Consider the following 144,179-nt stretch of genomic DNA (forward strand, 5'->3'; position numbering starts at 1 on the left):
AATAATTACTTTAATCTAATAGATAATATATTTGAATTTCTGTCAATGGTGATTAGAAACTTGCATGTATGCTATGTCTGGGAAAAGCATGCTACAAGATTATTCAAATGTATTACAGTGTGGTTCAGAAGTCATATATTAAGCACCATGGTGTCCTAAAAGTCTAACCAGCCTCTAAAACTAGTAATTTTCACATTCCTTTCAAAAGTACAATTTAGGTGTTACTTATAGAGTTGCATTCATTATAAGGATCACTTTTTCTTCCTCCTCTGTAAAATCACTTTCCTCACAGAGAAAGCAAAAGTATTTTTGTGTTTGTATATAGATCTTCTCTTAAGATAGAACACTGGGAAATCAGTATCTGCTGAAAATCTGTTGAGATACCCTATGCAAATCACAACAGCTACAGTATAAGATGATGGTGGTGATGACGATCATTTGCATTTAAGAAAGGATTTCAAATACTTTCTACCCACTAGGCGAGACTGTAAAACACCGAGGGCATTGTTCAGGGAGATTTCACATCATTTTTTTCCCCATGAAAAATTGATTGTGAGAAAAATATTTATTTTTATCTATTTTCTCCACAGAAATAAGTGTCTTTTGCCTGATGTTTTCTCTGTCAAAAAGCGCAAAAACCCATTTGTAACAGTATGGGTCATCAAATTCTTGGGAATATATAGCCTATACCAGTTGACCTACCTGTGCAAAAAAGAAAAAAAATGTGCACAAAAGAAACTGTTCCTGCACAGAAAATGCTTATTTTTGGTACCAAAATGCCACATGCAACTTCTGTACAAAATAAATCTCAAATTCTTATTGTCTGATTATCCTTTAGCAGCAAAAAAAAAAAAATTGCTCCATTGACTACTTCTTTTGACAATGAAATTAGCAAAGCGTTTCCTTGTATTGTCATCTTGTACTTCGTAAAGCCTATATAGATGGGCACCCAGCTCACATGAGGAGGACATTCATTTCATTTTAGTCCCCATGTTCTTGCCGTCATTTCTATGATGAGAGAAAAGACAAGCCTCCCCTTTCTTGTACTCCCAAGTCACACTCTGAAAATTTCAAAACCACTGCAAACCATGTCGTGGTCTCTAGGATCCCCCTCCAACTTCTGTTGAGTCGGATGGGACCTCTAGAAAATATGTAATGGTTATGTGTCCCCCTTCTGTTTCTGCATAGCAGGCTGGGACACCTGGCATGTAAAGGGAGTGAGGGAGAAAGGGTACTTTTAAAGGAAAACGTTTTATTCCAACTAAGAAATTTCTATAGCAAAAGGGTATCCCTTTACATGAAGGAACATCTTATCCTTCAGGAATACTTAACAGTTACAGGTACAGACAGATTACTTCATTTCAGCCAAGCCAGGAGAAGAAGTAAACCCCCCGACATGACTAGCTAATACAGGCCCGGTACAAACGGGCACACTGCAGCGATATTAGAGCTCTATGGGGCTGGACGTCCAGATGCACCTAGTGATGTCACAGGTGTGTGCCCCCATCCACCCAGCATAGAGATGCCTGTCAGCAGAAGCGGTGTCATAGGGCTGCATCGCAGTTCCTATGATGGTGCAAAAAAGGAGCCACCATGTGGATGCTGCTGCACAGCTGCACTGGAAAAAGGGCCGGTGTTTCACCGCCCATGTGTACCGAGCCACATTCTCCTGTTCTACTCACACAGGTGGTATTTGCAATATTTGATGTTCATGTGGTAGCTAGGGCGCGGGACAGAAAGCCCAAGAAGGGCGGCCTGCTGGTGCCTGTTTTTCTGCTGGAGGGAAGCCGCAGCAGCCAAACTGTGTGGCTTCTTGCTGTCGGAAAAAGAATCTGTGAGGCTTCCCGCTGGCGGAAAAAGAACCTGTGAAAGGCAGGTTCTTCTCAAGCAGCTGTGGTGGTGTAACAAGTGCGCTACTGGCGCACTTGTTATGTAAGTGCTGCACGTTGCCGTGCAGATGCTGTGCAGTGCTTACATAACAATGACGGCACCCATGTATATAGGGTGCCACCATTGTTACGTCCTCATCACATGCTAGGGTTTCAGGGCATGTCCACATTCCACCCCAAGGCAACTCTAGCACGTGACGAGGGCATCAGTAACGGCCCGTATGTACTGGGCCTATAAATCTGGACTTTTTCCAGCCTCAGCCAGCTTCCCCAAGGAAACAAGAACCCTTTGCTCCAGCCATCCTTTTATTAGAGTCTTTTTAGAGTCTGCCTTGTGGTCCTTTGACAGGCTTTTTATAACCTCTGCTGAGAAGACTCTCAAAGGTTCATGCCTCTATCCAACTGGCCAGCTGATGGGCAATTGTTTTCTCATCACCTCTGAGATCTATCCTCCTCAAATCATTTACCCCTTTACTACCTCAGAAGAAGGTTATTTGCTGCTCAGATACTGGGATAAAACTCAAGAAACAGACTTTGAGATAATCTGAACCTAAGCCATTGCCTTTAGAACCAATTTTATAAGTGAGCATTATGACCATTACTCAGTTTATGACAACAAAAGAGAGGGATCTATTCAAACATGCCCTCTATTCATAACCAAAAAATAGCCAAGGAGATTAACACAAAAGATAAGAATGGTACTCCATTGAGGCTCTTCCTATCTCATAATTCAAGCACAGACTGTGATAGATAGCCTTTGCACCTCACAGTAGTAGAAGTTATGTAGCCACCATATGGGACTTTTAACATGCATCAAATATGAGGAGGAAATATGGGAGAGAGTATTTCTTTAGGATCAATCCATGATTATTTTGATTAGTTTAGAGTTCACTGTTTGAAATTACTGGTGCATATTGCTGATATACTAGTCGGTGGACAAATTTGGAGGTTCAACTTTTATGGGTTACGTAATGTGATTGGGACAGGTTCCAAGCTGTTGCATTTCTTACTAATGAGGAAAGTCCTGTCGTGTTACTCCCAAGAGAATGTGAAAAGAAATTAAACTTCTCTTCTTAGTTAAAATAAAAACTAGTGTCCACACTAGAAAGAGAACAAAACTTTTCTGAAAGGAATGCCACTCATAAACAATCTAGAAGTAATAAGACAGGTATAGCCATTAAGCATAAAAATATCAGTTGAAATAGAGGTATTTTTCATTGCCAACACATCTGCCTGGTTCTGTGTATTTTTTTTTTCTTCCTCTAGAATACACTTCAATTCTCGAGAGTAAGGCAAATTTTAGAATAAGTACTGCTTGACATTTATCTTCCATATCTGATAGATATTTGAAAATGAGCATCTGTCAGTGCTCTAGCATCAAAATTAAATTCCCCTTCCGATTAGCCATGCAAATAGCTCGGCCTAGTAATTTCTGCAGCATCTCTCTGGTACCTTGAGATGCCCCTCTGCATTAAAGAATTGTTACTTATCAGTATACTTACCAATTACCATAAAGCAAAGGACATCAAAAAAAAGGATGTTAAAGGTTTTGATGATATTAATTCACCTTCTTTCTCTAGTGAATTTCAATTCATCCAGGAATATCTATTTATGACAATGAAGAAGGAACTTTTCCATTCTTGAGCACAAGCCCTGGGTGGCTGAATCTTGTAATGCTATTTTTAAATTAGATGGAGCCATCTTTAAACAATTGATGCTGTTTTTTGTAACACTCCAAATGAGATCAGTTCAGTATTTAGATTGAAGATTGTTGTTTTACACATTCTCAGTGTTATATAAATCGGGAGGAATAGGAAACATTTTCAAAAACATCTGTCATCATGCAAGTAATTAGGAGTATTCTTATTTGCTTTATTTGCCTGTTAGTATGATTTTGTATTCCTAGGCATTCATTTCTGCAAATCTTTCATCATGGAATAAAGTGGCAAGATGTGCTGTACATTTCTATGACTTGAAAAAAACATAGACCAGATGTACAGCTATTCATGGTGATTTAGGGCCATTTTTATTTTTATTTTGTGCTACTGAGCTTTTAATTAAATGGGTTGTCTTCCTGAAGCATTGCTGCTTGTATTAGCAACAAATCTATATAAAGCAACATTTCTCCCTTGCTGGCTTCTTTTTTTCAGTTGGTCATATTTCATTCTTCTAATACAGAGTCACCTATGCCTTTCAAAGTACAAGTGGTACACAAGTATAAATAGCACCAGGTTAAGTGCATAGAAGTGAATGGAGAAACTTTGAGTGCAGAGAAGTTCCATTTAAAGATCAGGGCCCATGCCACTGATAAATGTATAGAAGTTGTAGGAAGAATTTAAGTGTATACACACTTATCAGACTACTGGGGAGTTCATGGGTGTATACGTAAATCTTGGGGGAAACTCATATGGACCAAAAATTTGGGGAATGAGTACAACTGAACCTTGGTATCTGCTTGGAATCTGTTCCAGAACACACACACACCATGGATATCAAAATCTGTGGATGCTCAAATTGCGTTATCCCCAATGGCAGCACATGCATGAGGCTGCACTGCCATCAGGGAAAACAGGACTTCAATGGCAGTGCATGCATGTGGCCATGCTGCCATTTGGGACAGCCCTCATTGTCGCCAGTAGCGGTGTGTACATGCAGCTACCCCACTATTAGGAACAATGGGGAATGTCCCTAATGATGGTGTGGCCATGTGCACATGCCCCCACTGGGGACAATGAGGCCTATCCCTAATGGTGGCACATAATGCAGTGTGGGTTTGTCATCTGCAAATGCTTGAATCCACATATGGCAAGTCCACAGATACCAAGGGCCAACTGTACATATTCTGTGGAGACAGATTATTGTTGTGAATTGCCATCAGGTCTGCTTTGACATATGGTAACTCTGACAATGAATGAGAGAGCTCCATGGCACCCAGGTATTAACAGACCTGTTAAGATTTTGGAAATTCTGGGGTATAGCTTCCTTAACTGAGTTCAGCCATTTATAATAATGAGGTTTTTCTCTTGTATTGTTTTCCACTTTGCCAGGTCTTTTGTAATGTTACATGATATGTCCAAAATATAATAGCCTCAGTTTAGTCATTTTGACATTTACAGAGGTTTTGGGCTTGATTTGCTCTAAAACCCACTCATTTGTCTTTATACCAGTCTATGGTGTCAGTAGAAATCTCCTCCATCACCACATTTCAGAAAACATGATTCTGTGACTGTCAGCTTTCTTCACTATCCAGTTTTTGTAACCATACATAATAGGTGCCCATTATTGGCTTTTGATGACAGATAACTTCTCCAAACCACAAAAACCACACTTTCTTAAGCCATATCACACTTTCTGAAGAAGCAGTTTTGACCTTTGTATATCACTAAAGACACAGGCCTCTGTTTCTAAGGATGAGGAGCATGGAAGGTGCTGTTTGGGGAGTAGATAGTGCATTAAAGATTGTTTATATGTCCTGTCTGGGTGCATGTTTATCCCTTCCTTTTGTAAAAAGCTTACCATTTACAAAAATGTATTACAAAAACATGAGTCACTAGTACTTTCCCAACATTCTATAAATATTTTCCCTAAAACCTCTTACTATTTGGGAAGCTGAAGAGTACAAAATAATAAATACAAAACATGAATATGGGCATGAATGAAATGCATATCCTGTATCATCTATGTATTTACTGCTATTTTTAATCCAAATTCCTGAGTTTTTATCCCCTCCCCCCCCCCCCCATTTCCCTGTCCTTTTGTACTATATCTTTTTCCATTTTAAGGATGAGGGCAGAACCTGTTAGTTTAGCTGGAATTCATAAGTCCAGATGTAAACTGGGAAAGCATGTAGAGATTTTCAGAGCAGTTTGGTGGGTTCATTACATCTTCCAGACCTCATACATTCATGGATCCAGAATATGCAATAAGCAAACACTTTCAGGAAAGCCAAAGCAATCCATTATACTCTTTGCCAAAGAAATTCAGAGTAGACCCAGAGTAGACTCACTTGTTCATAGAAATGAACTACATTAAAATGTTAAGCATAGATGGATTAAATGATGCTTCTGTTACTAATGTGTCACAAAAGCATCATGTTTACCAGATGCTACATTACAATTAGTTTTGTAAAAATTGTACACACAGAGACACCAAACAAACTAGAAGAGGTTAGGAATTCAAGGATAAAACCATGGATGAGTTGTCTGCAAGACAATTATTGCAGCTAAACTGGTAGCATCATTGGTGTGCATACTATTGCTATGCTGCATTGTTCTGTTCAGGCTGAGCAGCAGCATAGCTGAATGGGCTTGTTCCATGTAGGATCCTATTGTAGTGAGGTTCATACAATGAAACACAATGTTCTAGTGTTGTTTCCGCCGTGAACCCATTCTAAAAAGAAAGAAAGAAAGAAAAATAAAACTGCACAATTTTTGAAGACTTTATTGCAGCAGGAAGAAAATTGCTAAAATTATTGGTGTGTGGCTCTCATAACAGATATAATGCTCTGTAGAACATTGACAGAGTATAGTGTAGACGTTAGAGTTTTGGGCCTTGGTAGATCTATATTGTACGCCTCACTGAACTATGAAACTCAACTGATCATGGAGTGGTCATAGTATCTTGATCGGATCTACTCCACATAATTGTTGTGAATATAAAAGAAGGAAGAGGAGAGCCATATATGCTGTCTTGAGCTTACCAGAAGAAAAGTAGGATATAAATTTAAATAGTGCATCACAAATAAATAATAAATTCCCCCTTTGAAGTCCATATATTCCTATAGTTAGGACTATTCTTACTTCTTTCCAGAGATACCAGTTATTTTATTCAACTGAACAAATGCAATTTGTATGCAGCCTTAATCATGCATGCTTTTTTAGAAACTGGCATCAGGCACTAAGTACAATCCTGTCAAATGGCTGGCAGTAGATTAACTCTGACACCTAATGACATGCCAAAGTCTGACAGAATAAGAACTTACTATATAACCAATGTCAATCATTCAGCAAGTGCCACTTCAAATGTTTATCCTGTTAGTGGAGACATCCATGTGTGCCAGAATTCAAATCACTGCTCTGGATCATTGAATATGAAAACTCACTGAATATGAAAGTGAAAGTACATGGAAATCTGTGAAACAGAGGTGTGTGGGCTTAAAAGAGAAGAAAAGAAGTGAGAAAGAGAGAGATAATGCATTTCTTAAAGAAAGAGAATATTCTGATATGGTCTGGGGTGTTTTTATTGAAAGTGTGACTCCAGTGTTATTTAAGGTGTTACCACATCTTTTGATCTCTAGGGAGCAATTGCCCCCTACATTGCCTTCTTTAAATATTCTCCATCCTCCCTTTGTACCAACACATTCTTCTATACCCCAGCATTATTTAAAGCAGATTCCAACAGTTAAACATATCTCTTAAATAAAACTTTTTAAATACAAAACAGCACGAGGATGTGTACAGGAGATAAACCACCATGTTTTAAACCCTACAACAATCAGGCAAGGAAGACAAAATGTGGTACAAAATTCTGCAGCAATATGTACCAACAGCCAGTGCTTTAAACAAATGAAAATTAATGAACACAAATACAAAGAAAGTCCACATTAACAAATTAGATAGTGGTTGGAAATGATCCAGCACTGTGGTTTCCAGGCTTTCTCAACAAAGGCTTTTGCCATTTTAGAACTAGATGCAATTACTTCTTTCTCCTAGGAGTGATGTAAAGAATATCTACAGTTTTTTCATCTTCATTGAGAAAGAGCTTCTTGATTATCACACTTCATATTTTAGGACTCCCTCCTCCCAAAAATCCCTACATACACATCTCTTTGTTTTGCATGATGTATGTCCATGTGTGCATGTGCACACACACAACAGGTTTTCCACAAAAACAAGTAATATTTTTGGCAACAATGTTTTGCACTATGCACTCTGTTCTGAATATTCAATCACTCCCACTACCACATTGGCCTTAAAAGCAAAAATTCTCATTTAAAGATACACAAACACTTGACATCTTGCCCAGTGGGGAGAATTTTGTTTGGAAATCATCGCTTCCCACATATGAAAATGAAATAAATGAAGATTTATATCTACCCAAGTCTTTAAGAAGGGCAAAATTTAAGCAAACAAATGGATTGTCTCCTGCTATGAAAGACCTTGTCCCTATATCCCCAGGCTAAACAAGATGAAATATATCCAGAGAGACCCTCTCACAGCCACAGGAGTTTACCGCATACCATGCAGCTGCGGACAAGTCTACATAGGGACCACCAAACACAGTGTGCAAACAAGAATCAAGGAACACGAGAGACATTGCAGACTGGGCCAGCCAGAAAAATCAGCAGTAGCAGAACATGCCACAAACCATCCTGGGCATAAAATACTGTTTGAAAACACTGAAGTTCTGGACCATGCCAATCACTACCATGTTAGGATGCACAGGGAAGCCACTGATATCCACAAACACCTGGACAATTTCAACCGGAAAGAAGAAACCTTTTGTAGTGAGGTAGAGCCTGAGGCTGGGAGAGTTGAGGGGAGTGAGGGTGGCCAGGTGGAAGAAATCAGGAAAGAAGCCCCAGGGGAGGGGACAGAGGAGTGGGAGGCGGAGCCCCAAAGGGGTATAAGTAAGCAGGAGAGGAGTTGCGTGGGGAGAGGGATAAAACGCGGAAGAGGAGGACGCGGAGAGGCGGTCAAGTTAGGAAGAGGAAAGGTAACCCGTAGCCCCCAGAGGGTTGGGAGACCTGTCTCGCTACAAGTATGGGAGAGCCCTCAGTGTCCTGGCCCTCACGAGGTCCTGAGGCTGAGAGACCCCCGGGAGGAGTGCGAATTCTCGTACCCTGGAGAGGGTGACTGGAGACGGAGGGACCTGAGAGGCCTGGAGGGCGAGTGGTGGGACGCCAAGGGAAGTCGCTGGGAACAAGGCCCCGAGCCACAAGACTGGGAGAAGGCAGAGAGGGAGGCTTTGGAGTAGTACTCTGGCGGACGGCGGAGGAATGACCCAGGCCCCAACGGGAATGCTGACGCAGCTGCCACGCTGTAGGGCCTGGGATGAGAGTACTGTTTGGTTAGGGTTGGACTGGGTTTGTGTTATGCTGCTGCACTGTTGAGTTAATTGTTGCCATTAAAGGCCACTGTTGCTGCACTTCCAGCCCTGGAAAGTTTGTTTCCCATGTGTTGAGTGCTTAGTAGGGAAGGACCGCGTCCACCATGCAACTAGCTGTGCCGGCCCCGCCCCCACCCTTAAAGTGAACAAAATTTGGCTACCAGTCCTGAGGAATAGCAAAATTAGGACTCAGCAAATGCAAATGGGAAACCATTCAGAGTCAGGGGCTTTCCAAGCAGATAATGATCACTAATTAGCAGACATTAATCCTCGTTTGCATTAGCCTCCCAGCCTGAGGCCTGCCATCAGCACAGAACAATACACATGCAAATCACTCCTGCATTCCCAGGCTCACACAGTATATATACACCCAGTTTTTCCAGGCAAAGCATTCTCTTAAGATGCCAGCCACAGATGCTGGCAAAACGTCAGAAAGAAACTCTGCTAGAACATGGCCACATAGCCCCAAAACCCCACAAAAAACTATGAAATATATCCATCTAAATGCCATGCAAAGATGGCAAAGATCACAGTGTTGAAGTGTATCGTTAAAATAATTACTAATAACAAGTTTCTTGTAGTTAATTACTTTTTAAACATAACTAAGGCATACTTGTTAGTCTAGGACTGTACCATAATAAGGGATAATATCACTCCTTTTGTAATGAAGCTGCAATAGTTTTAGTCATTGTTAACAGGACAGATGTAGTTACACTATTGTCAAGAGTTTTTTCTGTTATATGTGAGTGCCTTATGGTATTCAAATTTTTAAGTAACTAAGGAGAAAATAATGTGGTTGCTTTTCAATAATAAAAAGGGAAAGGCTACTTTTTAAAACTGTAATTATAATAGCAATTAACTATATTGGAGGCACTATATTGCAGCTCACCTTATTACTTTTAAAATGCATCTCTCCAAGTTCTTGCAAAAGTAATTCACAAGTATTTCCTGCAAGTTTGCTCTATACATCAGAGTAGATCCAAGAAACATCATCTACAAAATGCCTAGCTAAATTACCAAGTATTATTCATCAGTTCTGTCTGAATAGGTCTCTTGCCACTTAGAAAATGTCTTTTGGACAAATTATGTGCAATGGCGGAGGGAAAGTGTGATACCTCTACCACCCTTCTTACTGTGGTATTGGCCTTAATAGATGTTATATAGCCTGAGTTTTGTTCTTCTTTAGCTCCTTTACTGTCTTCTTGGAAGCTCATCTTTCAATGCCTGAAAGGAAATGCAGAAAAAGAAGTACCTAAAACCTGTCACTGACCTTTATCTTCCTACTAAGTAAAGTATTTGCAGTAGTCATTTACATGATACATTGAAGCTCCTGGATATACGCAAAAAATTAAGTTGACTCCTGAGAAATTTCACAGCATGAATGGCTTCCTCTTAAATAATATTCTCTGCTAAAAGCTTTGACTCTAACAAGTGAAAATTATCTGAAGCTTCAAAATCTCAACAGAACAGACTGGTGATTTGCTTTTCTGAAGGAGAGGGGGGGAAACCCTGCTGAGACCACACCACAACTGCTGGTTACTCTGTGCTCAAGCTTTCCTTAAGCTAGGGGTGCTTTTGAATACAGGAAAGAAAGCTTTGCTCCTTTCCCACAGTATTTTTTTCTTTGTCATCATTGGTTTGCTCAAAAAACAGATAAGCTATCCCTTGTCTCCTGGATCTACTGTAGCAAACAGTGGAAAGTACTGTACAATTTTTACATTTGTTGTACTGTGGAAAGAGCATAGGCAGACGAGTTTATAACATAATATAGGGAGTGCCAGCCATTAAGCATGAATTTAATACAGTAGATTACATAAAGATATGGCTAGTCTCATCACTCTAGTTGAAACAGTTTTAGCCGGCATGAAAGGGAAGAGGTCAATGATTTTCAAATCAGCAAAACAACATCAAGTCTTCTGGAATTTTTCACGAAGTGTTCATGGATTTCAATTAATTTTAGGACTTTCTCCCACTCTCACCACTATCACAGTTATGCTTGTTGAGGATGAGTAGGGTGCCTTATCAGTGGCTACTCTGCATTTTGGAATTCCCTCCCTTAAGAAATTCGACTGACCGCCTCTCTGTTCTACTTCTTCCAGTGGGCAAATATTATTTCATTTAAACAGATCTTTGGTTCTTAATCCATATTGTAGAAGGGTCTTTTAAAGAGTTGTGCTGTGTTTTTGTTTAGTTTCTTTTACTTTTTGTATCAATAGTTTATGGCTGCATCTGCACTGCAGAATTAATTAACATTGCTTTAACTGCCATGTGATGAAATTCTGGCATTTATTGTTTGATGAAATATTTAGGCTTCTCTGCCAGAGAGCTCTGGTGCCACAACTACAACTACAAATTCCAGGATTCCATAGAATGGAGCCATGACAATGGAGCAGTGTCAAACTGCATTAATTCTACAGTATGACAGTAGCCCAACTCCTGGGCTGGGATAAAGGTGGAATATAAATCACCCCAGTGAATCAGTAAAATTCCTCACATTCCTAGAGTATGGTGTCTTAGCCTCAGGTACATATGCATAGACTAGATGGTTACGGTTGAGTTCAGAGAAAAAACTTGATGCAGAGAGTGAAACAGGTCACAAAAAATTGTCATGCATGCTTCAGCAATAAGTTCAACAGATGACACACGATGAACACCTGTTATCTGACCCAAGGGTCCACTCAATAGTTCATTACCTCTGAATAAGTAAAACCATAAATTCTATTTTCAAGTTAGCATTTGTTTTGTTCAGCTGAGCTTAAACTAGAATGTCCTGTTTTGCTTTGCAGATCGATCAACATTTGAGAGTTACATTTTTATCTCAAGTCAGGCAGAATGCAAAGGCTTTTGGGTCTGTGTCACACAATACAACTTGTACAAAGCTCTGTGCAACTCAAAAGTTTGTATGAATTTAGACTAGTCATTGGTATACTATGTGTTGTGGCTTAAATGCTGATTTACCACAAAATTAATAATCATCACCATCATCATTGTCATTATCATGATCATCAAATAAATAATTGAAGTGTTATGCATAAAAAATAAACTCCCACAGAGGAGGCCTTCCACACCTTCTATGCATGATTAGTTGTTTTGGGCTTATATCATTTCAGGCAGACTCTCTGGCCATTTTTTTCTGTTTTTTACACTGGGTCTGCTTGGATCATTACCTTGGAAGCCAGAGAGAATCAGGAAAGAACTTGTCACCCTCTGAGAAGGCCACAAGGTATGCATGAATCATGACAGTCTGGCCCAGCCCTATCAGGCTGCTTCCACATTGGAAAATTAATCCAGTTCAACCCCACTTTAACTGCCATGGCTCAATGTTATGGTATCCTGGGATTTTTGGCATCAGAACTCTCTGGCAGAGAAGGCTAAATATCTCACAAAACTACAAATCACAGAATTCCATAGCATTGAGCCATGACAGTTAAAGCAGTGTCAGATTGCGTTAATTGTATAGTGTAGATGCAGTCTTATTTAGGCAGAGTGAGGTGGTCATTTCTAGATATGGGGAAATTGGCCAGTTTTTTGTTTTCTTTCCTGTTCAGATTTTTTAAAACAGGTTTTCCATATTAACCATGAAGAAACGTGGAGATTAGGTACACTATTCCCAGCACTGAGCAGGCCATTTTGTACAAGTACAGCCTGCTGTACAAGTAGTAAATATGAAGAGCTCTCAAAAGGGAAAAAGAGGCAGTAATCCTGATTCATAATCTACATGGTGGTTAAATAGGCATTCAAAACTGGACTACCAACATTCAAAGCCCTGGGCCTGAATGGATTAATCTGTCAGTTTTAGTTTACTCTACTTTTAAAAAAATCTAAATTCTATCTCTCCCAAATATGAATCAATCTGTAGGTTTTGATAAATCCTTATATATTTATGAACTGAAATCCTCATGCATCCTTACTAACCTCAGAGAGCAATTTCTGGGAGTAGCAGTAAGGAAAATCAATGCTACCTACTCTATGTCCCCAGTCTAGCCAAATGATGGTAGAGAGAGTGAGAGTGCTGTCTCAATAGTGATGATCTTCTCAAAAAGCAAAATCTCTTAAGAAAGTCCTAAATGTGCTTGTGGTTGATTCTTCCAATCAACACCAATGTCAAGATCATCAAAGAGCAACAATAGCTTCCTTTAGGGGTGGAGAAGATGACGGTTGTGGCCTGTGTCACTTTTGTGGTCTCCAGTGCCCTCCTCATAGACCTCAAACCTCCTCAAATTAAAGATGTGTGTGTGTGGAAAGAGAGAGGGAGGGTTAGCACAAGTGGCCAAACACTATCCCAAACCACATGAAAATAGTCGCACATACCCATCTCTCCAGAAGCTCCCCATATTTCCCCAAATCAACCAGTTCTAAGCTGGCTGGAAAAAAGACAGTATGTATGGGTATGGAAGCTGGAAGCCATGGAGTCAAAATTTGGCCCTAGTGCAGTTGCCAGACCAGATTAATGGTAGCTGCAGCTGCAGCTTTCTTCCTTAGAATTTGGAAATATGCCACTGAATACAAGCTTCAGGGAAACAAGAAGGCAGAAAGACTACTTTCTCAAGTTGTCAGCTTCCTGGAGGCATTTGGTTGATCACCTAGGAAAGCAAGATGTTGGACCCGATGAACTTTGCTCAAAGCCAAAAGAAAAAAAGAAAGAAAAAGACTATCATCAGTGACTTCTCGTGAAACACAGACAATTAGGACTTACTTCTGAGTAAGCATTGGAAACTAGTTCTAAGTAGACCTGCATAGGATAATGCTATATGACTGGAGTTGCGACTTTGGTCACACCGAGGGACAAATTTACACCAAAAACCCAAAATGAATCAGAAAATGTTCCCATGGTCATTTCCAATTTTGATGTTTTTAAGAGTTAGAGGGGGGAGAAAACTTTATTGATCTTGAGACTATGAGCTCTGAAAGATAAAAACAGTTGATCTTGGAGATCTCCTGGAACAGTAAAACACATTTCCCTCAATTACAAGATTTAATAAAAAAATAAAATAAGGGGGTATTATTGGAGGTAGAAACCACAAAAATGGTTTTTTAAGTAACCATGAATTACATTGTGCTCACAAATATTCTAACAGTGCTTTATCTTTCTACAGTAAGAAGGAAGAGTGGTTCCAAATGTACGATAAGATATTAAAAGTTTGAGAAAGGGCTGATCTTGAGCAATAACATTTTGAATTTTACAGATTAGCTTTTTCTCTGGGGCCAGTCTGTCCTTGCTCTGTTTACATTCATCTAGATTACATCCAAACTACATGCAAAGCAAGGATGAGGTAAATTAAGTGAGAGCCTACCTGAAATATTCAATAAGTTCACATTTCAATGGAAACTACACTGATGAAGATCCACTGATATAACACAGAAACATATGATGCTGGCTGGCTCACACTGTGTTGCACCGTTGGCTCATGCAGCCCAATATTGCCAGCTCTTAACTGGTGGCAAGTCTCAGCCTCAATTACAAAGATCTGTGGCATTTCTTGATGATTTTCCATCCAAATGCTAGCCAGGCCGGTCTCTGCTTAGATTCCAAATTTAGATATGATCAGATGGTATGGTGGTGTACTTATGCTGGATCCTATAACTTCTGCTTCTAACCTCTACCTTTTTGAAGGCCCAGTGTGTGAAGGCACCCTATCAATTTGATTTGGACAGCTGGGGAACACTCAGGAACAGATTTTCAGCAACACATGTGTTTCAAGTGGGAGGAAGGAGCACAGCCATTGCTGTCCTTGGATACACATGCACAGTACCAGATGTTGGCCTTCATTTCATAGATCTTCTTTATCTATGTATTCCACAAGTCCAGCTCTCTATAGAGAGCAGAAAGAAAATGTATTCTGTTCACTTTTGAATCATTTGAAACAAAATCAAAGCCAACAGTGTACAGTGTATTGTTCCTTATAAACATTGCCCAATCTGTGCTCCTGGCTGTTGCTTTTTAAATAAATAAATTCTAAAATGAAGAAGAATGCAGCCTTTGATGCTTCACCTGACTTCAGTGTTCCAATGAGCTGCATTTCCACAAGTGTCATGTGGAGGTCAGTGTTACTGCACTAATAAAGAGCCATAATAAAATGCTGGTTTGCTTAAAATTCAGCCGACGTGGGACAAATGCAACTGTCAGCATTTGGGGGCCCTGAATAGCTGTAAAGGTTAAATATCAATTTGTTTTAAAACAGAAATCAAACTCTCTCTTCCAACTTAAACAGCGAATCTAATAGCTTCCAGCCCATTATCACTAGTATGGGGGCACAAGGCATTGGCTTTAAAGTTTGACACCCATAAAGTTGAAGGAGCATGTTAATTCAATGCAGATTAGTTTCAGAAAGTTTCTTAAAAGGAAACTGAAACTCCAAAGCCATTCAAGTCTGAGACCTTGCTTTCAGACTGTGCTTCAAAATTCTCACTGAAGTCAATAAGAGCTTTTCAATTAATGCTGCTGTCTTAAACACTGTTACAAAGAAGTAAGCCCCAATGAACACAGAAGAATGACTTCCAAGGAAACAATGATAGGAATTTACCATTAAGTATGGTTGGCTTTTGCAAATGGAATTTGTATTTAAAAGGGGAAGATGGAAACATGCAAATGATTTCTCAGTCATTCTAGTGTCTAAAGCTCCTGATATAACTGGCTGTGTTATATTGAGCAAGCAAAATTATGTGCTCTCATTCTTTTAGCCTTGAACTTGATGTGAATACCTGGGCAAAATCAGAAAACTAATTCTCTGAATAGGGTGGAGGGAATGGAATGATTATTATGATTATTTGGAAGTAACCTGATTTATCAAGAATTTGCCATGCCAGTTCAATTTTATCTCCTTTTAAAATTGAAGTTTTAGTTTGGTACATCAGAGGAACACTGTGGGTATAGTATATGTTGCTTTCAATGAAGTATTGACAAAGTCCTCATAATACTCATGTTGATAAGATGGTAATTAGGGATATGGTGAAATCTTATTACTGTTCTGGTTTTGTTGATGCTTAAGCCAAGTATTTACGAGCTCTGAAATTTGGAACTTGCTCAACTGAGGTGAGTAAAATAAGTCATTTGCAAAAGATGTAATAAGGAGGGACCTTAAGTGAGTAATTTGATGTTCAGTGTGCTTTTTTGCTTAAGTAATAAAAGTAATTGCACCTCAGTGATTATTTAAAATGTGTAAGTCTCAGTCAAGGCCATTTGAATTACTCCACTTGGCTGCTGGAGGGGAGCAGGAGAGGAAGGAATTGAATTCTAAAGATCAACACAGGCCATCCTTCCTTGTTAGACACTGCGGAAGGGGAAGACTGTGGAGGATTTTATGGCACCCTCCAATCACCACAAAAAGATCCATTATAGTTTCAAATAATAAAAGAATATGTGTGCACTGGACATTATACATAAGAATACACAGCTACAGGAGGACCATTTAGGTAACTCAGTTTTCTCCATTTTACTTGTGTTAGTCTCAGTCAAGACAATTAGTTACTCTATTGAGCTGCATGAGGGGAGGGGGAGAGGGAATTGCATTGTAAAAATAAATAAATAAATTCCTTGATAGACATTGTAAATGGAGTATTATGGTTCACACTACTAATTGCAAGAAGAGTTAGAGAGGGAAAAACAGCTGAATGTTTTTTAGTCCTCATTCTTCAGAAATTTTTCCACAATTGTTTGCTTCTCTGTGAGGGGTGACCAAGTTTAAACATCTTGCTTTCCACAGCATTTGTTCTTTTAAAAACACATATACATTAGCACAGAATGAATCCTATTGGCACTATCAACTTGGATAAATGATATTTGTATAACTTTTGTCTAACTATTCAAAGATTGAGTCAATGAGTCTATTCCGACTGTAGCTACCAACAGGCCAATATGTCCAAAATCTTATTCACCTGGAGTTGCCATCTCTAGGATACCTGTTTTTGTGTGTCCAAAGTAGTAAGATCTTCTGACTACTGAAGTATAAGTGACAAATTTTTACAGGCTGCACTGATTTGGTTGCAAACTTTGTGACCTAGAAATATACATACAGTTGGTCTTCTGTGCCCATGATTCTGCATCAGTGGATTTCACCATCTCCAGCTTGCAGTGGGGGGGGGGGGGGAGGTCACCTTACATTTATGACTGATGTTAAAGTAAGATGTCAGTATATTTTTATTATTTATTTTTCTATTTTTATTCATGCATAATTGTGTTAATAAAATTATTTTAAAAAAGCCTAATCAAGATTTTTTTAAAAAAATTAAAAAAATCCAAAAAGCAAACCTTGAGTTTTCCATTTTATATAAGAGACACTATTTTACTATGTCATTTGGGACTTGAGTATCCATGGATTTTGGTATCCACAGGAGGTCCGGCAACCAAATCCCAAAGGATACCAACAGCCCACTGTATAGGATAAAAGTATAACCTGTTGAACAGAATCTCTTGAGTATAAGACATAATATAGAAACTATGTGTATTAGAATGTGTGAATTTGTGTTACTGGGAACAAGAAACATACTTATGCTAGATAGGAGGCCTACTCAAATGTGATCAAAGAGAGGAGACTTCCTGCATTTTATCATATTTCTATCAACATTGAGATATGAACAGGTTTGACCTCTGATACAGCTCCTATTAGGTACACAGGTTGATGAAATCAAGAAAGCAGGCAGCCAAAGACTACAACTGTACCTGAGGTGACATCATATCTAAAATATGATACAAGTGCCTTTATGGTTCATAGAATCATAGAATCATAGAGTTGGAAGAGACCATAAGGGCCATCCAGTCCATAAAACCAAATTGACAAGGTAAATATTACAGAAACCTATTGATTTAATACTAGAATCATAGAATCATAGAATCATAGAGTTGGAAGAGACCACAGGGGCCATCCAGTCCAATCCCCTGCCATGCAGGAAATCACAATCAAAGCATCCCCGACAGATGGCCATCCAGCCTCTGCTTGAAGACCTCCAAGGAAGGAGACTCCACTACACTCCGAGGGAGTTTGTTCCACTGTCGAACAGCCCTTACTGTCAGAAAGTTCCTCCTAATGTTGAGGTGGAATCTGTTTTCCTGCAGTTTGCATCCATTGCTTCGGGTCCTAGTCTCTGGAGCAGCAGAAAACAAGCTTGCTCCCTCTGATTTGATAGTTATGAGTTTCCTATCAGAAGGTCATAAGGAAATCATGAAACACATACAACCTAAATAGATCTACATTTTCTTAGTACTTATGATCATTTTCCTCATAACATCTCTCCTTTCTAAATAATTTCTGGCATTTATTTTAATGATCTTTCTCAGTGCCAGCATCCCATTGTTTTACATTCTTTTCTTTTCCCTTTTTAATTTCACTTTAAAGAAATGAAAAACATTTCCAGCAGTTGCTGTTTACTACTAGGTATTTTTTTATGATTCCACTGTGTTAGCAGAATAAAACCTAACTGCTAGCAATCTTCAGTAATTACTGTCATACAATTATGTTTCTATTCTTACAGTTCTGCCAGATTATTATTGTTAAGAATATGTCATTGTTCTTATTTTAACACCTGCACAATATGCAGAATATCAGTAATTTTTTAAAAAGTCCTTATTCACATATGCATTCCTGCAGCTTCACTGAGTACTTTTCATTAATTTCCAAGTTTGTGTTTGTCTGTCTCAGCAAAATGACAAGAAGTCTAGTGGCACCAGAAAGACTAACAAGATTTATTTGGCAGAAGCATTTGTAGACTGTAGCCAACCTTATCAGATGCGTGGAGTGTTGCCTCAGTTTGCAGATATTTATATACATGCTTGAGCAAGTAGGAGATATGGAGGAATTGAAATGAAAAAAAGTACGAACATGGATTATTACGATAACAATAGTTGCTAACAAACACTAGTTCAGAACTAGCAACACTAACAATTTCTGATCACAGTTAATTGTTTTATGGGAGTCTCCAATCCCAATGCATTTATGTGAGGAATATTGAAGTAACATATGACAGGAAATATCTGGTGCTAGTTCTCTATCACTAGAACAGGGAGGCATTAAAGAGCTTTTGTGGAATCTATGGGAAGTGAGAAGGTATTGTACTGGTTTTCTTGCTTAGATTATTATGTTCTTCTTCCCTGTCACTGTACACTACATATCTACCATTCAGCTTTGCACTTCCTGCAACTCTGGTGCCCAACTGATAAAATCTACAAAAGTAAGCCCCAAAACTGTTTATAATTCATCATAGCTCCCCAGGCCCTTCTCTTCTCTTCTCTTCTCTTCTCTTCTCTTGGATTGGATTGGATTGGATTGGATTGGATTCATATCCAGCCTTCCTTCTCAAAGAACAACAACACACCACCTTGCAGACCAAGCAGCTAATATCCAAATGCTTTGTCTAAATAAGAGGACTTTGCTTGTTGGCAGTGGAGAACAGAGAGGGGACTAACCTCACATTTTGTTACCACTTGCTTGGGAGTCAGTCTGGCATGAGCATGGTTGGCTCTGCTGCTTCCTGTTTTATGAGATCTAAAAATATGAGGTCTGTAGTATGCCAAAGGTAAAAATATATGCAACATTGCACAGGGCCCTAGATTTCCTTTCAGTCCATCAGTCTCCACAATTTCTACCACCACCACCCCTCATCCTGGAGTGCATTTGAACAATGGATAGGGGTTTTGATGGGGAGAAAAGTAATAGGGAGTCCTGCTCCATGTGCAGAGGTCCATTTTAGGATGCTTTGCAGGCAGTAGCCTACCATTTTAGCAATTACTGTGATCACCTAACACTGTACTTGAGGACCCACTGTAGAATAATTGTTAAGAGAGGAGAAATAACAGGCATAACATTGCCAAGTCATGTTACATGATTGTGTTAAATCCAGTAAAGGGAGGATAAAATAATCACTAACATGATGAGATTATGAATATATATTGTTGTTGTGTTATTTGGACTTATGGAAACCCCAAGGTGAACCTATCATGGGATTTAGGCCCAGTACAGATGGGTGAAAAAATGCTGTCATGTGGGCAGGGTGAGGGCTGAGCATCCCCATGTTCAAAGCCCTCACCATGCTGCCCAGGTGCCAACTTAGCACATGCCCATTCAGACGGTGCACATTATGATGATGCCCTTTGGTACAGTGCCCAAACAGCTCTGCGCCAAAGGAGCATCATCAAGCTATGCCGCAGTGGTTACGGTACCCCTTTGTGGGCACAAAAAGGAGCCAGAGAAACTGGCTCCTTTTTGTGCTCTACGGAGGTCGGATCAGTGCCGTGGCATGCGTTTGCTGTGACACCAATCCGAGGCAGAAAGGGGTGGAGTCTCGCCCCCCCTTTCTGCCCATCTGTACAGCCCCGTTCTTGGCAAGATTTGTTCAGAGAAGTTTTTGCCTTTCCCTTCGTTTGAGGCTGAGAGGGTGTGACTAGCCCAAAGTCATGCAGTGAGTTTCAAGGCTGAGCAAGAAATCAAAACCTGGTCTCTAGAGTCACAGTCCAACACTCAAATCATGACCAAAATGAACCAGACCACTATAATATGCAACCAGGTAGGAAAGTGTTATTTTCTTATAGCACCTTAAGTATGCTGAACAATTAAATGTAGACATTTCGATCTATTGTAAGGTTTTATTGTTTTCATTTTCACCTGCACTGCGACTGACTCTGTGCCACAGAGCTATTTCCCTCTTCCATACTTTTTTTTCCAGCTGCTCAGATCTAATGAATAAAACCCTAAAAATCATAATTACTAATGCATGAACACAATTAGAGAAGTTATTTTAATAAATTATGAGAATCATTTTTAATGAAAATAGCCCAGAAGTGATAATTAGGTAGAGTATCAGAAATGCTGTAATTTTTCACATGGCAATTAGTTAGTCATTCTAAAGCATACAAGCTGTTCAAAAAGGGTTCATCTTCTCATGAAACGTTATTAGTGTGTGAAAATTATGCTGTGTTGAAGGGAATGCTTCAAATTGTGAGCTTCAATTTGGTGAGCAAAGCATAGGCATTGGCTACCTTCCAAAGCTTCCAAATCCAGGTAGTGCTTTCTGACTTTCAGATATGAGATTTTATTTCATGCACTTGTCTATGATTTTTTTTCCTACTATAAGTGCCTTCAATCATGACCCATTTTATATCCCATCTTTCTCCCACCATTGACCTCAAGTCAACTTACAATATTCATTCAAGCAAAATACATCTAAAAAACTAATGATACCAAGATTGCCCAAGCTATTATATTCCCCATCACCATATACTGATGTGAGAGCTGGACAGGGAAGAAAGCTGACAGAAAGAAAATCAACTTATTTGAGATGTATTGCAGAGATTTTTGAGGATACCCTATATTGTGAAAAAGACAAACAAATGGGTCCTTGAATAGATAAAAACTGAACTCTTCCTGGAAGCCAAGATGACAAAATTGAGGCTGTCATACTTTGACCACATCATGAAAATTCATGATTCACTAGAAAATACAATAATGCTAAGGAAAGTTAAAGACAGTTGAAAGCGAAGACCACACACCAGATGGATAGATTCAATCAGAGAGCCCACTAGCCTGAATCTACAGAACCTAAGCAGAGCAGTGGAAGATAGCGGGTCTTGGAGATGTCTCATCAGTGGGATAACCATGAGTCGGGGTTGACACAAGGGTAGTTAACAACTACAATCCAAACTTTAAAAACCATTAAACAACAATTTTAAAACATAGGAAAGAAATTAAAAGTCCCTTCTGCCACAACTCATTATTAGTGAAAATCACTTTTTTGGGTGGCAACAGAATATCTAATTTTATCTAATATTACTTGTATTCCAGGAGCACAGTAATGGGGTTATCAAGATGGGATGGGCATCATTAGGCATCATATCTGAGGCATAGGTAGTAGGGGCAAATTCTTGATGTAGAAAAGAGTATTTGTACCCTTCAGCCTCTACTGCTTCCCTTAAGAGCAGCCTTTTGCCTTAAAGTGCAGTGGAGGAAGATGAAATTGTGTGATCAGGTCTTGTATATGGAATGGAGTGCTTACCATCCTGTCCTTCACCTTATGGTGAGGAAGACTTGGAGCCAGCCCTGTTTCTGTTTATGTAACAGCCAAGTATCTGAAATAAGTTCTGTTCCATCTTCCAGGCTGCACCACACACTGGGAAATTACACTTGTCAGCTTCAACTAGCTGTCAAACAAATGATAAAGGTCAGGAATCTGCAACAAACCAGGAGTGCCAAGCATGCATATTAAACCATCACGGTGGTGCTAAAAATGAACATGAGTCTGCCTAGGAGCAGCATATCTGACAGAATCTTTTCACCCATATGTGCCATTTTAGTCCTTAGATTCATTCTGCCAGCACCTCAAGAGCAATGCTAATATTATACATCAGAATATTATGATATCTAATAGATATTAGATATCCAAATAGATATCATATATATTAAATAGATATATAATATCTAGATAGAAATATTCCAGCATAATATTTATTAGAATATTAGATATCAGAACATGTAAACCACAAAGCCCACAGTTCCACTGTGTCAATGTTCACTGGTTTGAACTATGGATAGATTGTCAATTAGTGATGTAAAGTTATTGGAAAATGTCCCTTCTAGAATAATAAGCATTCACCCACCATTAGATCGAGGTGTAAACCAAAGGTATGTCATATGATTTAAGTCATGTGACCCAATAATAGGTTCTGGATTGTGTCATTGTGAATTGAGTGTCATAGAGGTCAAGACAGTCAAGATATATTCAAATCCCACAAAATGAATCAACATTAATGGTATGAAATCTGTTATATTAGATGAGAGGTTGTTGACTCTGTATCCAACCCAAATATATTCCAAACTCTTCTGTGTTTTTCTACTGAAAAATGTAATTAAATTGAAGGAAGAGATGGTGCTTCTCTGAAGCACACCTACAATATCTGTTAATGAAATCGGAGCAAATCCAAACCAGGTTAGCTTTCTCCCTATGTTTGTGAAATTAGAAATAGACTGAGACTGACAAGGTTATACCCTTTTTATCTGAAATGTCTTTAATGTGTTCTCAACATGTGAAGCAAATACCCATTATGAACATGTAAAAAAGTCAATAAATGTTTCCTCTAAAAGAATTCTTGATGAGATGGAGCATATTATTTATTCATGGTTATTGATTTAAGATTATTTCTTTTCATTACCAGCCTTGTAGCATAGTAAATACCAGACTAACTACTTTCCATTTCCCATACATTAGCATGGCAATATTATTCCTTATTTACTTCTGAATAATGCTGTTGGGACTTTAGACATTAAACCATTTACTATGCAATTTTCTCAGGGGTACATTTACCTTTTAGTTATATGGGGGCTAATTTTTTTACAAGACACATTATTATTCAAGTAGGATTGTTTTTGACATCTGCTGTAGCCATAATGATTTTTTTCTTGCTCATCATTGTTCAAGATATCCCTCTAAGTTCACATTGACTCCCAGAAACTAGTTCAGAGTTAAATGAACTCATACATGATTTATACCAAGGAAAAGTCACCAAACTTTAATGTACACTATCATGCTGATCCTCAGCCATTTCCCTCTTAGAGGCTGTGAAATCATTTTGACCTCTCAGCACATTTGGAATTTTGATAAATTATCATTAGCATAGCCACAAAAAGGCCTCTGAAAGCCTTAATCCAAAACATTACTCTCACACCAACGTATATCAGGAACACAAATAAATAGGGCCTGTTATTTTCCTTTACATAAACAAGACCAAGAACGTTGAAGGAAAAGAGGTGGCTTTACATTAGTTTATTTTTATTATGGTCATAGACCAGTACAGCTTTACTCTAGAGTTTACCAAAGCTCAGCAGTAGATTAAGAATGCAGTCCTTATTCAAGCTCACTTTATGACGAGTTGGTTGGTTTGTAAACCTTCAAATGGTTTACAAACCAGCGAAGAAATCCAGCAAATGCTTCACTCAGCCAAGGACCAGAGAGACCCTCTCACAGCCGCAGGAGTTTACCACATACCATGCAGCTGCGGACAAGTCTACATAGGGACCACCAAACGCAGTGTGCAAACAAGAATCAAGGAACACGAGAGACACTGCAGACTGGGCCAGCCAGAAAAATCAGCAGTAGCAGAACATGCCACAAACCATCCTGGGCATAAAATACTGTTTGAAAATACTGAAGTTCTGGACCATGCCAACCACTACCATGTCAGGATGCACAGGGAAGCCATTGAAATCCACAAACATCTGGATAATTTCAACCAGGAAGAAGAAACTCTTAAAGTGAACAAAATTTGGCTACCAGTCCTGAGGAATAGCAACATATGGATTCAGCAAATGCAAATGAGAAACCATTCAGAGTCAGGGGCTTTCCCAGCAGATAATGATCACCAATTAGCAGACATTAATCCTCTTTTGCATTAGCCTCCAAGCCTGAGGCCAGCCATCAGCACAGAACAATACACATGCAAATCACTCCTGCATTGCCAGGCTCACACAGCATATATACACCCAATTTTCCAGGCAAGCATTCTCTGAAGATGCCAGCCACAGATGCTGGCGAAATGTCAGGAAGAAAATCTTCTAGAACATGGCCACATAGCCCAAAAAACCCACAAAAAACCACAGTTGTAGAATACTTTGGAATGCTTCTTTTGTGATATTTGCTGAAGTACTGAGACAACCACAAAGATAATCCTCAGTTAATTTATGCTAGTTTTGGATATTCTTACACTTTCAGTATGTGCTATAGGTTAAAGCACATGCTACCCAAAATATTATTATGTGAAACCTTTCTACAAAAATTCATCTACAATATTCAATCACTACAAAATTCTATAGTGCAGTACAATAGCAGAAAGATATTAATGCTGTTTATATAAAATATTTATTTATTTCTTTTATAAAAAATTCCACAACTCACCTCATTTGCATATATAAGTGATTACAGTTCATGTAAGCAGTAATGAGTATGGCAAAATAAAGGTACATTTATGATGCACTACTGACAAACATGCATTGTTATAATATTGCTGTGACAAGGTATTGTAACCGTGACATAGTATTGTAAACAAATGGCAAAAAGTGCAGTTTCACAAAGCAATTGGGGATTGGTCTCAACTCATTCTAGATGAGTCATTTGAATTATTTCTTTTACATATAAAACCATTTGGTTAAACAACATTCTAAGAAAATGATCTAATACAACTGTGGTTCTATGACTCAAAGTCTATTCTGTAGCACCTCAAGTTAGCTTCTCAACTAAAAGTAGACAAATTTTATCCTGTAATAATTAACATTGCCAATGAATTGACAATGCCTCTGACATCAAGTCACCATAGCAAAGGTATTATTGTGACCACACTTTTCTTTTCAGCATCCCCCTCCCCTGTTACATTTGTGTTTTCCCATGGACTAACTACTTGGAGGCATAGAATCATAGAGTTAGAAGAGAGCACACATGCCATCCAGTCCTATCTCCTGTCATGAAGGAAGACACAATCAAGCAGTCCTGACAGATGGCTATCTAGCCTCTGTTTAAAAATCTGCATAGAAAGATACTCCACCACACTGTGAGACTGTATATTCTACTGTTGAATAGGACACCCTCACAGCAGCAGGGAAAGAGAGAAAGGGGCCGCTCAGCCCCTTTCTCTTTTGATTGCTGGCGCAGCCGTGTAAAGGCTGCACCAGCAACACACAGCACAAAAGGAGCTCCGTTTCGGAGCTCTTTCTGCTGCTGCTGAAAGGGTGCCACAGGCACCCTGCAGCAGCGCCAGAACGTAATGGCCACGCTGCGCCATTTGGATGCGATGTGGCCGTTACGTCAAAATGGTGGCGCCCATGTAGACAGGGCACCACCATTTTGATGTCCTGGCGACATACTAGGGTTGAGGGGCATATATAAGCAATGCCCTGAGGCAACCCTAGTACATCATCAGGATGTGCTATCGGGCCCATATCAATAAGTATAATTCTTTGCCTTTTAGAAACATATCCATATTGTTTCACTCACAGTGTGGGCTGCACCCACACTGGAAAAATAATCCAGGCTGATACCACTTTAACTATCATGTCTCAATGTTATAGAATTATGAGAACTGTAGTTTGTCATGGCACCAGAGCTCTCTGATCAAGAAGACTAAATGTCTCACAAAACTACAATTCTCAGAATTCCATAGCATTGATCCATGGCAGTTAAAGTGGTGTCAACCTGGATTATTTCTGCAGTGTGGATGCAGCCTGTGTTATGCTGGGTTAATCAGTTACCTTGCAGAAAAAAAAATGATTTTGCATATTTGAGAATTTGGGAGGGTTTCACATGATCAAAAATCAAAGCATTTTTGTGAATATGACATAGCTACTTGCATCACAATTTATTATCTCTGGCCTTTTCCCACCTTAAACCTAGAATTTAACCATCTGTATCTGTAAACAAATTATTGTTATGTATTTTACATATGTACAGTGTGCCTGCGCTATAGGCAGGTGTCCCATACACGGCCTCCAGTTTACGCGGAAGCTGCGTGATGGGAGAATGAATGGTGCGTGCCCCCATGGTGCACATACTCTCCCGTGCCGTGAGCATGAGCCCCATTCAATTGAATGGGACTTGAGCTTAAGTGCTATTCGGTTTACGGGGGGAGGGGGGGGGCAGAACGGATCCCCTGTGTAAGCCAGGGGTGCACTGTATATATGTATAAATGTATGTTATGTATGTTATGTATTCAAAAATAAAATTAAAAAAGAACTAAAAAAAAAAGGGAATGATTAAAGTTACAATGCATCTGCCCAATGATATCTAGTTAGATAGGAATAAATTATTCTGCTGAGTAAGCAGGTAAACTAAATTGTGGTTTTCAGGTTAACATCTTGTGAAAAGTGTGCTTTGACTGAAGTGCCTAAATAGACAATAAAAAACTCAAATTAATGGAGCCCTTGAAAAATGCTACAGTTTTTCCCCTCTTCCCCCCTTTGTTAACAATCACATGGGCCATACAATAGGAAATTTGGAAACATTAGGTTTCTTTATGTACATGACTACAATCCAGATGAGACCAGAAGGTAGCGTTACAAAAATAGACATGTGAAGTATATTTTTTAAATATGTAAACTTGAATGAAAAGGTGATGCATATTGCATAATTAACAGCAATCTATTATACTGGTCTACTTGAGAGATGAGAAAAAGATTTGCACTCTTCATTTTTACGGTTTCCATCACAGTCACTGCTTCTCCATTTGTAAATTTTGGCAATGCAGTAATGGCAAACCCCACACTCTCACTTAAAAAAAAAGAAGGGAACAGGCACCCTATTCTGAAACTAACTCACATTTTGGAAGCTTTTAAAGATGGGAATGATATTCAACACTATTTCCTCTATGGATAACAAGAGGGTTTCCTGGGTGTCAGGAAACCAGGATGAAAAAATTCCCATTATGATAAATCTTCACAGTTCAGGATCTTCCTGCACACACACAAAAAGTGTTTCTGTGTGTTGTGTTGTTTTGTTTTATTCCCTGAGCTGAAGTGAAGTGAAAGCATGGAGTCCAGCTTGCTGTACCTTCTGCTCCACCTGGGCAACCAACTTGCAATAGTTGCAGGTATACCCACCCATATCCACTGACATTGAAACAAACATGGCACAGATGTTGCAGCTCACTACAAGAACACTCTCATTTTTCATGGTCAGTCATGCTACATAGGCAGGGGCCCAGCACTTCAGCCTCCCCTTAAAACTCCACAACAAAATGCCCACATAATGTAACTGGTACTCAAGGAGAGCATATGTCTGAAACCAAACACAAATATATACACAAGCCTCCAAACAGTGTACCCAAGCAATCAACCTGGACTCCACAAAACACAGGCTCACTTTTCTCTCTCTCTCTGGGGACTAAAAAAGGAGTAAGAATTTTGGGGACAACACTAGCACCATCTAATCTTCCTTGTGAATATCTTTGACCAGACCAGCCATCCAGGAACCATATGATGTCTATTTATCTTACCTGTTCTATTTATATAGAATTGTCTATCTTGCAAACACTTATGTCCATGACAGGTTATGCTACAATATATTTGTTAATCATTACAATGCCTCAGGACTCTCTGTTATGTTTGCTGCAACAGATTAACAGATATTTTTCAATACATAAAAACACAGAAGCAACCACTGGAACATGAGATTTCAATTGACTAGGAGTAATTACTAAGTAGGTACTGCAGTTCAACTTGCTTTCAGAATTGTGCCTGAAAACATAAACTTTTCTGTGTAATTAATGAGCAACTCATTCTATGCTGTGTTTCAAAGCTCTGTGAATGATCTTTTCATTATACCAAAAACACTTCAAGGAAATAGTCTGTATATGTAAAACATCAACGATGATACATAAGTGTAATTGCTTCTTAATATAATTTGGGGGCTACAAAAGATGTTAACCCATAACATAACTGAAAAATATTTCCTACCTTTGTTGTTGTTGTGTACCTTCAAGTCATTTCTGATTTATGGCAATCCTAAGGTGAATCTATCGTGGGATTTTATTAGCAAGTTTTTTCAGAAGGAGTTTGCCATTGCCATCCTCTGAGGCAGAGAGCATGTGACTTGTCCAAAGTTATCCAGTGGGTTTCACACGGCTGAGCCAGGATTTGAATTCTGGTCTCCAGAGTCCTAGTTCACCAGTCAAACCACTATGCCATACTGGCCCATTTCCTATTTACTACATCCTTTATATGTCATGATACTATGTACTATTAATCTCAGATTCTGCAGGAGATTATGTTTTACCAGCATTTTCACTTTGTTGCTAGCCTGCATCACTTCCTTATGTATCCTGCACTTCCCTGAGCAGTTCTGGGGCAGTGACTATCCATTTTTGATTTTTTTCTTCTAGAGAAGATATCACTGGAAATGTGTAGCATTGCAATAAGCAATATATTTTAAACTATATTAATATCTATGGGGAGAGTTCTGGGGCTATCATGGACTCCAGAAATACAAATAAATAGGTCCTAGAACAAATCCAGCCTGAACTGCTGCTAGAAGCTAAGATGACTGGATTGAGGATGTTGTATTTTGGACATTTCATGAGATTATTTGAAATGACATTCATTAGAAATAAATGCTTGCTAAAGTGGAAGGCAGTAGGAAAAGAGATACTGCAATTGAACTGATTTAGTCACAGAAGCCACAGCCTCTAGTTTTTCCAAGATCTGAGAAGGGTAGATGATGAGTTGGTTATAATGAGGTCTCTCATTGTAGGATCAGCATAAGTCAAGTTGACTTGACAGCAAACAACAACAAGCAATATCTTAAAGATAAAGTCAAGCACCATAGCACTCCTACATGCATCAAACTCCTTTTATATTCATTGCAATACAACTGAGAAATATGGTTGTTCTCCACATTTTCAGAGATGTGTGAAGAATCTGCCCTGGTTGTCTTTGTATGCAGACTGTCTTGTCCAATTCCTTTGTAGACTGGATGCAGCCCAAAAAGGAGTGGAAATAAGCTGAATGTGGAAAGAGGAAAAGCCAGTGTTATGTGAACTTGAAAGATATTTTCATGCCCCAAGTTCATGGCTTTCTTGGAAATTGGTCATATGGATTTAACCCAATGGTTAATCCCAGCCAGGTTTGAATCAAAGGGAATTTAGCACATCAACGCTTACAAAATTTCCATTAATTCAATTGGCCTGATCTAGATAGGACTGGCAATTGGAATTAGGTCTTTTTATGATTTGATTTGGGATTTTATGTACATTTTAGCTACTTAAGCAACTTGGGAGAAAAGCCTTAATAGCTATATTTGTCTTTTCATTTAAGAAGGAAATATTGCCACATAAACTCTTTCTATAACCATCATGGATTGTGAGTCTGCCACAATGGAGAATGGCTGTGCCACAATGGATACCCTTCCAATCACATCATAGCAAGTATATGTTTCCCAGCTTTATATCTGTATCTGTAGGAAACGTACTTGGTATTGTTTGGGTTGAAATAAATGATTTTGATTATGGTATTAATGTAGGGTTACCATATTTTGAAAAGTGAACAAGAGCACACCTTTACAGACTGACTACATCAAGCCACAGTTCACTATGATGATTTATCTCAGATGGTATTGACAGGTAACAGTAGCAAACCTTTCAAAAATCACCAAACACTGCTAGGGGTTAAATTTAGGACCTATTTGATTAGGACTGGGGATGATAATAATTTTTTCCCCATGGGTCTGGTTCTGTCTTGAGTATCAGATGCTGGAGATCCTTGACATATAAGAGATATGTCTTGAATTATATTGTTCTGTTCATTAATGTTGTTGTCTTTTCCAGATAGCTGCAGATGGCGGCAGAGGTGATGGGGCCCGATCTGTGGCCATAATGTGGTTTGCTGGGCAGTATGCCAGGAAGAGAATTGCCATTTTGGTACTCAGCTAGGGTTAAGTGAACAGAGCCACAGTACAGTGGCATAGGAAAAGAGGCCTGCATTTGCATGGTTTCTTGACACCATTATTTGGGGAGCAAAGGGGCCTCCTCCTCATATTTTGCTCATTCTCCTGGAATGGGATGATCTGGGTTAGTTTAACGGCAAGACCCTTATTCTTCAAGCTCTGCAGAACTTTTGGGTCATACAGAATGGATGGTCAGGAATAATAATGGCATTGTCAGCCATTTTGCCTTACCACATTTGGTGCAATTAAAGTGAACCCGATACAGCAATACAGCCCATAGAAAGGTAAATAGGGAAATAAAAATGCCTTGAATAGGGAGTTGGGTCATTTTCTTCCACATCCCACTAAGGTTTTTCAGCTTTATAGAGCTGACAGTGCCTATTTTTCAGAGGATGGCAATATATTTTTCCTGGGCCATTTGCAACAGGGAATGAGGGACCTTTGGCCAGTCTGGTGGGGGAAAGGTACTAAATAGATGCTTGCCCCTTGTCCATGTCAGGTAGTGGGGGAAGAAAGTAAGATTATGGTAACTGTGGCACTCTTTTGGTGAAGGTGAAGGGGGGCATCTAGAACTGTCTCTAGGTTCTGGGACCCAGGTTGGGGAATGAGATTACCCTAGTGGCTTTGCCCTCACTTAAGATCTGTGACTTGGAGATGGGGTTTTTCAGGTCTCCATTCCAAAAGATTGTGAGAAAGGGAGTAACTCAGCTATTGGGTTGCCCACAAGGCTTACAAATCAGTACTCTTACGGACAGAATCTCACGCCTATTCAATAAACCATTCAATACCCACACTGGGCACTGGAGCTCCTCCCTTTTATACATTTGCCATCTCCAGGCATTTAGTTCAGCTTCTTCCCTTTGTGTTACATCTGTGCAAGTCCCCCATGTGGCATGACTTTGCACTTTCTGCCACTTGCTGATTTTATATCTTGCCAAGATTGCATCGTACCCCATTGCCTCATCTGGATCTAAATGCTTTGTCACCATGGCTTCCTATGACCCACAGTAACTCTTTGTCCCACATCTGTACATTTTCCAGGATACCTAAATCCTGACAGTTATTCCATGGCTGGTCAGCAAAATGAGTGATGGATGTGTCACAGCTGGCAGTCAGAAGGTTAGTGTGCATTTGGAAATTAATGGAAAAGAATATTTCTTGAAAGTGGCATGAAGATCAGAAATCATGATCTGTCCATTCTTAAAAGAGATACGAAATGGGAGTATCAGAATTAAAATATGACCTTTCTTTGCTCCTTCCCCTGAAAAAAACAACACAAAGATTGAAAGAGATTATATACTTCAGTTTGGAAATTGATTTACAGTTTGATCATAATTCTGAATAACATTGGAAGCTGATCCAATAATCTTTTTGGAGTGCATATGGTCTATTAGCAATGTATTATTTCAAATTATCAATGCATTCATTGATTTGAATCCATTAAGCTACTTTTACTGCATTCAGGGGCTTCAGTGGGTCCTACTGTTTGTATCTTCTTTGCAAAAGAGTGTTCCATGCCAAATGAAACAGAGCATTTGGAAATCTTATCAGATGCAAAAGCTGTTTGCAATGATGGCATGAAAAGCTGAGAAACACAAGTAGAATTTATTGAGCATACAGGATTTGTGTTGGTCTTTCAATTCCAGCCATTTTAGTTTTCTGGTCACAGATATTTCTCTCATACAGAGCAGTCTTTGACCCCTGAAGCATGAAATATTAATCATTTTTTGTGTGAAAGAGACTATCAGGAATTTTGGACAGAAACTTTGTTGTTCATATTCACAGTTGCCATAGCATGTGTTTATATTTTTAGAAAATTGTCTACCATTTTTTTCCTTTTCAAAATGCTTTTGTTTTCAACAGTAGCATCACTAGGGTTAGTGTCACCCAGTGCAGCATAACCTTCCTTCTCCCCACCACAGCAATCTGGGGACACCTGGAAAAGTCAGACAGGCAAGCAAGCCAGCGCAGGGGAGGGACAGTGGTTGAGCCTTTGGAGATTATCACTCAGTTTAAAAAAAACAATTTACCACTGCTGAATTCAATTCAAATACGGGATACATCCGGATTTTAGTGCACACATTTTTGCTGCTGACACCACTGGGTGGGTGCATCCTGGGTAACATCCGGCTAGTATTCAAGTTCAGCAGGCCTCTTTTCAAAGCCAGGAATTGTCCAGCTGAACTCGGATTATAGCTGGATGTTACTAGGGTACTGAACTCAGATACTAGCCGGATGTTACCCAGGATGCACCCGCCCAGTAGTGTCACCCAGTGGTGTTGGCAGCAAAGACACATGTGATAAAATCTGGATGCATCTTGAATTTGGCAGCAGTAAGTTGGTTTTTTAAACTGTGCGATAATCTCCGTGGCTTTCTTGGTGAAGGGAGCCAGGGCAATGAGGAGGCAGGCAGGGCCATGCATGTGTCCACTACCCTCACCTTTCCCCCTGCTCTCCTGGCTCCCTTGGTGAAGGGAACCAAGGCAGCAGGAGGCTGGCAGAGGCATGTGTGCTTCCAGTTTCTCACTTTCTTCCCTGCTGCCAAGGCTTCCTTGGCAAAGGTTACAGGGTACCAGAGTGATGGTTTTCCCTGCTTCCTACCCTGTTCTAAATTCCCTCCCAGAGACTAAGACAGAAGCAGAGGAACCCAACGCCAACAAGGAAAGGTTTTCTGTGGTTCCAATCCATTCCACTGAGCTTGATGAGATCACCTTAATCCCACAAACAATTTGCTGCCACCACCCAACAATTAACCTGTTACACCTCAGCAATGCATTGGGACCTTGCTGGGGCCTTCTACTGGTAACCTACATTCAGAAAAGCACTAGCCAAGCTAATGCCATTAAAAGGAATGAAGAAAGAGGCAGAGTACTGAAGGAATTTTTTTTTATTTTAAAGTAAAAACATTAAAGAAAGGAAACAACATGGAAGACAACTGGTTCTCCACCAGGCACAAACTTAAAGTAACAGTTTCAAAATGATAATCATGTCAGACAAAGATGGCTCCCTGACTAAGAGATAGGCCCATAGGCCAAGGCCTTGCTCTCCCTCAGGCCTTCTCACTCTGAAGTGCCTTAATTGTCTTTTCCCAACCACCCTCTAGAAGGTTCTTTTCTAACTGCCTCTGATCGGCTGGTTGCCCTCACACTACTAGTGATGTCTCGGGACTTACATTTATCACACAGGGAGACAGGGATGTATCTACTGCCGTCACCTTCTTCCTCACTAACATGGCCCCCTCAACAAAGGGAGGTCAGCAGGGGCATGTATGTATCTACCTCCTTCTGCTTGTTCCCCACTACCTGGCTCTCTTGGCAAAGGGAACCAGGACAGCAAGGAGGCTGGCAGGGCTGTGCACCACCACCACCATCTTCCCCATGGCTGTAGGTCCCTCAGCAGAGAGAGCCAGTGGAACGGGGAGACAAGCAGGGATATATCTGCTCATTGCCATGTGGCAGCAACAGTGGGTGCAAGGCCAAACCAGGTGTCACCCCCCTTTCTGTGGTGTCTTCTGGGGTGGACCACATCCCCTGCACCCGCTAGTGACCCCACTGGTTTTGAATGCAATTTCTATGTAGTTTTAAACCATTTTCATTTGCACCAAATGCAATAACTCTTGTATCATATTATGTGGTGGGAAAGGGACACCTACAGAAGAATATATTGGCTAGGACCCTGTTGGGATAGGCTGTGTATACCTGCATGTGTATTATCAGGCATATTGTGGAAAGAGGTATTGACTACCTTCCTGTCCAATATCCCTTCTCCTAGCACAGTTTGAGGGTCCACCTCCTTGGCCATTCAGTGACCAGGGGGTATGGGCCAAGGGGTGAGGAAAAAAGGAGCAACCTTTTCTTTTTTGCATTTCCAGTGTACTTGCTGTAGGTCTGAATGGGTGGAGGCTATGCTTTTTTTCATCTGCACACCTGCAGTCATTCTATTTCTAGGTAGGCACATTCCACCTCCAGGCACTGATCAATCACAGAGGAACACCCAGAACTGTCAAACTGCATTCTACAATGTTAGGAGATAGCCATATCTATACAATACCCTAGCCAAGAGGTACATGCATATACTCTACAATGAAACCTCTTTGATTCTTTGGTTTATAAGAACAATGATAGCTGAAAAGGCCTCTGATCAAGAAACCAGCACCCATTGAGAATTCTGTTATCTGCCATCGCTGGGTTTGTTGAGATTACTGATCAAGTTATTGAAATATTTGAAAACCTCACTCTCTCCCTGTGTGTCATCATTCAGTTGGCAAACAATGCATTATAGAGCAGAAATAGCATCGACAGGAAATGTCACTTTTGAGGCAAGGATAATCAGCTAAAGATTTTTGTGATATGTTTCTTAAGAGGATGCTTGTCTGAGGTATGACCATCTTTTGTTAAATAAAGTACAAGATGATATATCTCGAGACACTCTTTGTTTTAAGAATTTTCTTTGCTTTAAGGCATTCCGCAATGTAATACTTAGTTTCCCATATGGGAATCTTTAAAATGATCTCAAATTCAAATTTAGTTTGATATCAACTTCTGTCCCACATCAAATGTGGGGATCTCTGCTTATATCTCACCAGTGCTACCAACTGTGGGGATTTTTCTCAGTCAATCCTGATAGCCAAAGGACAGAGAGTAGGTTTCAGGTGACCATCCCACTACTATGGGTAAATGTGGGATCTACACTTAGCTCACCAAATGTGAAGCTGTTACAGTGCCCCTGCAAACACTCAGTGTGAGGTCTTTTCCTGATCACCAACTCTACCACATGTAAGGACTTCCCTCTTGTGTGATACCAATAGTGGTATAAGTCTAAGAACTTTATTGCACACGTATTTTTAAACATTTGGGAAACTGAAGGAGGATGTGCGTGTGATTTTTGCCTGATGGGACTACTTCTGTCAAGCAAAAATGGCACCCGTCAGGACTGGACGGGGACGGCTGCGCACCGGGGGACAGAACGGGGCCTGTTGAAGGACGTATTCGTGTGCGATAAACTCCATTTTTGCAGGCCATGCGCACACACGTGCATCCTCCTTTAGTTCCCCAAATGTTTGAAAATACGTGTGCGATAAAGTCCGATATGTCCCATTGTTTATGAGGATATATACTACTTTTATCCTCAGCAGGACTCCACTTTTCCACCTTGCATACTGTCTACACAAACCTTGTCTGAAACCAAGCTCTCAGAACGACAGGGCTCCCAGAGACAAAAATGTATAATACCAAAACCAAAATGTTATTTACAGAAGTTAAAAATTACACAGCAGATTATTTATATTTCATATTGAAATTGCCACATCCTCTCTTCTCAAGCTAAATGAGACCCTAACTAATCACTCAACTCAAACTCAATTCTTTTAATTCAACTCTAGTCTAACCCAAACATCTCTCAAACCCTTTTTGTATAAACAAACCCATGATATCAGTTTGTTCTGGAGGTATGGTCTATGATGTATTTCGCCTTAAAAGTAGTAGACATGAACCATCAGTCAAGAACACTGAACTTCCTCCTTCTTCTCAAGTCCTCTTTCTTCTCAAATCCTCTTAGTGGAATCACTGGCTAACCTAGGCCTTGCATCTTTTAAGGGGAAATGACCAGGATTTTTGCCAAAGAATCGTGTTAGTTTTCTCTCTCTTTAAAAATCCTGATCTAGCATAGAGGACTTTGATTAACTTGTTCTCATTATCTTTTATCTCCTTATTGTTCCCTGCACATCTCCACTTTGCAAAATTGCTCCCTTTCTCTGGGTGTGGGTGTATATTAGGGAAACTATTATATTGTCTTTACTTTTGGGAGGTATTATAGTGAGGCCTTAGTATCCACTGAGGGGTTGGTTCCAGCACACACATACACATACATACACACACCTGTGTATACCAAAATTCATGGATTGTCAAGTTAAATTCAATGGCATAGTAAAATAATGTCCCTTATATAAAATGGCAAAATCAAGGTTTTATATTTGGAATTATATATTATTTTTGAATAATTTCAAACTGTGGATTAAGGGACCTGTGAAAATGGAGGGCTGGCTACTTTACTTCTCTCTCTTCTCACCCTCCTTTTAGCAATCTCTATATTTCATTTTGCTCAATTCTAAACCCATACAGCATTGCAGGATTGCTGTAATATTTCTCCATCCTAAAGGAACTGTACTCTATTAGGTATTTGCTTGTATTTTTCATGTATTGTCTGCCATTTATGAAGCTCTGCTATTTGTTTTTCTCTCTTGAAGGTTTTGTATATATCTTGATTGTTGTATGCTCAATAATTCCCTTTCTAGAGAATAATGTGTGAATGTGGTTTATTGATTCCAACTGGCCTAAGAAGCACTTTTGCCAAGATCACAAGATCCCTTGTAGGCATGGATACTCAGCACATGTATGAGTTAAACCACATGCTCTCAGGTCATACCTGATAATAACAGCTGGGGGAAAAGAAGCACATCACAAATATTCTAGCAAATCATTTCACTCTGCTAACAATACTGCCAAATCTCTGCCATCGTTTCATGCATATTTTTTTCTTCTGGAAAAAAAATCAAAATCAAAGCCAGATTAATATAACGGTTTTAAATTCATTGTGTTTCTCTTTTTTTCTTTTTCAGTTGCTCTTTCCATTTCTTTATATATATATTCTAGCAGATCATATATAATATATATATTAACCAAAACTTCTGCACAAAAACAGCCCTTTTTGTAGGTTTTGTAGATTCTCTTGTAGATATATTTTTGTCAGCACTTGGCAGGAATATGCTACAAATCACGTTACCTGTGACTTACCAAGAAGTAATATTATTGTGCAGTTTAAATACAGTGAAGGCATACCTATTTTTTACAAGAGGGTTTCTTGAATATAATGCTATTTTTGTCTTGTCTCACATGAATTGTTTATTTAATTAATTTATATCCTGATTTATTGCCAATACAGGACTGAAAGTGGCTTACAATATAAATGAAAACAAAAAAGGTTGAACAATGTGTGATACAATTTTTTAAAAACAAAATAAACAAATAAATCCAATGAAAAGATTCATTCAAAACATTTAAAAACAATTAAAATATGATGGAAATGGACCTTTCGAAAAACATGATTAACGGAAAAGAGGAGGAAAAAACTGAAAAGGAATGGGAGATGGTAAAGTTTTTTTGTGGTAAATGATGGAAATAGTAGAGTGCAGTTAGGAATGTATACTTATAAGCAAGCTCTACTTTACAATAAGAATAATAGGGATGTGTAAATAAATAAAGTGATAAATATACTGAAGTTATTTAGCTATATCAAATATATAAGGAAACAATGCAAAACGGCAGTAACAAACACACAAGGTGAATGTTATATGAAGGAAGTATACCTATTTAATTTGGAACTAGAACAATAACTGAAGAAGGTTTTTGAAATTCAATTTATTTCAAATAGTTAATTGTTATGTATTGACTGTTAGATTACATACAATTGGGTAGATATAGATGGTTGAATACCATACATTATTTGACATGAAGATGTTTGTAACTGTTTGTTTTTATGCACAATAAAATTTAATTTAAAAAAGTATTTAAAAAATTAAAAACGGATTAAGTACATATTGCCTATGTCAGGAAATTTCATCACAAAATATTGGAAAAAATAAATAGTTAACAAAGGGGCTGTACATATGGGCGGCTCAACACCACCCCTCTGAGCCCCAGATGGAGGCTGTGGCAACCACATGCCGTGGCCTCCAGAAGGAGCAAAAAGAAATCCCCAAAAGGAGCTTCTTTTTGTGTCCTGGAAGGGGCATCATAAGCACCATGGCGTGCGTGGCATCATAATACCTGTTCCACGCAGCACCATTCGGGTGCTGCACCCAGTGCGCGTCATCATGGCGTGCACTGTGTGGACAGGCATGCGCCATAATGGCAGCCAGGTGGTGCAGTAAAGATTTTGAGCATGCAAATGCTCAGCCCTCACCATGCATACAGGCCGGCACTTTGTGCTGGTCTGTACAGCCCCAAAGACAATGTCTCATTCCATGAACTGATACAGGAAGCAAAAATGTAGACCAAATTCTTCTCCTTTCACTACCAAAATAATCTTTAAATAAATAATGGTGTGATATACATTGAACCTTAGATAATATAAATTTCTGAGAAGGACTTATAGACAGAAAGGAAATCTATCAACTGAGAATGTACTCTTAAAAATATGGCATACTGAGGAAATGGTAGGCTGTTCAGAGCTAATATTGAAACTTTACCTTCCTTCCTATCAAAGCCTAGAAAAACTCCCCATGTTTCATTCCTGATGCAGAGAAGGCAATAGAGAATATGAAAAGCAGAAATTCTGGCAACCACTGCAGCTGCTATGTGCATTTTACTGGTTGCATAACCACTAAAATGCCTCCCTAGTTGCCTGGTCATCCTGGTTCCCCCAAATTCTCCTTATGTCCATTGTCACAATCAGTTGGTCAAGAAATATTTTTGATCATGCTCTTTTGATCTGCCTTGCCTCTGTGACATTACAGCTCCCCACACTGTGGTATCCAGGTTTGGACTCAAATCTCAGGAAGGGAATGCTGGTGACATAGCAAAACATATATGTCTAAATGTATGTGTGTGTGTGTCCCTAGTGATTAGTCTCGGCACATTTGAAAACTAACCTGCTTTTAAAGGGCCTTCAGCCCTGCATTTCACGGATTCCCCCCCCCCCCATTCTAATTGTGTAATTGTGCAAATGTCAGAGCTATTAAGAAGAATGGATTTATTCTATGACTTAGTCTGGTTAACCATATGGTTTCCTACTGACAAAGGTCAGGCATCTGCTCCCAGAAATCCCAGAACAGGCACAACACAGGCAGGTGCTCAGGAAAGTTTTTTAAAACACACACACACAACAAAACCAGTGTATGTATTCAAAACACTTGTGCCCAGTTTAAACATTTAAGCAAGGTCTTTGTTTTATATAGACTGCACAGAAATGTGGAAAATGGAGGCCTGCAAAAATAAACAGTTACTCAGAACAATCTAATCTGCACCATTTTAACTGCCATGGCTCAATGCTATCAAATTATATGAAAATCTGGGATTTGTAGTTTTGTGAGACAACCTTCTTTGTCAGAGAGCTCTGGTGCCTCAACAAACTAGAATTCCATACAACTGAGCTATCATCGTTAAAGCAATGACAAACTGTATCATTTCTGCAGTGCAGATCAGACTTACATCTGGTTTAAATCCACAACTTGCATTCCAAAATTCAAAACCTTGAGCACAAAAAATGTAAAATACATTGTTTTACATAATTTTATGTATTCTATTGAATTAGAAATTTGAAGATATGGAATGTTCTGGTTCTCTGCTTTTAGAGGATCCCAATGTTGCATCTGGAAACTTCACTGGGAACTTTAGGAGAACTTCCAGCATTGTTTAGATGAACTGCATTCAATAACACTTCCTTTCAAAACCATTTTAGTCACATATGTATAAATGCAGAAATAAATCAGTTTGGCACCATTTTAACTGCCATGACTCTGCCCTACAGGATCCTGGGATTTGTTGTTTGGTGAGACACCAGAGCTCTCTAACAGACCAGGTTGATTACCTCACCAAACTACAGATCACATGGTTCCACAGGACAAAGCCACGACAATTAAAGTGGTGTCAAACTATTCTGCAGTGTAGAAGAGATCTGAATTTTTTTGTTTGTTTTAAATGGATGTATTCTTGACTGCCACTAAGAATCCCTCTTTCATGGTTAGGTATCCCTGAGTGCCAACCAGTAGTCACCAGCCTATCAGTCTTATTTCTGCGGACTGTCAGAGACTGAAACAAATTTTCCAACCTATCTATTTAAATCCACTTGGCATGCATTTAATGTATCTTCCCTCCCCCTCAATAAATCTGTGGAAAGAATAAAAGAAACTACATGCTAGCCTTTCTGGATGGCAATTCTTATTATGTGGAATTCTATCATTTCATCTCTCCCTGTCCATTCTTTTGTGCTTCCTCCAGTTCATGGTGAGAAAATAAAGACAGGATTCAGCTGAACTACTGATGTCAAGTATTCCATCAAATAGGGATATATATCTCTTTCTCTTTAGTGTCTTTTCAGAAAGGCTGGCTAGGGATCAAGTTATTAAAAATCTTATAGCTTTTGTTTCAGTTATTGAACTGGCATTATATCAAAGATGCATTGTTATTCCAGCTGTGTCTGCAGCTTTTCATGGCCTCACTGTTATTACTCCACTTCATTGACTACGTCAAAAGATGCTGCAGCAGCCAACCACATGTGTAACTGGTGTCCAAATCCGGATCATCTACAATTCAGTGTGTTTGGAATTTATGTAGTTTCTAAAGATCTGCTTGACAGGAATTCCTGAGTGTCTAAAGACAGAGTACTAGTATGTAGGAAACTTGTGGGTTTTTTTAAAACTGCATACCTTGGTCTCTTTTGCACTACACAAATATAACACTATCTTTATATTTCTACTGTCATGGCATCAGTATTTTTGCTTGAGAAATACATAATTACTAAAAATAATACAGTACGTGTGCTCAACAATGGAGACAATACAGTTTGGCGAGCACTACAGATAGTGTCCATGATAACACAGATGGTAAGAGAGTCAACTGTCATTTTATGTGACCCTTACATCTCCATTTAAGCATCAAAGAGGGGGCAAAAAGTGAGACTATCAAAATGAGTCACAAAAGGAGAGAGAACTAAAATCTTCACCCTTGGATTATGTGAAGAATCTTGAAATTTTCTGTTGTAGAGCTGAAATTATGAGATGTAGCTATCACAACAGCTTAACATCATAATCATAGAGCAGAGCTGAAAGAAGCAGAAACACATCACCAAATATTCTAAATTCCATTTTACTGTGTTTAAGGGGCCTTTGCATTAGGAATGTAATTGTCAAAAAGTCTTAGAAACTATGCAGTTCTCAAAGACTATTCACAGTCTGGAATTTATCTGTACAGTTTTTGCAAGTTTTTGTGCAGAAACCACAATATAGTTGTGTTTTCTGAATGCATGCACAGAAAAACAGACAGACAGCAGATCGAGAAAAAGACACAGACACACATCTGAATTTTGTGTAGAATAAGCGCCAAACTGTGAAGATTTTTGACAGTCCAGAACTCCCCTCATTAGTGATGACACTTAACAAACACATTGGGGGCCATTTTGGGAGAAATAGTTCTGAGTATTCTTTGCATCCCTATTTGATATCCCACCATCACCTGCTCCAACCCAATAGGGCATATGTTCATTTCAACAGTCTAGGATTTATTCTGAAAAAGCTTGCCTTGTGAGTGCTGGTGGACAGATCATCTCAAAAGATGTCCCAGGGTCCTGCCTTTATTAGCCCACTGAGAGGGTCAAAAGGTCCATGAAGGCAACAAAAGGAGTAATATAATTCCATTAGGTTTTCTTTCCTAATTTGTAGAGTCTTATCTTGTGAACATGAAAGTGTCCCTGAGAGACCTTGCAGCCAGCAGGGCACACTTTTCCACCCTATAGGATACTCTTACAGCTTCTTTACCAGATGGCCAGAAGCCAGTACAGGTTGAGCATCCCTTGTCTGAAATGCTTGAGATCAGGAGTGTTCCAGATTTTGATTTTTTTTTAAAAAAATACCTGTAAATACCTGTATTTATATATACATAATGATATAAATATGGAACTGAAAGCACATAGCCATGCAGCAAACAGAGAAGAGACTGCTCCAAGTGCTCTAATATGGTCAACTGTTTATTCAGTGTTTATTCAGTATTTACAAACCCCAACATGTTTCAGTCACACCAGGCCTTCTTCAGGGGCCTTTGAGAGAAATCACTGGAGTTGTGAACACTCCCCAAATTACAGGACCACAGGCCCTTTATTCCTATGATCTTGCAATTTGGAGAGTGTTTACAATGCCAGTGATTTCTCAGAGGCTCCTGAAGAAGGCCTTTGTTGCATATACATAATGAGACATGACGAGGCTGGACAGAGACTGAGGATCTGTGAAATGACAGGAATACAAGAGTCCATGCTTCCTGCCATTTCACAGATCCTCTTCTCTCTCTCTAGCCACATATCTCTCCAGCTTTGCAAGTACAGTACAGGTATATAGCTCAAACAGTTTTAGATTTTGGAGTATTTTGGATTTTGGAATTCTAGATAAGAGATACCCAGCCTGTATGTAAATACCTCCAGAAAAGGAGAGCTCACCACTTTCCAATGCAGTCTGTTTCATAGCTAGACAGTTTATACTGCTAGATGATGATAATAATGGCTTTATTGGAGGTGGTGGTGGTTGTGATGATGATGATTTTGCTAATGTTTAACTGAAAGCTGCTTAATCCCTATGTCTTATGAAGGCAAGGAAAGTGACATGAAAAAAAAATACAGTTGAAAATTAACTAATTGCTTTGTGGAACATTTTCCTACCCCAGTAAAAAAAAAAAAAAGAAAAAGAAAAACTGTCTCTAGTGAGGTAAATGTTTCCCATCACCCCCCAACGATAGACTGCTGTTTGTGGCAACCAGAGTCCACATCTGCTTTGTTGCATCATTTGCTTAAACAGATGATAGATGGATGCATGGATGGATGGATGGATGGATGGTCAATTTCAAGAGACATTTTCAAATGGCAGTATATTATATTATCTGGCACAAAAACAGAATTTCTATGGCAAAAATCAATGTGCCTGTCATTCAATTAGGCTTATTTGCATGTGTGAGTCATGCTATGCATACAGGGTCAAAAGGTCATCATTGTGCAATTGACATATTCTGATGAGAGCAGCGAAAGCATGACATATTCTTCTGCGGCTTATCTCTGCACTGTGCATTTCAAATTGCAGAGCTGCACCATATACTAGGCATTGCAGTTACACATTGTCTATTGTGATTTCATGTCATAAACTGTAATTGGGGAATGTGTATTGCACAATGGTACCTAGTCATTGACATGTATTTCCCAATCTTGATATTCTACATGTGGTTATGTAGTGCTCACATAGTGTAACTCCATGTATAGATATTTACTCTACACTGAAGAGATGTTATATTGCAGCCTGTATGTTGGGGCATAATTTTTCACCCCTAGACAGTTATTTAAAAAAGAAAGAAAGAAAAGAAGGAAAGCTTTTAATGGCAAGTGTCTGACATTTGGTGATGTTGGGGCAAAACACATATCCCTGATAGGGCAACTTGGAGCCACCCCATTTAGGCTGGATTGGGGCCACACATCTGTTTGCCATGGCCCCGGCCCCAACCCTAACCCTAACTCTTTTAGGGTTGGGGGCATGGCATGAGTAAACAGCCAGTTTCTGCCCCAGTAGATATCTGCCCCAATCCAGCCAGTTTCCTCTCCTATCTGGGCTGGAAATAACTGCCCTTTTGCCTCTGAAGCATGTGGCATCTACACACCACTTCCCCAAGTCACCCAGAAGCTGTCCAATGTGTAATTGCAGGCATTACGTTTGGGAGACTTGGGGGCATGGCATGGGTAAACACCATTCCCCCAAGCCAGCTGAAATTGACGGTCTGTTTTGGCCCATTCTTTGCTACTGTGACAGACACTACCCTAGAAATTCTCGATTGTACATGTATATCGGTGTTAATTCTGCAAGAGATATATGCAACCGGATAGATAAATGCAACTGGGTATCAGTGTGCTAATGACACCCAGTTATATCTCTCCCTACCCCAGACAATACTGTCAGCTAAGGGTGGTGTCTCCCCTCTGAATGAATGTCTTGAGGCAGTAATGGGCTGAATGAAGAAAAACAGACTGAAATTGAATCCAGGTAAGATGGAGGTGCTCATTGTTGGGGGTCCTAATCTGAGAATGGAGGTTTGTCAACCGATCCTGGACGGGATCACACTTCGCCTAAAGAACTGTGTTTGCAGATTGGGGGTGCTCCTGGACCCGTCGCTCCAGATGTCAGCTCAGATAGATATGACAACCAGGAGTGCCTATCATCAGCTTTGGTTGATATGCCAGCTGCGTCTTTTCCTGGATCTTGAGGACCTAAAAACTACGGTGCATACACTGGTAACCTCATGACTTGACTTCTGCAATGCTCTCTACATAGGGCTACCCTTGCACCTAGTCTGGAAACTTCAATTAATTCAAAATATGGCAGCCAGTTTGGTCACTGGAGAACTGATCACATAACACTTACATTAAAGCCCCTTCATTGGCTGCCTATTAACCTTATAACCTTTAAAGCCCTTCATGGCTTGGGTCTGGCTTCCTCGTGGGATTGCCTTCTCCCATATAATCCACCCTACACAATTAGGTCATCTAGCAAAAGCTTACTGCAGCCAGCGAGAACTAAGCTGGCTGTGGTTACTTTTAGAGGACCTTCTCTTCTGCTGCCCCCAAACTATGGAACAGCCTGCCGGAGGAGATGTGACCTATGACCAGCCCTGAATGCTTTTAAAAGGCAATCAAGAAGTATCTCTTCTGGCAGGCCTTCCAAGATAAATGTCCTAGTAATTTTTCTATTAATTCTATCAAGCATCCACTATTGTCCGGAGCTGCCTCTGCCTTGTTTTAACAATTGTTTAATATTTAATTGTATTTTATTGTGGGTGGGTGGGTTTGGGAGGGTTGGGATATAATGATGATAACTGTTTTATTGTGGTTTAAGGATGTTTTATTATTGTTACCCTGCTTGGAGAGCCAGGATACAAATTATTATTATTATTATTATTATTATTATTATTATTATTATTATGTCTCACACAAATCAATGAGCATTTTAAGACCACTGATTGATTTTGTTTATAAACAAAACACTATAAACTAGGGATGGGTTTATTACTCTGTGTATTTGATTCTTTTTCTTCTTTTTTTTAAATAACCTACCCTGCACCACCAGTACCCAAATGCAAAAACAAAACAATTTGTGATAAGAAAACTGCACATTTCTGAGTGTTTGATGCATTCCACACACATACAAAACAAAAACTCACACAGACAAATATGTTTAGCAGTATGGACACTTTTGAAAAGCATGCATTCTAAAATGATATGTATGCATCAAACCTTTGCAGAGATGGGATGGAATAAATTTCAATGCAGAAATAAGAGAACTTTGATAAGATCACAGTTTATGAAACGACACATCTCTAGAGTGTAAATAAACACTCCAGGAAATAATGTGTGTGTGTGGGGGGGGGGGCTACCTTCCAAAACTCAGGCAGTTACATTTGTCAAGCGAACCGGCCCCTTCTTACAAAATTTCAAAAATGTAAAGGCTTTGGATCAGTGCTAGAAAGAAGGGAAGGGAAGGGAAGGGAAGGGAAGGGAAGGGAAGGAAGTGCTGATTGCTATTCATGATGATGCAATTCCAAAAGCATCTGCTAACTTGTCTGATGAGTTAGGTCAACAAATAGGAAGAAAATGGGAAGAAAATGTTTTTAGAACTGAAAGAATGAAAAAAAAGTTGATACTGATAACAAAAGTAAGGTCAGGAAACTTTTAGAGTTTTTCTGCATCCACCCTAGAAAATGACCTTTTCCCCTTTTATTCTCTTCTCCCTGCTCCTAATTTAAAGCTGAAAGATCTTTGCACCTCTGCTTTAGTTAAAAGTAAACTCATCTGAGCAGAGAAGTATAGTGCGCCTTCACTTATTACTCCCAGAAAGTCTGCTTCAGCCATCAGAAGTAGTGCTGAGCTGAAATGGCATGGGCACATCTTGCAAATGTTTTCACCTCCCTCTTCAAACATGAAACCCTTCTGTGACAATCTTTTTTTTTCCCATCATGAAAGCTCATGTAACTGCTCATGGCAGAGAGGGAGCATCAGAAGGAAGAGAGAAAGCATCCCTGTTGCCAGGGAAACAGTTATTTAGCCACCAAATGAGCTCTCTGTGTGGTGTGTGATCAGGTTTTGGATTACGTTGTAAAGACATTTCTGTTCTACCAGGCTTTTAATTGCTCTTAGGAGATTTTATTTTGTTTTACAAATTTCACTACCGTACCCAGTGTTTGCTTGCTTTTATAGTTTGTGTGACTGCAGTTTGCTGCTGCTCACTTTGAGTGTGATTTATTTTATTATTTAAATAGGTTTTTTTAAAAAAATAAAAAATCTTTTTGACAAAGCCACTGAAATGTTGCTGTAAGTTTATGAGTACATGGGACACACATGCCCTCCCCTCCCCTCCCCTCCAGTGATCTAAATAGCAAACCTACTAGATATCACAGGGCTAGGCAGCAAGCCAGACTAGAAATTGCTGTGCTATAAGAAGCTCCACTAAAGAATGTATTCCAATGAAGCCTAAGAGAGGACTGAAGCTTGTTATGGAACAGATCCCCCTTCCCAAGCTTCAAATACCCTCACTTGAAGATTTTGGAGTCTAGTATTTTTATTTTTTGACAAGTTCTTTTAGGTGCATCATCTCCACTGATGAGTCAAAATGGGAATGTGAGACCCTAGTATGGAGAAAGTTAGGGGTTTTTGTGTGTGCGTGTAGAGCCCATGTTCCATCGTTAAGGATTCAAAGCTTTATGGATGAAACACCAAGAGTTTTCAGATCTTTCTGGATAAGGGTTTCAGGCTTAGAAGTGGGTATGAGTGTGGGGACCAGATCCTACTGCTCCATGCTGGTCATCAGATGGATCCAGCTGGCCTCTCTTTATCCTAGCTAGAGTCAGAACCCAGACTGCTGCTCAGGATGTCAGTTCTCTCTCAGAACACAACCAGTAAGATTGTATGTGTATTTCAAGCAAGCTCCTCTACGCCCCTATTTTGTGAGCAATAGAGGATTTGGATTGCTTTCTTTGACATTCTTGCAAAACATAATAAATGTAGGAGCCCTGAAAGGAAATTGTTTCCCTGTCTCCATGCTAATAACTGGGATGACAGAAAAGAGTGGCGGAGAGAAAATTGCCATCTTTGTAGGGCATAATACTGACCCAATTGCACTCAGGTAGCCCATAAACTTCATTGTCTGAGTTCCTTGTTTGAGACAGAAAAAGGGAATGGAGGGCACTGTAGGATAGTAAAGATTCTGTACTGATGGTTCATATCCTTTACTATTGTATAAAATAACTTGGTTGTAGTTATTTTATACAATGACTTTGCTGCCTCCCAACACATCTTCCAAAAATTATGTTGGCACAGTGGAAATGTATACACACACCACCTGCAAGTAAATGGAAAGTCCTTTTCAGCAGCTGCAAAGATGCAGCTGCTAATGGCACTGGGCCCACTCATAATGGTCCCATCCCTGTTCTCCTGTTGGTGGCAGCTAATCCATGGATACAGAGGGCTGACCATGATGATGATGAGAAGAAGAAGCTGGAATCTTTTGTTTATTCTAATGCAAACTCTCCACAGCAGTGTTCACCTAAGACACTTTGCTATTTGAAGCATAGTCCACACAGGACTAGGATGGCACCATGGAAGTTGATATGTTGTCAAATTGCATTATTTCTACAGTGTAGATGCACCCTGAAACACAGAGTGGATTCACCAGTCCACTAAAATCAGAGCCATCACTGTGGTAGAGGTGGCACACTTCCCAAATAGTTTCAGGGCCACAGTAGCCACTGCAGCAACACAGAAAGAAGTCCTCTAGAAAGCACTAGCAGGAAGGTACAAAACAGTCAACATTGATTTGACAGATAAACACATTTTCCCATTTCCAAAACAATAACTATAACAAATTAAATGCCAAAATAAATAAATAAATAAACAAATAAATAAATAAATATAAATATAAATGAACAATTTTTTCAGGCAAGAATTTGCTGTCCTGTGGAGTCACTTCTACTGAATGGTAAAGATGGGCATGCTAAGGCAGAGTCTGCTGTGGTAAAGAAAAGAGTGCAAGGGAGTAAGAAAGATGGGCACAAAAAAGGCAGCATCGAAGCATAGGAGGAATAAAACAGGAGAGAAGGGGCAGAAAGGGGTTTGGAGAGAAAAGAAGGAAAGAAAGAAAAAATGAAAATAAAAATAAAAATAAAATAAAAGGATTGATTTCTTCCTACTGTCAGTACCTTTCCATCCTAAATTACGACTCTTTTCCAAGCCATATTTTCATGAATTTTCAAAGGCTGCACTGGTTTATTAAAATTAATTTGAATCATATTCAGTGTTACCATCTACAATTAGCATACACTATGACTGGGACATTTTTTTTAGGTTGAGAAGATAGGGAAAGCCAATCAAAACCAGAAATTATTTCCAGAACCTTACACAAATGTTATGCTTATGGGATTCTGAATCATGCTTCTTAGCATTTATAAACACTGCTTGAACAAGTTTGCAACTTTGAGCAAAACAACAAAACCAAACTGCATATTTGCATGCAGGCAATGGAATCACCAAAGAGAATGCATATTTAAAATGCAGCTTTCATTGAGAACTGATGTGGAAAGAGATGCGATCTGTTTCAATAACTTCAAGTAGTTCTATATGCATAAGTCATTCCACTGAATTTCTACCTGTATAATCACATTTCTCCACATTTAATTCTCTTGCCTCAATTCACACCATTTTCTCTATGTATCAATGATAACAGAAAAGCATTTGAATTTCAGGATGTCAGTCCAAATCTTGCAATTCTTTAGCAATGATTGGTCCAGTACAATTTGCACTGCACTAATTTGAAGAGAAAATATAGAAAGATTTCTTAAGATAAAGCATTTGAAACCCTGATATATGTGGGTCCTTAGTATCTGCTGGGATTTGGTTTCAGGACCCACTCACCCACCACCCATCCCCATAGATAGGAAAATATGTAGATGCTCAAGTCCCATTAAATACAATGGAAAAGCAAAATGGTGCCCCTTATATAAAATGGTAAAATCAAGACTTGCTTTTTGGAATGTATGCATTAAAAAACAAACAAACATTCAAGCCATGGATGGTTGAAACCATGTAAGCCGCTTTGATTGTTTTAACAAAAAGCAAGGTAGAAATAAAAGTTTTATTATTTATTTATTAACTCATGAATATGGAGGGTTGACCATATATGTTTGAGCAATTCTGAGATTATCTTTTCTGAGTATGATAGTAGCATCCAATCCTTCTTTAAGGTCATTAATTGTAGTCTCACAGCTCCTTTGAGTTAGTACAATGTGTACTTTTGAGTTAGCTTAAAGTGAATTAGTTTAGCAACTGAGAGGTCCCAAGGCAATAGTTGGCCCATTCTTGGCTATATCATTTAATAATGAATTTTTGACATCTCAGTTGAACATTACTGAACAGTAAGTTGGCAACTAGAGGCCCTGGAGCCAAAACTAACACCCATTTTGCCTGTAATACTAAAAAGAAATAGCACTTTGATTCCACAGGCTGCATTCTATGGAATTCCGCGAGTAATAATTTACCTCCCTGCTGTGAGAAAGCCCTAGAAAACTACAGTTTTTCAATACAGTGTGCCCTTGCCATATGCAGGCACACTAAATGCAGCTTTAGCCTTACAAGGAAGGTTAAGCTGCCGGAAACAGAATGGCACACACGCCTGTGTGGCATGTGCCACGCCGAATGCAGAAATACTCCCTCATTGAAACAAATGGGGTTTGAGCATACCTCCCCCCCCCCCCCCATGTGGTGGTGGTGGTGGGAGGTCCCTCCCATGTATGGGGAGGGTCCACTGTACTATGCACAGTTTAGGATTTATTTGATGAAAAATCCACACAAATAAACACAAAACACTATTTTCTTGTGTTCTGTCAGAAAAATAACATTTCTGTGCAAAACATTATGAATGCTGTGCAAAACCTTGTATACTTGTTTGGGTGTGCAGAATGAATCCTGGACTGTGAAGTCTCTCATCTGTCCAGGATTCTTTTCTCTCCTTTATATTTAGAATTCAAATATTTCTGAACATTCTTCCACATTTCTACTGAATTTATTTATTTCACTTATATCCCAGTTTTTTCCTCCCAAAATGTGATCCATTTTGGTGTGGATCCATGAATGGCTTAAACGTCAGCCACATTTTCTCCCTGTTTTAAACTCCCTCTCCATGCTTTTGATTTGGTTTACTTATCATCTTGCCTACTGAAGAATTCTGGACAAACAGAAAATTGGCATACTAAATGTACATATAATAAAGATATTCTGTAATATAGTCTTTGATAACCTTACTTGTACTTCTGTAGCATTCTACAAGATCTCAAATATATATATATGTTCCCTGACCCATCCTGTACAACACTTTTTGTATAACAGTTGAAAATTGTTCCACAGCTAAGTACAAGATTTTATTTACTAATTATTTAATGATTAATATGGCTTGATGCTTCTGGATAGCAGGGAATTATCAGGGTTTTCTGTCTTTCTTTCTTTTGAAAAACCACCAGACAGAATTCAGTGACTCATTCAGAATGAAAATTTTTATTGATCTTTGTATTGTAATTAATTTAGTTCTTTTATCAACATCACCAATTTTTTGTATGTTATTATCCTAGAAAATGAGATTCCTAAAGGATTCAGACAGACAGAGAACTATCATATCTTAAACATTTCACTCATTTGACATCAAAGGATAACATAAATAGATCCCAAGGAAGACAAAGGTATTCATACCTGATACTAATGGAGAAGAATAATGTTTATTCTCGCTGTCTAGTAACACCAGGACATAATGAAGACTGCTTACCAAAATTCCATTTTCTACAGTAATTCAGTTCTCATGCTCATTTTGCCTCCAAATGTTTGCTTAAAAGTTTAAGATAAGACAGTAGGGCAATACTGTGTGTCAAAACTGTGAAATATTGTTCCTGTGGAGTACCCAAAGTACAGCTCTTTGTGCATCTTGCCAGCGATAAAAGAGATTGGAAAGCTTTCTGGGAAGAGATTTGGGCAAAAATTCTGAGGAAATATGTGAGAAAGTATCACAAGATTTGTGAGACAAAATTGCAGAAGAGAATATTTTCCAAGAAAAGCTGAGTTTCTAAATAATGTGTTACAGGTAGCACAGCTATCTGTAATCAGTTACTTTTCTGTAAAGGAATTACACACATTTTAGAGACACTTCTGCATTATCAATTTTATGCTTTTCATCTCAAAACAGAAACAGAAAGACTGAAAGGCAACAAGCAGTGCAACAAGTAACAATGGGAGTTGCTTCATTGCACCAAGTAATATCAAAAGTTTACTTTTCAAATACTTATAAGAGTAACATTTAAAAAGTTACTTTCCAAGCTCTTTGAAGAAGACAGTGAACTGGAGCTCTATGCCTTCATACAGCATTAGCCCAGAAGTCTCTTCAGATACACTGAAGTCATGGGGAACTGCCAATTTTGCTTTCTCTGGTATTTGGAAGAACCAGAATCCTCTGATTTTGTTTAGTATTATAGGTAAGTTGTTTTTTGTTATAATTATTGTGTGCTATAGTTAAGTGATAAAATCTGTTTTGGTTTTTAAGTTTAATATTTTTTTAAAAAACCACAAACCACATTGTAAACATACTATTTGTGAACATTATTTAAAAGAAAACATTAAAAAAAAAAAACCTGAGGCATACTGATTTCCTCACCATTCATTTGCATTGCCCAAATTCAGTAGCTACAGCTGTTTCCACTACAGAAAGGACTTTGTTGTAAGTGACCATCATATATTGAACTTCTAGGCTTAGGGGTAGAATTAGCAACCTTAATTCAAGAGTAACTTAATTGAACACACAGCAATTCAAACCCAGATTTTTCAGAGGCAAGGACACAAAGCCCTGGATCTAGATGGGCAAATCTGTCCATTTCAGTTTGTTTGTTTGTTTGTTTTGAGTATTTATACCCAGCTCTTCAGCCACAAAGGCTCTCAGAGTGGCTTACATATTTTGGGCAGTTCCCTGCCCTCAGGCTTACAATCTAATAAGATAAGACACAAAAGGAGCAGGGAATAGCAGTGGGGAAGGGGTGAGGAAAGGGATCAAGTTCAGTGTTTTTTCTCTCCCTCTAGGGCCAGGGCAGGGCAGATGGACTGGAGAGAGGGCTCTTACTTACTTACTTTTTAGTGCTGAGCAACCCTGATGAGAAGAATCATGGAATGATGGGACTATTTGCAATTTAGGATTTACCCTTGCACAATTTGCACTCACTCTATACAGAAAACTGCCATGGCTCAATGTTATGGAATTCTGGCATTTGTAGTTTTGTGAGAGCTTTAACCTTCTCTGGCAGGGAGCTCTGGTGTCACAATGAACTACACATCACAGGATCCCATAGCATTTAGCCATGGCTGTTAAAGTGGTGTGCAAATGGAGCCCTATAAAACATTGGCCTGTTACAGACAGCCAAAATAAAGCTGCTTCGAGTCACAGTGGAGGTATGGTGTTTCAATGATGCATGCGTCCTAAGAGTCCAGAAGTTGCACCAAAGCCACGCTCCAGCCCTAAGGACTGGAGCGTGGCTTTGGTGTGGCTTCTGGACTCTTAGGATGCATGCATCATTGAAACACACTACCTCCACTGTGACTCGAAGCAGCTTTATTTTGGCTGTCTGTAACAGGCCAAAAAGGAGGTTCTTCCTGAATTGGAAAGGGATAATTTCATGGCCTGTTGTCATTTTCCACCTGCTACTCTGTCTCTTTCCCCCAAGGAAAGAACTTACATTTTGGAAGACAGCAATAGATCAAGGAGTACAAAGCATACTCAAAGACCGTTGAGGCCCTCTCCCTCCACACAAAAAGAAGTAGATAATACTGTTCCTAATGTAACAATGTTTATTACAGCAGGAATCATGAGGGCTGAATGGATTTCACACATTTCTGTTACAGATATTTGTTCATAATTAAGTGTGTTATTAATTAATGTAATTACTGTGGCTTCACTAAATTTTCACCTGCTTTGATTCTGGAATTGTCTTCTATGATGAGTCTGAGACAAAAATATCCCATCCTCTCAAAAAAAAACCAAAACATAACCCTTCCTCATGCTTTAATTTACTTTATGATTTAATTTTTATGTTTTTTAGCTTTTGTCAAGAGTGAAACAGCTTGCTTGTTTATGGCCAAGGTTTCCCTGGTTTACATTTTTGGATAGCAATTAATGGCAAGATCAGCTGTTTGTGGCATATTGAAGTTAAGGAAAACATCTGTTCAGTGCCCTTTACAAGGGTCAAAATTCAGTAGCAAACCACATTCAACTTTACTTTCTCATACAGCACCGAATGGTTCCCATTAACCTCCGTGGTAGAAAGTAAATAAAGTCTACTAGGAATATAGACCCTTTATTTGTAGCAAATGTTGTTGTTCTGTGGCCAGTGCTTATTCAGTGCAAGGCTCTTAATCAAGTTTGCACAAACAATTTTTCATGTGTCTTGTTTTATTATGTAATTTTTGCTTCTTGGACACTTTGGGAAGATGCTTTCTTAAAAGTCGCCGTTTCTTCTTCCTTGGCCTAGTCTCTAGATGCTATTATTTTATTATTATTACTTAATATCTATATTAATTTATCACATTAAAATAGCTATACTTCTCCCAGGTGAGAGCCCCTCCAAGACTGTTTTTGAGGCCTGAAGGCCACCAACACTTTTCTTAATGGGAAAAAACAGCAGTCATTACCCCTCAAGGATCCTAAGGATATGGATTGCATCTATATTGCAGAACTAATACAGTTTGAGACTGCTTTAACTGCCATGGCTCAGTGCTATGGAATTCTGGGATCTGTAGTTTTGTGAAAGATTTAACATCTCTCTCTGCTGGTGCCACCACAAACTACAAATCCCAGGATTCTATAGGATGGAGCCATGGCAGTTAAGGTGGTGTCAAACTAAATTCATTCTGAAGTGTGGCCTTGGAGACATTTTTGTCGCATTGGGCTGTTTTAGGCCCAGAAGAAGCCTTTTCCTAACAAGGAAGCAAATCAGAAGTTTTCTAGGAAATAGCCTTTCCTGGGCCTAAAACAGCCAATGTGATAGTGAGGAGTGTGACAATGTTAACTTGATCCAACATGCTAGAATTTCATACGTTTTACCAGTTTCACACTCTGCTGGGAAGCTTTAATCCTATATGTTGTTGTTTTTTCTTGGTAGTGATTATTGCATATCAGGAATCAAGTTTTCTTTTTTTTTTTTTTAATTCTCAGTTTTATTGAGACATTAAAGGACATTACAGGCTAAATATAGACATTTCTGTAAAAAGGAATCAAGTTTTCTAAAGTGAAAAAGCCTGCTCTCTTTCTCAAGGAAAGAAACAAATAGCCAAGGTCACAAGTGGAGGAAATAAAGTTTAAAACCTCTGGCATACAGAAGTCCTTTTGCTTCCCTGGTTGACACTCTGCAACCCTGAGGTTCCTCTTGATTGGTTTATCCATTTTCTAGTGGACCACAGGGCTTCTTGGCAATTGATCCCATCCATCTATCTACCTATGCCTATCTTCTTTCCAAAGGCTCTACAAGTTCCACAGAACTAGTCCTCACCTTTAGAATACCTTCTTTATTTAATGAGCCATAATTGGTGATTGATTATTAACTAAAAGCTTGTCTTACTGAAGCAACAGCAGTCCCAGAGATACAGGAAACCTATTACAGGCTTTATACACTTGTGGAGATTAAGAAATGGGGCAGGGTGTTGTGATGATAGTGTGGGATCCTGATAATCCACTGGAGATGGAGCACATCAATCAGAAAAGACAGGGCAAAACTCCAAAGTACAGAGAGGGAGTCTTCACTGCATTTTATAGTGTTTCTTTTGTTGGGAGGCATTCAGTGCAGAGCAGAGAGGATAGCAGCTGCAACTCTCCATCAAATGCTGTGGAGAAAACAGAAGGTCAAATCAATCATTCCACTATAGAGTAGAACCACAACTGGGCTGGTTCCACTAACAATACTGTGATCCAAGCATATGACTCTATTGTAGGCCAAATGGTATTTGCATTTCAAAGTGGCTTCAGCAGAGACAATGTAAACCAAAAGGAATGAACAAAAGGGAAAATTACCCCCAGAGCGACCTCCCTCCCCACAGTGTCACCTTGTGAAAATAATGCACCCTGCCTGGACAGACATCCTCAGTATTTTGTTTCAATTGTCCTATAGTACTTACTATTACTCTTTGGTTTGTGAGTGTGTGAAGTGTTGGTGAGGAATTTGTGTGAAAATCTCAAAGGTTTGAGGTGAGATGGTGCTGTATTAGTCACCAAGGCGACTGCATCACCACTTTCTTTATCACTTAAAACAATGCCAAATAATCAGTAAATGATGGTTGTGCAATTTTGTAAGTAGAACCAGAGATAATCCCATGGAATTAGTATCACAACATCATTTCTTGAAGAAAATATGACTATCACAAGGAATGAGAAAATATTCAATAACATAAAGCCACTGATACTGAAAAATTGTGATTGTTCTTTAGGTGTTTTGATGTGTCATAGTCCTTAAAAATGTATCTTATACCATTTGTATGTATACCTGCAGGTAACAGGTGAGCAGCTACATAGGGTCACGTGGCCACACATGTCCCATTGCCCATCAATACCAGAACATGCATAGGTGATACTCACCTCATTTGTCAAAACTGGAAATAACCAGGAGGCTACTTCTCATTTTGAAAATATGTGGTGGTAGGAGTTGGAGGGTTCCCTGAAATAGCCCTTTAAAAAAATTAATACATTCTAAAATAGCCTTAAAATGATATTACATACATCCCCTGGAGGATTTGGGTGTTCAAAGTTGGCTGATTCTTTTTCAACAATGTAAGAGCAGAGTTGAGACTGGGGTTCTTGGTCCATATCTGTCCCACAGGCCTTGACTGAGGTCAAAAGTGATTTCCCATATTTTAATATTAAAATACATTTTTGCAGAACTTCATAAAATATATCAATGCTTGGCACCTATAAAAAACCTGAACTTACTCTTATTGAGATTCATGTGCATTTTGTCTTGTTTTTGAAGGTGTGGTGAGGTGTGAACCTACAGTTAAAAATAACCATTTTACTTTTGTTGTTAACATTATTCTTAGTTGTGCTACTATTCTTTAAGCCCCTTTGAATCTCACTGGAAAATGTAACATACACAAATCATATGCTAATAGCTGTGGTGGAGTCTCAGTGTATTTTAAAAGTATGCAAATTGACTGGCATGATTTGGATAGTGATTAGAAAGATGTTCAAATCTTTATCAGATGTCCTGGTTTCAACAATGTCATACAATTGATCTTGGCTGGATTTCATGATTCTTTTTCTAAAGCTCCCAGAGCATGTGCTTGGTGGATTAAGATGGCACATTCTTGTGAAACTCTATGAATGTTCATCTACTTCATAGCAGAAGCTTAACAGATACACTTCATAGAACCCATAAGCTAGGAGAGGAAAGAGGTGGAATCTCTGGCAAACAGATCTGTATAGCTGTAGTTTAATCTGCTCATTCCCTGGCATTTACTTGCTGCTTTCTTGCCTGAAGGGCAAACACCATTGTAATCAAGCGCACATGGACAAATGACTTTCCTAGGCTGTGATTAATTTTCACAAGCTGACTTTAATCACTGGTTAATTAATAGGAGATCTGTTGACTTACCAAAAAAGCATAGTCATTATAAGCAGTATTATATTGATTTGTTTTCCTTGTGAATTCAGTGGAGGCAGAGTTTAATTTAGGAAGTAACCCAATATGCTGCGCTTCCATAGTAAACACAGTTTGGAGTACAGTATGTGCTTTGATCACTAGCCTGATTCAGTTTTACTTCTTCTTCTTTTGATATGAAACAAAAAATAAGTCCAAAGTGGCAATTGTCTTATCAAATTTCCCACAGTATCCTACAGTGTCAACTTAGAATAAACATTTTAATAAAATGTGCATTCCAATTATGAAAAAATGCTAGACAATATGCATAAAATGGTCAAAAACATTCCTTGAGTGTCAAGAAACCTTGCTGTGAAGAATCCTGAACTGAAGAGAAAGCTTCACAGTTTGGGACTTATTCTATGAAAAAATATCACATAATTATTTTCTGCAGAAAACAGCATCATCTCCTCAGGAAAAAACCTTTTTTTCCCTTTAAGAAATTTAATAATAATAATAAAAAAAAAAAAAAAAAACACCCACAGGATCCATTGTTGTTTTCAGTAGGGGCAATAACATGAAAATCTGCCATCAATCAGAAAACTGTATGGTACCTAAAGCGACATTATAGCCATAGGAGGGAAAAAGCTGAAAGTTCAATTGATGCATGCTAAACTGGTCATGCAACTTATAACCCATTAAAGGTTTTTACCCATTCCTTCTACTGAGCCTAGAATACTGTTGACACCAGAACTTTTGTTTATAATTGCATGTTCTTGAAACTGGGAACACACACGCTGGCTTTTGAATACAAATCGCTTATAGGCTCAATCCTCATAGGATGTTTTGAGGATATGTGCCACAAACTTAATTATGTGCCACAAAAGAGAATACATTTACTAAACAAAACAATAGGGCTGGGGAAAAATAATGGGATTTGTATTTCTGAATAGAGCTCTCATTGTGTACCTCCTGAGACTGTTAATGGAATGGAACATATTTTGCCTTGGTAATCCCATACCTTTATAAAACTTGTGGTTCATTTTAAACAATGAAAATGCACACAAAGCTATGAATATTTTTTTGAAAAGAGACATAGTTAAGATAAAACAAAACAAAACCCACACATTTGAAAAATGCACCCAAATATACCTCTGTCCAGAGGTGCACAACTGAAGAGGGAAGCAGAAGTGAATTTCCTGAAGGCCACATCCCCCAATGAAAGAAAGACATCTTTATTTGGCTACATCCTGGCTAAAATGGCAACTGAAAATCATGTTACTTCACTTGCACTTGTCCTTTTGGACAGCATACAGTCAACAAGCAACTGTTGGAGGTAGGGAATGATAGGGATGTTGAGGGATGAAAAGGTGTTAGAATGTATTTGTGTGTGTTTGGCATGACTTTCAGGTGAAAACTGCATCCTGAACAAATATATAATGAATTTGCAGGCAGTATGAGGGCTTGGGGGAACTCTTGGGGACTTTGGGATTTACAAAATTGATTGTGTATGTTGTTGTTGTTCACCTTCAAATCGATCTCAACTCATGGTGACCCTGTAGGGACATCTCCAAGACTCCCTATTCTCCAATGCTCTGCTCAGATCCTGCAAATTCATACTCTTGACCTCCTTAATAGAGTCCATCCATCTAGCAAGTGGCCTTCCTCTCTTTCTGCTTCCCTCCACCTTTCCTAGCATTATTGTTTTTTCCAGTGAGTTGTGCCTCCTCATGATATGGTCAAAGTATGACAGCCTCAGTCTTGTCATCTTGGCTTCCAGAGATATTTCTGGTTTGATCTGCTCTCTAGGACACATTTGTTTGACTTCTTGGCTATCCATGGTAATTTCAGCACTTTTCTCCAGCACGACTTCTCAGTTGAATTAATTCTGTTCCTATCAGCTTTCTTAACTGTCCAGCTCTCACATCCATACATGGTAATAGAGAATACAATGGTTTGTATGATTCTAACTTTCATGCTCAGTTTATTTAGTCACTATTTATTCAGTTTATTTATTTATTCACTTTATTTAGTCGCTATTTATTCAGTTTTTAGCAATCAAAAGAAACCATTTGATCATTTCCTGGATCTAGCAACCTTTTTTGGTGGGAGGGAGGGCAGACTAAAAGAGGTCTAGAGGAAATACATCCAAATGGCATATCATACGCCCAGAGACTTGTGGGAGCATGTTCTACAATTTTGGGGTCTTTGGGCAGACTCAGATGGGGTGCAAGAACTCTAGCATTGAGGGATGGTGACAATGGTCACTTGAAAACTCAGCAGTTGCCTCCTTCTGCTTGATCTTGACCCATGGCAACACTGCAGATGAGACATCTCCAAGACCCCTGTTTTCCACTGCTCTGCCCAACTCCTGCAAACTCATACCTATGACCTCTTTAATAGTCTATTAATCTAGCATGTGGCCTTCCTCTATTTCTACATCTTTCTACCTTTCCTAGCATTACTGTTTTTTTCCAGTGATTCATGCCTTCTCATGATGTATCCATAGTATGCTAGCCTAAGCTTTGTCATTTTAGCTTCAAGGGATAGCTCAGGCTTGATCTGCTAGGACCCATTTATTTGTTTATTTGTTTTTGTTATCCATGGAATCCTAAGCACTCCTCTCCAGCACCACATCTCAAATGTGTTTATTTTCTTCCTATCTTCTTTCTTAATTGTCGAGCTGTCACATCTGTATATGGTAATAGGGAATACAATGGCTTGTATGATTCTAACTTTTGTGCTGAGTTGTATATCTTTGTATTTTAGGATCTTTTCTAGCTCTTTCATAGTTGCTCTTCCCATTGTTAATCTTCTTCTTATTTCCTTGCTGGAGTCCCATTTCTATCAATATTTGATCCCGGATATGAGAACTCTTTTACTATTTCTGTTTCCTCATTGTCTAGTTTGAATTTGTATAAATTCTCTGTGGTCATTATTTTCATAGAATCATAGAATCATAGAGTTGGAAGAGACCGCAAGGGCCATCCAGTCCAACCCCCTGCCATGCAGGAAATCCAGATCAAAGCATCCCTGACAGATGGCCAACTAGCCTCCGTTTGAAGACCTCCAAGGAGGGAGACTGCACTACAGTCCGAGGAAGTGTGTTCCACTGTCGAACAGCCCTTTCTTTGTGTTCAACATTAAGCCTGCCTTTGCGTTTTCTTCTTTAATCTTCCTTAGTAGCTGTTCGAAGTCTGTGAGGTTTTCTGCAAGTATTATGGTGTCGTCAACATATCTGTTGATATTCCTTCCTCCTATTTTCACTTTTCCCTCTGCTGTGTCCAAGCCTATTTTCTGCATATAAGTTAAACAGGTAGAGTGATAAGATGCAGCCTTGCCTGACTCCTTTGCCAACTGGGAACCATTCTGTTTCTCTTTGTCCTATTCTGACAGTAGCCTCTTTTCCTAAGTACAGATACCTCATCAGGACTGTGTCTTTAAGGGCATTCCATAGCCTTTCATCATCTATGCAGTCAAAGGCTTTGCTATAATCTATAAAGCACATACTGATTTTCTTTTGGAATTCCTTAGTGTGCTACATGAGCCATCTTATGTTTGCAATATGGTCCCTAGTGCCTCTTCCTTTCCTGAACCCTGCTTGTGCCTCTGGGATTTTTCTCTCCATGTATGGTTGGAGTCTATGTTGCAGAATTTTGAACATAATTTTGCTTGTATGGGAAATTAGTACTATGGTTCTATAGTTGCTGCAGTTTCTTGTGGATGGGAACGTATATTGATTGTTTCTAATCTGTTGGCCATCATTTTGTTTTCTATATCTGTTGACATATGTTGGTTAGAACTAGATTTGACTCTGTTGATGTGGATTGCAACAGTTTTATTAGAATATCATCTGTTCCTGGAGATCTGATTTTGCATTATATCCTCTGACTGCTTTTGCCACATATTTTCTTAGCATGAAAGCCACTCTGTTTCTTCATGTCTTTTCAGTCCCTGAGAAGAACACTGTGTGGTTTTCTGATTCAAAGTGGCCCATTCCTGTCCATTTTAACTTACTCACTCCCAATCATTCGATGTTCATACTTTCCATTTCCATTTTTACTATTGGTTCATGCTTCTTGGCTCACGCTTCTTACATTTCATGCCCCTATTTTATGTGTGATGCTACTTCTGATAGCATTTGCATTTCTGAGAAAATATTACAACTGTTCTTAATACCCAGTCAAATAGTCTCAATAGGGTGGAGCATGTTCTAATATTACAAAATATTTATAATAGGCCCCATATCACTATTCAATATAATTGTTTCTGCCTTTGTGTTGTTCATATGCTGGGGCTTTTCAATCCTATTGGGTAATTTTAAGATGACTTAATGGTGCCTCCTATTAGTGGTAGTTGCTGGATCCCATGTTAGGGTTGTGGTGAACCCACTCTCAGTTTTTGATACCTTAAGTTTGCTATCCATGATGTTGAATTTATTTTGGAAACATCTTGGATAGCTCCTTTAATAGGTAGAATACACCTGAAGTGTAGTCATTGTCCTACTGACATGGATGTCAGGTACTGTTATTACCTCCTATAACCTAAAGATGTAGCATAGTTTATATGAGTCAAGTTTTTTTTTAAGCTAAAGCCACTGGTATAACATGATGCATGTGAAGGAAACTGGGTTTCTAGTTCTATCATTGATTTGTTACAAATATATCACCAGCCCTAAGAGCCTAACACCAATTTCTTATTCCTTTTAGCAATCAGCAGTCCGTTTTACTATAAATGTATCTCCCTAATATTTTCTTCCTTCATCTGTGTCCTGTCAATTATTTTGAAAATGTCTGTTCACTAGTATTATAATTTTTCACAACCATCTTTCAAAGCTGTCTACCTGGTGTGTGAGCTTGTTGCTATGTATCTATCAAATAGAGTTGTTTAGATTATATATTTGCACAGTGAAATCCGGCTGGTTTGGAATCCATTCAGCTCTTCATCACTGGTATCCTAAAGTGTCAGCAAGGAAGAAAAATGTTACCGTTATAATATTATACCTGTGCTTATTCAGTTTTTGTGCTTTTTCCTACCAAGAGCAGCAGTGGGATGCTAGAAATGCAATTTAGCAATACACTTGAATTTACTTCATAGAGAGCATTATACTTCCATTGGATGCCATGCACAATTCCATTATGTAATTAAGCATCAATTAAAATTCCATTAAAATAATGTTATCCTGTTGTCTTTGCACCGATGTGAACTTGGCACTGCATCTGCCTAATACTTTCAGCTGATAATCCTATAGACCCGGTGTCATTAAGGTTAATGTGCAACATGGTTTTTACCATTTATACTTTGCCTTAGTTTGTTATAACATATGTTGGAAATGAAAGCAGATTATAATAATGATGAGGGTAACACAATGGAATGAGAAACAAGAAGCTGAGAAAATGGACAAAATGGATCTAATCTGAAAGATGAAAGACTGGGATTTAATTAGATTTTGTTAACAATTTCCTTGAGTAGCTAATCTTAAATAATGTTTTCATTTGCCCAAAACAGTCCTTTACACTACCAAATATAGATTATGGATGTTTCCTATTTGGCACATTAGTACCTTTGCAACACACTGTTTCCTTCCCCCTAAAGCCACCTCCCCAGCTCAGTGCTACAAAGACAGTTTTCCATCTTCATGACCTGGGAGTTCCAGTTGTTATTTCTGATCACTGACTAGATATTAGAGCTAGAGAAAAGCTCTGATCATTTATTGGAGATAAGAGTTAAGAGATAAGATCTGTGCTTGAGAAAGGCAATTTTCAAATGATGTCCTAGGAAGAACTCTGCCACTCAAGGCCTATAGAATTTCCCACATCCACTTTATAGAACCACTACCAGAGATATGTATGCAATTTCTTTCTATATACACTCATTAACCCTAGAGAGAAATAGCAACATGGATGCTGGAGAATTGAGGGCTGTTAAAAATGGAGAATGTGATCTGAAATAATGTCAATTTGGGCAGTTGCTATGATCTATCTATCATGATATTGTAATAATTATGATAACAGAAGCAGATTGTTTCTTGAACTGCTTTTGATTATACACACGCACACTTGCAGAAATAAGAGGTGGGATTTAAAGATTCTCTTTCACAGGTTAGCTTTGAAAATAGGAATTCATACATTCTTGGACCAAGCAGACTGAAAGGCAAATGGCATGTTTTCATTGCCATCCAAAATCCACAAAAAGTGACACCTTCATTGGACCAACCAAAATGCACAAAATACACATTGCAAGTTTTTGAAACTCCACTGTCATTTTCATCAGTCAAGGATGTTTAAACATAATACAGTGTTAGTCAGAAGTCTGCATTTTGTCAAGATGTAGCTGCTTTCAGTTCAAGTGGCATTGGAGGTACATCCATGCATGAAGCCAGGTTCCTCCTCCTTCTGGCTACGTGGGTACTCCAGGAGATAAAACAAGATGCTCTTGTCTTGCTTTTGGAATTATCATTCACATTTTTTGTAAACCTCACTCAGACATTATCAGCAGCCTAAACATGTGAGAAGAGGACTGTGTTAGCCCTGGCCCTTTTCTCATCGGCACACAAGCAGAGTGATATTGTAGAGAAAAGAGTGTCCTCTATGCATGAAGGCTTTTGAAATGATCCAGAATGCTAATTTTCCAGCATTTGGGGTAGGGCAGAGCACTGCAACCGGTGGGGAAGTCTCTGTACTTCACAAGCCTGGCTTCTATGCCATGGAGAGCAATGTAAGTGGCAACAGAGGTGACAGAGGGTTAGTGTTGAAGTGAGTCTCATACCAGGAGGAAGGAAGGAAGGTCAATTTTTTCCTTTTGTGCACATTTAGGCCAAGATCCAATTGGATTGTTGGCAGAGTGTAAGGCTTTACTGGAATACTTAAGATGGTGATAGTATTGGATGGGAGGAGAGGTATTTAGAATTCTTAACCAGAGGAATTCACTGCTTCACCAGACTACAAATGCCAGGATTCTTCAAGATTCGATCATGGCAGTTATAGTGGAATTATAGTGCCATAACTGTGTCAATTGGAAGGACCCCTATGTAGTTCTGTCTCTAACCATTGCTTTGCTCAGAGGGGCATATCTGGTCACTCCTCACCTCTGTTGTGAAGCTGAGAAGGAGCTGCTGCTGAAATTTTTAATTTATCATGTTGTTTAATCTCTATTTTATTGCTCTTTCACTACTATTTTATGATTGGGCCAATGGTTGCTTTATGGGATTGTTTATCATGGTCAGTTTTTATTCTTATGATATTTTATTGCTATATTTTGTGTTGTAATCTGCCTCGATTCCCTCGGGAAAAGGCAGAATATAAATAAATAAATAAATAATATTAATCCCACCCCCCCTCCCTGACAATGGCAAAAGTTGGTCTTTTATCCCTAACTGTGTAACAGCAATTGGATGGCATGTGAATGCATCTCCTTGGTCAGTCAATTAAAAAGGGGGATGAGCTGGGCCTAGGATTTGTCATGGTACCATTGATCAGTCAGAGCAAAAATACTGGACAAGGTGGTACTTTATATTTCATTACATAAGGCTTCCATAGTAGTCATGCTGGTGTAACCTGGATTACACCAGTATAAATCACCAAAGGGAATCTGGCCTTAGTCAGTCAAACACCATCATCTTAGAAAGGGTAGTATACTTCTTGTTGGGAGAAAGCAATAATACAGCGTAATTGTTTAATTATCTGAATTCCTTAGAATAAATAACTGAGAAGAGATGATGCAAGTTATTGTTAGCTAGTGTCCTAAACCACCTCAGCATGATTATGGTATTAAGAAACACACTTGTTTTGTATACAAGGGGATAAAAACTAAGCATTAGGTTCTTTTCAAGTCCACAGACATTCTTCGTACCTGAGATAAGAACATGATGGAGTCTAAAGTATAAGTACTATGATAGTATAATGTATGCACAGATAAAATCACGTTTTTACCTTTTCAAGCTTTCAAAAATAAACAATGTAAAGAGTTCCATTATGTTTTTTTTTTAAAAAAATACCCAAATCACCATGCAAATTTAAAGTCTTGTCATTCCCTTCATATATGCTGAAGACATCCTGAAAAATAGAGCACTGTCTTAAATCAAGTAGAAATAAATTCATTCCTGCTATTCTCCGGCAGCTATTATCAATCAAAATACCCATTTTGTAGTCTAAAGATAAGCTTCTAGGTATATTTGAGTTTTCTCCATTGGTAATAAAATCATTTCAGGATGTAATGGATGTTTGAATCCCATCTCATTTTCAGTTTCAGACATAATGCAGCATACATATCTTTCTGGCTTCTAGGTAATGCATCTCTTAAAAGATCAGAAAACATGTCAATTAATTTAGATGACACAAAATGATAGCAAACTGTTTGCCATAAGCTTTATCAAGTGGAGAGTTAATTACAAATGACAAGAATTAGGGCTATGAAGCAGACACACATCGACTTACATGTACTTGTTGTGAGTCTGCTATATGAAAATTCAGAGTATCTTATGTGACATGTTTGACCTGTTGACTGACTCAGTAGTAATGACCCATTTGTAGATGAGATGGGATTGTATGGGACAAAGAAATGCATCTGTTACTTTGCAACTATATTCTTGGGTGCTGGTTTCCTACTGTATCTAACTTTGTATTGTTGGGGTGAAGAATCAGTGCCCTTCTGATATTTTGGATTAAAAGCTCCATCCAATAACATCTAGGAGTCTATAGGTTCTGCTTTGTATACTAAAGTTCCTTCCTTCCTTCCTGAATTTCTTAGTTCTCAAACTCCATGTTCCAGAAGATCCCTGGATGTATTTCCTCCTAATGAACAGCATCCTTCTCATGGCAGTCATATTGCCCTTCAAAATCAGGTTGTACTATTGTTGTTCTTGTTAAGATGATACAGAGAGATATCCCTGTAGGCAGAGGCTATTCTGCCTTTTGGCCATGTGGGATCTGGATAGACAAAAATTCCTAAAGTCCATGTAAGAAAATTTAAACTCCATTACTGTAATACCACCCTTATGAATGTAGGATTGGGGCGATGGCAACCACATGCCACAGCCCCAATCCAGCTTTTTTCTGGCACAAAAAGAAGCAGCAAAATGCTACTCCTTTTTGCACCAGAAAAAAAGTGCCCTTTCCATCACTGTGGCTTTTCGGCATTCCTGTGGCATGCAGCATCTAAACGCTTTGCCACCAGAACATTGAAAAGTTGTCTCAGTGTAAACAGCTGGGTGGCTGCATGGCAACTTCCTGCTAGCTTGGGGACATGTGTCATGCATATGCCACACCCTGAAGCTGCTGGAAAGCCAACATATTTTGTCAGTTTGTTCTGGCCCTTATTTTTAGAGCCAGGTTGTCTCTGTCCTGTGTCGGTAGCCTCACATATCTGTAAAGAACTTCAAGCATTTATCTGAAAAAGTGGTTGATGACAGTTCTCCCTATCTCAACAGTTACAATCAAGAGTTCTTTTCAATTACTATAAATGGGGAAACACAAAGTTTACTTTTTTTGAAATTCAGTTTCCAGAGGATGGAAATCTTTTGGAGGACACTGCTACCACTATGTTCTATTATGCCAGAGAGTGTACTTTCTAAAAAGGGCAGAAAGAGGAGGAGGAGGCAGAAAAAGAAGGTAATGGCTAAGGTGTATGTGTATGGGCTCCACAGAGCTGATGCACTCAAGAAGAGATGTCCTAGACAATTGCCTGTTTTGTGGCCTAAACAATTGTTCAAGCTTTCCAGAGTGACTCAGCTCCAAGGACCTCCCTCCTCCAGAAGCAAAGCATTTGACATTGGTGGTTCAGAGCTGCCAGTTCTTAACTTCCATCATGCTAACAATGAATTTTTTATCCTTTCCTAATATTGCTACATCAATGGCATTTTCATCTTGCCATTGCTACCATTGCTGCCTCCACCTCACGCAATGGAAATTATGCTGGCAAAGCCATCATGATTCTGGACAGAATCCCACAATCCCATTGGCCATGATGTCTGGGGGGATTCTGTGAGTTTTACTCCAAAAATTAACTTTTCCAAAGACTGGAAAAACATGGTGAAAATCATACATTAGATCAGAGATGGAATTAGGAGATACTAATATTGTATGTTTCTCTCAGAGGAGTACTGTGGAGCTTGATTATTTGGATGACTTTCTCAACTTGTCTTACAGGGTCGAATTGTTTTAGGCATACTGAATGAAATGCATAAGAAACAGGAAGTACTTCAAAGACACATACTTGAACTTTGGAATTCTGTACCACAAGATGGTACAGAAGACTTGAAAAAATTTGAAAAAGGCATTCTGTGCACACTAAAACATCACAAGTGCAGAGGAACATATGTGTAGTGTTGGGTTGAACCATCTGCTTGCTAGAAAATTAGTGGAATTGACTCAATTTTTGCCATAAAGTCCCTTGGGGAGTCAAATCTGTGTCTGCATTGCTGAAGCTAACACAATAATATGCTGTCAAACATCAGAAATTGGCATTAAAACATACTGTTTATATAATTTGTATTATGGGTTTACACTGACAAGAAATAGTAATTCAGAAAACAGCCTGACTTGACTTAAGATAGATCTAGAGGTTGCCTGATTCAGTTTATGAATACAAATCCAAATTTTGATATTGCCATTTAAATCTTGGGGCTTCTCACTGACTGGCACTGAAACAAAATCAAAGAACAACTATTTTGGACCTTTCCCTTTGTTTGTTTAACCAGATAACATTAGCAGGGACAGTAACCCTTTAGGAATTCATGTGCCCCAGGCCACACTTTGGCTGGGGATGTGCATTTGCTGACCTCTTGAATGGAGGCCAGAAAATGATTAGACCATAGCTCTGTGCCATGTCTGGAGCAGGGAACAGGGCAAGCTGTGGCTATTTAAGCCAGCATTGCCCTACCCTATCCCTCTCTTTGGCTGTTGCTCGGGAGAACAACTCCTCCAGGACATCTGTAGGGTCAATGGTTGCTAAGTATCTGCTCCGTTTCAGGAACTGGGCTGCCTAATGGCATGCCCTCTCCCCCCCCCCCCCTTTATCTTAGGCTTTGTGCAGCTAAAGTTGAATCAGTATTTATTATTTGTTGGCCCATTTGGGGAATTGGAGGTGTGCCCAGAGGTAGTTTGTCTTCCATCCATCACGGTCATGGCATGATTATTCCCCCCCCCCCCTTTAACAGAGGGAATCATACCTCCAGCTGGGGCTACTCAAGGAGGGACAAACAAGCCCAGGTTGGGGAGGGAGTAGTTTGAAACTCTTGCGCTGCTCATTAATGGGACTGCACCTTTGAATAGCCAGTCCCACGCAGCCTCGGATTCCCAGACAGACTTGGGCTTCATTGTACTAGCTGGTGCAGTATTGCCCTTTGGGCAGTTTGTCTGCAGCACTGGGGGTCCAGGAGGAGCTCCAACCACCCTGGGGATCTGTTGGGGGCCTTGAGAGAGCAGCATGATCCTAGCATCAGTATTGGCACTGGCTGTTCCCATTAGCCCCTTCCCTTCTTTAAGTCTAGTATTGCACTGTTTTCATTCTATTCCCCCCCCCTTTTTTTTTTTTTTTTTTTTTTTTGGTTTTTGCAAGGGCTGTTTAGAGGCAGGCTTCTACTTTTGCCTTCTAAGCATGCTACATGGCTGTTTTTTAGTTTTGTTTTCCCAGCCAGAGTTGCTATATACTGCCTGGGAGACAGTGGCCACTCAGCCAATTACACCTTACATTTAATATCTTAGTGTTATAGGTCAGACCTTCTCAGCCCAGTTTGTGATTAAGACACAACATTGTTTATTACTAATTACACACATAGTTTACATTTCTACACACATATAAATAATAAATAAATAAATAAATAAATAAATAAATAAATAAATAAAATCAACTATATTAATATATGTGTGTGTGCATATATATAAAATTCATATTAAATAATTCATTGTTATATCACAATTTAATTGATTCAATATAACATTTGTTTAATTACTGTAGGCTATATTTCAGAGGATTCTGAAGCTGGCATTATATATTTGTTGTTAAAATTTGGACATTAATATTCAATTTAATTTTAACTATAGATATAGATAAAGGGTTTTTCTATTAGAATTGAAGGTTGGACTCAGCCACAGTTATTATGGCCCCCCAAAAGTATAAATCAGGACCAAAGGGCAAAGGCTCTGTGAAGAAACAACCTGTAAATTGTCCTTAGATTCCCGTACCATCATCATTGGACATGGATGAGGATGATGTTCAATGGCAAACTGCCATAGCTAGGACTCAGGCACTAGAAACGAACCACTAGTTAACTAAGCAAGCCATTCTCCCTTCAAAGGTTTCAAAGAAATCAGATAAACAGAAATAATATAAGCATTAGATTTCTAAGGAAGTAGCAGAAGGTAGAGTAGTGGGCCCATTCCAAGAACTGCCACTGCCTAACTTCAGGGTGTTTCCTTTGGAGATAGTATCTCAAAAAGCACCTGGGGAATATAGGTTAATTTATCAACTTTCATATCCCAAAAGTGAATCTGTAAATGATGCCATCCCCACTGACCTCTGCACAGTCTGATATAGCTCATTTGACCAGGCAATTAGACAAGAAATTTGTTTTAGGGGCAGAATTAGCCAAATGCAACATTAAGTCGGCATTTCATTTATTACCAGTCCACTCTGATGACTTTGAGTTACTGGGCTTTTATTTTGAGGGAGGTTTTTATATGGACAGAGCCGTGCCAATGAGCTGTTTGATTTCATGTGCAACTTTTGAAACTTTTAGTACTTTTCATTAAAAAAAAATAGAGGATTGGGTTAAAGAAAACTGTACAAAGCTGGATTCACACAGGCCATTATCCCCCCCCCCCTCTCCCGCCAAAGTCTTTAAGGACTAGGCTCAGTTTGGCCTTCACATTGCACTTCTCCCTATGAGGCTTTACTGTAACACATGGCAGCCTTGGCAGCATTTTTTTCAGCCCTTCTTGTTTGGGAATTGGTAGTTCCCTAAAAAAAAAAAAAATAGAAAGAAAGAAAGACAAATCCAACAGGGCATTATGTTTTAATGACCTAATCTTTACTAAGAAGAAGCGGTCTGAGGAATAGATCCCTTCATATTTTGCAGATTTTGAAAACAGTTAAATAGTTTAATTCAAATAAAGTGGCCCATTTTTACAACCCATGTTATGTTTTCGATGCGATTGATTCCCTGCCTTACCCTGCTGTATGTTGTCCATAGAGTTTGTAGAATTTTATATTGGAGTTTATTTATCCTGTTATGAGATTGTGTAATGGTTTTTAATTAGTCTGTAACCCCGCTTCGATCCTATGGGAGAGGCAGGGAAACACAAATAAAATTTATTATTATTATTATTATTATTATTATTATTATTATTATGTGCTGGGTCTCATTATTTCAAGTTGGTTAGCAAATGAATGAATGTCATGTTTTTGTGCTATAAACAACTTCTTCTTCTTCTTCTTCTTCTTCTTCTTCTTCTTCTTCTTCTTCTTCTTCTTCCCTCCTCCCTTTCTTGGAAGAACTGGATTAAATTTGAAGGAATGCTTGGTTTTTCTGAAGCCAAGCCTGCCATGATCAAATGAATAACAATAGGAAGTTTAGTGCAAGAATAGACTTCACAGCTTGGGTGTATCCCTATAAACAGAAAATAAATTTTCTGCACAGAAAAAGTGTTTGCTGAGCAGATCCCCAGCCTGGCATGTTTTTCGGCTCAAATACTTCCTATAGTTTGAATAATAATTGGGAGCTATGCAGAGAACATTATGTTCTCATCCAGGAGGTAGAATAGTGCTAGAATTATTTGTTTTTCCCTGTGAAGATGAAAAACAATTACTTGCATCCCTCCTTTTCATAATGTGAAAACTTTTCTTTACATATAGATCAACAGGTGACAGTTAAATTCTCATCTTCAGGGCATCAGTTGAAATATGTTTTGCTTCCTCATATGTTGCTGAAAAGTACAAGTTTCCACGTTATTAGACAACACCGTGGGTCTAAGTTGCAGGATGCATTACTAACTTGTCTCTCTGGGACTGTCTTTTCTACTAGCATCTGTAAATTGGCTGGCTTTGTTTATTCAAATGGATAGGCTGTGCTTATCTTAAGGATGCTTGACAGTCTGGTGTTTTAAAAAAGCTTTTAGGGATCCACTCTTGTCTTTGCAGGCTAAATGCTAAGAAAGTTACAAAATTACTGTGGAGCCATTTCCCCCTGACTTGTATACCCAAGGCTACAGTTGATATGTTTCTAGAGTGTGCAATGTTCAGATTAGGGCATTGTCCATCATGTGTCTGAATTTACCAAAGGGCGAATCATTGTAGATCTTGTCACTATTGCTTTTTTTGGAGAACCCAAGCTTATTCCTTTCTGCCGCATATTTGCATTGTTCACAAGCCAGCCACACTGCCAGATGTTGTCATGACAATTCCCATAGAACATCACAATTTTGCTGTGAAAACTATGTGTTCTGGCAGCCTTCCTACCACAGAGGCATACTTTTTTTTCAGGCTGTCATCTTCTTTAAACTATCCTTTTTAGGGAGTTTCATTAAATACCTCAACAGTACTGTAGATGTCACAGCAGAGGCACTCCTGGAGTGTCATCCCATGTTGCAGTCTATTATATTGTGCCATCTGCCCCTTTCTGCCTTTGTTTTCTTTTTCTAAAGGAGGAACTCACAGCTTCTTTATATGCAAGCTTTTCCACTCTGTTAATTAGCATGTGTTGTGTCATATAATTTAAGCTGTTATTGGGTTTTCCTGCAGTGATACTTTACCACAAATGTGTTTCAGGGAAGTGCATTGTTTTCTTGCCTGGTCTAGGAACTTGTTGTTGCTCTCATTAACTGCCCTTGAATCAACCTCAACTAATGGTGACCCTGTGGGTGAGACTTTGCCAAGGCCCCATATCCTCCACTGCTGTGCTTAGATTCTGCAGATTCAGGCTCATAAGCTCATTGACTGAGTCCGCCCATCTGGCATTTGGTCTTCCTCTCTTTCTACTGCCTTCTACCTTTCCTAGCTTCATTGTCTTTTCTAATGAGTCATACCTTCTTACGATGTGGACGAAGTACAATAATGTTATCATCTTGGCTTCCAGGGAGAGTTCAGGATTGATCTCTTTGCCTTTTTTGCTGTCCATGGTATCCCCAGCACTCTTCTCCAGCGCCACATCTGAAATGAATTTATTTTCTTTCTGATGGCTTTCTTTTCTGTCCAGCTCTCTGGGTATAGTCCATCTTTGATGCATTTCTGCTCATTTTTACCTTTTTGGTGCCCAGAGAACCATAGAATCACAGAGTTGGAAGAGACCACAAGGGCCATCCAGTTCAACTCTTGCCATGCAGGAACCCTCAATCAAAGCATTCCCAACAGGTGGCCGTCCAGCTTCTGTTTAAAGACCTCCAAGGAAGGAGACTCCACTACACTCTGAGGGAGTGTGTTCCACTGTCGAACAGCCCTTACTGTCAGGAAGTTCCTCCTAATGCTGAGGTGGAATCTCTTTTCCTGTAGCTTGCATCCATTGCTCCAGTTCCTGTTCTCTGGAGCAGCAGAAAACAAGCCTGTTCCCTCCTCAATATGACATCCCTTCAAATATTTAAATATGGTAGGAGTCTTTGCTGCAGAATTTTGAGCATGACTTTGCTTGCATGGAAAATTAGTGTGATGGTCCTGAAATGGTTGCAGTCTTTTGTGCCTGCTCCATCAACTAGCTTATCCATAATATTCAAGCAGTTGCCCACCAATTACAATTTATTATAATCTCATTTCAGTGATCCTAGGTCAACTAATATAATTCTGACACATACTTCAGACCAAATTAGGATTTTACATTTCTGTTCCTTTAATTTTATTTTTTAAGGGGTTGCATGGGGCTTGGTCCATACTGTGACTTTCAGGGAAGGACATGATTGTATCTAAATTAAACGAGAATAGAGTGAAGACATGGTGGACCATGTTCCTCAGCACAACCAATGATGTGGGATCATGGAAACTGAAGTTCAATAACATCTGGAGGACCACATACCTCCCAGCCTTGTACAAGACAATATATTAAAACATGATTGCATTTCTGTATTTTTAATATTCAACTCCTATGAGAACTGAACTTCTGAATAGAACAACACATGGTTTCTCCAGTATACTTACCTTACACATACCTTTACTGACATGGGTAGCCCTGCCTTTCATGCAGATGGTTTAGACAATGCTGTAGTCATATCTAGAGCCTGGAAATTGATGATGATGATGATGATGATGATGATGATGATGATGATGATGATGATGATGGACTATAACCATTAGTCTACAACATGGCCATTGCTGGCTGTGAGATCCTGAAAGATATAATTGAAACAAGTAATATTTACAAGTTTTGGTCATCTCACTTATTCCACACATCTCTTGAGTGAGGTAATGTTTGAGTGGTATATAATTATGGTCTCAGAATGGTAATGTAGCTGAACCAGGATTTGAGAACATACAGAAACAGTGGCATTACTGCCATGCTACCTCTCCACCCCCAAATTGGCATTGGTTCTTCTAAATCATCCCCAGAGCACTTTACAGCATGAGGCTAGTGTATTTTACTCTTCTTTGTTGATATCATCTTTCAGTCATTCTTCAGTCTCCCTGACACCTCACATTCCTTGCGTAAATCCCCATAGGGGGACCTGTTAAAAGCAGTGTACTGGTTTTACTGGTCAAGGGGTGGTGGTGGAAGCTCTTCCAAGCACTAAGAGGCTGTGCAGACTACCCCTAAGGGGTAGCCTGCAACCACCTCCATCTGTGCCGGATTGGGGCCATGGCAACCACACACCGCAGTCCCATTCTTGAAAGGGCATGATGGCCATGGCACTGTGGCTTTAAGGTGCTCCTTTGGCACTGCATCATGTGGATGCAGTGCCAAAGGAGAACCATGATGCCACATGCTGTGTGGAGTGGTGCATGGTGTCATGCCATCCTGGGTGCGGAGTTGGGGCATGCATCATGTGGATGCCACACCCCAACTCCACTCCCAGGCCAGCCTTTATGGCCAGCGTGCACAGCCCCTAACTCTCTGCAGGACCTTAAAGGCTAAAGTTTTTTAAAACTGATGATTAACCAAAATGACTCCAAGTAAAAATGAGGTAGACGGTCAAGCTGATTTTGCAGCAAAAACAATTATTTTCATATTTAAAAGATAGAAAAAGATTGCAGTAGAAACCAACAGATTAGTCTATACTCAATCCAAGTTGTTTCTCAAAGTAAAAGATGGGAAAGACAGCTTTTGTCATTCCTGTTGCATGCCTTCAAATAGTTTCTGATTTGTGGAATCTAAAAAAACCTTCCCCTAACCAATCTAAGGGGTGGTACAGACTGGCGTTTAAACACCACCCCTTTTTGCTGCCCAGTGTTACCGCAAAAACCAAACAGAGCAGCCTTTACAGTGCCACTTCCCTGCTGAGACGTGTGGGCGCTCAGATACCTACACGTCATCCCTATGCCCCCCACTGAATAGTGCACCTCCAGCACATAGTAGGGCTCAGGACCGTGCATTTGGTGCATGGTCCCGAGCCCTACTATCACTGTCTGGACGTCATGCCCTGGCGGTGTGTATCGGGCCCATGTAAGGTAAAGCTATACTGAAGGTACTACTGGATACAGTACACACAAGAATTTTCTCACCTTTTCATGGGATGACAGCTGATGATGGGAGCAGGGAAGTAGGTCTAACAGAGAGTAGCAGGACAAAGAGAGAGATTTTCCTTTTTGTGTCTCTATTTTAAAGGTCTTTCTAACTTGGTGGGTGACAGGGTCTCCTAGAAGTGAAGAGAACACCTCTGGATGGAACTAAAGGGCAGTGGTCAATGAACGCTTCAGGGTCTGATAATGACTCTTAAGGGATCTGAGCAAGTAGAGACAATAGGTGTCCTGTTTACCTTATCTGGCAGGCTGAAAGAGGCAGGAGTTCAGAGTCCAGACTGCAAAGCCTTGACAAATATCAATTAAGCAGAAATGTAGTCTAAAGTCCATTCTGAGAGTCCAGAATTCAATTCAGGATATCAAAGATCAGAGCGATGGTGTATACTTGAGGACAGATTGTCAGCTATTGCGGGAATGAGGCAGCTGGCTCTTTTTAAAGAGCCAAAACGTGCCTCAGCTGTTGTCTATTAGGTGGCCTCCAGCTGGGAGGAGTGTTTTAATGATTCTTTGGCTTGTCCTCTCTCAGAGTGTCCTGAGATTGGTATGGTAGGATCAGTTGGTTCCTCCTCAAAGTCCTGCTTGTCGGGGTGACTGCAGGGAGGTCCCCCAGCCAAAGTCTGTCTCTACCTCAGACTCAAAATCACCAGAGTCCCTCTGCTCCTCAGACCCAGGGCAGTCTATGACAATAGGGTTGCATACACAGGACAAAGCCAATCAGGATAGATATTTACCTCACAATGGAGTGTGTGTACCATTCCGAGTCAATTTGTTAGGTCTCAATTCCATAGAGGTATACAAGACAATTAAGTCCTAATTGCTTTCACCAATGCAACCGTTTTCTTGTCAGCAGGAGATGGGATTAGGGAATTCCCAGTTTGCAATTTAAAATAAGGCTTAGCTTTTTGAGATGGACAGGACCCAGACCTCCACCCTACCTGTCTGTAATGAATTTTTAACAACTCATGCACCCTCTGACAACATAAAGGTTTCCTGTCTTATGCATCAAAACCTAATATTTGTATTTATTTAGCATAATTCATAACAGATCAAGTTACCTCAAAATGCTATCCTCTGAAGCATGGGAAATCAGTCAGGTTATAGATTCCCAGAGATGATCATACAATGAAAGAAATTCACTTATAGCCATTGGCAACTGAATGTAAAAGGAAAGCATAATAATCCAACATACAATATCTGAGAATTTTATGCTAATTTTCTTCCTTGAATTTTTAAAGCAATTTCTTTTCTGATCAATTGGAATGAAAATTGTTGCAAAGAATGTAAAAGAAATTATCAGCAATACCTTCAACAGTCTAAAAAGCAAATGTGGGTGCTCCTATGCATTGCTTTTTAACTAATACCCAAACTGTCAAAAGAGAGGTAATAGGATAAAAGTGACCGTGAACATGCTGTGGATTGAAAATGAAGCCTAATTTAACTGGAATTGTATCCCTAGCTGAATATGAGGGGAAATGATCTTGCCTGTATTCCCTTGTTAATTTCATTTAAATGTATACAGACCAACAATATTAAAATAAAATCCAAGTTTTATAAAATCTCTCAAAGATTCTACCTCATATCCAACCAGGTAGTTATATATCTAAATTGAAAGGTAAAAATACAGAAAAAAAATCTGATGCTTAATGCAATGTTCAAGCTGTGGGAAGTTGTTAAAGGATGCAAACCTAGGATATATATTTCATACTGGAGTACTTTCTTATTAGTTCCAAACCAGATTCAGACTGGAATGTCTCAGCGGAAACCTCAACACTATTGCTACCATTTATGGGAACTAAATATTCCCTTCTAATATAGCAACCAAAAAGGTGTCTGAATTGGAGAGGCTGCAGATTCAGAAGATCCTGCTTATGATGCCATCCCAAAACAAAATTACAGGGTTATTGATCAGGGTCCTGCTTATGATCCCAGGAAGATTGGGACAGATAATTTTGCTGTAAAATTATGATATTCATGCCATTCATTTGCTGATACTACACATGATCTGTTTCTCATAGTTCCCATGTCCTTATGACTCTAATGTTGGACATCTCCCACATAGTATCTAATAAGCTGAACTGCTTTTGAACCTTGTTAGTAAGATGAGAATTTGTGCCATAGAAATGGAGATCAAAAGGGATAATATGTTGTCCAGGAAATCTCGATGCATCTTATACTCTGGATCTGGAATTTGTTGTATTAAAAGTAGGAGACAAAAAGTATCGGTGTGTTTACCAGGCCAGTGAAAAAGGCCAGATTCCTAACATTGACAACAAGGCTTTACTTATTGCCATTGTTGTTGGTGGTGTTTTTGTGCACCTTCATGTTGACTCTGACTTATTGTCATCTTGCTGTAGGTTTTCTTGGAAAGATTTATTTAGAGGAAGTTTCCTGATTGCCTTCCTCTGAGATTAAGACAGTGTGACTTACTCAAGGTTGTGTAGTGGATTTTCATGTGTGTGTGTGTGTGTGTGTGTGTGTGTGTGTCAAACTCTGTATTCTGAAGTGCTAGTCCAGTACTCAAGCTACTGCATCATGCTGGGTCTATAGAGTATTTGCAATATTTGCCAATTATAGGTACAGGGATGTGGAAAACCATCAGACTTGATTGTGATGTATGCCATTTTCCTAATGAGCTTTTTGTTGGACAGTGGGCCTCAGTACCCACTAGAGTTTGATTCCAGGACCCTGCCCCATGGACACCCAAATCCATGGATGCTGAAATCACGCTAAATGCAATGGCATAGTAAAATAAAATGGCAAAATCAAGGTTTGCTTTATGGAATGTATATATTTTTAAAATATTTTCAAACTGTGGATGCTTGAATCTGTGGATAAAACATCTGTGGATATGGAGGGCTGACCGTACTCATAATTTTTCTGAATGTACACATTTTACACATTTTTCTCATTGACTAAAATATCATAGACCCATAGAAAGCCACAGAATTATATATCTGGAAGAGACCGCAAGGGCCATCCAGTCCACTTTGTTTGGACATTTTTTTAACTACATACATTTTAACTATTATTATTTTGCAAATGAACATATTGTTTTGTATGTATTATATATTTCTGAAAATGGATTTTTATTCTTGTAAATGTAGGAATTTCTAAAGAAAGATGCTCTTTGTCCTGCAGTGTCTCTCAGCAGGAGCAAAAGGAACACTTATGTTGATTATCTTGACTCCCTTCAGTGTATATTTTTCCATTGCAAAGTGTTTCTTGCTGTCACATATATATATTCTATTCTGTTACAGAAACACTTTGAGCATACACAAGCCTATGATATTCACTAAGGTAGTTTCCAAACTTAGCCAGAAGTTTTCTAACTTCAAGCTCCTGAGTTCTGAAAAGGCTAAAATTGAGCAATATTGTAACAATCAATGAACTACATTGTTATTACATTGGTTCACCATGCAGCAAAACCACAACATGAGGTGTAAGAATCCCAGACAAACAAACATGCACCAGTGTTAACTTTTCTCAAACTAGGGCAAAAAGAAATGGTAGTATTCAAACTGATAACACACAATGCCAACCATTATTCTAATCATACAATTATAGATATGAGATTAATAGTAATTATAGTTTTAATTACATAATTAAACTTAATAGATGAAAGATAGCACAAATGATCCACTGCCTTTGTTATATTTTTGGCTGCATCAAAAAAAAGGATTGCATACAACTCAGAATTGTTAGCCCTTATTTGTGTACCCTTCTGCCTGTAAAATCCTTGCTTCTATTTTTCATCTTTAACATGATGTAGTGAAAGGTTGTTTATGCATGTTGCTAGAACTGTTGGCCTGAAGGATACAGCTTTCTTCCCAGAGTCTACATAGAAGTTATATTTCTTAGAGGGTGAATAGGTGCATCTTGTCTTTAGCATATTATAGTAAAAGGCACAAGCAAAAATGTTTAGGCCGCTCCTCCCAAGCTGCCTGGGCTCTGTGAATCCTTCCACCTCAACCCACAAAGCCAGACTTTCAAAGAATAGATGTCTTAAAACTATTAGCTTCCTTTGTCCATTGCTGTTGCTGCTGTTGTTTTTCTCTCCCTGATGACAGCTTTCTCGTCTAGCTTTCACCCTCATCTCCATTGTCAGTGTAACTATTTTGTAAGAGAGTACAGGCTCTAAATAGAAAGTGAATCCCCATTCTCCACCATATTTAAAAATCAATAGAGATGAGGGAGACATTTATTTGATTAAGATTTATTGCCACCATTCCTAATTTTGCTCCTAACTCAGACCAATACATGAACTGAAACTGAGTTATCCTTGGAAATCTGCATTTCACCACATTTTGCAATGGAGACGGATGCTATTCTTTTGCATAGGCATACATTATCTTCAAATGGAAGGATGCAAATGTCTTCTACAGAGCATTTTTTTCTATCAGCTATGGATAAAAGGGAAAGAGTCTGAATTCATACTGTTCTAATTTATGATTAAATCCCCTATTCCTTATGCCTGGGGACCCCTATGTGCGTAAAGCACTGAAACCTATGTCACTACTTGGCTATCAGCAATACAGAGCTGGACATGACTATGTTTCAAGAGGACAGAGTCATGCAGAAACGTGTGTATGTGTGTGTTTTAATAATCTTCTCTCTAAAGTAAAATTATATTTTAAAATTCAGAACTGTTTCAGTAGTAGAAGGCATGTACATCACAAATCCATTTTATGTTCTATTTTATATCTACTGTGCGATAACAAGAAGATTTAAGACATACCTTGACTGACCAATATAAACATCTAGTTTTATTCATTGTGCTTTGGGATTTATTTCCTTTATAATTCTGTCAGAGAATAACACTTTCTTTCTGTTTCTGTTTTGCCGATTTTCACCCGTCATTAGGATCTATGCTTTTAACATTATTAGCAGCTTTAAGATTCAAACATGTAACATTGGATTTTTACCTATCATTTGTTATCTTCTCTGAACTTAAATGACTTCCTTTAAGGAATCATTCTAAAAAAAAACAATCCAGAAAAATGCACAGAGCCATCAGTTGCGAACAGGTTCCCACAGGATTATATGAATAATTGGGCAGTTGTGCGGGGTTATATTGGATGTCCCTGTTCTTCCCTGCTTAGCCAGGAGTTGTTACCTACAGATGGTACTAACCCCCAGGAGTATGGTTCATCTGAATGCTTCAGAAGGTAATCGGTCTCCGAGCCAAATATTCTCTCACAAACATGCCAGATCATTTCATAGTTCACCTGAAATGAATCACAGTGCCTAAAGGCTTAACACCTTCAGAAGAACAAAGTTTCAAGAGTTTGCTTCTGAAAGCAATTTCTGTCACCAGTTTTTCTACCTGGCTGAAGGTCAAGCATAGGCCTTCATGTTCTTGCTCCATGGAAAAAGCCAGTTGTATAAAAAATGGACCATTGTAATACCTTTCCATGTTCCATTGAATGGGTACCTGAGGAAAAACCTAGGATCTTGCTGCATGCAGGCATATGTTGGATAGATGATATGATAGATCCTACAATTTAGTTTTCATATAAGTGCCCCCCCCCCCAGTTGATCCAAATGCAGGTACAGGAAAGGGATGGGGCACAGCAGGATGCATATGTGTGAACTTGCCCCTCCTTGGCTACATGTTCAGCTGTTTTGAATATAGTTTTTTGCACCCTTTAAGTGATAGTGATGATTCTGACAATGAAAATATTTTCTCTGTGTTCAGCCTTTTCAGGTTCATAATCACGACCCCCATTGAATAAATACTTCAAAGGTAATCAAAACAACATAATTGAAATAAGAAAACAATTATTTTATTTTGGTGTTTTTAAAATTTAAAAAGTGCTGCTCCAGAGAACAGGACCCGGAGCAATGGATGCAAGCTACAGGAAAAGAGATTCCACCTCAACATTAGGAAGAACTTCCTGACAGTAAAGGGCTGTTCGACAGTGGAACACACTCCCTCAGAGTGTAGTGGAGTCTCCCTCCTTGGAGGTCTTTAAGCAGAGGCTGGATGACCATCTGTCAGGGGTGCTTTGACTGAGAGTTCCTGCATGGCAGGGGGTTGGACTGGATGGCCCTCGCGGTCTCTTCTAACTCTATGATTCTATGGTTCTCTGGGCACCAAAAAGCTAAAAATGAGCAGAAATGCTTCAAAGATGGACTATATCCACTACTACATGAAAAGGGTTGTTATTATTATTATTAGTAGTAGTAGTAATGGTAGTATATTTGCATCCTTCCTTTCTCCTAAAATTGTGACTCGAGGTGGCTTACAGTTTAAAAGAGCAACACAGTTTAAAACATTCAATAAATAAATGTTAAAATAGAATTAAACTAGTGACAGCATTATAATTCTTCAAATTTCTCGTTAAAAGAATAAAATGCAATTAAAAATATTAGAAAGTATTAAACCTTTCCGTTTAAACCAATACATCACCCTCTGGGTCATTCTTTAAAGTCTTCCAGTATTAAAAGCCTTTTGGAATAAAAAGGGTTTTGCCGGATGACAAAATAATAGCAGGAAAGGGTTTATCCATCCTGTCATCTCTGGAAGGACTTCCAGGATCAGCGTCTGAAAAGGCCCTTTCTCATATCCCCACTAACCATGCTTATGATGGTGGTGGGACCGATAGAAGAGCTCAAGGCCCAAACAGCCACATACAGAGAGATATGGTTTGCCAAATAGTGAGACATAACCAGCACTTTGAATTGTGCCTAGAAGGAAACTTGGATATACATTCTCTAAAGATGGATCATATGCTGGTCTAAGAGACGTGGTGTGTTTATCCAAGAAAAGTACATGTTTCTCCAGTATTAAGAAATTTGTTTTATATTTGCAAGTTGCCATATGAAAGTTGTTGGAAGAGGACATGGCTATGGGGCTCAGCTCCAACTGAATGTACTGGAGATTAATGCTCACCAGCCACCTGATTTTTCTATAACGTCAAGAGACCTCACTGCCAAGGACAACTCTTCTAACTTGGACTATTTGAAGACAACTGAACTGAAACTTTGGTAATCTTCAAGGGTGAAGTGCCATGTTAAGCTTACATCTGATTCCTAGAGAAGACTGAATGAATTAACATAGTGTTCTTTTACCACTGATTCAGTTAGTCTGTCCTAGCTGAAGGAGGAATTGAACGTAGGCCTTAGGCATCTTAAACACTGATAAATTTTATTTGATGTAAGTTTTGTGGATACCAGATGCATCTGATGAAGTGGGTTAGAAATGAAAGCCTATCCCAGATCAAACTTATCAATGTTTGATTTATCACAAGACTGTTCTTGTTGGCAATCTTTTTGCTAATCTTGTTAGGCCCAGTCAGTATGACTGTCATAACTTTTTCATGCCTATGTAAGCACTGAGGACAGTCTCTCAATATTTAAATACCAATATGATTACAGAATAGACAATTCTAACTCTCTATGTGTCCCTTTCCTTCTCCAATTTGTGGCTGCCTCACTCAGCAGATGCTAAAGTCAAGAAGCAGCAGTGAGGTGCTAGAAAATTCCCCATATAACATCCTTCTACATCTTCTCAGTGAACCTGTTGCTCTTGGTGGTGGTCGGGAGATCCTATCCTATTAATAGCATTGAAGCAAAATTCAACTGCCAGACTGGTCAGCTTCTCTACACGGAATGCCAGGTGATGCCATATTGCCTGCCACAAGCAATATGCCTTGGGATGGCCCTGTCACCTCCCATGTCAGTTGTGGTAAGCAGACCTCTTAGGTGTGTTGCACAGCAGGCAAGAGAGAAGGTGATGACAAGGGTTGCTAAGTAGTATGTGAAACCTGTGATAAATGTATCTGTCTTCTAAAAGGAGACCAGGGAAAGATGTAAGTCCCATTTCTGTAGCTCCTGACATGAATAAAAATGAAGAGATGCATTGTTCCACAGGGAAGGAAACCAGGAGACAAGAGTGAAAGAAAATCATACTTATGTTGTTTTGAGCAGAGTGAAAAGGGAAGAAGGAAATAAACATTATTTCATGAATACCTGGACACGGATCTGCTGAATGTAAATGCTGTATCTAACAAGAAGCAAGAGAGTGTGAACATTTAGCTGTAATGAAATCCTTGCTTATAAACAGTGGTTGCTGATAAGGAATAGATATGGGAATATTTGAAGTGTAAAATGCAGTCGTACTGAACTACTGGACAGTATTATTAGATCAAAGGAGATATGCTATGCATGTATGAAAGGCTGAGAAAAAGAAAGAAAATTCAAATGCAGGAGTGGCATTTAGGAATTGGAAGAACAACAATAGTATTTTCAGTAGAAAAATATAAATAACAATGCATTGCTGATAGCGATCTGCATGTGGTATGCTTTCTTATGTTAAAAGATTACTCCTTTGTTTCAGTGAAGAAATTGGGTCTACTTATGTATAGAATCCTAACATAGCTAGGAGATGGCAGCTGGAGGATAAACTAGAATTTGTTTCCAAAGATGTGGAGGAAGGGGGATCATATATAGATACCAGGTAATCCAGTGGTTTCATGTGGCCTTGGAGACCACAGCACACACAATTCCAGATTCAGAACCTGCCAAGTTTGTTTCTAGCTTATTAGTAGTACTGACTACAGTAGACTTTTTTTTTTTGAATGAATGAGATTTACCTACATATTGATTCACCATTAAACTATTGATCCAATGAGTTTACTCCAGTTGGTACTAAACAAAAGGATTCTGGCCATGATTTGATAACCAGGGACCTGGAAATCTATCCTGACTTCTGGTTTGGAAAGAATTTGACATCATTGTGACCCCAAACTAAGCATAAACCAATTTTGATTTCAAATAAAACAAAACAAATAAAGAAACAGAATAACATGAATGAAAATTTACATAGTGCCAAAGATGCTCTTGTTTTTTATTTGTGAACTATTACACCAACTAAAATTCATTGTAGTTGGTAGAGAAAAGTAAAAATGAAACCAGACATTCTTGTTTTTATTGTTACAGTCTATAATAAAGCAGCATAGCCTAATGTGGTCTCTAAAATTCAGTGTCAGTGTAGTTTAGTGTGACAAAAATAATCATTACATTTTTCAGAAGAGCAAAGTAATATGGTCTAAAAGAGCAAATCAGAATACTTTTATTTGAAGGGATGCATTGAAATTAAGATGTATCAACAGAATGGTGTACATCTATGTATTTTTGTCATAGTCTGTTGTCTAGACCTCATCTCTTAAGGTTTTCACAACACAGAATAAAAGATTGAAGAAAAACATAAATCTAAACAGAGATAGTTAGAAAATGCCAAGTTATGGTAGAAAACATTTGCCTAGTTAGAGATGTGAATCCCAAGTTTACAGATATGTGTCAATAATACCTGTCACTTACTATTTGCACCATTCATATGATTAGCCTTGAGGAATTATAGAACAGTAGTGAACCATGTAAAAAGTATCTGTGGGAACTTATAGCAGTGCTGGGATGGGTGTTCTGTGAGGAGAGAGAAAAGAATTGAACTTTTCTTTCCCATGTATCATGGTTATAGATTGGGGGGAGGCATTCTTATTTTAGGGAAAACAAGAAAAAGAAATGAAGGTGCATACTATGCAGTTAATGTAATATGTAGTTTGAACTTTTACAGTGTATTGGAAAGAAAATATACACATATGCCCTTGCATTCCCCTAAAATGCAACATTTTGAAATATAACCTGCTAGTGAATACTTCAAAAAAGTCATGCCATGCAGCCCCACTGTCTCTATTTAAAAATGTATGAATATACCAGTACAGTATGAGCCCCATATCCACAGGGAATATATTCCTGGACTTAAAATGGAAAATAAGAAATGGCAGCTAATAATGAAATGAACAACGTCCGGTGGAAGCATACAATTGAATCATGATGGATGATCTCGAAAATGCCTAGAGATAACACCTGTCTAGGAATCTTGAAGTCCTCCAATATAACTCTATGATCAACTTCCAATGGAAGCATACCATATAATTTTATTATTTATTATATTTATTCTATTTTTTACATCCCACCCTTCTCCCAGGATTGGGACTCAGGTCAGCTTACAATATTAAAAACAATACTGTTAAAAAGATGCAAAAAGAATATATGAAAATAATATTAAACTACTATAATAAAATAAAAATAAGATAAAAATGTCTAAAATACATTAAAACTGTTTAGCATCCCAAGGCATTCTTTAAAAGTTTTTTGTTTTGAATGCCTGTTTGAAAAGGAAGGTTTTTGCCTGTCAGTGATAGGCCATCAAGGAAGGGGCCATTCTGTTCTCCCTGGAAAGGTAGTTCTAGAGTCTAGGGGCAGCTACAGAAAAGACTCTCTCTTGTATCCCCACCAACTGTGCTTGTGATGGTGGTGGGATGGAGAGAAGGGCCTCCTCTGAGGATCTGAGCCTCAGCCAGTTCATATCGAGATACAGTTTGCCAAATATCCAGGACCTGAGCCATATAGAGCTTTAAAGGTAATCACCAACACTTTGAATTGTGTCTGGAAACAAACTGGCAGCCAGTGTTGTATGATCTCGGGGTGTTGTATGATCTCTGGGAAATTGTATGATCTCTGTGGCATTGTATGATCTCTGTAACCTGCCCCTGTTAGCAGCCTGCCTACAGCTGTTTGGACTAGCTGAAGTTACTGAACAATCTTCAAAGGCAGCCCCAAGTAGAGCACATTACAGTAGTCCAAATGGGATGTAACCAAGGCATGTACCACTGAGGTCAGATCTGGTGTTTTAAGGAATAGGTGCAGTTAGCACACAAGTTTTAAATGTGCAAAAGCACTCTTGGTCACTGTAAAGACCTGGGCCTCTCTAATTGTGCTGGAGGATCTAGAAAATGCCTACAGAGAACTTTTTTTTTTTATAGATGTGGGTAAGTGAAAATGAAGGTACTAGTCCCACCGCCAAGCTATAGTCTTTTTAGTGCTACACATGTCCCTTCAATCCACTTTCAATTTATGGCAAACCAGAGGAGAACCTACAGCAGCATTTTCTCAGCAAGATTTGTTCAGAGGGGGTTTGCCATTGCTTTTCTCTGATTATGAGAGAGTATGACCAAGGTCAGCCAGGGAGTTTCCATGCCCAAGTGGAGGCTCAAAAACTGGTCTGCCAGAGTCCTAATCCAACACCTAAACCAACTGCACCATGCCGGCTCTTTCAGCATATTAGGAATATATGCCGCTAATCCTACATAATTTTTGTGCATTGTTATGGTTGATTTGATTTAGAGGAAAAATAGTGAAGAAATACCTTTATGTCTGCTACCACATTACCACTCTGCCCAAATCTCACCCCCACTCCTAATATTTACAGCCTTTTGCATTGAGGCTGTAAACAGAAGATATATGAGTCTCCCTTAACAGTTTCACAAATAAAGAAGGGACTTAAATAGTACCACAGGGTTTATTTATCATGTTGTCCTGCTTTGGCCAAAAAATAGGATGACATTGGCTAATTCTCCAGGAACTATATGTAACACATCTTTGATAAGAGGGAGGGAATAAATTTGGTTGTAAGCAGAACCTTTGGTTTATATGTGTTGTGGAAAATACCTTGATTAATTTCCATTGAAAAAGCATCCATGCTTTCATTCATCCTCATGTTTCCTGTGGATAAAGAAAAAACTAACAGAAAATGAGGTGATCTGTGAATATATGCATACTAATAACATCAGTTAAAAGGAAATTTCATTATACTGAGTTTTGATAGCATAGCAAAATGAAGAGTACCAAAGAAGAAAAAAGTGCATTTGGTCTTCGATAGTACAAGGCTTTGTCTCCATTGTTCCTTGTTCTAAAATGCTGTGGTAAAACTCCCTGGAATTTCCCCCAATTCCTTCTCTTGTACTTTCCCAAAGTTCCTTTTTTATATATTATTTTGGGTTAGCTGTGGAATATGACTTCTTTGCCCTCGTGCATTGCTGGGATTTCCCCCCCTTCCAAACCTTCAGCTCCATTGAAAAATTGGCAGTTTAGTGATTTTCTGCATCAGTGGTTCTATCTTTTGGGCACGAAAGCAGATTTTTCTCATCTTGTCATGTGGAGATTTAGAGTAATCCCTGTGCCCTATTTCACAAGATTAAGCAGCAGAAAAAAATATAGCAGAGGATATACCTGTTGAAGCAGCAGCTTTTCAGGCATTCATTGGAACTGGCAGCATGAAGAGCATCAGTCAAAGAGGTCTGTATTAGGGTAACACAACCATCTGGACTATTAGAGATGCAGAAAACAATTGCCCTCTTAGGTGAAATGTTGAAAAATATTTCAGCTTTTGTCAAAGGTACATTCCTCTGAAAAGCTATTTTAAAAATATCAAGCCAATCTCTCTTTCTCACTTTTACACACACACACTTTCATTCTGCTTTTTGGAGAGACTATTTTAAAAACAATTCCCCTATTCTCTTTATTACATGAACAAATAAATAGTAACATTGTGAATTTGCAGGGAAAAAATAGACAATTATAGAATAATAGCCTGCATTTCTTTTTGGCTCTTTAGGACATCACCTTCTCTCTTTTTTGAAAGGTACTTTCTGTGGAATGAGAGTGAGCATTTTAGGCCATTTATCTTGCTCTATAAATACCATTTTCCCAACCTTACCTAATCCAATGAGTCTGTGAGGCTGAAAATCGAAATACCAGACAGTTTTAGTGGGAAACTGTATGAATTTTTAAAACCCTGGTATAGATTTTCAACATGTATAGACTTTGGTGAGGAAAAAGGAACTTACTTAAATTTCATCTTGGGGTGGCGACAGTACTCTAATTGCGGTTCTTTTCACTGTCATCAATCTAGTCTAAATTATTTGAATTAAAGTTCCATGGAAACCAGTGAACAAGTTAGCTGTGACATAAAGCCAATAACTAAATGCAACTAACCTAGTCTGGATCTAACACATTATCATTATTTGACAATCCTGGTTCTCCACACCCAATTGATACCCAATCCCAGAATACTGAGACCAGACACTGAAATGGGATAAAACAGAACCATTTATTGACCTGTTTAATAAATTCTTAATGGAACTACAACTAATCTCAAACAACAACCAAGTGTGGGAGAAGTTGCATCTGGTGTCTTTCCCCAGACCACCTCTGCAACTTATCAGGATGATAACACCTGAGCCCTCAATGACAACCCAAAAGATGGGTTATTCACTGGCCTGCCCACATCAAGAAGTCTGACCAGAACCCCCCCTTCCAAATAACTCTGAAAGCCCTGAGCCATTTCCTGAATGGCGCATGCACCACATTGAGCCCCATTATTCTCAAAGGGGCTCGAGCATTGGTGGAATTTGCCTTACACAGTGGGGTCTGGAACGGATCCCCCACATAAGGCAAGGGACCTCTGTATGTATGCATGCATGTGTGTGTATGTGTGTATCCTCAACAACCACTACAGTTTATCTGCAAACAATTATGACTAATTAGCCTCCAACCAAGGCTGAGAGAGTATAGCCTAAATTACAAAAAATATGTCCACCGACTTCAAAGACAAAATGTCTCCCAACTCCAAAAACAAAATGGTCACCAATTTAAAAAATAAAATAGCCACAAACTTAAAAAACCAAAATGGCCACCAGGCTCCTTAACACTAAAAGGCATCCAGTGAGGCCAACCAAAGCAACTATCACTAAACTAAGGCTGGGAAGAAGCAGCAGGTCACTGGAGCAGGTCAGAGCCAAGGTTACCAGCCCTGGACCACCCAGCAAGGCCCCACCACACTCTGCTAGAACCCAAACAAGGGATAAAAAGGGGGGGGTTAAGAGAAAATCTCCAACCCAGTAAGGCCCCATTACACCCAGCTAGAACCCAAAGGAGCAATAAAAGGGAGGGGGTGAGAGAAAATCTCCACAATTTCTCAACATTCAGAAATGGATGTGTTTCTAGTTTCTTCTCCCTTACACATCTTGGAGGGAATTCATATCTCAGTGAATTTTAAATGTTTAAAAGGCAGTTTTTCCACAGTCCAGGTAAATGTTTTTGAGCGGTGTTGGTAAAGATTGTCATAGGTTCTATGAGGGGGTGAAAAATTGTTAAAGAAAAAAAATATTGTAATCAGATGGTTGTGCAATTAATTGAACTTCTGAGAAGCATTTTTTTAGATAGAATTCACAGTATTTCCTAAGCAATACTCAACAAAGCAATATTCAACAAATGTTCTGACATGAGTCACAGAAGTAACACAAACACAGTGACAGATAATATTCTTACTATGAGAAGCATACAAATATGGGAAATATATACATAGAAACATACAGTCTGATATTCTTATCTGGTGGAACTTTCATTCTGACCTTAATTTTACTGGGGTTTTGTTCCAGGATCCCCCATAGATACAAAAATTTGTCTGAATACAGTGGTGTGATAACATGGTATCTCTTATATAAATTGACAAAAAAGATTTGCCTTATTTTTTTTTAATATTTTGAAAACATGGATGGTTGAATCCATAGAGAAAAAATCTGTGGATACAGAGGATAAACTAATAATATAGTTTTACTATTATATAGATTGGGAACTGGAGGAACCCTTCTTTAAAAAAAAACATCTTCTTCTTGGCCTTCTGTTGCAATACCAGAAGTAACTAAAGTGAGAATAAACAAGAATACATAACTGCTAAAACTATATGTCAGGCCACTTTAAAGAATCACCTTTGAAGTCTTTACACAAAATCTTGGGAAAGTTGTTGTCAGCCAAGTTACTAATGCATGTAGCAGTCTTATGTGAGTCAGACCTTTGTGCCATCTAATCCAGTGCTATTTTACAGGGGCTCTCCAAGGCTGCAGGCAAATGTTTCCTAGTGTTTTCGGAGGTGAGGGTGGAATGGGGGATATTTTAAATAGATGATACAAGAAGGAGGAGACTTCATGTAATTTGGCATGTGTTGGGCATACCCTGACTCACCTTCTGTATGTGGTGCAAGATTGCACTGTGTTTATGATTATTCATAATATAAACTGCATTACTGGCTTGATAAATAAAGGCCTTCAGGATCCCATTACCTGCCAAATAGCATCAGTGGTCACCAGGAAAGAGCTTTCTCTGCAATGTTTTCAGCAATGTGGGACGCCTTCCAGTGGAAGCCAACTAGTGTTTACCGCTCCTAAACATGTAGAAGCAGGTCCTAACATAAATACATGGGTCTTCTAAACAATTTTTAGCACTGTGATTATAAAAGCTTTCAACTATTTAACATGTGCCTTTTTATAGTATTATTTCATTTCAGGCTTTTGTTTGTCTTAAGGTTTGTAACCTGCTTTGATTTTGATTCAAAGAAGGGGGATGTAAACCTGACAGTAAACAAAGTGGCAAGGCTAAGTTTGGGTTCTCTCAGATAAAAAAAGCTAATTGAAAGCTGTCATCTCCTTTCTCAAGATAAGGCCTAATAATGGGCTGAAGCTAAGAGTGCCCATAAGAGAGATGGCCAAACCTGTAGTTCCTAGTCTAAAGCCATCCCAAGGAGAATACAATAAGAAAATACTTTATCTTTAGCCCTTGGAGTGGCTTTGGTAAAGGCAGTGCAGGGCAGCCAGCTTTTCACCTAAGCCTCCTTCTTCCATTATATCAATATTTCATAAGCTCTTCAAAAGTGAGGGAGGGAAAGAGAGGTCATTTCTAGAATGCTCATCTCTACTGCATACATTAAGTTAAGCCTACAGATACCCTGCACTTAGAAGAAGTGCTGTGATGTGTTTGTTTAGGAAGATATCCCAGAGAAAATCTAGTCCAGCACCCTGCCTTTGCGTTTCCAGCTAAACAGGTATCTAGCAGGTACATATTTCTATTCATAATCAAATTTTAGAATAGAAGGCCCAGTAGTGTCAGGGATGGTGGAAAAGATTCAATTCCTGCATATTCACTGCAGTAGGTTCTCTATTTTAGGACTGATGACGGATTTACACTTAGTTTTGATGAAGGGAAATAAACATGTAACTGCTAGTGTCTTCAAACACTGTAGAGTCTGACCTTCAGTGACTCTTGGTTTTTCTAAATCTTGGTTGAAGATCTCTGAGGAAGATTTCACTGTCCCACCAATTAGTTCCAAAGGCACTACAAGATCTCTACAGACTAGGAGCTTATCACTTTAAACTTTAAAATCATCTCAATCCTACTGGTCTGCAGCCGGGATGCGAGATGGAGGCAGGATGGAGGCGCATGCTAAATCACCACCTAATCACCACCTGCCATCAGCCCAGGTCCCAACCATGCTCCACAAACACTTTTTACAAGCCGGAAAGCTCCCAACTTCAAAAAAGTGCTGGCAGAGAACAGCTGGGACCAGGCTGATGGCGGGTGGCTATTAGGTGGCGATTTAGGATGCAATAATCCCTGTCTCCATCTCGTGTCCCGGCTGCAGCCCAGGAGGCTTGAGGTGGTTTTAATATTCATGCGATAAACTCCTAACACAACTATCTCTTTGAATTTCCCCCAGATAGTTAGCCTATTATTATTAGAATGTTCTTGAAATTTAGGGATTTCATTTTCAACCAAGCACCAGGGGTTGTTAACACAGTCACTCAGGATATTGGTCTTGTCTGAGAACATATATAGAAAGTCTTTTTCTGTTTCCTTTAGTTCTACTGGGGACACCTTATCCAGGAAATGAATCTGACTGAAAAGAAAAAAGAAAAGAAGAATGAGAAGTGGGATGGATGGAGATGAGTCAAAGAAGACTGCATGAAAACATACCTTTCAACTGTCCTGATTCAGTGGGACAGTCCTGATTAATTTTCTGCCATCCCACTTTTCCTGCTGCTTTAAAAAAATGTCTGTTTTTAGTGGCTTCATTGGGAGGATGGTGAAACACACATTTTCAGGCTCAGGTTGAAGTAGCATGTCTGGGAAAGAATGGGATAATCTAGGTGATATTACTGTAGTACTGTATGCTTGTCTACAACACACAATGTCAACAGAAGTTGCCTCAAAAATATTTTACTAAGCATGTATGAACAGCAAAACAAAGAGAAAATGAGATGGCAACCAGAACAAGCACAGAGTGCATCTTTGGGATTTGATCCAGGTGTACTGCTTCAGAGGTGTGGACTGCTGGTTGCACAAACACTCTAATATGCACATCCACCAACAGTGGCCAGTTGTTGCTACTATGGACTGCAACAGGAACCTGTTCTTCTTATCTGCCATGATCCTGTTAAAAATGAGAAGGCTGTTTGGAGGGGTGAGGAGGTAGCAAGGATAATTTACCACTACAAATCCAGCCTGATATGCAAGGGCTCAAAGCCATTTTAGAAAAACCCGAAATACCCTTAAAACCTTCTGCTGAGAAAGGTGAATTTGTCCATTGTGCTGCTTCTCAATTCATTTTTATAAAAAGCTTGCTTTCTTTTTCATCAAATTAGTGGAAATACTTGTGCTTTGATCATGCATCCAATGAAATTCTCCTTCATGTCTTATTTATGGAAGAAATGATCTTGTTGATCTTTGAACTGTGTGTTTTGAGAGGCTTGAATTTGTCTCAGTGTCTATCGTTTTTCACCTTCTGTCTGAAAAACTCATTTGACCATTTCACAATAAAGTTATTGGATTACCATGGGAGGGTGGAACTATATATCTAAAAAGTCAGAAGCCCTGATACGTGCTGAAGCAAATACAGTAACATTGGCCTCCGCCTAACAGGCATTCCAGTTGAATCCTGCACAGAATACTTGAGTGATCTGTGTGACTGGCATGGCTTTAGGTTTATTACTATTTAGAGAAATATCTTTCAGCTAAGCATGAAGGTCTCACAATCTGCAAACTGGCTCAAGGCTTTACATTATTGTGTCAGACGTTCATATTGTTCAATCCAGTTACTTCTGGTCAATGACACTTGCACCAACCATCTTCAGTATAGATAATTGACTTTGACAGCATTGAAATGAACTGACAGGATGCTAGCAATCACTAAAAATGACATCTTCTGCCACTGCACCTGGGACTAAGAATTACTGGCTTATACTGTATATATGAGCCTGTAGGTAAATAATAAAGGGAAAATGTGGCCAAATTTATTTGCTTTTGACATTGTTGAGACATATATGAACATACATCTGTATTCCTTATTTATTTATTTATTTATTTATTTATTTATTTATTTATTTATTTATTTTTCAGTAATTCATAATTTTGATCATCAGTTAACTCTATTACAAGAAAGGGTCATAGAGCATTAAAGGAAAATACTTTACCTTTCAAAGGCATTGACCAGCACATGCTGACAACTACTGAACGTTACTGAGGTTGCATCTACATTGCATAAATAATCCAGTTTGATGGTACTCTAACTGTCATGGCTCAGTGCCATAGAATTATGGGAACTGTAGTTTTGTTATAAATTTATCCTTCTCTGTCAGAGATCTCTGATACCACATTGGATTATTTGTGTAGTGTGCATGCAGCCTGAATGTATATATGTCTCACTGCAAAAAAATGAAGCTAAATAACCTACCAATGAGTCGGTCTGTAGGCTCTGACTGTTGCATGGGGTGGCAGGGAGTCACCATGTTTCCTTCAGAGTGCTGTCTTCACCAAGGAAGCCTCTTTAGGGGTTTTTGGTGTTTTTTTAACCTGGGTAAGAGCAGCCAATGAATGCCCAAAAGAGGTGGGCCTTCTCAGTTACCAGACATTAAAGCCACAGGCTTCAGTCAAGTCCACCTGTGTAGTATATCCAAAGCTCTCCTTCATTCCACTTAGTATTTGGAGTTTGAGTGTAGTGGTTTGAGTACCAGACTATGACTCTGGAGACCAAGGTTTGAGTCCCAGCTCAGCTATGTAAAACCACAGGGTGACCTTGGGCATGTCACACTCTGACTCAGAGGATGGTAATGCTAAACCCTCCTCTGAAGGAATTTGCCAAGAAAACTTCATGATAGGTTTGCATTAGCATTGCCAAAAGTCAGAAACAACTTGAAGGCACACATCATCAACAACAACTTCTCCCACCCCTTCTGTATGAGATGTTTAATATTTGGATACTTGATTTTATCACAACTTTAGAGATGTGACAGTTTTGTTGTGTTGGGAAGCCCTAGTGCCTTCAATGTGGTGGCACCCCAACTCTGGGTTTCCTTCCATAATGCAGCCAGATTGGGGCTGAATCTAGTGGCATTTCAGTGCCAGGCTAAAACTAACAAAGGGCCAGAACAAACGGCCCTGAAAATAAAACTTCAGGGCATCATCAGAATGTGGTATTTACACACGGCATGCTCTGATGATGCCTTGAAGCTGTCTGGAAGCCAGGCAGCCAGCTGCCCAGACATGAGCAGCTTCAAAATGCTCCGGCATTTAGACACCACACACCACTATAGCGTCTTGAAGCCACCATGGGGCCATGGCACAACTACTAATGGCAGCTTTTCCATGGCCCAAAAAGGAGCATATATTTGCTGCTCTTTTTTGGGCTGGCTTCAAGGCAGATTGGGACTGTGCAGCATGGTTGCTGTGGCCCCAATCCATCTTCGGAAGGGCCCCCTTCCTTCCCATCTGTTTCGCCCCATATTTGCCCAAACATTTTAAAGAGTTAGGGGCTGTACATACAGGCCCTAAGGGATGGTGTGACACCACCCCTTTCCCAGCCGGATCAGGGCCACAGCAACCTCATGCCATGGCCCTCATCCAGCCTTTCCAGGGCTCAAAAAAGAGCCAGAAAAAGCAGCGCAGCTATATGGCACTCATTTGGTGCTGCGTCGTATGGACACAGAGCTGGACGAGCACCACGATGCCGTGTCCCATGTGGAGTGGTGTGTGCATGACATCATGCAGAGTTGGGGCTTGCGTCATGTGGATATGATGCCCTGGTTCTGGTTCCCAGGCCAGCCTTAATGGCTGGTCTGAACAGGGTCTTACTTAGGCTGTTCTGTTTCCCTGCTGTGTTTACATTCCTGGCTTGGTTTTTTTTTGGGGGGGGGGGCAAGTTGTACTCTTTGAGGACTTTTTCTGAATTTTGTGCCTTTCATATACCATCCTGAGGATGAAGGACAGGTTAAAAATACATTTAATAAATAAATCATAAATGAATAAACTGAATAAACTGTGGAGCTGTGATGGATTTGAGCAAGTTTATCTTCAAAGCTTTTTTCAAACTTGCCACAGCATGCAACCAAGGTTTCTGCCATATCGCTCCCAGGGCCAGATTATAACATGCCTCTGACTATTTTAAAAACAAACACATCTCTACTGATTGACACTGAGAATTTGCAATAGTGGGTGATTTTTCCCCTTTAAATAACTACAATAACTACAATAATTCAATAACTATAAATCTCAAGATTCTACGTAGCATAGTTCCATGAGTCATTAGAGCTCTCTGGATGAGAATTCTAAGCACCTCTCCCTAAACTGAAAATCGCTGGATTCCATAGGATGGAGCCATGGCAGTTAAAGTGGAATGATAGTGCTATAACTGTGTATCAAGAGTGCATATCCTGAAGTGTGAGTTTGGATAATGAAATCCTGAGATGTTCCAGCTATACCAGATGAATATTGAAATCCTCTCGAACCACCAACCTGGATGGCATCAGCAGCTAGTCCCATAGCATCTCTTTCAGCTCAGGCTGATGGACTCCCAGGCTATCTCAAGTGCTCAACAGAAAATACAAATACTAATGATTAGCTCTTAAGTAAATGGATAGGAGGCCTGGGAAGAGAGATTGAGTTCTGACACAGCAGAGTAACCTTCCCTTATCTTCACAGTAACCCCTTAGCCCCACATGGATGCTGTATCAAGTTTCCAGAAAGAATACATCTGAAGGAGTGTCCTACTAGCCTCCTAGCCCTCAGCAATAAAAATATTTGGCTTCCTTGTTAACACTTAAGCCCTAGCTTGTAAATTCTATCAACCACAACAACCTAAGAGCAAACCCACAAGGTTATCAGAAACTCTTTGGAAAGCCAAAAACATACACACACACACACACACAAAAAAAAATGAGTATCAGATATTTAAACTCTTTTGTTTTGTTTTCCATGGGCCTCTTAATTCCCCAAACCATTTCTCATGACTAGACTAACAGGTGCCCTCACTCCCAGAAAATGTATCCATTGATTTCCCAAGCCTATATCAATACCACAAAAGACTATATGTCTTCTGGAAAGCAAACCAAAGGACAACATAAATTTGAGCTACCTAGTTGTATCATAAGCACACATAAAAACAGTTATAAATTTTGAACCAGTGAATCATGGCAGTAGCTGAATACTTTTATCCACCTCAATGGACCACCAGGTCTTACAAATTATAAATCTTCCTCATTCTTATCATAGAGGATATTGGTAAACCTTGTTGTCATCCCCAAATCAACAATGCCAGATACTCAATTCCTTTGGAGGTACTGCCATCTTCATTGGGCCTTGTAGAAATATACACCACACTAGAATTCAAAGCATTCTGTTGCATTCATTTTTTCCCCTAAGTGCACTTTACATCTCAGATCACTGTAATAAAACTTTGAAGGGATGATATACAACTCAGGACAGGATATTGATTAGAATATGGAACATTGAATCCATATTAGCATATGGAAATTGATAATCATTATGCACACTACATTGGGATCATTACAAGGAAACATCTTTATTAACATGAGAATCTGGACATTTGGTTTCAACCTTTCCTAGGCCTTCTGTCCAGTGGCAGCAATGTTAGAAATGATCTGTTTTTAAAAGGATGCCATTCTGTATTTCTTGTGAGATGTTCCATGCCTCCAGATTCTATCCACCGTTTTCTTCCATATCCTGTAAAAATTGCCAAGTGTCTCAAATTATTTCCATGTGCACTGTTTCAAAACTAGGTACTTTCAAATAATGTGAACACAAACACTTGATCTCCCTGCTGCCATTCATCTAATCAGTTCAATCTCCTCTTCAATTTATTGTGTTTTTCTCCCTCAAGCACTTTCCAATACTGAAACTTGACTGAAGGTTGAAGCTGTTCAGAAACAATTCACAGGGTTTGACTCCTAAATTAACTCTTTCTTCTTCTTATGAGTTGTTGTCTTAGAGTTGTTGGATTTCTCCCCATGGGAAAAAGAACACAATTCTGGGACTGGGGACAGACATGGACATTTGTGTGCACACTTAGGTTTCTTACCAATCTTCCATAGAGCTTGCTTTATTATCTGGTTCATTTTAAAGCCACAGTAAATGGCTTCTTTATCAGCAAGACAGCTTAGCTTTGCTTTCCACAGCTGCCAAAATAAGCCAGGTGTGTTCTCAAAAGCAGTGGGCCTTAAGGTTGCCCCGTGCCTCTACTGACTCTTCAGTTTGGGTCATATAGTGATTTAAGACAGAACAGAAAGGGAGGGGGGATTAAAAGTTTGCATATTAATTACTAGTATGAAGGAGCACATAACTTCTTCTCCTACTTGGACATGGCTGCCAGTGACTTTGAATAAGACAAATGCATGAGAGTGAATATAAAATAAGTTCATTGTAGCTGGGACTTTTTAGAAAAAACTTTCTCCTGGATGCCACTGAGAAGTTGCAATAATGGTAAAATATAGTGCTTTCATTTTTTCTGAACATACCACTGTCATACACAATAGGCTGATAATGAGCTCTTACCAGAGTTCAGCATGACTTTTCATCTAGCTGGAGTCTATGGCTGAGAAGGGATTTAGCATACCACCCATGGGCCACATGCAGCCCCTCTGATTTTGAAACCCTTGTGGGCCATTGCAGCTGCTGGATTCACTCTTCCACCACTGAATTTCAGCAATTTGGTAGCAAAATTAATCCACTTTCCCCCCCTTTGGAACAACATATAAGGTGAGCATATCACTTGTTTTAAAGCAGAGTCATGTTACTAGATGGGTAATAGAAGTACATTCTGCTTGAGAAAACAGGGCGTCTTCTTTACACTTTCAAAATTCATCAGACTCACAAATAGCATCAGGCTGTGTCTTTTACTGGGTTTGGGGGATTCAGTACAAAGTGCACCTAACCATCTTCCAGGCAGTTGCCTAAATCTTGACATAGTTACATATGGCCCAGTTGCATAGCTTGTATACCATATGGTCAAACATCATTGTCTCTTCACTTTTTTTCAGGAAACTGCCAATGGATGTAATTTTTCACTATGAGAAAAGGGGGAACAGACCACTCAGGTGGTAGGTTGCATGACTAGGGCAAGATGTCTACCCACAGACACATTTAAAAATGTTTTTGAACCTTGGATCTCTAAATGTTGGAAGACTGCAAAATCTTTGTTATTATTGATAAGATAATGGCTAGTCAGTTATTTTGTACTCTGAACCAACATGCAAGGAAGGAGAAGCACGTCCTTCCATTTCTAGTTTCATGTTCTTGCTCCTACATATAGTAGGTAACAATCTGAAGTGGAGATTCTCTGTTATCCATAAACACATTCCACATGAACCAGAATGCTAGCTTTAAAAACAACAGTGGAATAGGGATACAGTAAATAAAAATTAATCAATTTTTTTCTGAAATGATGATTACATCAGTGTCTGGGAAGAACGAGCAACAATTCACAAACAAACTGACATTGAATCTATTTTGTTCAGAGAACCGACCAACTTATTTTCTCCCCTATTGGTCATTATCAACACTTCCAATTTTGTGCACAGCTTTTTATAATCATATAAATTGAATTGCGATGTTGACTTCTATGAATAAACTATGAATGGAGTTGCACTTCCAAATCCCTTATTCTCTCTGAGCAACTATCTGGCATTATATAAAGATGCCTCATTTACACGATTCCCAATTCATACCATTTTCTACATCCATTTCTTATTTCTGCATTTAGTGCATTTCATCCATTTCTTATTTCTGCATTTAGTGCATTTTATAAATATATACATATAAAATATCAATGTATTTCCTCTTTAAAATGAGTGTTTAAATTCTATTTGTAGCCCCAAGTAGAGCAGAATATTGAATTCACTGGTATGTTGCTTAGCATTTAACAATTGTTTTGATGGGTCTACTCTAGTTGGGACTAGCCAACAGTATTCCAGCTGATATTTTAAAAAATATTTTCCGTCCCAATATTTCTTTCAGAATAATACTTTTAACATATTTTGACAAAGCTCTGTGAGTAGATTTCTGATTTTGCACATTAGAACCCTAAGTGTTGAAAAACTACAAAATCACAAAATAATACATTAGCAAACTCAGAAATCAGAAAATTATAAAAGCAAATGGATAGCTACACTCTGTATATTACTTTGATATATACAGATCTAGAAGTCCATACTAGAATTTACAATACACAAACTCTTGAAGAACTTTCATTTGTTCAGCCTATTCTGTTCTGCTGAATAGCAAACCTTCCTGGAGTGAGCCCTGCTATTGAACAAGTCATGTGCTCCTTCCTTTCTCTATAATACCATGTCTTGTTTTTTCAAATTTTCAGCAAATTGTTTGCTTCTTTGTGAGAATGTGTGCACGCAAGGAAGAGAAAGCAGAAGAGCTGGAATAACTGGACCCACACACACATACATACACACATGTCCATACACACAAACATCAGTGCTTCTAGGTAGGATTGTCCCTGATACACATGATTGCCACTTAATTGTTATGTGTTGTTTTTTCACTCCAGTGTACCATTTAGAAATATTCTACAGTTCATACATAAGATCCCTAAGAGTCATAAAAATGAAGTTAATGTAGTACATTGTTTTTCAATATATAAAAATGAAGAATTCAGACACACTTCACGGGAATTTCAGAGAACTACTATATTGCTGATACAAACTTGCAAATATGAAATTTCTCTTCTCATTAAATTTGAACCCCTGTATGCAAATCTAACTTGGGAAAATTAGAAAATTGGCTGTACTCGTGAAATAAAATATGCATGATTGATGCATCTAATATCCTGCCTTTGTAATATTCCCTATTATAGTTACTTTTTTTCCATTCCCTTCATTAATTAAAAATTAAGACAATAAAAAAGTCAGTGAAGCAGCAACAAATCACAGTAGCATCTTGAATATCTAACTACATTGACAGGGAAATTGAACACTAACAGCGTAGAGAGATAAGAACTGAGTTCACTCTCATCTCTCAGCATGTTTTCAAACTCTCTGCAGTTGAGAGAAGAAGGCAAATGAACTTAGCCTTTCACAACATTTTAATATCAAGTATTTCTCTTTTCCCCCCTCCACAGGCATTGTTTATCAGCTATGACTTCAGGGTTATTATGAGGTCTGATTCTGCCTTAATGCTGAGCCTTAGCACTCTAGTGCTTGGGATGAAACCTAAGCAATAGAAGAATTACTGTGCAGGATAGGGTAGTGAATGAGCTTTTCCAATTCATTGGTTCCACTTCAGTGCATTTTCCCATTTGGCATTTATCAAAAACAGTTATTCACACAGAATGTGGCACTGCCATAGGATTCCTTGCTGCAAGAGTAAATAGCAAATAGATTATTCAATTATTCCATACAAGCAGAGCAAACGAATGATGGCAAATATTAAATAAGTTCATTGTAGCTAGGGCTTCCATGTTAGGCTCTCAATAGCATTCGAAAGCCATTAAGCCATTCACATGATGCCATCTTTCTGTAGTGAGTGAATCTGACAAATGCGTCCTGGGTATGATAGATGAGCTGTGGGTTTTGTTTTGGTTTTGCAGATGTTGATTATATGACCTGCTTAACTTGCTGTCCTCTGGGCCTGTCATGTTAATAGATGCCTAGCACAAATAAAGACAAATCCCCTAGATGAATAGCAGATATGATCAATAATATACCTTATAACATCAAATGAATGTAAATCTTCCATGAATATTCAAGTCTGAGCTTTTCTTAAGATTGTTGGAAAGTATGACAAAATCTGTACCTTACCCCCACTTACACATAGTAAATAGTAAATAGTTTTTTAAAAAAATAACAGCCTTGCATTTTGTCATATATCTGTCTTCCTCAAAACCACATGGAGGAATGTTTACCTGCATTTTAATTAGGATTGGACATATCTCCTGTTCTGTTTCCTATGTCTTCTGCAGATTCAGTGTAGCTGGTATTCCGCTCTCTGTGTATTCATATTGCTTATCCACATTGTAGAAACAGATTGAAATAAATGAAATTGGGATTGTTTTGGTCATCATTTCCTGTAAGATGAATGGACTCCCTTCCCAGTTCCTGGTAAACTGCGTGCTTTGAGCAATTGTAAATACTGCAAGAAAAAAAGTTGCACAATTTTCTTCTTCACATATTTATGGCAGCCATTGCATTGTGCAGCCTATTTTTATTGGGCCCTAGATAAGGCAGATGCGGTGGCTCAAGTGATTAAGATGCTGCCTCTGTTGATTGCAAGATCAGCAGGTTGGCAGTTCGAGGCCTGAGTACTGCATGATGGGGTGAGCTCCCATCACTAGTCCTAGCTTCTGCCAGCCTAGCAGTTCGAAAGCATGCAAATACAAGTAAATAAATAGACACCACTTTGGTGGGAAGGTAAACAGCATTCTGTGCAATCATGCTGGCCACATGATCACAGAGTAGTCTCTGACAATGCTGGCTCTTTGGCTTGGTAACAGAAATGAGCACCACTCCCAATGGTTGGATACGACTTGACAACCTTGTCAATGGGGAATACCTTTACCTTTTTAGATAAGGCTGCATTCTATCACCTTACATATTCAACTTATGTACAGAAAATACCATGTCAAGAGCAGATTTAGGCTCAGAAGAAGGAGGTATGATAATAGAAGGAGTGAACAATAATATATGGATGACAGCATACTACTAGCAGAAAACATCACAGAGTTGGAATAATTACTAAGGAAGGTCAAACAATTATTATATTTAGATATTATTTTATTATATCAAAGAAGCAAGTGAAAAAGATAACAAAATTAATGACTATGGAGCATCTACATAAGTTCAAGCTAGATACTGAGGAAAATAAAATACTTACTGTACTTTGAATCAAACATTGATAAAAACAGAGACTACATTCAAGAAATAGGAAGATGACTAGGAATAGGAAGGGCAGCTACTAAAGAACTAGACAAGATCCTAAAGTTAAAAATTATAAATCTGAATACTAAATTCAGAATCAGCCAACCCTTTGTATTCCCCATTACAATCTATGGATGTGAGAGCTAGAGAGTGAAGAAAGTGAATAAGAAGAAAATCAACTCATTTGAGATGTGGTGTTGGAGAAGAGTGCTGTGGATAGTCAGAAAGACAAACAAATTGGTCATTGAACAGATCAAGCCTGAACTCTCCCTGGAAGCCAAGATAAGAAAATCCAGGCTGTCCTATTTTGGCCACATTGTGACATTAGAAAAGACAATAATGCCAGCAAAGGTGCGTTACAGACCGCCCAAAACAGGCGGTCTCACGCCGCTGCCGGTTGCAGTGTGGAGGAGCTGCAGCAGCCAAACCGCGCGACTCCTCCGCACTGCAAAGAAGAAGCGCCAAAATGGCACTTCTCTTTGCGGCACGGATATGATGCCACGAGGCACCAATGGCGCACTTGCAGCGTCATACTGAGGGCCCCAGGGGCCAGACTAGCCTCCACTACGAGGAGGTCGTATTCCATCGTCGCCCCAGCCCTCTGGAATACGCTGCCCATAGAGCTCCGCTCGGCTACCTCCCTGGCTAAGTTTAGAAGGGAGTTAAAAACCTTCTTATTTCGATCAGCATTCCCCGAAGCAAGCTCCAACTAGTCTTTCCCCTTCGACGGCAGTGGTAGCTGGCTGACAGGGTTTTAGTTTGATTTTAATATGTTGTGTTGTATTGTATTTTATGATGTAATTGTACTGTGTTATTAACATGTTGTTCACCACCCTGATCGTTGGAAGGGCGGTATACAAATAAAATTTTTATTATTTTATTATTATATGTGCTGTGATACGTGCGGATGCAGCGCATCCACTACGTAAAGATGGCGGCCCCCGTGTGGAATGGGCGCCGCCATTTTGTATGAACTGGGTCCGTATTAGGGTTAGGGGCGTCTGGAAGGGACGCCCCTTTCTAACCCTAATATGGACCCAGTCCATACTTTATGCCCGTTTGTAACGGGCCATAGGTAAAAAGTAGAAGAAAAAGAGGAAGACTGCAAGACAGATGAACAGACTGGATAGACGCATAATCAGGGATGCCACAGGCCTGAACCTAAATTATTTAAGCAGATTACTGGAGGATAGGGGGTCTTGGAGATGTGTAATTCACAAGGTCACCATGAGTCACGTCCGACTTGAAGGCAGTTAAAAACAACAGATACGGATGGTTATCCAGGTGGGAATTGTACTCCCAGTTGTAGCCAAAATCTATATAGGGGAATTTTACTTAGCTCATATTGAGAGGTGGTTGGCTACAAGGACCCTATAAGGACCCTTGGATCCCATCTGTATACTGAGGGGCCGGTGAATCCAAGAAATGATGCAGAGGCAGAAGTCTCTAATTAACATTTTTTTATTATTTAAAGGGGAAAATCATACAGCAATTCACTATCACACACTCATTCATTCAAGGCTCAGGAAATAAGGTGTTAGCTTGGAATAGGTTTTGAGACAGAACTATGGGCGATACTTACTATAGATGGGGCTTGCTTCCGGAATCCAATTGGGTGAAGTAGGGTGGGATACAGCTGTTCTGAGAGCATGGGTTGAATGGAAGTGCCAGAGCTAGACTAGAGATCACTAGCACATTGAAGGGAGATTTCCAGGGGGTTTTAAGGGCTAAAACTAGCCACAGGGCAAAGATGTTAGATTGTATGGAGTGAGGTAATCTGGTCTGGAATATTCAAGGAAAATGGGAAGGGAGTTAAATTGTTAGCCGGCTCATCAGGTGAGACAACTAGGCAATCATCACTCCATTCTTCTAATTATGGAGGTGATAATGATCCCATTTGCAACTCCTAAACTACCTGCTGGGCTAGTCCTAGGGGTATTGTTCCCAAAAGCTTCCATTAGGCTGACCTCCCCTGGGTGTAGTGTGTACATGTCTCTCTGCTCTAGGGATTATGGCAGACTGCATGGCAGGGTCCATCTGGGTTCATGTGGAATACCACATACACCAAAATTCAGAAAAATGCACTTTGGCTAACACAGTCCAGTGAAAAAATATTTGGCAATTCATGAGTATCCCATCTTCATACTCACCACATCTGCAGGCTAAGCAAGGTTACAAGTTCTGTTTAAAAGAAGGAAATAATTACTGCATATTAGAGGGAGGGAGAGAGGGATTAAAGCTATGTTGTTTACTTATATGTTTCTACTTTATTTAGAATTGTAGAGTCTTAGGATCATAGAATCATAGAGTTGGAAGAGACCTCAAGGGCCATCTAGTCCAACCCCCTGCCATACAAGAACACCAATCAAAGCACCCCCAGCAGATGGCCATCTAGCCTCTGTTTAAAAACCACAAAAGGTTTAGTTGTTTACTTGTACATTGTTGCTTACGTTTATTGTGTACTGTGATGGAGCATTGTTCAAAAGGGCTACACAGTCAATTACTGTCTTTATCCTTATTTCTATTGCTTAAACTACACATTGTTATGCCCAAATTACCTGAGCTAGATACACTATATCATCAAAATACAGAGATGGCACTGTATGGTTAGAAAGTCTAATTTTAACTTGTTTAGAATTCATATTTCATTCTGCATGTGACCTTTTTTCTTTACTACTTTCCCCCCTTTGATTTGCTGTATTAACCACAAGTATAAGAACTGACTTGCTGAAATGAAAAAAAGTTTGTGCAGGTGAAGTTTCATATAGCTACAAGATTTAAGTCCTTTTGTAAAGATAAATCATCTTTTTCTAATAACATTTCATTGCAGGCCTAATATTTTCTTCAGGTCTTTGTGATGGTTAAACACAAAAGGATGAAAGACTTTCAAAATAGCTGACTATTTGTCCAAGGACAACAATGGTCTTGATTCTTACCCATCTACAAAGAAAAGGATGTCAGCCAATTAGAATACCTTTCCAGTTTTGACTGGGATGCTGGTGAGGTTCTGGTGTTTTAGTTCAAACTTTTAAAATATTAAGTTAAAAGTATCCTGATTTTTATTTAAAAGATACCCCGAAGTGGCTTGCAGTTTCTCTTAAAATAATAATATTAGAGTAACAATATTAAAGGTTTCAGACAATTTTTTAAAGGGGGGGATCTGAAATGAAAAAGGATATTTAACTATTTTTTGGCTTAGATTATCACCACCATCAGTTTCACATCTGTGGCAGCCTAGCTCCTGCTATCAGTTACTATTATATCATAATTTGCACTCAGTGAAATTATGGGTAGGAACTGGAATGCAAAAGTGTATGTTGCTTATTGCCTCAGATGTTGCTGTCAAATAACCACAGTACAACATGTTGGAAGTAAGGCCACAACTTTATTTGCAAACAATTGGTAGGGTTGGCACAAAGCATAAGGTCAGGATCTGTGCAATCAAACCACCCGATGTAGTCTGATTATCCAAACTGGGCACCCCCCTTGGGATGACCTAGGGGCTAAGGAACACAACTTGACCGCAAACCTTGTCTTGCGTTCACCAATTCACAAAGCCCCTAGTCACCGGGAGGCGCTCCTGCGTTCTGGCCCCCGCAATGGCCAAGCGCCTGCCCTATTCGCCCCCGGGTACCTATTGACTCCCAAACCAGAGCTCCATAGCCCTGGTACCACAACGTGCAGATCCTGGCCTATACTGCCACCAAGTTGTGACTAAAAACCACCTAACAACAGCGGTGGGCGGGCGGGAGAAGCACCAAGACTTGCTCCCTTCCACAGCTTGGCTCCGCTCTGCTCGAAGCCAAGCAACCGACTGAGGGAAGGGGCCAGCAACACGGCCTTATATAGGCCTAGGCCCCTCCCTCCTTGCATGCTGTGCGGGGCCCCGCCTCCAAAGCCCAGCCCACCAATGGGCAGCCCTCCCTGCATGCTGTGCGGAAGCCCCGCACCAATGAGACCGGCTCCCAGAGCGTCGCAGAGCGGAAGGGCCACCCCTTCCGCCCCCACGCACCAATAGGGAGCCGGGCAAGCCCCAGAGCACTCTGGGGCTTGTAGTCCAGCCGCGTCTAGCGGCAAAACGGTCTGCCTGGCGAGGCGGGCGACCGTTGCTATATCCCATAGAAACAACACTTTGCAGCTTTCTGACATTTCTTTTGGAAGAGTTATGAGAAATGAACATGGAAGATAGCAACCACTGCCATACAAAATTATGCCAGTCCATGCCCCAATTTTGCTTTTGTTATCTGGCAAATTTTGGGGGGACCACGTTTAGAGATATTAGAAATCCTGTTTAGAAATACTGTCATTCATTTCCCAGGATTTTCCATGAACAGAAAAAGCATGTTGAATTTTGACAGTAGGTTTCAGACTGTTCTTCCCTCTTTCACTTCCTCCAGCTAAAACTACATGTTATATAGAATTCAGAGACATAGCCATGTTATTCTGGAATATCAATATGCAAAGGGATCTTGTAGCACCTTTGAGACTGCGTGAAAGAAGTTGTAGCATAAGCTTTTGTAGACTAGGTCTACTCCCTCAGATGCATGAAGAGAAGTAATATATGGATGATACAAGCTTTCAAATATGAAATTTCCCTTTTCATTAAATTTAAACTCATTTGCAAATCTAACTTTGAGTAATTAGAAAATCAACTGTACTCACAAAAGATAATATTATTGTGAACTCCATGCATCTGAGGAAAAAGAGAGTCTATGCAAGCTTATACCACAACTTCTTTTGCACAGTTAGTGTGAAAGATGCTACAAGATTTTTTTGCATGCACCTTATATAGACATGGTATTTGTATTCCAGGCTATGAAGTACATCAGTATCAGAGAAGCACAAGGAAACTTCCTGACCACCAAAGTTTCTTAAGGACAGGCAAATCTGTCAGTTTCACTTTCTTCTATGTATTAAATTTTTAATTTTTTGTCTTGCTTATATTTATTTTAATGAATTTGGGAAAATGCTTATGGGGAAAAATGAATCACACAAAATTCTCACTCATGTCTAGAGAAGATCTATGGTTAAATGAGGATAGGTTCTAAGAACCAATGAAAATAATTTTATCCACAGGGACTGTTCCAAAAGATTCCCCATGTTCTGTTTCTATTTTAAGAACACAATTACTGTATAGTCTTTGACCCAACCTTGGCAGCTACTGCTTGATGATGATGAAAAACTATTAACTATTCTCTAAGTAGGTAATGGCTGGGATCCAAAATGGTTCATTCAAAGGCACAGCAAAAAATAGATCTGGCGATTTCAGGTTGCAGCTGCACTGAATGCTCCTATATGACCCACAATTGTTATGTTCATTTGGTCTTCATATAACACAAATTCTTTTCATCATTTATGCAGAAATATAAAGTTTATGTGCTGCCTATATACAGAATAGAGAGAAGAAGGGGGAAAAACTTCCATCTCCTTTAGAGGCACCAATGGACCATTCTCCCCCTTTTTAATCAAGTGAATCATTTTGCTGCAGCCAAATTTCCCTGACTCCTTTAGCATTTTATTTTTCACTTAAGTATGGAGAGAGGATGGATTCTACCTCCCTTCTCAATTATCTTTGCAAACAGAAGCTGCAGAGAGGAAAATGTCTGCTCTTCCTCTGGGTCACTGAATGGGAGAAATTGCCTTGTTTTCTTTGGTGCTCTGTTGCTCATGCTACAGTTAGAATTGCATTCAGTTCAATTATTCAAACTAAAGTACGAGTGGAGTTCAAAAACTGCAACTTTTTTTCTCTTGTTCGTCACACTTTTGTTCCTTATTACACACTATACTTGTATACACCAACAATATAAATATGAATGAAACCAACTTGGAGTGTCACCTTTCATACACGAGTTATATGCAAACAATATTTTCCAGGTATATCTCTTTTAAAAATCTTTTTTTATTAAAAAAAAATCCAGTCATCATAAGTGGCAGCTGGTAGTTTTCATACTAGTGAGACAGTTATTTACTTTAAAGGATCTATCCAGAGTGCTGAACAGATTTGAAGGATGGGGTTTAGTAACTGAAGAGCATTTGAAATGGCCATATTAGTCTCTTGTGGTGTAAAAAAGGGGAAGCGGAAAGGAGAAAAGGAATGTAGCAGCACCTTTAAGACTAACTGGTTTTTATTTTTGTGTGAGCTTTTGTGGAATTCTGAGAATTGTAGTTTTGGGAGACATTTAGCCTTCTCTGGCCCATTACAGACCGCCCAAAAGGGGCGGTCTTGGGCCACTACCGGTTGCAGTGCGGAGGAGCTGCAGCAGCCAAACCGCGCGACTCCTCCACGCTGCAAAAAAGGAGTGCAGAAATTGCACTCCTTCCGGCAACCCGGAAGAGCCGCCGCAAGTGCCAAAGCGCGCACTCGCGACGGCTCTTCCGGGTTTAGACAACCGGACGCTACGCGTCCGTTACGTCAAGATGGCCACGCCCATCTGTATAGGGTGCCGCCATCTTGCCGTACGGAATAAGCGCAAGGGGCAAGGCGCGTCTGGAAGCGCCGCCCCTCGCGCGTATTCCTGGCGCAATGACGGCGCCGCTTAGGCCCGTCTGTAAGGCGCCTCTGTTAGAGAGTTCTGGTGCCACTATGAACTCCAGTTTCCAGAAGTCTATAGCATTGAGCCATTGCAGTTAAAGTTGTGTCACCATGGACTATTTCTGGAGTGTGGATGTAAGCATAGAATGATAAATTTATTATCACTAAGGTAACTTTGTGGATAAAATGCTGAGAAGCTGGTGTGAATGCTAGAATCAGAAAGAAGCCTGCCGTATGTCCAAGCAAAGAAATTGGAAGTCAGCTGTAACCTGTATCCCTGCAACCTGCATGAACAATCTCTTGTTTATCGAAATAATGAAAGATCCTGTTCATGACGGAGGGAAAAATGGAATCATTTGATTTGCAGTGAGGACAAAACTGACATTTGGATGTTCCTGAGAGATACAGATTTCACTGAACTCTAAAACTGTGGCTAGCCTATCAAGAGCAAATGTTTGTTAGCATAGATTTCCAAATGATTCTGTGATGCCCTAGTTGGGATGGGTGAGGGTGCTAAATGTAATTCCAGGATTCTATTGTTGGTGGGCAAGAGGAGTTATTTCCTACTGACAGATGGTTTGAGTAAAAATGGGAACTCAGTACTCAAGATATAGCTGCTTTTGTTCCAATCTGGAAGTGCAATGAAACCAGAATATTATACTTCAGAGTGCTGACCAACCATAGAAATAAAGAGACCAGGAAATCAAGATTGGCTTGCTAAAAGACCTCTTTATTTAAATCATTACCTATTGAACCCCTGGGAGATACAAAAGAAGTAACCTAGTGTGAGTGCAGCTGAGGCAGCCAGGAAGCAACCAATTGTGGGAGCAGCTGAGATAAGTGGTCTCTCCCAGATCTCCTGCCCAACTTTCCCTGGATGAAAAACCTGAGCCCCAAGGAGAACCCAAAACTTGGGTTGCTCATTGGCTACCCCGCTACTTGAAGGCCAACCTGAGAAGTTCTCCCCACAGTTGCATGACTTAATGTGAGGGCTCAATCCCCAGGCCAAGGCCAAGAAATGTCATCTTCCCAGTCCCCTGGGTCCCATGACCCACAGAGGCAGAACCAGAGCGTCCCCCCTTCACCAAAAGAATGCCATAGATGCCATTGGTACTTCTCTCCTTCTACTTTCTGCCATGGATATGGGGGCAAGAATCTACTTAGACGCTATCCTCCATCAGGCTGCCCAAAAGTGCCCTCGTTCCCTGATGCAGGTACCATAGCAAATTACTTGTCTCTGACAAATGAGTACCAGTAGCTCTGTAGAGCTCAGGCCTCTGGAAACTATTTGAGGATGTGGCAAAAATAGAGACCTAAGCCTTTCACTAAAGTGTTTTGAATTTCCCTTCTTCACCCTCCTCCTGGCCCTATTGATTCACCAAAGGACCCCTTCACCCTGCCATTCAAGATGGGGCAAAATGGCAGACCACAGTATGGAAACCCCAGGGCAGTTGGATTGCATGACATCCATGTTTTGAATGGCTTGAATGATCAGGGATTTACCTTTCAACAAACCTAGGGCATTATCCCCCAGGTGAATGACCAACATGTGTGGCAAGGGCCCTGTGCACTCCCCGAATAACACTTATAGCAGGTCATGCCAGCAAATATATTGCCTTCCCAACCATTCAGCGACAGCCAATTTACTCAGTCCCAGATGTGATCTGGAATGACCACTGAGGGATTGGTGAGCTTCCTAACAGATCAAGTTATGGTCATGGATCAAAACTCACTGTCTTACAGGCTACAACCTAGGACAGTGATGGCAACCCTTTTAGATACCATGTACCCAAACTCACTGGAGTTTCCGCACTGGGTGCCACCTGGTGCCAGGGGTGGGACTTCTGGGGATAGGACGTCCACCCTCTGAAGGGTGGGAATTCTGCCTTCTAGGGACAAGACTTCAGGGGCAGGACTTCTGCTTTCTGGGGCCAGGATCTCTGGGGGACAGGACTTTTGGGGCACATAACTGTGCCTCTTGCTCCCACCTTCATGTCTCAGAGCCAGTTAAAAGCATGGGACCGGGGGGAAAGGAACTGGTGCACCCCTGCTCTGCTCCTTCCCCTGCCCTCCGCTGCCTTCTGGGGGCAGGACTTCCAGGAGTGGGACTTCGCCCTTCCAGGGGCAGGACATCTATGGGGCAAGACTTCTGGAGGTGCACACCTGTGCCTCTTTCTCCCATCTCCCCTTGCCAGAGCCAGTTAAAGGCACAGTAGGGCAGAGGAAGAGGAGGAACAGGTGCGTGCTGGCTCTTCCTCTTCTGCTGCCTTCCCAGAGACAGTTGAAGGGATGGAAGGGCAGAAGAAGCAGAGGAATAGGTGCATGTCTGCTCTGCTTTTTTTATTAGCAATTAAGGGAGCTTAATTGCTAATAAAAGATCAAAACCCAGCATTCCATTTCTCATACTGTACTATTGCTACATTTATGTTTTCTGTTTCTATTTCTTGTGGAAATTGTGAAATATCACTGATTTTGAACTGACAATAATCCTGTGTGTGTGGAGCAATCTGATTCTGAACCAGATTATACTCCAGAAGTCACTCCATTCTTTTTTAAAAAATCATCTTAGATAAGTGTTCATCATTCTGTTCAAATTTACAGAGTGAGGCCTCACATTTATCTCTCTACTGCAATTTTTCATTACATTTTCTCTTTGCTTAGTTTACTCAGCCTCTTATTATAATGCCACAATGTGTACCTCTCTGCTATTCCCCCCCCCCCTACAAAGTTTCCTTAATTTACTATTTGCATGTGAGGTGCTACTGACTTTTTCTGATCACATTCCATATCTTCTAGAGCTTTTGTTTCTTCTCAACATGGGCCAAAGGTTGTTTGCCACAAGCAACCTTTCATTTCTTTTCCTTTCCTATGATGTAGACACCTTTTACACTCTGGAGTATATTGAGCCATCAACACATTGTCACATAGTATATGCTACAGGATAGAGTGTCACACAGTGACAGTTTGGCTGGTTCTTAAATTTGATACGTCATTTACTACCTTTTTTAACCTTGTTTTCTTCCAGGCCCAGTTTCAATTTCACGCTTAACTCTCAGTAGATATTTCTTACTTTCCCACCACAACCTAGTCTCGTTGTCTTTGAGATTTTGAGAAGCTTTCTGTGAAAGATATATTATAAACATCAACACATTTCATTTACAGAACAAACTATCTGGTGGTGTTTGATTACTAGCTAGTTTTGAACCAGTGATCTCTAGAGGTCAGAAGGCTTTCATCTTTCCTGTAGTGCTTATATAAATTGAACCTAACCTTATAGTGTTGTGTAAAACTTCTTCTTGTTTCTTGCAGCTGGTGTTCATTTCTTCATTTCTCTACCTCTTTATTCAGAAACCAACAGTTATTTCTCTAGTTATTACCATAGGATTATTATCACTCTATGGCCTCCATATTATCCCATATTTAAGCATTTGTCCCGTGGACATTAGCATCTGTTTATTTCTATCTCAGTTTGATGGAAATTATCATCCAAATCCAACTGTTAGTCACAATCAGAGTAAACCCATTGAATTAAAGGAATTTAAATAAATGATGTGTGTGTATGACTTCAAGGTACCCATCACATGTAGCAATCTCATGGGTTTTCATGTAGAATCTCATGGGTTTTCATAGGCTAGGAATACTTACAAGGAGTTTGTCATTGCTTTGCTCTGAAATATAGCCTGCAGCACCTGGTATTCCCTGGAAATCTCTCCTCCAGATACTATCTAGGCCTGATCTAGTTCCCAAGATCAGATGGCAACTAACAATTAAATGAGGAGGTGTATTCTGCCTGGACTTCTAAAAACACTACTAACTGTTAAAGTACAAATGTCGCTTTCAATTTTTTTAGGCTGTAATTTTCTGTAGAGAGAAATCAGAAATGACAATTCTAGTCAGATTATGCATTGGGGTTAATGTATTTCAAAAGCAGGGGAACAAAATCTTCAAGAATATGTTTTTGTTTATTTGTGCGCGTGTGTGGCGACCTGAATCATGAGCATTGTTTTTATGATTCTACAAAGACACTGAAAAGATGGAAAAGTTTCCCTACCAAAATATCTATTGCACATATCTGAAGACTGGAAGTAGCATGAAACAAAACCTGGCCATTAAATTTATTTTAAACACCAACCATGAACAATGACTAGAGAAATAAAGTCAGCAATAACAATTCAACAATTCAGGATATTTAATAAAACCAGAACAAAATCAGCAATGAAGAGTATTTAAAAACAACAACAACCATCCCTAAAAAACAGAGATAGGCAGCTGCTCTGGGTCAGGAGGCCTTTCATGATCCTGCAGCAGAACTCACTTAAGGGCAAAATTGCAATTGCACAAACCTTTCCAGAGATGACAATGACATGGCCTGGGCTCTGCTGCCCTGACAGGTAAGATACAATATGAAAGAATTGTAGGGATCTCAGTGTCTCCCCCTGTCCAACCCATGCCAAGCCATAATTGGATGCTGGGTTATAGTCTTGTCACAGTGGCTGCTGTTGCAAAGTCTCTTCTCCATTTTCTCTATAACTGACAGTTGCTGATACTGAATTTTAATTACTTTCCCAGTGTCTAGTATGGGGAGGGAGTGCCATATTAATACATTAAAAGCACATAAGCTGTCTTTGAGGGTTTTGACACTCTTATGGAGCCTTTATATTGTTTCTGCCAAAATGGCAATTATTTTACAATGCTATTTTCAAGCTTTCTTGGTGACAAAGTTTAGTTTACTGCTTGCATTTACAAGAAGAATATCTAAATGCTGCAGTTTAGATCCCATGAATTCATCTAAGGCTCCCTTTTGTCTCTAATGAAAAATAGTAATTCTTAGCTAGCCATTCAGTTCAAAACATGTTGTATTTTTGTATGGATTAATAGTTAGAGTGTCACTGAGAAATCTCTCTTTTAAAGCAATGTAACATATTTGAAATCTGTGGTGACATTTATTAGCTCAAGTTGTGTTGCAGATGCTCTGCTTTTAATTTGAACTTCTTGGAAGGACATTGTAATTTCTAAAAACTGCTCTAGTAGCTAGATGTGTATTTTGTCACAAAGAACCAACTTCTTGTAGATGTTTATTATAAATGGTCACCATCTTGTAGGAAGGATTTCTCATGCATGATACACAAGCTCTTAGATACAGCTTCTGTAGTTTGACAATGTGGCTTCCTATTGAGTCAGACCACCGGTTTTTCTAGCTAGAGCTTTAAATAAAAGTCTTTCCATCTGAAATGTGGGGGGCTTTTTGCATTCAAAACATATACATTTCCATTCATTGCCAGCTTGTCCCATCTCTCAGAAAGCTTTTTTTTAAAAAGATTAATATTTATTTTTGTTTTAATGTGTATGCCACTTTTCTTAGCAAAGCAAAGTCTGAAATGGCTGATAGTGGCTAAAATCCTTATCGCACCATGCTGTTATGCTGGATTATACCATTCAAATACTACTTCAGCTATACTCATAATGATAGCTGATCATTGCCACTATATAACATACTCTTGCCATAACATGGTTTGTAGTTTTTTCATCTGCTTTAATGCCATTATCACCACCTCATTTGCCCTGCCTTGTGCTTTGCAATTGGTTTGTTTCAATGCATTGTTTTTAAAATACGTCTCGTTCTTGCTATTATGGCATGATCTCATTCCATCACACTCATCACTCATCATGAGCAGTAGCACAGGAAGAAAAACAGATCACACCATCCCCTGCCATTTTTGACATCTTTCTCCAGTGAAAAACAAATATGCTTATCACACTAGTCAGTTGTTTCATGTTGTCCTCTTCAAAACTGTTTGGCTTGTAATTTTTAAGCTGTAATAATTCTTTTACAGCACAACATCATGACGGTGGACCCATCACTTTGCACAACTCACCTTGTGAGAGGTGACATGGGAAGAGAAATGGACCACACCATGCCCCGCCATTTTTGATATCTTTTCCCTGTCAAGAACGAGAGTGTTTATCATGTTAGTTGTTTCGGGTTGTCCTATTTAAAAACCACTTTTGTCCTCATTAAGCCATAGTAACACTATTACAGCATGACAACATAATGTGACTACACTGTTACCTGAAAAATAATATTTTAAAGTAAGGTGTGGTGGTAACAGTGTGGTGTGTGGTAGCATAGAAACGAACTGGAGAAATTTTGAAAATATCTGCATGCAATAAAGCAATGTGAATAATTACTTTAATTAGCCAACAGTCCAGGATTGGAACATTATTGCACTATAACAATCTTTGATACCATCTGGAAAGAAAGAAAGAAAGAAAGAAAGAAAGAAAGAAAGAAAGAAAGAAATCTGAAAATGGTTTCACGGTTTTTAGACAACAAAAAACATAGCTATTCTCATCAAAGGTTTAGTTCTTTCTACCCAAGCAGTGGAAGTAACCAAAAGTTTCTTTGTTCAATATTTCTTTGGGAATCCCCATGTGATAGACAACCAAATCACACCCACACCACACCCACTAGTTGATTCTTGCAATGGCATCTGCATTCAAACTGACTATTGAATCATAGGGGAAAAGGTGGTCGTTAATAGATTATTTTCAGTAAGAAAATAATCAGATTCCCAATTACTGAACAGCATAACAGTGCTGAGACTACCATGATGTCACACCATAAGGCTGAAAGTGAAGCAGGACCAAATCACTGCTATATTGTATAACGGTATTTGGCCTTGAAAAAAGTCTTAGGTCACACCTAACACAGAGCCAGAGAACAGCACTCACTAGAACCAGATTTGAACAACTGAACTCCATGGTAAGAACAGGGTGATTCCCAAAAAAATACCTTACCATGAAAGAATATGTATTTGTGGTGCTTCAGCTGTAGAGGACATTACCCATATCCTGTTTGATTGTTGTCTTTATGTTAAGGAGAGACCCCACTACTTACAACCATTTTTGCTTAATATGACCAACTGGATCCCACCGTCAAATTGTCCCATCTCCTTTCTGGAGAGAATTTACACCTAGTGCAATGTATTGCAAAATTTATTGTAAAAGCTGCTTATTTAAGAGATCAATTTTTCACACAAAATGAGGTCTTGTGCCATGGAGATGAGTTTATTTAATACCCTTATTAATTTCCTCTACTTTGTTTTAAGTGGTTTGTCTTATCTTAGCCTAATGTATTTTGTATCCTGTTTTATTATATTTGCTTTTATTTAGTAAATAATAATAATAATAATAATAATATTTATTTATACCCCGAGCTAGTATTGGTTTTAAGTCTTAACTCTTGTTGTAATTTTATATGAGCTTTTAAATGTGACCAAGTTTTATTTTTGTATATATTTTGACACTTGGATTTTCTATTTTGTATTTTGAAATTTGTATTGTGCATTTCTTGATACGGTCAGCTGATTAATCAATAAATTTGTTGTTGTTGTATAATGACATGGTATGAAAAGGACCTGTAAATTGAACAGGTGGAGCATGCCATACTCCCCATACAATTTTGTATCCTCCACCTGCCCACTAACTTAGACAATGAAGCAGCTTGTCTCAGCTAGAAAGAGTGAAGAAACAAGAGTGTATGCCTTCCCTTCAGACTACATTTTCATCATCTGAATTGACTCCCTATCTCTTTCTTCTCCATGTGTAAGCAGCAGCAGGGAGCCCTCCTGGTGCTAAACAGCTGCCGGTGTGGGACCTCTCAAGAGACATACCCATGTTTAAGCCACAATTACATACACATGTCACTAGCGGGTGCTGCATGATGAGGAGAAGAAAAACAGTATAAAATATAAATCAATGAATTTGCATGATCAATATAGATAAATTCAATAAGCCACATATCTCAATAATATATAAATATGGCAATATTATCACAGTATCATAAAAAATGCATAGTGACAACCCAATTAATAAACACAAAAGAACACTCCAAAAAACATAAAACAATGTAATATTCTCTTTTCCTTCTGATTAATGAAAAAAATGTTTTCCACATGTGCATCAATATTTGAGAAAAGCAGGGAAGCAAATCAAGGGTTGCAGTACTTGGATCAAACTGAGAGGCTTCCAGATTACCACTCTTGCTTTATTTCCAGGTGTGGACAATTTTACAGTGGTGAGAGGCTGTCTTGGTCTGCTGGGAATATACCAGAGGGTCACACACTCTCACTGCCATCAGTGCTAATCTTGCTGATACTGCTGTCTCCACTATCACTGTCAAAAGCCCAGTGGTTGTCCTGTAAAGCAAGACATCCAAAAACCAAGTCTCCCAGGAGAATCTTGCTATTGCTAGCCTGATGAGTTGGCATTTCTGTTGGTAAACTGCAGGGCAACTGCTTTCTGCATTATGTGTTTCCTTACTGGACTTGTAGAGGCTTATAGGTTTATGCCAAAGCAGAGAGTAAAGCTATAGACTACATGTTGCCTACCCTTGCTCTATGTTTTTGAAGGTGGGACAAGGAAGGTAGTGATGGAAGTGAAATGAGCAGCTCATTCGTATTTCTCCTGAAATATGTTGGGACTAGAAATGATAATGTGTATGCATATAAGTAGAGAATTTGTTTTGTAGTAACAACAAAATAATTGGAGAGCTGCAAAACCCATTTATGTAAACATACAAGGTGCCCTGCATGGAACATCAATATCCCCTTTTATTAGACTAACCATTATTTGGGAGGGGGGCACTGGAGTATAGATATATGTTCTATTTTTACCAGTATTTCATCTCAAGATCAATAAATGTAAAGTAAAACCTTATGTAATGTCCTGTCATCTCTGAGCAGTGCATTTCCTTGGCTATTGCTGTGACACATTTAATGACAGCCATATAAAGGAACCTTTAGTTCCTTCAAAGACCTAGTGAGAAACATAATTCCTCAATGATTGTGTCTGCAAGACTGGCTATTTGTCATTGCAACCAAGGAAAGGACATGGGAGATAGTCTTTTTACCCAAAGGTTTCCCTAAGCACAATCTGAACAGTCCTCATTGAATAGTTGATATTTGTGTGTGTTGATTAATAGTACCACAGTTTTATGGGATGCAAACTGCTTAACTGAGAAATAAAAAGTTATCAGAATCAAATGTATAAACAATGGTGCACACCTTTCTCACTTGAAATAAATGAGCAAGAAAGAACATGAACTTTTGCTTTCTGTTTTTTCTGTCTTTTAGCACTGGTGGGATGCACATGTTTCAGTCACACCTGTGAGCAAATTGCAGATTGGTTTCTTTGTTTCTTATGGACTGTCACTTTCACTACATGCAACAAATTAGCCTCTAAACCCCTCCATAAAGGATAATTAATGGTTAGTGTTAAACATTCCAGTTTGGGGAGCAAGAGATTAAACGTGTGAGGCTTCCTCTATGAAAAGGATTTTCCTAATACATTCCAATCTGGTTTCAGGATTAGCTGTGGGACAGAAATAGCCTTGGCCATCTAGTGGACAAACATCAGAGGGAGCTAAACAGGGGAGTGTGTCTTTATTGATTCTGCTGGTTTTGATACCATCAGCCATGGTTTCCTTCAGTCCACCTTGCTAAAGTGGTTTAACCATGATTTTAGTTCTTTCCAAGAGGCCTCCAGCTCTTGGAGCCCTATATGTCTCTATTTCGTCCCGCATGATATCCAACATGTACATTAAAGGGCTTTAGTGAGGTTGAACAGAGGCATGGAGTTTAATGCCAGCAGTATTCTGGTGACTTCCAATTTATTTCTCCCTTCCAACAAACTCCAAGGAAACTTCCTTCCACTACTACATAATAAAATAAAATATAAGAGTTGACTTCCCATCTCATAAATCAAAGACAACATAATAAAAGTAGGAAAGATTTCTCTGTACTGCTTGAATACATTTATACCTTCTAACCTAGAAGAGAGAGTTGCTTCAGTCTTCTTATTTTGCTTGAACCTTATACTCACCTTATAATAAGATTACCACATCTATAAATCAATATAATGACTGATGGCATAAATCAAACTCTATTTTAATTTTAATATCTGTTTTAGTTCCCATCACAATTACTTTGCTTGAGTATGAAACATAGCAAAGTCTAAAGTGGTTTACTTTTCAGCAGCAAAACTGTTGGGATTACAGTGACTACCTCTGGGAGCAGAAGCTTAAACTGGTGAAGTTGTAAGGTTTCTAATTCTAAATACTCTCCTTGACCCACCAAACCACATAGAAATCAAGACAAATAGCTCTAATCAACCTGCTATGTGAAGGTGGAAGGGGGTGGTTACTATGTTAACCAAAGTAATGTCATGGAATAGTCTAATAATAATTATAATAATAATGGCGTGTTACAGACCGCCCAGAAGGGGCGATCTGCCGCCGTCGCCATTTGCAGCGCAGAGGAGCCCCAGTGTCCAAACCGCGAGGCTCCTCTGCACTGCAAATAAGAAGTGCCAAAATTGCGCTTCTCTTTGTGGCGCGGATATGACGCCACGAGGCGCCAATGGCGCACTCGCAGTGCCATATGTGCCACACGACATGCATATTCAGTGCGTCCACTACGTAAAGATGGCGGCCCCCGTGTGGAATGGGCGCTGCCATTTTGTATGGACTCGGTCCGTATTAGGGTTAGGGGCGTCCGGAAGGGACACCCCTTTCTAACCCTAATACGGACCCAGTCCGTACTTTATGCCTGTCTGTAACGGGCCAATAATAATAATAATAATAACAACAACAACAACAACAACAATAATAATAGTCAAATAATTACTTTCTTATCCAAATTGCACAGCAGCATTTTCCCAAGGGTTCCATATCAGGGTATTGTTTGAGGTTTGTAGTTGTTCACATGGAACTGCTTATTGATTGATTTCTTTAAGTTCCCTCTTTGGAAGTCTACAAACAGAGGCTGGATGGCCATCTGTCAGGTATGCTTCAATTGAGAGTTCCTGCATGGCAGGGGGTTGGACTGGATGGCCCTTGTGGTCTCTTCCAACTCTATGATTCTATGATTCTATCTTGTTTCTTGTAACTGCACATATTCTTAAATTATTGTCTCCAACTGGATGCTCTGCCAAGATATAATACCCCAAAACCCGATTCAGTCTTTACTTTGCTTGAGTGTGAAACATGGCAAAGTTTGAAGTGGTTGACTTATGAGTTGGGATTACAGTATAAACTGTAAATTGAGCAAATGTTCTCTAGGGATTTTCTGGTTTTCATTCTTTCAGAAATTGTCAGGAATGGCTTGGACTCCCTGTGAGGGCAGGGGATAGCCAGTTGAAATATTTCATTCTCCAAAGAGCAGAAAGAAGAGTAACACCATTTCCTACCTCCTACAGAGAAAGAAAAAAAATAATAAAGGGAGAAATTTACATCACTTCATAGAACTCACTTTCTACAATAGCTCACTGGCTACTGCTGTGTCTCTGAGAATAATTCAAATGGCCACCCCTTGCTTTCCTTCTGCCAGTGAAAGGTTTTTTTAAAGTCCACCAGGTGCTTGTTTTAATTGTATTTTAACTGGTTTTAATCATGCCTCATTAAATATTTTTAAAAGTTTTTAAAAGTTTTTAATATCATTAAAATTTTAATTTTGCTTTATTTTTGTTCTATTGTATGTTTTAACAAGATAGTATTTATTTTAATTTGTAAGCCATCTTAAGTTTTGTTTTGGGGGAAATGGCAATGTATAAATTAAGAAGAAACAAAAGAGCTGTTTCTGCAACTAATCAGTGAAATAGTGCAAATGCTCTTTGAGGCTCAGAGTAGAAACAAAGCTCTTGGAGGCTGACAGTAGAAACAAAGTAGAGGCTGATCCTCAGAGTTACACAGTTCTTTACTTTAAGTAAATTTGTGATGCTACTGAGATTATGCATCAGTTCCCAGGCTTACTTCAGTCTAGCCTATTAATGGAAACCCAACCTGTCACTGTGTCCAGTTGGACTGGAAAGGTGGAAACACTTTGAGACAGTTTTCATTTTCAGAGACCAAAGTTAGAATTTAGCATTGGCACCTGATCACAGTTTATCTTATCTGTCAGAAGGTCCAAGAGGAACCTTGTAGCTGGAGGCAAAGAATTAACCCAGTGAACTATGTAGGAATATGTATGTATACGAAAGACAAAGAGGGATCCAGTGATTGACAAGCAATGTGACACCACTGCATATCACATAGGACCCAATTCACACTTTAAATAATTTTATCTGATGTATATTGCCTCAGGGACCCTGGCAGGCTGAGATAAATGCTTGAAACAATAAAACATAGATGATGACTAATAAGTAAAAGTGCTGCATGGAAAGAGAGTAATCCAGCTGTTCCAGTGAGATGTAACCCTTCATCCATGTATAAGAATCAATTGAGCCCTCTGCCAAAGTATCTTCTCTCAAGTCAAAGAACAGCTTGTGGGGTGGAGAAGGAGCAGAGGTACCATACAGTTCTGTTATTGCAGGAGGATGAAACCACTGTTGGTTTTAACAGCAGTGGCTTTGGGATGTACAGGAGCTTTCTAGGTGTTGAATCCTATTCCCAACATATATTCACCATCTGGTTAGCATCTGTACAAACCAGAGTGGGTGTGGAGGAGCTGCCACTAAAACTGAGGGTGCACTATCTACCTCACAATAAGCATTTACTTCTGGAAGGGGAATAACTCTTATTAAGTTAGGACCTGAACAGACAGGCCAAAATAAAGCTGCTTTGAGTCACTTTGGAGGTACGCTATTTAAATGACGCAGGCTCATACAGTATATATATATCCACTTTTTTCCAGGCAAGCATTCTCTGACAATGCCAGCCACAGATGCTGGCAAAACGTCAGGAAGAAAATCATCTAGAACATGGCCACATAGCCTAAAAAACCCACAAAAAAACTTTAGTTAAAGTTAACCATAGAGTTGCACTGGAGGACCTAGAGATCCCTAGAGAGAACATATTAATCAAAACCGTGAATAATCAAATTCACAAATATCATATCCACAAATATGGAGGGATAAGTGTAATCCCTTCTCAGTAGCTGATAGTACGATCTGGTATGTTACACAACATGCACATTGCAGAAACACATAGGCGGGATACAAACGGGCAGGGGAAGACGTCTTGAAGGTGTATTCTGCTGAATACAGAGCCTCCAGACCGCCCGCCCCGGGGGCGTGGCTCAGGAGATGGGGCTTCCACATGGGGGGCAGTGAAGACGCCTCACCTGGGGCCGTTTCTGACCTGCAGTTTCCAAACTGCCACCTCGGAGGACGCTGCAAAGAGAGAGGCAGCTTCCTCACGGGCGGCCAAAAACGGGGCTTTTTTTTTCCTTTGCCATCCCCCATCACCTCCCTTGTACATATGTAAATATTTACAGTTTTAGCGGGTTTTATTGTTAGGTGAAAATGGCACAGGAATGTGTGTAGGGGCTCACTTTAAAGTCCAAACTTTCCAAGCAGCGCATGCGTACATGTTGCTCTAGGGTTAGGGTTAGGGTTACGAGTCTTAAAATGCGCTGCAGCTGTGCTGCAGCTTCCACACCTGCCTGGCAGCTGATGCTGCAATTAAAGCCTGACTGCAAACTGCGCATGTTCCAGGACCCCGACTCATTATGAGACGCAGCAGACACGGAGCTTTTAAATGGGCAACTTAAATTAGCGGCGTAGCAATTCTGGTGTACCGGTGCAGCAGCTTACAGACGGAGCTGCGCAGCTGCGCATCAAACGGAAAAGAAGCGGAGAAAAGCAGCACCTTTTTAATGCCGCTTCTTCCCGCTTGGGGTGTGCGGGGGGCGTGTTCATGGCGGCATTCAGGTAAGGCCCGTCTGAAGGCTCTACCTTCATAACGTCATGAATACACCCCTTTTTGCCCATCTGTATCCTGCCATAGAGTATACATTTACATTTTACCCTGAGTGTATTTTGCATTTCACCCCTTTACAAATGCCAACTTTTAAAAAGAATTAAATAGCTGCAAAATAACTATGAAATTCCATTTAATAAGTAAAGCATGTGAGCCTAAATCTAATGGATAGTCTCAACTAAATTAGATTCACTGAAACAACTCAAAACCAACACATATACATTCCAATCACCCAATGGACCTACTCTAGGTTATGACTAGAAATAGGTTTCAGGTTACAACTTTTACATCATTTTGAGTGATAAAGCCTCATACAAAACCATTTCACTTCTAAAGCTATTGTCATCCTTCTTTCCACCTTACCCGAAAACTGATATTATCATTGAGAAGAAATTTTGGATGACCTATTTTCTACATTTCTATAATGGATCTGGCTGTTTAGGTGCCTTTCAGTTATCTCCCACATAATGAGATGAAACAACTGCCATAATGAAGTTTTATGTTTGTGAAAATGCAAATATTTCTCAGGTGACACTACACTGGTGGATACAATCTGTTTTTAATACAGACATTCATTTTAAAACTTAGACGTTAAATAAACACTTGGGCACCCAACTTTTAAATTATAGTTGAATATAAATTAAAATGAAATATTTTAAAAAATATTGACCATATACAGCATGCCCTTCCCTTCTGAGAGGGATCCCTTCCAGATCCCCCAGGTAAGGGAAATTCTGCAAATGCTTGAGCCCCATTGTTTTCAGGTACTGTTTTGAGGTATTCTTTCTTACTGAGAACAAGATTTCTTGATATTCCTTCTCTGAAATAGTTTTGATTCAATCCAATGTCCTATATAGTGGAATTCTGAAAAGATAATTAGACTTTCAGACTCCCTCTTTGTCCTCTTACAGCTCCATTTCCAACCTTGCTCAGGATGGTTTCCTCACTCCTTTAGAACAGATAATGAGAGAGTGCAGGGTATGGAAGGAGATAGTGTGAAAAGTTTACACTGTCTGAAACAGTTCTGATAATGGGATTAAATGAATAGATTCAAGCCAATCTTTTACCATTATTGGTAAAACCTTTAAGTACATGAATTATGAGATAATGTGAGATGAAAAACAAGGTGTTATCTCATAAACTTTCAGTCTTCTAGATGAATTGATTGTGGAGAACCCCAGATACTCTAGCCACTCTTTGTTCTATAAGGCAACCAAAGTGGGCATGCAGAGTTGAATAATGAATCAAAGAAAAGTGAGTCAGCATCTGAATGAGCAATGTAATTTGTTAATGCTACCTCTGCACTTTGTATCTGTATATAAAATCAATATATCTTTTCCCTCATGTTTTTCCAAGTTGAATTTGTCATTTTGGTGAATGTCCTTGTAAACACCCACCATGGAATTACCTTTCTGTGGTGATGGCATTATGTGTTCCTGTGAGGCAAGGGGCTATGCTGTTGGTAACAGTACTGTTTGTAGGCTCTCCGAAGTCAGACAGGCTTTTGGTGAGGAACCAGACTAAATATGCCAAAATACCGAATGCTGGTTAGTACTGTGCAGAAAAAGGCAATGGTAAACCAAGCCTGATGTCTTCTACCTTGAAAAACCTATGAAAATGCTATGATGAACAATGCAAAACGAAACAAGAGATAGTGTCAGAAGATGAAATTCCCAGGTCAGAAGGCACTCTTTGTGGACACTGAGATACAGCTGAAGACAACTACAATTAGCACTATGGCTAATGATGCAACTGGACTCAAGCCAAAAGAATGTTCAGCTGTTGATGTATTCAGTGGTGAAAGGAAAGTTCAATGCTGCACAACACATAACATAGGAACATAGAATGTGAGAAGCATGAATCACGAGAATCTAGGCATTGTAAAATTAGAAATGGAATGTATACATGGGGTGAGAGAACTAGAATGAACAGGAACTGGATATTTTGCATCAGATACGTATGCAGTGTTTTATGAGGAAATGACAATCTAAGAAGACATGAGATGGTATTAATAGTGAGGAGAGATCAAACAATATCTATAAGAATGCAGGGAAATTACATCAATATAACCATAATCCAAGTTGATGCTCCAACTACAGGTGCAGATGAAGAAGAAATAGAATAATTCTATGCTGGAGTCCAGGGAGAAAGTGAACATACACTTTAAAGAGACATCTTGGCAATCAAAACCAATTGGAATACAAAAGCAGGAAAGAAAGCACAACCAAAGACTGTAGGAGAATTTGGCTTAGGATCAAGAAATGAAGCAGGAGACTAACTGATTGAATTTTGTGAAGCAAATAGTTTGTTCATCACAATCACATTCCTCAAGCACCCCAAGAAGTTACTGTATATACGGACATCACCTGATGCTCAATAGAGAAACAACACTCAGGGGGCATGTTATTTACACACCACATGACACCAGAATGCTGGGAAGCTGGCTTGAGGCTGGACTCTGAAACCTGTATGGTGTGGAAGGATGGCACAAAGTTTGACTCTGGCTAATGTTGCTATCTGTGAAGAATGAGTGAGGGGTGGATCATCTGACTAGTTTAGCCGTTGCTGTGGCCACTGTGGGGTGGCTGACTAGTGTCCTAGTGGCAGCTTTTTCTATGTACCATCATGATGGAGTGGAGAAAAATTAAAGGAAAGGTAGCAATAAAAATGACATGCCTCTTAGCTTGTGCAGAGAGCAGATGGGATTATAGGCTCTCCCATTATCAGGCAACACAGTTGAGGGGTATAGTCTTGGCTCCAGGGAAACAAACATTTAATGATGAGATGATATTAAGTTACATTTATTGGGGAACATTTATAGGAGGAAGAGCAATGATGAGACACAATTATCCAAAACGGATGACCAATTTGGGGAGAAGTGTGGGAGCATTCCAAATGCTTCCAAGAGAAAGGATATAAATCCGTGGGGTATTACAAGGCATGGAGAAAGACAAAGAGGATGGCCAACACAGAATTTGGGACTGGTGGACAGGTGCTACCTTCCTCACCTTCCCTAGGGAAACTTAGGGAAACTGTCCAGAGTTCTAGCTTCCCATGAACACCCAAAGACCCAGAACACTCTCTCTTGTGCATATAATAGGAATGTTCAGCTAGTGGCATTAGGGCTTATGTTTATTCTAAGCTCGGTTGAATATGACTTACATTGTTTTGTAATTTTGTAACTACTTGTAACCTTCATGTATAAGATAATACTTTTGCTAATGTAAGAATGCTTGCTTAGAGTAAAAGCATTTTTAAAAAAATTGTTTCCACATTCTCTTCACAGGCCTTTGATCGGTGTGGGTGTGCATATGTGTATAGGATTCTCATCTCCCACTAGAAGAGAATTAAGTCTCTGTTGAGTATAGGTGGAAAAATGCAAGTTACACCACTCAGTAACTCCCACTAGGTTACTGAGTGATGGTGGAAGCTAGATAGACCTGGAGGAGGTCCTCTCTGCTACTCAGAGAGCATGATTTGTGACCAGAGCCTGTTAACAACCTCATCCTAACCTCCCTGTTTTGAGTTTCTGCTCTAATAAACTCCCCCTGCCCCCAGTACAGAGGAATCTTGCATCTTTTCAATAAATCTTATGGATAAAGCCTATGGATAAATCCATTGCAAGCTATTTTGAGGAGATGCATCTGGTGGAAAAGTAGAGTACAAATATATACTTAAGCAAAGTCTTAGATAATCAAAGGCTTTCATGGCTGGCAACCATAGTTTTTTGTGGGTTTTTGGGCTATGAGGATGTGATCTAGAAGAGTTTATTCCTGACATTTTGCTAGCAGCTGTGGCTGGTTCTGAAGATGCCAGCCACAGCTGCTGGTTAGACATCATGAATAAGCTCTTCTAAAACACAGCCTCATAGCCCCCCCACACACCCCCACAAAAAACTGAAGTCTTTCATACTTCTGCAATACTTGTGCATTAACTGACAACATCACTCCAATTTTATTTATTTGATTACTACATTAATATCCCATAATCAGTTGGATAATTTCACAGTGTGAATAATTAAAATGGTTTTTGAAAGGCTAAAAACATATTCAAAAATTTAACAAATCAAAAAGCTAGATCAACAGAGTTTAAATAGTTTTCCATATACAATAAAAAAATTAAGAAGTTTAAATAGTGTAAAACATATATTTTCTATGGTTCACTGTATCATGTTCTTTTCTGTGACTCCATTAGGGATGGGTGAAATTTGGCTATTTCTTGTCTGTTCTGTATGTCAGTATGTACACTTTGTACAACAATCTCAAAGAAGTGGGCTCAAAAATACATAAACTGTTTATTCTAAGAAGCAAGGATTTCTGCAAACCTGTCTTAAATGTCTTGTCCTAAATGTGTGCATGTGTGTGTTGCTTTTTCTTTTGAAGAAAGCTTCAGAAATTGCAACAGGAGCATAAACCAAGGGAAATGAAAATGTTTTATGTCTAAGAATATGTCAGGTAAATGTTGAAGCTGAAATACTATTTTAAGATTTATATTAGCAATGCATGGGGGGAAATGCAAAACTGTCTACTGTGATGGGTTGACAATCTTCATTAACTTACATCCCAGGCATATGATAAGGAATGCAGCCCTTCTCTTTTCATATTGAGCACGTGTATTTTCAGTATTGATTTAATGAAGCCAGCACACATAAATCACAGCAATGAGTCCTGTGAAGGTCTGTTGGCCATTTAATTAATTTCAGTTCAATAGGTGTTGACCTTCTCCATAACCTCATTCCTTACTGGCTTCCTTGGAGACTTCAGTGAAATACCTGAGGCCAAGTTTATCAAGTAGGGCTAAGTCTCTTTGAAAGAACAACATGCCATTAGATGACTCAAAAGGGGTGACAGAAAGATCAATTTTTGCTGAGGTTGTCCTATCAGTCGTATACAATTACGTTAGCATTGCTTCCTTGTGATCTTGTCATTAATGACAGACTGGCCATACACACATAATGATGCAGTGATTATAAATGTAGGAAAAGACTTGCCCCAGATGCAAAAGGAGATCAGGAATAGGCAGGGCCAGTTCATCTGGAATGAAGAGAGGCAACGGAAGATGTTTGCTCTGATGTGCTGACATGTAGTTGTTATCGATTAAGCTCTGCAAGGAAAGACAAGGATATGTGACCTTCTAAAGCAAAGCAGCAATCATCTTACTTCAGTGCAAATAACAGTAGATGTATAGTAAAGGCATGCATTGGATTGATAATTTATTGACTGGAATGCCTTAACCTTTATTCCAGTTCAGTACCTAGTCATACAGACAGATTTGGAACTAAACTAAATCATTAGAAGACACAACCCAGTCTATGACCTGAATCTTAAATCCAAGACTGCACGTTATAACATATACTGTATCGTATTTTATATTTTTATTGTTGTCCTTCCTGGGCATTGTGAAAAAATGTGTGGTCCTCCCCACTTTATTGATGCATCTGTTACTTTCTACATGTCTGAAGAGATGAGTGTGCCCTTCACATGGTCACTCTGAACATGATGCAGAATGTTGGTTTTCCCCATTGAGAAGGAGTTTCCTCTCTGGACCATCACCCACCATGTGCATAAGATGACCTAAATGCACAAAGAAAGTGGGCTTATTTCCTTCCCATTCATCCTATTAGTCCCATGAGTGATGGTAACTCTAGGACAGGTAACATTAGGTTGTCAGTTTAAGGGCATGTTGGGGTTGGTGAGAGTACTTGAGATTGCATAGACCCAAATCCACCCTAGAACACACTTGTGTTCATGGGTTGCCGAAAGTTTTCAGCCACACATAAACTCATCAGGGTGGACCTCTTCATTTTTAGACTTCTCTCCTTTGCATCAAAGAAGAAGGTCCTCTTGATTTCATGACTTAGAGACCCTTGCTGGGACCAAAGGATTTCAGTCTAGTGTAACTGACAACAATCCTAAACTCTTTTCATTGAGGGGGGCTGTATTCTCACAAATCTGAACTCCTAATATTTAGTAGTAAAATAGAGATATGAAATGCAGAGCTTTGAAACCATAGCCTTTTGAACTGCAACTCCCAGAATGCCCCAACAGCTGTGGGATTCTGCAGTTCAAAACGGTATGGTTTCAAAACTCTGCATTGAAATAACTATTGGATTTGAGACATTACCATTAGAAATTTCTCTTTCCCATTTAAAAAAAAAAAGCAACTTATTTGGAATGTCAAAAAGCAATTATCTTTATTATCATGCTAAAATAAAGATAAATTAAAGTATGGTAACTCAGTATTGACATTATTATGCCCCAGATTTGCTTTTCATATGATGAAAAAGAAAGGAAGAAAAAAAGATGTTTGCAAGGATTTTGACTAGGCTTCTTTGGGCCCTCTAAAGTCCAGTACCATGGATTTTAATGTGTCCATTTGCAATCTAATAATATTTGCTGTTTTCCTTTTCCTCAACCTGTCACCATGGATACTGCCCAGAGCAGTTCTACAGATCATATAATCTCGTGCCATTTCAGCTTTGTTTGGGTAACAGCTATGGGGGGGGGGGGGGGGAGGTACAGCAGAGCAAATAATTCTCTGCTGCCATTATTTTTCTTTCTCTTCTGTTTTCTAAAGGTGGGTTAGGTTCAGATCATTTTGCTTGTTAACAGTGACCTTTCTCATGTTTGAGTCCTTAAAAATAATCAGAAAGGCAGGGACTAAAAATCATGTCAGGTGTAAAGAGGAGTGACTCCACTGACAATTGTAACAGATTAGGAGTCTCAGTTTGGATTTACAGTTGTAATGCTTAGTATCTGAATTGATTTTCAACTTCTCAGGGTTGTAACTTTATAGCTCCAGGTAGTCTGTGAAATTATTTGTATTTTTGTACATTTCGCCTTATTTAACCCACCTTAAATCTGGAAAAATAAAAGCATTGTTTGGCTGTTATGAAACTGGGTGGTTGAAATGATGTAGACAAGTGAGGCAGATCTATCACACAGTGCTACAGATTCTGGAAAAGTGAGAGAAATATGGAATTTATGCATAATGAACAGTCATTCCTAAACATTTTGGGGCTTCATGCTATCAGTATGTGGATGACACCCAACTCTGTTACTTCTTCCCATCATGAGCCAAGGAAGCTATTTTGTCCTAAACCACTCCCTGGACTGGATAAGGGTAAACAAATTGAAAAGCAAGAGGGAGGAGCACCTGGTCAGTCAAAAAGCAGATCAGGGAATGGAGATTCAGCCTGCTCTGGATGGGATCTCCAACACTCTCTGTGAAGACACAGATCTGCAGATCAAGTGTGCTCTTGGATTCAGCCATGAGCCTTAGTTTTCAGTGGTGGCTAGGAGTGCATTTGCACATTTAAAGCTTCTGTGCCAGCTGTGTTTGTTCCTTCAGACATCAGATCTGGCCATGGTGACACATACCTTAGCTTCATCCCAATTAAATTACTGTAAGATCTGAACCTGGGATTTCCTTTATCCTCCAGACTCCAGGCTTTCAAATCCTCCAGACTCCCAGGGCTGCCTTTTTCTTAACATAAGCATTGTGAAAAACTTTCTAATTAGGTTGTAGGATCCTACATCATTATTTAAAATCAAGAAAATAATCTTTTTTTCAAAATCAGAAGCAAATTTCAGGCCTCTTCCCCTCACAGCTCTTTGGCAATCCATACAGTCCTTGGAGAGTCCACAGAGTAGAAGAATTTTCCTCTGGACCCACTCCAATGGGGTCCTTCTCTTCTACTGAAAGAATTACTTCTGCCAGCCCAGCAAGCTGGTCAGTCTGGAGTAGATACTAGTAGTACTGCCTGCATTTGTTTGTTTTCAGTAGACAGACTTATCCACAATGCCTGCCTTATAATAGGTACATGAAAGGTAAATTGCCCACATCTGGTATCATTTTGACATCATATTGTCAGTGCAACAAAACTTTCTTTTCTCCCATGAGCAGCTCTTTGAAATTCCTCCAGGGAATTTCTCATCATATTGCAGAGATTGTTGGGAGTGTAGAGGGATGGGGAGAAAGGTGTTGTAGTATGGATCCAGATTACCCTTCCCAGTTCCACAGATGGAAGTAGTTCCTTCAGATAAGTATTGATGTATCCCATTGGATCCTGACCAATTTACATCAACAAAGAACCAGTGAGAGCTGTGTGCCTTTATAACAGAAAAAGGGTATTCCAGATTAATAAAGCTAGAATTCTGGAAAGAGTTAATACTTTCTAAACATGTTTCATTGATATTTCTATACAATCTAAACGGGGCATCAAAAGATGTTGCTTCCAGTGCAGCTGAAAAAATTTGGATCCTTTTGTACAAAATTATCAAATGGCAGCTGTGCACTTTGACATTATGAGACTATGTGAAGTAACCTGAAGTTCTGTAATGGCCAGGAACAGTCTCTCTAATTCATAGGCTTTCCCAGTGAACAAATCTTTCTGAAAAATAAACTGTGGACAAATCTTCTAGCAACTGAAAATAACTACACAGTTGATCAGGGATGATTCCGGTAGGGTAGCAAGCTGTAATGGGAGCTTCTCCAAGATATTCCCCACCATTTCTTCTTCTACCCCACACATCCAAATGAAAAAATAACATGGGCTCATGAATCACCGCAAATTAATTGTCAAACAATCACAGTAGATTAATGTCAGAGTGTGAATTAAAATATTTAACAGCCTGCAGGTGGTTTCATGTTTTAAAAAATCGCTCCTTCCAACTCAGCTAGGAGAGAGGCAGTTTTTCAGCTGGCAGGCCTATGGCTATGTTCCCTAGCTCCCTGCCAAAAATGGTAGACCTTCCTAAGTAGCTCTGTTGTTCAGACTGTTTCCTTTTCAGTAGACTTATTACAGATGCAGCCGGCCTTGTATCTTGACCCTCCTTGTTCCTTCACTTTTTCAGCTTTATTCTGTGGGAGGGGATTAGAAGGAGAATAGACGTAGAAGGGATATTGTTGACATTCACAAGAGGCCTCAAGAAATTCTAAATAAAATATATCAGGGAAGTGTTTTAGCAAAGAATGCTGGTCGAAGGCTTTTATTTTTCCTTCATTCATTTGTTTTCTTTTTTACATTTATATAAATAGTTTAGAAGACTAGTTCTTTTTCGTATCATGACCTATCCTACAGAGTCTGAGAAACATTCTGGGGTGGTGAAGGTGTAGCAAGGGTGCTACTGGCATAGTGCCACCTAGCAATCCAACAGTCTTGTCCCTGGCATGCCCCATGCCATACAGATGTGAGCACATCAGCAAAACAGTTCAAACCTCCTGGTGTGAGTTGACTGACACCCCAAGCCAGGCTGGAATGCCCAGCTAAGTTTTCACTCCATTCAAGTTTGAGGATATTTAGCTGGCTTCGGAACTTGTTCCCTTTCAGACCCTGTCATAGAGCTAAGTCATTTCCTTCCAAACTTTAGCTCTCACAGTCCCTAACCTCTGGACCTTCACACAAACAGACCCATAACTGTCTGAAACTTAAACCCTATCTGACTATGACTGACAGCAATGGAATTCTTCTCCTCTTAGTGGCCAACATTCTATTGGCTGTTGCTAGCCTGGCATAATTCTGCCTGGTTTTCACAATAGCGTCCTTCATATTTGGGATGGAATCCTTTGTAGTTTAGAAAATAGAAATGAGCTTCAGAATGAACCGACAGATGTTATAAACACAAACATGAAATGTCTTTGGAACTAGGTTTGGTTTCTAGCCAGGATATAAACCCATTATCTGATACTGGGCAAAATCTAATGGTGTACTTCAACTGACTTCTGCCCCTTCGATCAAAACACCAATCTCTTTTCATTTCTGTAGTTCCCTAGAAACCTGGAGGACTGGAGAAATCTCTGCAGAAAATGTATGGTGCCAATGAGAAATGCAGCGTGTTTGGGGCAGAGGATTCCCAATTCTATTGGTGTCAGATGCAGAAGTACATCATTTGTGTTGGAAACGAAACAATGCTCAGCACTTAGTATAAGATGTCTTTAGACAAAGCAAGGTTAAGCAATTTTCAGTGACCCAAAATCTCCTCATTTCTTATCCAACTACTTCTCTGAGATTTAAACTGATTCTTCCACCTCTTGTCTTCCTTTCTTTATTCTCTCATTTCTGCTGTAAAAACTTGATTTGTTTCTTTAGCCATTGGTGTCTTTACTGCTTAATCAGAATTGCTAGCCACTGCACACATCAGTTTCAGTCAATTAGATCTTCATGATAGTTATTAAAGAACATTAAAATAATAAGGTTAAAAAAAACTCTGGGGGGAATATTCCCATTTCATGATGCATGTTTTTTAGAAAGAAAGGTGCTTTCTCTTCGCCTAGGCAAACCATAACATTATCCGTTATAGTATGAAACATCATAATGACAATTTTCATATATAAGTATTAGTATTTTCAGATGAAATCTGTAAACAAATGTTCTTTTTCTATGGGTATGAAAGTTTATAAACTTTCTTTTTAAAAATGTGTTATTGAGGAAAAAATATGAACATTTTTGGCTTATCTTAAACAATGTGGCCACATGCCTTTGAATGAATTCTTGGCATAGTAAACTGTAAAGAATGTTTCATAGAGAACTATCACCTTTCCCCTCCAAAAAAGTAAAGCAAAGTGCAGTGCAATAGTACAGTTCATATTTATTAATCATAGCCAACCTGTACTTTTATTTAGGTTACAGCTTGTTCTATATATGGGTATTTTGGCACTAATTATAGAACAGATTGCACTGGGATTTCTATGGGACTGCACTATGGCAATACAGATTAAGCAATTAACCTTGATGTCACTGTAATTATTAAGATACTTTAGCAAAATGAACTAATTTCCCCACAGGATGTTCTGCTGAAATCAACTTTCCTTCTCTTTAAGATGCCAAACTAGGAAATGTTAATGGAAAATTAAGTTGGTGATTTTTAAATAAATCTACAGGGTATGTGGCTCTTTTTCAGTATTGCCTGCCTTAACTGTTACATCTTTCATAATTTTAGTTAAGATGTGACATAGTATATTTAAAGCTTTAGCCCTCTACTGGTATTTTCAAAAATGCCTCCATTTTCCAAAATATACTTAACAGAATGTCTACTAGTGAAAAAGTGCAGAAGAGTTGCATCCTGTGCTGTCCTAACACCTTGTATGACAAAAGACACATTATGCACCATGCCAGACTGTCAATTTGCCTTCCACTTGTTATATCCTTAAAAGACAGCACTCAATCTGGCTTTTGTCCTTTGCATTCAACAGAGACGGCCCTCACAAAAATTAAAGACGATTGTGTTTTGGCCAAGTCAAAAGGCCTATATTCAATTCTTATTGATCTCTCTGCAACTTTTGACATAATTGGTCATGTTCTTTTGGTAGATCTGCTCCAGGAGCTAGGATGTACTGATTTAAAGCCCTGGAAAGGGCACTGTAGCCACCATGCCACGGCTTTACGGTGCATCATCTAAAAACAGTGCCAGAGGAGTGGCATGATACTGCACGGCATGTGGTGCAGCAAGTGGCATCACACCACCATGGACACCACACTCTGACTCCGCCCCCAGGCTGGCCTTAATGGCCAGTCTGCACAGGCTTTTAGTCCTCAATTGGTTTAGATCATACCTTTTAAATTGGTCATTTGCTATGGTAGCCAGAGGTTAAGTTTCTACTTCCGTCTCATTACCATTTGGAGTCCCTCAAGGCTCCATCCTGGGTTTGTTCTTATTTTCTTTATATACTCAGTTTTTAGATAAGCTTGCTCCTTATCTGTGGCAGTTAGTATGGTTTTCAATATCATCTCTATGCCGATGATACATAATTATTCTTTTTCACTTTAGAACTCTCTTCAGACACTGAACAACATGTTAATCATGTCTCAGCTATATCAACATAGATGCTTCATTGGCACTTAAAACTTAACATGACTAAAACAGAACTACTAATTTTTCCATCTAAACCTACTTCACAATATACATTTTCAATTACAGTCAATAATATTCCCATCCATCCTGTGAAAGAATCAGTTAGCCTTGGCTTTATTTTTGATTCATCTTTGTTGTTTATCCTACAGATGCAGACCACAGCCAAGTCTTGTGACCTTTTCTTTATAATATAGATAAAACCAGACCTCTTCGTTCAGTTTCTACTGCTAAGACTCTGGTTCATGCCCTGGTTATCTCTTGCCTTGACTAGTGCAACCTTCTTTTAGCAAGGCTTCTGTTGTCTTTTGGTCCTTTGGTTTCCATTCAACACTCTGTTGCTTTGATTATCTTTTTGGCTCACCATTTTGAACATGTCATTTCTCTGTTGATATCTCTTCACTGGCTTCCCATTCCTTTCAGGATTCAGTATAAGCTTCTTCTTTATTTGTTCAATTTTATATGATTGGCGAGAGGGTAGGGGAATTGATTTTTTGAAATTCTGATTGTGATTTTAATTGTCTTATGTTTTAAATATCTGTTGTAATCTGCCTTGATTCCCATCAGGAAAAAGCAGAATAGAAATAATAATAATAATAATAATAATAATAATAATAATAATAATTCTTTTAACCTTCAAAGCCTTGCATGATTCCCCCTCCCCCCCCCCCCCAATCTGTCAGCTCTTATCTCCTCCTATCACTTGGTTTGAGTTCTGTGATCCAGGGGCTCAGTGCTTCTGGCCAAGCCTAGAGTTACCCTTTCTCAATTGCTGCTGCTTATTCCTGGAACCACCTCCCTAAACATTTGAAAACTATTATTTCTCCAGTTAATTTTAAGTCTGAATTAAAGGCTTTTTGGTTTACAGAAGCATTTCAAACTATAGCTTGATATCTCTTTTAAGTATGTTGTTTGTCTATAGTTTTAAAGCTATTTAACTATATTTTATATTTTGTGATTTTAAATTGTACACCATTGGCAGGTTTAATATTATTTTGATCATTCTGTAAAGTGTTGTGCAAAATGTACGGTTCTATATAAATAAACACTAATAATAATAATAATAATAATAATAATAATGTCCTGGCCAGAGGATTGGGCCAATTCTTGCTGCACCCATAACAATTTTCTAAAGGTCTGAGCTCTGCTGAACAGATGGTGTACACTTATCTGAAGCATGGAACCAGATATTCCTGGGAGATTTGCAACGGGGAGTGAGGAGATTTGGGTAAGTCAGGTGGGGGACAGGGGCTAAGCAGATGCTTGCTCCTTATCTGTGGCTGTTAGTATGGTCAGAAAGTAAGGGTTTGGCAAGCACCTATGGCACCCATTAGGTGAAAAACAAGGCTCTGGGACTGACCCTACTTGTCATGAGACCAGAAGTTGAGGAAGGAGGCCATCCTGAGGGCTGTTCTGAGGGTTTAGCCATCACTTTAAATTATGCACCTTAGAGGTTGGATCCTTGAGTTGGCCTTCCAGTAGATGACTGCGAGCAACTCAGCCTCTGGGTTCTCCTTGGGGCTCAGGTCTTTCAACTAGGAGAAACTGGGAGAAGGTCTGGGAGACATCAGATGGCCCAGCAACTTTCCCCCTTTCCACATCTCAGGGAATAAAACTTAAATAGGGGATAATTTAAATAAAGTGGTCCATATTCAGCCCAAGTATTTGTGTGTGGTCTCATTATTTCATGGGATGGTCAACAAGGAGTCAGTTCAGGAGTGTGTTACTTTTTAATATTCTGTATTATGGTAATGTTTTAAAATGTATTAAATTACCATAGAATACTATCATTTTAAAGCTTGGTGAAAAGAGAATGCTAGACCTTAGTTTCTTTTCTCTGAGCTTCTGGATGTGTTGAAAAGAAAATTGTCTCTTTGGGGGATAATTTTATGAATATGTACACCATTTGATTTGTAAGTGGGAAAAGGGTCCATCTATTTTGTAAAGAAATCCCATTGCCCTTAAGGAGTATGAAAATGAACAAGTCATTTCCTTATAGCTTTCCTACTGTAGATATTTCAAAAATTCTTTGCAATGTTTCATAGTGTGCAACCATTTTGATTAGATCATTATACCCCTGGAAATTGTTATTGCAACATTAAATATTAATAGCACTTCACAACATATGCTAGGCTTCTAAAAGTTTATAAGGTGGTATGATTTCTTGTGTGAAATACTGTAGTTATTTCCCAAAAGTATAAGCAAAGAAGACTACTGTCTCATCCAAAGCCTACTGAAAACACATAAGGCATTAATATTGACTTCAATAGGCCTTGATTAAAGTACATTACCTCTGAAGTTTCTATGTGGTAAATGGAGGTAATAGATGAGCACTCTCTGTCTTCTAATTGTTATGGTTCTTTTGTTACCTGCAAAATTGGAAAATGCTGAACTGAGGCTTCAATCCCCCTTGAATTCAGTATCTTGGCTTGCCAGCAATCAGTACATTGTTCTGCTCTACTGTGACTCAAATGGACAGTTTTCAAAACTCCTGGCAACATGCAAACATAATTCACACATGCTGAGAGGTCAGTGTACCTTATGCTTCAGGTATGTTTGCGCCATTACAAATCTGTCTATATCTAAGACAAAGTCCTTTATTTAAAGAAGCCTGCTTTCAGCTTCCTTGCAAGCCCCTCCATCTCTGCTGTTGTGGTGATCTACTTCCTAGTAGCTGATCCTCTGTGTTTTTGTGTTAACTTTCCTGTCTGCTAGTTCCACATACACAGATAGGTGGTAAGTGTTCAGCTGCATTCTTGATCACATTTCAACAACTATGAATTTAAATGTACTTAACTATATGAATTGCTTGATTTAGGACTAGATAATGTCATATTTTCCATCATTTCACAGATGAAAACAGGGACACAAGCAGCATCAGAGTGTGGTGAAGGCAGCACAAAGTTATAAATGAGTAAGAATGCTTAATCCAAGAGAGGCTGTAGCAGTAGCTTTCCCTGAGTCTACAGGGGAAGATGAGATTCCACCATCTCCTTTTCTCTCCTTGCTGAGTTAATTAAGTGCAAACTGCTTATGCACTTTAAACTCAGATCGCAAAAACTGAAGCAAACAGAGTTAAAAGGGGGAGAAAGTGGGAGGAGAAGAGAGAAACTGGGATATTTTAACAGCAGCTGAAAAAATGGGATGACAGAAGATTATCTGGGGCTTTTCCTGATAAATGTGAACAGTTGGAGGGTATTTCATACACATGCATATTATGATAGTCAGTTACTTATACCTATGAATGTGTGCACATCTTAACTGATGAACATACATGGGAGAGGTAGTTTTGAGGCTTCACCCTTCTCATTTAAATGTGTGTATCTAAAAGGAGGCATGGGCATTTTCTGTGCATGTTATTAGTATTGACTGAGTGAGGTCTCAGTGATTGAGAACTGGTATGTGTAATACATTTTTATAGGCCTGTCTTTTGGTCTGGTCAAATATTTGAGAATACAGTACTTTCCATGCAAAATAGGAAACGTCCAAGAATGTGTTGGAAAGTTCTGACTTGCATTCTCCCTCTCTCTCTGTTTACACACACACATGCAAGAACACATGGAGGTTTAGTTTATGCTTGAAGTGTATAACTTTTCAGAACTACTGAAAATAAAACACCAGGATATTACGAAGATTTTTTCCCCTCCAGTAGCAAAAACTAATATTGTCCCATACTGATATCAATAAGATGCCCATGTGAAAACTAGCTTATTTGGGCCATCCCCTCAGCTTCTTTCTAGTTGGTTAATTGATAGTGGTGTCTCTCCTCTCCCTACCTCACCCCTTGTTTGTCTGTTTTCACTGAATGGATTGTTATTAAACCTCAGATGGTACTACTTCTAATGATATTAAGGTTGTTTGGTTGAGGAAGCAGCAAATGGAAGCATGAAGCAACCTGACCACTATGCAGCTGTTTAAAGTAAGACTCTGTATTACTGTATGTTAGTTCGTATTTTGTGGTTTGAGTTATATACAAAGACCTGCAGGTCCCTCATTAGTTATCCTTGCATATTGTCCCAGTCAACTTCCAGTAGAAGCACACCATAGAATCCCACTGGAGGATCTTAAAATGCCTAGAGAGAACACTTCATCATTCATTTCAGGTAAGAGAAATAGCATTTCAGATTATACATGAAATTTGTTATAACACAAAGTGTTCCAGAAAGAATCCCTTGCATAATATGGGGTCTTACTGTATTTAATTGTTTTTGTAAGAACACCATTGTTCTTTTTCTTCTAAACTGGGATTCAATAGCCAGTGGATGGCAATTATTATTTTATTGTGGCCAATACCATTTTAATGTACACTTCCTGGATCCAAAAGGAAGCCTGAAGGGTGGCAGCCTTAGAAGATATCAATTTCTTGCTTTTTTTAGAACTAGGACTCAATGGCTTGTGTGCCCACTGGGACAGATAATGCTATTTTAATATGCACCCACTGCTGTTAGAAACATTAGAAGTACTCATTTTAAGCAGGAAGAACTATTTGAATACATTAAAGAAGTTCTCAGACTGACCAGCAAGATTTGGGAGATTACTGCACTCTTTTTAAAGTGCCTTATCCCTCACAGGATAGAGGCATATTTAAATTTTACAAACAGGTTTTATCGCATTTACCCATGGCCAGGTGAATGCAGCCCATATACAGACTGAATGCCAGTTGGGTTTATTCTGTGGCTTTTTAAGAATAAGATTTTTCCATTCTTGAAATGCTGCAGAATAACCTGTCGGGCATCTGAGCTGTATACAAGCTGCATTCCCCTGGCCATGGTGAATATGATAAAACCCATTTGTAAATTTAAACATGCCTGTATCCTGTCAGGGATAAGGCACTTTAAATGGAATGTGATAATTTCCTTGGTTTTAGAGGTCTGGGGATCATTTCTTAGAGGTCAAACTTACTCATCACATGGAAGATTCATTTTATTTTCCTTATCAAGTCCAAATGCAGCTGCCAATATTATATAAATAAAATAGAATAAACAATATTGGAACTATAAAGTAGAATATATTTGATAGAAGAGAGAAAAAATCAGGGGGGATATCAGAAAACACAACAAAACTACACTACACTAATCTAGACATATTTGTTAAATGTTCATATATTTTTGGCTCAATAAATATTTCTTAGGCTGGCAGTAAAATGCAGTAAAGCTGGCACCAGATATATCTTATGAGCATTCCAGGTCAAAGCACTAAAATGGGTTACCAAATTATCTACTGCTACTAATGGTGGGATAATAAGAAGGAGCCTTCCACATATCTGATAGATGGAGAAATATTCTTTCATATAACATCTAGGCCTCAAATGATTTAGCATTTTATATGACAATAGCAGCACCTTGAATTCAGCTGAGAAATAAATAGTTTCAAGATGGGTGTAGCTTATTTCCTGACAGCTGTTTCTCTTGGCATATTGGTAGATGTGTTTTATATTAATTATAACTTCTGGATCATTTTCAATGTTCATTTTCAAAGCTCTACCCAACTGCATTACAGTGATTCAAATGAAAGGTTACCACAACATAAATTACAGGGGCTAAGCTATTATTTTTTTCCACTTGTTTAAAGGTGATGGGAAAAGTAAATTTATGTTATGCCATGTGATGACCATTTTTTCTTATATGTCACCTACAAACATCTTAGAGGCAAATTCCTTCAGGTTTTTGCAAAACTTTGCTCACCTACTAAGAAAATAATTTGAGTGTGAAAGTTTTGTGATACAGCACTCCATGCACTGTTTTTGTTTTCTTCCTTCTTAGCTCTTGTTCAGTTTACTGAGATATATATGAAAAAGGAAAATACGCAACAAAAAAGAAAATTTAAAAATGCAATTACTGAAAGTATGTTGCAAAATTATGATTTCAGAATATGTTAATATTATGTTCTTCACTCTGCATAATTACTGTTGGGCTATTTCCAATTTCAGTCAAGATTGTTGTGCCCCGAATACTCCATAAAACCTCATTTTCAATAGTTATAACTTGGCAGTGAGTAATTTGCTCCAGGCTATTTCACAGACAAATGTCAGGTTGAGAGCACAATGTTTAAAAAGCTTTCTGTATGGCTAAGGAATAAGAATAGAATAATGAATTCAGATAGAAATTTAAGGCTTTACTTTTGGTATTTGTTTCTGCTTTCATAGTTGTATGAAAAAATATAAAATAATTATCCTGAAATAGCAAAGAGGAAAAGTGCCGGAGATCAGCCAGTCAATTAATCCATCAATCAGTCAGTCAAGACATCTAGGACAAAGTGATTAATTTCGCAGCAAGGGATTAAACATTTTGAGCAAAGCTGCTGCATCAAAGTTACACTTTGTGGAACAGCATTTTAGCACATGAGTGATTATTATTTTAAATGTTAAATACAATGACAAGGGTATTTTCTAATCCTTAGTTTAGATATGGATAAAACCATTTATCTCAGTTTGGGATGATTCTGCATTGCACAATTCTAAAACTATGTTTCCACTTTAAGTGTCCCAGCTACAGCCTTATTGTTTGTAGTTTGGTGAGGGGTATAAGAATTGTCAGCCAGAGAGCTCTGAGGCTTGTTTACAGTGGTGAAAAACACTGCACACACCCTAAAGACAATGCCTACAGTCTCTATGATGTATGGCTTCTCTTGGAAAGGATCTGTGGTTTTTGGCTGTTAACCTGGCTTTGCTTCCTTTGGAACAAAAACACTAGGATTTCCAGGAAGCCCAGAGTGCCTCTGGTTCTTTTGGCTATGTAGACAGCTGGATTGGGTCCATCCAGTTGTCCACACACCAAGATCAGCACTATCAATCTCACCCTGCATTAAGAAGTGCAGGAAAGAGGATGGATCCTCTTCAGAGCTGCTGCCACTGTGTCCTGACCAGCCAAGCAACTCCCTGTGAATGTCTGCCTGGCACACCTCATCTGCAGAACAAGGCACCCATGCAATAAACAAGGAGGGGTGGAGTGACCCCCATCCCCACAGATCACATTGTTGGATGCCTCCTGGAGACATCACAGCAAGCAATCCCCCCCCCCCCCATTACTGGCTGTGGCATCTCCAGAAGAGGCCATGTGATCTCATGCACACATCTAATCACTGGCTTTGGTGTCTCCATGTTTTCAGTGGTGTCCCTAAGGTTGATGTCACTCAGTGTGATAACTCATGATTTCACCACCCCCCAACTTCTTCCCATACCACACCATACAGAAGCCTTAATAATTTTTTGTACTTATGTTACTCATTAATCCTGTATATCACTGAATGCAATGGCAATAGTTGTGACATAAACAACTAGCAAAATTAAAATTATACCTCTAAATTACAGTATTGACTTCCAGTGTTATAGCGCCTGAGGAGGCAGCAGCTCATGACCTTAATCTCCGCAATGATGGTTCCTGGAGGAATGGGCACAAGTCAAACCATCCATAATCCATCCGATAAGAGGGGCTATGGCAACCAGTTCATTGAGGGCCATTCAGGGGCACAGAGACAGCAGTACAGTAGAATTCTCCCAGTTAAATGAATGTGTGGTAACTCAGACCACAGAGCTGGAGCCACTCATCACTGCAGTCATCTTTGCAGATGAATATGGCAGCAAGGACACCTATGCTACACTAAGGCTTGGTAGAAGAGAAATGTAAAGCTGGGAGTGACTTTTGTAGTCACTTTTTCCTACTTTTCTCTCCTCAAATAAGTCTTTACAACCAAGAAGTATTGCTTACCATTGTTTAATGCAGTAGGATCGCTACAATGCTAAAAATAATTAAAAATAAATTTTAATAACTGTAAAGGGACATTAAGCTGCAAAATGCCGCAAAATGCCATAAAAGGCTAGAAAAGTCATAAATGCTATAAAAGGTTGTAAAATGACATAAATAGCAGCAAAAGAGTCACAAAATAGTTGGAGAAGCAGCAGAAAAACAACAGAAAACACTTAAAATGACAAAAATTGTAAAAAGATAAGCAAATTTCAAAATAAAAATGGACAAAAAGGCTCAAATATAATATCAACGGGCACTGAAGGGCAGTGGGAGGAAGAATAAGTGGTGGACAGTTAAAGAGGAGAAAAGGGAACCATATCACACCATATTTTCAGCACTTTAAAGGGATACAGGGAAATGCCACATCCCATTTCTGCCCATTTCTGCTAAAAGCAGATAATTGGGGAGCAATATGTCACCCTCTTAGGATGTTAGTTGGTGCATTTTGCACACACACACACACACACACACACACACACACACACCTCATAATGACACCCCTGGATGTTTTCTGGCAGCCAGTGTAGATGAGCCCCAGTGCCTTACCAAAATACAGACCCAAGTATAAGATGCAGCCATGGTATTTAAAGTGGGATCATAGTGCTATAATTGAATAATAATAATAATAATAATAATAATAATAATAATATTTATTTATTTCCCACATCTCCTCAAGGCTCAAGGCAGAGTACAAAATGTTAAAATACAAAACACAATTAAAAAAGAAAGCACATGAAACCAACAGTTAAAATACAATACTATAAAACCATTAAAATACACTCACATAATACATTCTTTAAAACATACCCTTTAAAAGTCATGATTTAAAATTGACTGGGTAGGCAGGCCAGAAAAGATGTGTCTTTAATGTTGTTTTAAATACTGTTAGTGTTTTCAGATGTCATATCTCTTCCAACAGGTTATTCCATTGTGTAGGAGCAGGAGAGGAAAAGGTCGACTGGGAAACCAACCTCATTCTAGTCCTGGAGCAAACATTTCCCAGAAGACCTGATTATACAGCACAGATTGTATGGGAGAAGGTGATCCTTGGGTAGCCTGGACACAAACCAGGTAGGGCTTTAAAGGTAATAACCAACACTTTGTACTTTGCCCAGGAACTAATTGGCAGCTAGTGGCATAATTTTAAGATCAGTGTGATGTGATTGCTCTTGGATGTACCCATAATCAGTCTGGCTGCCATATTCTGAAACAGCTGGAATTTATGGACTTGATACAAAGATAGCCCAATGTCGAGAGCATTACATAAGTCCAGCTGTGAAGCTACCAGCACGTGCACTGCCATCTTTAGCCCTTCCAGTTTTAGGAAGGAGCACAGTTGGCATATCAAGTGAAGCTGTAAGGCACTCCTGTCATATCTATCTGAGCTGACATTTGGAGAGACAGATGCAGGAACATTCCCAAACTGTAAACACAGTCTTTCAGAGGGAGTGTAACCCCTATGTTATACTGGGAGTGTAAATTCAGAGCTTTTTGACATACCTCCAGTCCCAATTACATCCTTGATAGTAAGCAACTGTGTCTTTTCTAAATTCAGTTTCTATTTGTTTTTCTTCATCTAGCCCATTACCTCTTTGAAGCATGCGTTCAGAAGAGACACACTATCCTTAGCTGAAGCTCCTTTTGAAGGCATGTAGAAGTATATTTGTAAGTATATAATATAATACAGCACCACCTGTTTGCTAGCCGATTCCCTTCTCCTGCATTCACAAACTTAACTAGTTGTAAGAGGTTGGAAGAAGCAAAACACCAGTGAAGTTTACAATTCTGAATGTAAGGGCTCTGAGCATATTTGGACCATCTAATTAAAGAAAATATAATTTTTATTCTTCCTGAATGACTCCTTTGACTTGACATCAGAAAGACAGAAATAGTTTAGAAGAAAAGCCAGAAGTTTGGCCAAGATCCTGCACCAGATACTACTATAAGTAAGTTTACAATTATTTTACACAACCATACTAATTAATTTGGACAATGTACAGTGGTCACCACATGAGATGTCACATTACCCATCAGGCTTCCATTGCACAAAAGAACACTTTGTGCCTCGAGACACATTGTGCATTGGGACTGTCATGTGACATCCATACTACAGGCTCTGATTGTGCCATGGTCCCAATGGAGTGTCTATTATTCTACTCCTCTCCTGAGGATACAAACATTGAAGAATTGTGCAATTCAGCTTTACATGATTCTAAGTCTGTTTATGATGGTGTAACAAGACAGTCACTCTTTTTTGGTAGTGCAAAAAGGGCAATCCACTATTATTTAATTAATTAATTCATACCGCATTTGAAGGGCACGTTGAAGATGTCAGGTACAAAATAAACTGGATAGGGCTGGCGTACAGTATATCTTGAACTGGCAAACTCATTTGCTGCTCTGCCTCAGTCATGGAAATGTCTTGAGCCAGTCCTGTTAGCTACATGATGCAGTGTTTTGGGGTAGTCTTCAGACATTCCTAAAACTAATGCACTTTTCCAGATTTTGCAATACAGTTCAAACACTCACTGAAATGCATATATTTTTTATTATATACAAAAATGCATTATTAATATTATGTTAAGATTATCCTGCTTTCCCCCAAAAAACTGGGATAGAAATCAGCTTACAAATTCAAAAATATTTTATAGAGTGACTGTGAAACAGTGTGTTTAAATACAGAAATTGTTTTCTGTGTTTTTTTATTCTAAATTCAGATTGTTATAGAAATGGGATATAATGAAGTATTGAACCCCACATGTCTTGAAATTGAATTTATTGATCATTACAACTAAAGTAGGCACAATGAATTAATTTGTGAAAGATGAATCAAAATGTATGTAAATTCCTGATTTAATTGATCTATTCTAGTAGGATTTAGGCCTGACTCACCATTCTTAATGCTTGATAAGCTATTTTAATGA

The sequence above is a fragment of the Sceloporus occidentalis genome, unplaced genomic scaffold (assembly GCF_023333645.1).
Source record: "Sceloporus occidentalis isolate IW3139 unplaced genomic scaffold, rSceOcc1.0.p SCAF_5, whole genome shotgun sequence".
NCBI lineage: Eukaryota > Metazoa > Chordata > Lepidosauria > Squamata > Phrynosomatidae > Sceloporus > Sceloporus occidentalis.